Source organism: Myodes glareolus, chromosome 12 (assembly GCF_982192425.1).
Source record: "Myodes glareolus chromosome 12, mMyoGla1.1, whole genome shotgun sequence".
Taxonomy (NCBI): Eukaryota; Metazoa; Chordata; class Mammalia; order Rodentia; family Cricetidae; genus Myodes; species Myodes glareolus.
Genome location: NC_142037.1, coordinates 11,301,554 through 11,445,732, shown reverse-complemented (window position 1 = coordinate 11,445,732; position 144,179 = coordinate 11,301,554). Strand labels below are relative to the sequence as shown.

The following is a 144,179-nucleotide window of genomic DNA, read 5'->3' as shown; positions in this document are numbered from 1 at the left end:
GATGTGAGAGTTAGCCAGTAACTAACTCTCTAGAGATAATGGGCCAGGCAGTGTTTAAATGAATACAATTTGTGTGTTGCTATTTCCGGGGCTAAGCTAGCCATGCAGGAGCCGGGTGGGAAGAAAAGCAGGCCTGCCTGCAGCTCCTCACTACAGATGGCGCCCACGTGGATAACTGAATCCACAGAAAGCTTGAGAAAGCTTGGAAAAGAATAGAGTAAAGCATGTTTTCTTGGTAGCAGCAATTTCTCAGGTCTGCTCTGCTTGCTAGAGGCAAGCAAGGCTCTCATCTAAGAGAGGCTTCCTGACTCAGCTATAGCTGCAAAACCCTGCAGCTCTTTTAAGAGGTCCTGCCACGAAATACTTAAATGGTGTTGAGGAAAAGCTGAACGCATGCTTTTCCATCTTCAGCCATAACAGGAAAAAAGCCGCGCCGTTTTAAAATGCTGTCCGTCCTGCCAGGGCAAACTCTGAATCTTTCAGGCAGGCAGTCCAACTGAGTATGGTCTGTGAGCAGAATGCTGTAGCTTGCTTGCTGGCAGGGACCTTGAAATGCCATAGAGTTGTGGCAACAAAAATGGCTACAGCCAGTACCTCTGCCATGAGGCTGGAAAGCTAAGGAATGAGCCATCAAAGTCACGGCTTTAATCTTCTCCAAAAAGACTCATGTAGTCAGAAAGAGAGATATACAGTAAAAAGAGATTCAAAGACGAAGAAAACCTCTAAATGGTTTACAATGTGTTAAAAATATATGCAGGATAAAAGTTAAAGTTCTTAAAGTAAAAAGAAAGAAAGAAAGTATTTGAGTGTGGTGGTACACACCTTTAATCCCAACACTTGGGAGGCAGAAGTAGATTGACATCTGTGACTTCAAGGGGCAGAGGTAGATTGACCTCTGTGACTTCAAGGTGTAGTAGCATGCACTTTTAATCCCAATGCCTGGGAGGCAGAGACAGACAGATCTCTGTGAGTTCAAGGTGTTTTAGCACACACCTTTAATCCCAGCACTGGGGAGGCGGAGGCAAGTGGATCTCTGTGAGTTCAAGGATAGCCTGGTTTGCAGAGGGAATTCCAGGACAAAGATATACAGAGAACCTGCCTCAAAAAGTAAAAGTAAAAATAAAAGAAATAGAGGTTAAAATAAAGCTGCATAAAGATGGAAAATGCACAGAGAATCTTGATACTGTATGCTATTATGCTGTCTTTGAATTGTTTAAATGCTGAGGAAGGAGCAACAGCTGCTAAAAGATATTTGTTTATAAATGCTGCTGAACTAATCCAAGATAGATATGTTGAAAATACCTTGACTTCAAAATTTGGATCTAAGGTTATGATGCTTTGGAAAAGTTCTTCTTTTGTTTTTACAGGTAATGAGACCCTATGGATTGCTTCTATCCCAATATGGTATGATAGACCCCGTCCTCCTGAAAGGTTCTATGAACACCCTCAAGAAATTAGTTTGCTCAATTGCCGACTGAGATGAATCTAGCACACAGTTTATACCATGAAAGACCTGATTAACAGCGCCCCTATACAGCAGGAAGAAGTTTGGAGAGAAATAATTACGTCCATATTCCCAAATATTGTTTATAAATGTTCTTTTACATTTAAAGGGGGATATGATATAGATATGAATAATTTGCATTGGTATGGATTTTAAGGTCAATTTTGTTATATGCATATATATTTCTGATCTTGATTGAGGTATTGTGATTGTGTAGTTCATTTAAAAATGCAATGTATAATTGAAAATATAGGTTGTTAATGGATAATCATTGATAATAGTCAAACTTGTAGTAATGTTAGTTTGATTTTCTAAATGTGCATAGATATATTTCAGATAGGCATTCTTCATATCTTTCAAAGACTACAGAACATGGCATTTAATGTTTTAATAACTTAGGGCTTTTCATGACAATGAGACATGTCTGCTCCTGGCAGCACCAATCTACTTCAAGAGGAAGATGGGCATTGAAGAGGCTTCTTATGGAGTTTGATAGCCATGTGGGCAAGAAACTGCTCTTGCCTGGACTGCTGTATTAAATGGACACAAAGAACCCTCAGAGAGAGGACTGCTGAACTTGCCTAAAGGTGAGATGGTCTTTTGGGGTTCCTGATTCATGAAAGAGTCTGCGAGACATTCTGCAGGACACAGCAGATAGTGACTGAACTGCTTTTGAAATTTCTTGCTTCATGGAAATGTCTGCTGGATACTATGGGCCTGAAGGCTGAAGATGGATGCCCCAGCGATACAGAGGAACTTTGGGTGACTGTCCAGGCAGCGAGATGTCTCTGTCATTTCTAGAGTTTTGGAAGTTGCTTACTTCTTGTTTACTTAGGTAATATTATATCCTTCTGGAGTCTTTGATGGAGTTGAAAAATTGTTAGTTATAGTTATAGTTTTCCTTAGTTATGATAAAAGATAAAGTAGATATAAATATTGTAACTAATTCTTGCTTGATAACTGTCTTGTTTTATGTAATTTTACTGTGTTAAAGTTAAAGCCTTTCTTTCTTGTTTAAACAGAAAAAGGGGAAATGACGGAGGAGGGTCATATGTCTATCTGTTGCTCTCATTGGTTAATAAAGAAAACTGCTTGACCTGATAGGTCAGAATATAGGTAGGTGGGGAAGAAGAACAGAATGCTGGGAGGAAGAAGGCAGTGAGTCAGTCGCCATGACTCTCCTCTCCGAGGCAGACGCAGGTTAAGATCCTTCTCGGTAAGCCACCACCTTGTGGTACTACACAGATTATTAGAAATGGGTTAATCAAGATGTGAGAGTTAGCCAGTAACTAACTCTCTAGAGATAATGGGCCAGGCAGTGTTTAAATGAATACAATTTGTGTGTTGTTATTTCCGGGGCTAAGCTAGCCGTGCGGGAGCCTGGTGGGATGAAAAGCAGGCCTGCCTGCAGCTCCTCACTACACCCATGATCTGGTAACCAAGACTTTAGCATACAAGTTATGAAGGAATAGTTGTTAGGTTTCCTCAACCTCTAAGCCCCCCCAAGCACTAACTCCAACTGAGAGGTTCTTTTTAGGCACAATTGCCTTTGGGCAGTATCTTAGGGTTTCTATTGCTGTGAAGAGACATCATGACCACAGCAACTCTTATAAAGGAAAACATTTAGCTGGGACTGGCTTACAGTTTAGAGGTTTAGTCCATTATCATTATGGTGGGGAGCATGGCAGCATGCAGGCAGATGTGGTGGTGGAGAGTCAAGAATTCCACATTTTGATCCACAGGCAACAGGAAGTGAACTATCTGCTACACTGAGCACAGCTTGAACATATGGAACCTCCAAGCCTACCCCTACAGTGACACATTTCCTCCAGCAAGGTCAGGCTTCCTAATCATGTGACTCCTTATGGGCCAAACATTCAGACACATGAGTCTACGGGAGTCATACCCACAGGCAGAGTTGACATACCAGATGTGTTCTTTCTCCAAAGACAAAGCTAATCCAGACACAGGAAGAGGGTGGGAAGAGTGTATTCTGGGAGGTCTATGAGGGAGTGTGCCTCCGGAGCCTTTCCTGGGAGGCAGTGAGCCTGCTGATGGAACTGGAATACTTAGATCCACAGAAGGATCTGAGGAGCGTTCTTGAATCTGCTGTATGGATACCTGAAGTCTTGGAGACAGGAGAAGGTAGGATGTAGGAAAATACACCTGGCAACATGCATTCCTAGGGCCTTTTAGGATGAGAGGTGAGGACAGACTCCCTTGGAATGGACCAGAACAGCTCCATCTCTGTCGTCTCAGTTCTGTTCCTCTTTGTGATCAACCCTCCCTTCTACCTCTCCCACTCCATGAGCTGGCAAATGAAGCTGGCACACTTGCCATGAGGAGTTCAGACCATCTTCTGAGCCTTCGGCCACAGTGTAGAGTTCCATGACCCAACACGGGATGATTCACCGAAGTCAAATGAGGGAAGAGAAGACAAGTGACGAGTGGAGGCCGTTATTAGAGAGCGCCCACAAAGCTCAGATTGCTGATGATTGCGGTGCCTCCTGACGGGGACCTCACTGCATTCTCAGTGCTATGGTTTCCAGGGGCTAGACCTCTGAGAACCCTAGATTTATTCTTGCTGCCCGACTGCTTCCGACTTTACCAGACATCTTCCTACCTTATACCTGCATGGGATTTCTCTCTGGCCTTAAATAGCTTGAGTGACTCCCAAGCCAAAAGGAACTAAGACTTTTGAAAAGAACAGCAACAACAGTACTGTCTTACATGGCAGCTAAAGCGTGTGTTCTCTATGCTAATATGTGTGTAAACCTCAAGATACCCTGAAATGTTCAGTCACCAAACTCCTAATGTAATGAGTGTGTAACGGCCCCTCTCCTCTCATGCTCTCGCGGACTGGGGCCCCCAGCTGCCATCCAACACCTCACTGGATGAACAGAACTGTGCATTTGGGCTTCAACCCCCTGTTTTCTTACATTTGTGAACATAAAGACAAATCCTGGTTTTGGTGGGATCACACTATTGGTAGCTAATTAACAGCATATTTCATGCAGGGATTTATCCATAAAGTAAGAGAAAACTCAGACACATTTGGAATTCATTTTTTATTCTGCCACTTCTGTCTTCAGACTTTGCTGCTGTTTCCATGTCTCTGCCAGGAAAGGAAAACTTTTCCCAGGGCACTGGGGTTAACAGCCTTCTTTCTCATCTCCTGGAAGCGTTAACCAGCTGACCTTTTGTTTAACGGTGTGTCTGGATCCTTGTGCTCCGACTTGCTTGATGGATGGAGCTGTCAGCACACCCCAGTGCAGAGAGGAGAACATCCTCCTACCTATCAAGTCTATAAATCAGAGGAATAAAAATGAGTACGAAACTACGCCCAGGGAATCTTTTCTCATTTTGGTATTCTTTAGATTATAATCTTCACAATGTGCTCCCAGAAAAAGAGGAAAAGGCTTCGATGGTGCTTTGCTTTATAGAATTAGCAATGATTTACTCTGTAAATGGCTGCTCATAAGTAAGACATCTAGAAAAATCAGCAGTACATGCACGTGACTATCCTCTGTTACATGGGATGGTAATTTTGGTGTGAAGTGCGGTGAAGGAGATGGCAGGAGACTGGCTGGCACTGCAGGAGAATCAGTAAAGGAAGGAGCAGAGATGGGGTCAAGCAGAGGAAGACATCCTCTGTGTAACTAAAGCACATGGAGGTTTTCCTGGCTCCCGGGACATCTTTCAAATCTCCTGTTGGTTACTTTTCAGCTTTCTGAAGTGAGCCGTGATCCCCTTGATGCCAGTTTTGTGTACTCAGGTTCTCAGACCTACATTCATAACAGAAGCCCAGTGTATGATCTATGAATGAATGAATGAATGAATGAACGAACAAGCTCAGGCATATTAGCAAGATAATTACAGCAACTCTTCATGAAGAAAGTACTGCACAGCCTGGGGAGAATGTTGGCTAAAACTGAGCTGTGTTATGCTATGTAAAGGAGCATTGTGGGAAAATAAACTTTAGGAACAAGCATGGAATCTTGATGGGCATGGCTGTAATCTTAGCACTCAGAAGACTGAGGCAGGAAGGTAATGAATGCCAGACCAGCCTGGGTTACCTAGCAAGACCCTGACTCAATCAATCAACCAATCAGTCATCAATCAATCAATCAATCAAGTAAGGAACATCAAATCTCATTCTCAAATAAGAAAACAGAATTCCTCCACCTGGAACCGAGGAGCTGCGATGTGTTTGCAGTCCCTCGCTGGGGAGGTAAGCAGCCCAGCTTCCCACTTTTTCCCTCACAAAAGTGGTCATTTCCCCCTTATGTGGTGGCCATCGCCTTCCCATGGGACAGGAGGCCCTTTCATGTTCCACACTGAGGTGGTCCCACCACGTTCACGTTAGGCCTCGAGGTCTCAGCTTCTGAGAGCACCGAAAGGCAACACCCACACCTCGACTGCCAAGCAAAAGCAAGAGTAAGAAGCGAGATGCCGCCAGGGAAGCTGGGAAGGGGTAAAAATAGCCGAAAGGCATGGAAATGCAGTCAAATATTTTGTCATTTGCTTTGCCTTAACATTTCACTCCTGTTCACGAAATTGAAAAGACATCCTTTTGCGGAGTGGCAGCTGCTGCTGGCTGCAGGGAGCTGCTGCCTGCTACTGATAAACAAACGACAGCATCCCCTGAATGGGTCTGGATATTGCCCAAAGCAGACTTCTGATTAGTTGTGGTTTTTTTTTCCATCCACCCCCGTTGACCACTGAAAAAGATTTGGCTGGAGTGGAGATATTTCCCTCTCAACCAAATCCTTTTGGTGTTCTGAAAACCTTCCAAGTGGGAAAATAAACCCTCTTACTCAGTTTGTCAGGTGCTCACAACACAAGAGAAAGAAAGCTGCTGGGGCAGCTGTTGCCTGCTTCCTTCAGCTCCGGCATGGTTAACCCTTCCTCACACTTCCCTGGCTCCTAGAGAGGTGGTCCAAGCTTTCCATTCGATATGCCTTTGTCAGGACTCAGGCAGAGCTGAGGGATGTTAGGCACTGGGAAGTTGAAGATGCTCTGAATGTCAGGGTGCTTCTTCCAAACCACTGTGCTGAGTTCTCGCCTTGCCGAAGGGTCATTGTGGGGCCTTCACCATCTTCGTCTCTAGCAGTAGTTAATGGTCTCATTCTTTTCCCCCAGAGCAATTCAGGACATCTGATCAATCAATATGTCTATTGCAATTTTAAAATGATTTAATTGGCATTAAAAAATCTCCTGTTTTTTTGAGCAAAATGATACATGCCTGCAATCCCAGCATATAGAAAGAATGAGACAAGAGGGGCAAAAAGTTCCAGGCCAACCTGAGCTACAAAGTGAGAAAAGGCTAGTACTTCCAAGTAAACACCATTCGCGTTCATCCTCCGACCATTCAAGGCACTGGGGATGCTATTAACAGTCTTCGGTTTACCCAGGAGGAAAACGGAGCTCAAAGGCATTGCGCATAAACTGCCTAAAACCTCACAGCTTGGGAATGGCAGGGAACATTTTGACCTCAGGCCTATCTGCCCAGAGGCTGAACTAGCTTCTAATCAGTCCTGACAGGTGAGCAGTGTTGGACCAGGCATATTCTAGGATCACCCACGCCGTAGGTTTGGATCCCAGCTTTTCCCAACTGAATGCTTTAGGTTGAGTTTCCAGCAGATCATCTAAGCCCAGGCCTTGAAGGGAGGCCAGACCTTAGCAGCAGGTTGCTGTAAGTATGAGGGTCAGTTCCCTAAAAATTGAGTTCCTAGATTTCCTGGAGTGACAAGCCTCTCCAATAACCTTGAAGAAGTGACTAAGGCATTCTAAGAAGGACGCTGGCCTGGGATGACTGAGTTGGTTTTCATCTCGCTTAGAAACCCTGCTATGCATTTTGGATACTCATCCAGTCTTGGGATTCACTTGTTTAGCCTGAAGTTGGGGCTGGAGGAAACAGAAGAGGATTATTAACCAAATGACTCAGAGAGAGGGAAGGTTACAGTTCAACTAAAGAATATGAGGAATGGAGTCCTGCCACGAACACAGGTTCATCGCTATCAGTGATGACATCATTTTACTCGCATCCCTTCGGTACCTGCAGTATTTGTTTGAAGTTGTTGAAGGGGTTTGGGAGGGTTGGGGTGTCATGTGACTAAAGAGCAGGGCCGTGTCTGAGGGAGTGGGTCTAGAAAGACAGGAAACCATTTCAAGTGAGGCCATGCAGAGTTGAATGCAAGAGCTGTTTTTTCTTGAATGGCGAGGGATGGGTAGATGCGTGAAGGGGACCTTTCCTAATTGGTAAAAAAGGGGCCAAATGAACTTCAGAGAAGGTGATGGGCATGTCCTTTGGGGAGTAGCCACAGGATCTGATCAGCCCTTGGGGAGTCTCAATGTTGATTACTGAGAGGCGTGGGAATGTTACGGTCTTAGAACCTTAGAGTTGGAAAGATGGCTCCACGGTTAAGAGCATGTACTGACCATGCCAAGGACCCAAATTTGACTTCCAGCACCCACATCAGGTAACTCACAACTACCTATGACTCCCCTCCACACACTCTCACACACACTCTACACACAAATGAAACAGATTTTTAAAGAGAAGATTGGAAAGCATCTATTAATGTAGATCTCGTGAAGTCTAGCGTTATAAGATAAATCCACAGGGACAGAATATAGAAAATGCGCTGTGTCCCTTGGCCCGACCTCAGCCACTAATGCCGCTGCTCGGCGTAATGTTAAAGGCTCCGTCTTCAAACACTTTCCATCCTTAAGCTCTCTGTTTGTTAGATTCTGATTTTAGCTCTTCGAGCTGCTTCTTCAAGCTTGTACTTGTAGCTTCAATACTATAGTTCTGCTGAAATATGGTAAGAAAATGACCCCCAAAGACATTCTGCTATATTTGTAGCTGTGTTTTCTTCAGTCATTATCAGAGAAGCTTCCTCCCGCAGGGAATGGGAGCAAACACAGAGACCTACAGCTGGAAAACATTCAGAGAGTGAGAGACCTCGGAATACCCAGTCCTAAATGGTGTGTCTTCATCAAATTCCTTCCCTTAGAGCTCAGGGAAGTCTGAAGAGCATGGGAAAATATTGTAAGTTCAGTGGAGATGGAAGACATCAGAGAAGCAGTGCCTTCCAGATACAACAGAACCGGTGCACATAGGAACACACAGAGGCTGTGGCGGCACACACAGCTTGAACAGATCCAAGCCAAAAGCGGCCCCAGCACGAAGAGATAGAGTGGACACCAGCCCTTTCCCTAACCCAGAAGTTATCTCCAATTGATGACCACTCTTAAACTGCTTTTCTCCAATAGCACCTCCCTGGGTACGCGAACCGCACCCAAGGGCGGCCCCAGGTCCAACATCAGACAGTCAACACAAAACAAACGTAATGGTACTTTTTTTTTTCCAGAGAGAGAGCTGAGAGGGTGTGCTAATGGGCATTGTGTCTTCAATGGAAATGCTTTGTTCCTGTAGTTATGGGCTCCTGGTTCTGTGTGCATTTGACCTAATAGGTTCAGAATAGTCCAGAGATTACCTAAACTTCTGTTCTTAAGCCATGCATCCATTCTCTGGGCACACATTAAACTCACAGATGGTGCACATCCAATTGCAAGAGGCAAGGCAGGCCACTGTAAAAGGGACTATAAACTCTGATGTCTTCGAGGTCATAAGCAGAGAGAATATTGGTCTAATTCTGATTAAACCAATGGTCAGGTTTCCTAGGACAAGTTTGCAAGAGGTTGGCACTGACAAGGCCAAGTGGTGTCAAATGAGGGCCCCATATGGACCCCTAAGGAGTAACCTGAGTGAAGGAGTGAGAAACATATAGTTAGAACAGTACATTTCAAGTAGATGTTGAACAAAAGTGTGCCTCACAGGCCTACCCTAACTCTACCCAAGCAATAATGCAGGCTAACTGCTGAATTATCTGGAGGAAATTCTCCCAACACTAACAACTGGGAACTGACTGAGCTGTATCCCCAGACCAAAAGAATTGCCTCAGTCAGAGAACCACTCACAAGTGTTAGACGCACGCACTAGCCCCAGGCGTTTGTGGATAGGGAACCAGCGCAATCCCTGTGAGCTTCACTCAGGGTTTCAGAATCTGGTGTGTACAGTGAATTCGATTAAACAAGGTCTAGAAAGAATCTATTGTTTTTTGCTTTAAAAAGATCCTGTATAACCTAAGTTTTGGGTTTCAGCTTAATGATGCTGAAATTGACTGGAGATTTAGGAATCTGTTCACTTGTTCATGCTACTGAATTACTTTCCCCCTAAACAGAGTTAATGCCTCCATCAAGTGTGCTCTAAGGTTATATTTTTATTTTGTATTTCTGAACAATCACTCTTGTTTTGGAAACCTCTTTCACATGTGTTAAACATATCTCAGGACTAGAAATGTCAAATGCATCTCTTAACGCCCCACTAGTTTTAAAAGTATAATGTTTGAACTCTGAGATTCTAACTTATACCTGTCAGAATGGCTAAGATCAAAAACACTGATGACAATTTATGCTGGAGAGGTTTGGGGGTAAAGGGAACACTCCTAAATTGCTGGTGGAAGTGCAAGCTGGTAGCCCCTTTGGATATCAGTGTGACGATTTCTCAGAAAATTAGAAAACAACCTTCCTTAAGACCCAGCAATACCACTTTTGGGTATATATCCAAAGGATACTCAATCGTGCCACAAGGACATGTGCTCAATTATGTTCATAGCAGCTTTGTTTGTCAGAGCCAGAACCTGGAAACAACCTAAATGCCCCTCGACTGAAAAATAGATAAGGAAAATGTGGTACATTTACACAATAAATTACTACACAGCAGAAAAAAAAAATGACATCTTGAAATTTGCAGGCAAACAGATGGAGCTAGAAAACATCATATTGAGTGAGGTAACCCAGACCCAGAAAGACAATTATCACATGTACTCACTCATAAGTGGTTTTTAAACAGAAAGCAAAGAAAACCAGTCACAAATCAAAACCCCAGAGAACCTAGACAGCAATGAGGACCCTAAGAGAGACATACATGGATCTAATCTGCATGAGAAGTAGAAAAAGACAAGATTTCCTGAGTAAATTGGGAACATGGGGACCATGGGAGAGGGTTGAAAGGGAGGGGAGAGGCAGGAAGGGGAGCAGAGAACAATGTAGAGCTCCATAAAATAAAATAAAAAATATAATGCTTTAAGGACAAGACAGCTAAATCTGCCTAGACTGTTGGTTTTTACTGCCTTAGGATTTAGGCAGTTCACAAGGGCTGGGTACTCAGGACAGTGCACATCGCCAACAAGGAATGCCTTAAGGTTCTCAGGCCAGCATCTTTATTCTTACTTTTCTCACAAATCAATGAGTTTGATTATATAATTGTCAAACAAATTGGAAGCAGCAGGGTAAAGGGGTGGCTATGTGACTGCTACAGATCCAAGTCGAAGCTTGGGTACAGAAAGAAAAGCTGTAAAATGTAGAAGCAAGTATCCTAAGAGCCCTGTGGGCTGAGGTCATTTCATGGATTCAAGAGAGCTCAAATATCTCAGAGGAACCAAAGGCACTCATTCTGCCCTTGTGTTATTGTACCCACAAGATAATCCTGTGGTACCTGGGACATGGTTGGTCTTCTCTTTCTAACATGTAGACGGTAGTGAAGGACATTTGAGAAAGATCCCTCGGCATAAGCAAGAGGTCAGTGCTAACATGAGATTCCTCATGGATTCAGTTGAATTTAGATCCTGCGAATGCTCAGAATCCAATACTTCACCTAGATTTATCTGAGACAGAAAAAAATAAAATGTTGTTTGCTTATGACTATGAGGTATGTGTACATACAAACATATGTTAGTAAATGATGTCGACATATGTGTGTATAAAAGCATGTAGCACTGTGTTGTTTAAAGTTATTATATATGGGTGTGTGTAAGTACCTGTGATAAATCTGTGGCCAGAAGGGTTTTCAAGTGCAATGGTTTAGGAACAAGACATGAGAATCTGCCAAACCTTTGTTTTTGTGATTATTTTGTGGTTGAGGCTGTTTGTCATAGTTTCTTCCTAAATTTTAGGAAACTCTTTTCTTACTTAATAGCTAACATTATTTGAGAAAATAATTTGTATGGATTTTGAAGCTTGTCTTCCTGGTGACTATCCCACTTAAGGACCTGGGACTTGTAACATGGAGGACTGGTTGTGGGGTACTGGGCAGGACAGAAACACCCCACAACCGTCAAGTTCCAAATAAAATCAATCCCACAGAGATCTTCATAAGTTATAAAACTGATTGGCCCATTAGCTCTAGCCTCTTACTGGCTAACTCTCACATCTTGATTAACCCATTGTTCTGATCTATGTTAGCCATGTGGCTCAGTACCTTTTTCAGTGGGGCAGCTCACATCCTGCTGCTTCGGTGATCTGGGCAGGAGTCGGAGGAATCAACTTCCTCCTCTCCAGAATTCTCCTGCTCTCTTTGCATCATTTCCACTTCCTGTCTGGTTTTCCCGCCTATACCTCCTGCCTGGCCAATCAGCATTTATTTAAAACATGATTGACAGAATACAGACAATTCTCCCGCACCAGGGACTAAGAGGCAAAGACATGATCATACTAATAATACATTATGTTTAGCATCTGGGACAGCTACGGAGCACTTTCATCTGGAAATACCTCCTGAATAATGTAGTCTGACATTTGGTTTGTTTTTAACTAACAACAACAAACTTCTTCGCAACACTCTTCATCTGTTGGGAGGGAAAGGGTTTACTCATCTTATGGTGGGGTCTCATGATACAGTCACTTCAGAAATTCGTCCATTGCTCAGGACTTTGTAACAATTGTTGACCTCCAAAGACTTGATCAGTCTCAGATTTGGTTTTTCTTTAAGGAGACTGAAGGTCTGTGGACTTCCCAGTGAATTGGTTCAGAAGCTCACAGTGTCTGGCTTTCCATTAATGCTCTTGAGATTGATGGATCAAATCAGGTTGCCAACCAAATTCATCCATCATAAAGTTTCCCATCGACTTTTAACCTATACTTAGAGAAGCTAGTAATCACTGCCTAAAATAGACTTGTTGCACCATTTGGTGTTCCAAAATGGAAATTCTTGTGCGTTCCTTAACTGAAATCCCGTAAGAAGAACTTTACCCTTGTCAACTAACTGGAAGTCCTAAAATGCATTTGATAGAGAAGAGAGGGGGAAGCTCCAGGAGAGAGTGGGTGGGGGATAGGAGTGGGATGGGGGAGTAGGGGGTGGGGGGTAGCTCCCAGAGAGAGAGGGGGCTAGCTCCCAGAGAGAGAGGGGTAGCTCCTAGTGGGGAGGGGGACTCCTGGAGAGAAAGGAGTAGCTCCTGGAGTGGGGGTAGTTCTGAGAGAGAAAGGGTTGGTTCCCAGAGAAGACACTGCTGCCCTACAACAAAGGGCAGGCCTGGCTTCAGAGGGCTCTAGGGCCTGGGAGAACCTCGGCAAGCTGAAGCAGGATCCCCCTTGGAAGATGGAGTGAAAAGATGAGACAGAACTCTAGGGAAAGAGCAACATTTGCAGCGATTTTAGTGTAGCCCGGGAGGAGAATGAACAGCCTTGAAGACAGGTGAATGGTGTGGACTGGCCACCCTCGGTGAGATTAAAAGAGAAGGAGGAGGGGTAACCTCTGTGGAAATGAGGGAGTCTGGGGTCTCTACTCAAGCGAAAAGGAAACCGAGACAAGTGTGGCTAGACCCTTTGCAGGAAGTAAGGAATGATGAGTAACATGAGCCAAGCCCCGCAGTGTGTATTCAGAGGAATTCAGGAAGGGCCTTGGTTTGTGTGTGAAAGCATTTTGCTGCCCCCACTGGTGTCCCACTCATGTCTCAACCCGCCCCGCACAGATGACTCCACATGGCCCATTAGCAATCACACACTTTTCTAGACATTGTTCTGCACCTGGCCCTGGTTTCCAAAGGAACCAAACTCAGGCTAAATGTGGCCCAGGGTGGTTTCACAAGGGCAATGTGTTCACCACTGCTTGAAACTGGTACCCAATCTGAGCAGCCGCTGCCCTGCTTTTGCCCACAGCTGACCCTTCTCTCATCCCCATCCACAAAGTCCCCAAATGCAGAGTTGAAGAATCAGGATAACTAAAGTATGGAAGATCAAAGACTTGCCCAGGACTCTGTGCAACCCTCTAGGCCCCCCGACTCTTCTTCCCTTGGGATCCCAGGCCTCCATGTCGCCTGCTATATTTAAGACTCAACTGCTAACAATCATTGCCACTCCAACCCATTAAATGAAAACTCCTTTACTGCTGCCGTCCTTACACTGAAAAGCACTAAGAATTATTTTTAGCCTTTAAAAAAAAATAGCAGTTTGCTGGTGCTTGCCATCCAATTTGTAACAGATTTCCTGAGATTAACACTTGCTAGGCTTTTTGGCCACATTTAATCACAAAAGTAATTCTGCATTCCATCAATCTTCTCAGCTCCAGGGACAAAAATAGCGCTGCAATCTGGCCGGGCGAGGCTGGGCCGCCAGGCTTGCTTCCTAGTTGCTGTTTTAATGTTAAGAATTGCTGGCCTCTTCTAAGCCCTGTTTGCCAGGCATCACCCCAGAGCGGCTGGGTATCTGATGGGCCATTAGGCCCAGTGAGACCCTCAGCTCGTTACCAAACAAATCCTTCCAGAGAGCAAAGGAAGAGAGTGATTGTGTCTGATTATCTGGCCAGATTTTTAAGGCTGAGAAACCATATAATGCATCCTTTTTTGAAAAATGACTTTTGATAAGAAAAGCATTTAGTTCAAGGGATGAAAACACTCCCCGAGCCTCCTTGGATCTGGCTTTCATATTTTCATGTGGGGGGCCACTAGCCAGCCCCTAAAGAGGGGACCAGCTCCGGGAGGATGCTCTGCCTAACACCCCGATTTGCTGTTGCTTTCTGACAGAACCTGGCTATGCTACCTGGAAACAGGATGCTGTGCTGAGTCACACCAAACAACCAGCACTAGCTGTCCCTGAGTCTAACCGAACTTTGGCCATCGTGCGAGAGGTGTTTCTAACTCCAGAAAGCAGCGAGAATCCGAGATCCCGACATCCCTTGGTGGATGTGCAGGAAATGCTCACGCTGTCTTGCAGGGAAGACACAGGATTCATTTAGCCTCTTTCGGGGAGACTTCAGTCCTCAGGGCTGCCGTCTTGCTCATCCCCCTCTTGGTGAAGTTATTGTTATTCCACTGACAAAGAGACACATGGTAACACTTCTTAGCCTGGGATGCACAGCCCTCCTTTGCCTGTCCGCCACCACCCGTTGTGTTCACAGACAATCTTAAAAACATAAACTGTACATGCACACACACACACACACACACACACACACAAACACACGTCACACACACACACACACACACACACACGACCTGTTCTGTCTGCTCCAAAGGGGAGCGAATAATCCCAGCTCCCTGCTACAGTGGTAGACTCTCCCTCTGCCTTCCAGCCTTCTTTCCTGCTATCTTCTTTGTGATCTCTGACTTTTCTGACTTCAGAGAAAATGTGTTTTTATTTCATTTATTCAAAAATTTAAAATTGAACTTTTTTATTAAAAGAAAAAACTTGAAAACAAGACAGAAACCACACATTGACATTTACCAAACTCAAAGTCTAGTTATCTCAGTGAACTCAGCACAGGAGCTCACTGGGTTTTACACGTTCACTGGCATGTATTTTACATGTTCACTGGCATGTATTTTACATGTTCACTGGCATGTATTTTACACATCCACTGGCATGTATTTTACATGGTCACTGTCATGTATTTTACACATCCACTGGCATGTATTTTACATGTTCACTGTCATGTATTTTTATACCCTTATCTACCACCAAAGATGAAAAATCCTTGCGTTAGAACTAGAAAAACAATCCCCTTTGTCTCCTCTCTCATAGCCCATGTGACCTGAGCCAGTCTTTCCTCGTGTATCTTTTCCAAAGAGATCAGTTATATAACATCTTACATTGATGAGCATGAATTTTTTTAGAAAATCATGCATTTTAGAGTTGGAGGTGGGGCAGGGAACTTACCATACTATATGAATGTTTCAGAGATGCTGGAAGCAAAAAGCTAAATATGCTTAATCCACTATGTTCTATGCTTACATAACTCAAGACCTTTTCCAGATAATTGGTACCGAATCCCAACAATATGGTCCTGTTGACTCTTTTTCCGAAAACAAGCAAACTGAGGCTGGGAGTAACACAGACATGGCTAAGGGCAGCTGCCCAGAACTGAAACATGCTATGGTCTCCCCACTTTGTACTCATAGCTGGGTGCTGGCCTCTGTGGTCCAGTCTCACTGACAAGACACTTGAATGAGGATTTCTAGTTCCTTGAATCCCTTAAAGGAAATTAAAGATGATCCCAGTGACTAGTTCAAGGCCCCTTCCCTCAGGCCCCATTTCATATCAGCCCGTGGGTTATGAAAGTGAAATCAAACCTCAAACACCCCCCTTTCCAGCCTAGGGAGCTTCACTGCCCCCCTCTTTGAGTGTACCCTTCTTCTTTGGATGGTGTCACTGTACATTTTTCTACAAGTCTTTGAAATCTTCTCTGGGCTGTTCCTGATACAATATCCATCTTGTTGTTGTTTTGAGCAGGTACTAAAATGTCAAACTTGTTTGGCAAAAATCAGCTGTCCTTAGGGATGGGTGGAGAGCGGAGAACTGAAACTCTGTGGCAAGCTTCTGCTAAGCAAATAGAAAAGGCAGTAATGGCCATTTTCTCAGTAACCAATGTAATCTCATCACACATTTGTTTCTTGGTACAATATTCTCCACAAGAATGAAATAAAAAGTCCTTTTGTGACTGGTGGCGAAAGAGGATGGGCAGCCATGAAGGCCTCGGGCACACTCCGGGAGTACAAGATGGTGGGGCGCTGTTTGCCCACCCCAAAGTGCCACACGCCCCCACTGTACCGGATGTGCATCTTCGTGTCCAACCATGTGGTGGCTAAGTCCCACTTCTGGTACTTCGTGTCGCAGCTGAAGAAGATGAAGAAGTCATCCGGGGAGATCGTGTACTGTGGGCAGGTGTTCGAGAAGTCCCCCCTGTCCCCCCTGCGCATGAAGAACTTCGGTATCTGACTGCGCTATGACTCCCGCAGTGGAACTCACATGTACCGCAAGTACCTGACCACTGCTGGGGCTGTCACACAGTGCTACCGAGACATGGGTGCCCGGCACCGTGCCCGTGCACACTCCATCCAGATCATGAAGGTAGAAGAGATCGCAGTGGGCAAGTGTCGACGGCCAGCTGTCAAACAGTTCCACGACTCCAAGATCAAGTTCCCGTTGCCCCACCGTGTTCTGCGGTGCCAGCACTAGCCTCGCTTCACTACCAAGAGGCCTAACACCTTTTTCTAGACCCAGAGACCCACTGAATAAAACTCCAGAGTTCAAAAAAAAAAGAAGGAAATAAAAAGAATTCCGTGATTTCTTGGTTATTAACTCAAGATAATTACTTTTTTACATATTTAGTTTTAATTGTTTCAGAATTTTTAAAAGTGTTTATTTATTTTTAAGATCGAGCTATTGATTATGTGTGTATGAGTGTAGGGGTTGGGTATGTGCACACGGCTGTAGGCACCCTCAGAGGCCAGAAGAGGGTATTGGGTTTCATGGAGTTGGGGTTATAGGTAGTTGTGAACTATCTGGCATAAGTACTGACATAGAACCCAGGTCCTCTGCAGTAACAGTACTCACTGGTACCCACTGATCCATCTCTCCATCCTCTGTCTATCTATCTATGCATCTACCATCTGTCTGTCTATATCAATCTGTCTATCTATCTATGTATCTATGTATCTTTCTATCTATCTGTCAATATAGTGTGTGTTTATGTGTTCGGCATGTGTGCGTGTAGATATGAGTGTATCCAGTGCATGTGTAGAAGTCAGAGAACAACTCTTTAGAATCATTCTCTCCTTTTACCTTTATGTGAGTTCTGGGATTGAATTCTGGCTATTAGGCTTGTGTGTCAAGCATTTTACTCACTAAGCTAGCTTAACTGTCTGTTTCACAACATAAAAAAATTCTTCTAGCTGGGTAGTTGTGGCATATGCCTTTAATCCCAGCACTCTGGAAGCAGAGGCAGGTAGATCTCTGTGAGTTCGAGGCCAGCCTGGTATACAAAGTGAGTTTCTGTACAGCTAAAGCTACACAGAAAAATCCTATCTCTAAAATATAAAAAGAAAAAGAAAGGAAGGGAGGGAGAGAAGGAGGGAGGGAAGGAGGGGAGGAGGGAGGAAGGAAAGAAGGAAAGAAGGAAGGAAGAAAGAAAGGAAGGAAGGAAGGAAGGAAGGAAGGAAGGAAGGAGAAGGGAAGGGAAGGGAAGGGAAGGGAAGGGAAGGAAAGGAAAGGAAAGGAAAGGAAAGGAAAGGAAAGGAAAGGAAAGGAAAGGAAAGGAAAGGAAAGGAAAGGAAAGGAAAGGAAAGGGAATCTTCTCAGTATTCATTACAGAAAGATTGAACTGGTCAAAACACAATGAAAAACTGACCACTGGGCACCCAAACCAATTGATACACCTCCAACATAACCCTACGCTTAAGGTTCTGGAACATTGTAGAAAGGAGGGTTGAAAGATTGTAAGAACCAGGGGACTAGGAAGTCAACTGTAAGATAGTCTTCTATTTATGACAGGAAAGCTGTATCTATGAAATCTCAACAAACACCTTGCCCAAGTAACAACTGAAAAATAACAACAGCAACTGACACGCCATCATAGATGATAGAAATCTCACAAGGCCCCATCCAGAGATGAAGACCGAGGAAGGGAGGAGAATCAACCCCATTTGGGAATGAGCCTTTGAATGGTTGTCTAGTACCAAGTAGACATCCCTAAAATGTATACATATAGGAACTATAAATGGACCTGGCAAGTTGTGTTTATATGTTCATATGTATTTATACATATACAACAATCATTAAAGAAAAATAATTAAGAAATAAATCTTTCCAAAAAGGACAAACCCCTTCTATGTTTTTCCTCCTGCCCTCTTCCTCTTCCTCTTCTTCTCCTTCAACAGGCTTTTACTATGCAATCTGTCCTGACTGGCCTTCAGCTCGCTACATAGACCAGGCTAGCCCTGAACTCATATGGAGCCCAGATAACCCTTTACCTACCAGTGCTGGGACTCCCAGCAGGCTCAGCTGTGTTGCTTGTCTTCAGAAAAGTACATAGACCTAGCATGGTTTCAAAGGAGTCTCTGATGATTGTTATGTGTTTTCTAGAAACCATAGGACATTCTGTATTGGGTAGAGTTGTTTCTTCTTGACACTTTGACACAAGCTAGAATCATCTAAGAAGAGAATCTCAATAGAGAAAAACATTTGCACCGGATTGTCCTGTAGGCAAGTCTATGGGGCATTTTCCTGATCAATGCTTGATATAGAATAACCCAGCCCACTGTGGGTGGAGCCAGCCCTGGACAGGTGGTATAAGAAAGCAGGCTGAGCAAGTCTTGGGTGAGCAAGCCAGTGAGCAGCACGCTTCCATGGTCCCTGCTTCAGTACCTGCCTGCAGGTTGCTGTCTAGAGTTCCTTTCTCAGTTTCCCTTCATGATAGACTATAAACTGTAAGATGAAGTAACCCTTTCCTCTCCATATTACTTTTGGTCATGATGTTTGTCACAACATAGAAAACAAACTAAGCCAAGTTCTGAAGTAAACAATGTCATCATCCCAAACGAACATGCTGGAGACCAGAAACTGCCTGTGTGTTTCTTGTGACCGCAAATAAACAGAGCAGGGCCTACAAACATGCTAGGTGGCCCAGCGCTCTTTGTTGACCCTTTGTGTGAGTCCAGTTTGATTTTAGTCTCAACTCTCACTTAATGATTGAGAAACTAATACTAAGGTATTTCCTGTTTCTCCCAGGTGAGGGGTGTTTAACTTCTACCCTTCAGACTTCCTAAAATCTGGGACAGAAACCACATCCCAAAATACTGACTTGAGACAAATTGGGGGTTGAGAAGGGTGGAGGAGAAACAGGGCTGGAAGGTTACACTGAGATTGTCTCAAGGCACTGAGGTAGTTTTCACACAGCCACAGAGACAGCTCATGAGCTTCCTGCTCCTGAATCCAAGCCTTGCTGTCTTCTGTGTAAGTGAAGGATGTCATGAACAATAAGGAGAGAATCTGAAATTGCTCCAAATTATTTGTTTCAAGGTTATGGGTTGTCACCTAAGGCGGTCTTAGAAGCAATCTCCTCTGTGGGAGACTGAAATGTTTAATCCTGGCAGATTACAAACTGAAGACTCTTAAGTGGGTCTCCCCTGTTCTCTTCCTATTTAAAATGCATCTTACAGACACAGTAACTGAATGTAGTGCACCTTAGAAGAAATTCTGACTGGAAAAAGGACATGAGACAAACCCTCAGGAGCATGGATGAAGCAGTGCACTGGGGTGGATGGTATCGGGTCATTGACTGTGGCAAATGTGCTGTACTAACAATGCATGGTTTTAACAATGAGGGAAGCTGGGCATGGTATTTATGAGAACTCACAGCACCATCTTAATGACTTCCCTAAAGCTGAAACTATTCTAAAATCAAAACATTATCTTAGGAAACACATTGCTGCAGATTAAGATTCACAGGCAGCTGTGTGCAGCCAGTGAGAGGCCGACTTGAAAGTGTCATCAGAGCCAGGTCACAAAGGTGACAAATGTACCCCATTCCTGCTGCAGAGAGAAACACCTGCTCAAACCCTTGCCTGCAATAGGTGTGCAGAGGACAAGCAAGCGGCCTGGAGACTTCCCTGCACACATGTGGAGGGCCCAGGAAGAACTGTGGCCCTAGACATTGTCTCTGCATAATTTCCTCCCTTGCCTACCTAATTCCCAATCTCTCCTACAGGGACAGACACAGCAAGGCTCCCGCTGGCCTGTGCCTTTGAAGGAGTGGCCCTGGCTCTCAGATTCCACACCTGGCACTTCCAGCCCCTCACAGTCAACAGCACATCACAAGTGACAGTCATTTATAGTAACATATTTTTCTAATAAGGAAATGTCAGAGATGTCACTGACTGACAAATTACACAGTTAAGGGTTGACAGGATATTTAACTCAGTCCCTAAATGTGCCAGTCTCCGCTGCCATCTGCTAACAAAGTCCATTTGCCACATTTACGCTTCAGGCTACTTCAGGAAGAATCAAAGGCACCTGCTGCCTGGAGAGCCAGGCTCAGGTTTCTGCAGAATGTCTGTGCTGAGGCCTTTGCTCACGGTGTAAGACGAGAGACAGTTATTCACAGAAGAGCGCAGGTCACAGAATAACACACACATTTCAACGTTCAGAGCATGTAGGCTCTCATTCGTGGCTTGTGGGGAAGCAAAGTGGTGGAGAAACTTTGGAAGACAGTTTGATAGATTTTTACAAACTCGTTCTCTTGTTACCACGTGACCTGGCGGCTCCTTTTCTTGGCGTTTTTCCAGACGACCTGGAAGCTTGTGCTCATGCCGAGGAGCTGTATTCACTACTGTCCAAACCTGAGGAAAAGGCGAGACACCTGCGGTGGTCTGAAAGAAAATGGACCTCAAACGGAGTGGCGCTATGAGGAGGTGTGGCCTTGCTGGAGGAAATGTGTCATTGTGGGGGTGGGCTTTGAGGTCTCTTTTGCTCAAGCTTCCCTCAGTGTGACAGTCAGTTGACTTCCTGTTACCTGCAAAACATAGGGCTCTCAGCTCCAGCACAGTGTCTGCCTGCATGCCGCCATGCTCCTCGCTATGATGATGAGGGACTGAACCTCTGAACTGTAAGCTAGCCACCTCACTTATTTTTTCCTCATAAGAGTTGCCATGGTCATGGTGTCTCTTCACACTGATAAATATCCTTAAATGGGTGAGTGGGCAAATATATTTCTTGGTGCTAAAAGGCAGTGAGCTACCACACTGTGGGATGACATGGAGGGGCTTTCTATGTCTGTGAGTCAAGTGGAATTTCCAGGAGTAGAATCTGGGTGAGAGAAATAGTGGCGGTCAGAACAGGCTACTGGTGTGCAGCTATGCCCTCCGCGTGCAGCTATGCCCTCCGCGTGCAGCTATGCCCTCCGCGTGCAGCTATGCCCTGCGCGTGCAGCTATGCCCTCCGCGTGCAGCTATGCCCTCCACGTGCAGCTATGCCCTCCGCATGGAGACATTTCCTCCCGGAGGGGGACGAGAGGCTCGAAGACTCCCGAAGTTCACACAACTTACACAACGTGCTGAGTCCCTCTGCAGAGTTGAGTAAGCAGGTAAATTACCAGGAGAGAGGGGACTCTTCAGGGAGCGGCCTACAAGCTGGGTGGGAAGTTGTGTGACGGAGCTTCTGAGAGCCAGCGACTGCACTGAGGCGGATTTCTCCCTGCGTCACTATGTGCTCAGCTAATCGGCTCTAATAAACTCATTGTTTCACCAAGACAGACTTGAATGAGACAAGTTGTTTGAGCTACCATCAGAGCTCCAGCCTAGCTAAAAAGACGTGTTTGTTCATATGTCCTCAAGAGAAAGCACACAATAGCTACATATATTTAATTTTAAAAATAGGATATTGTGGTCAAAGTACAAACAAGTTTTCCAGGGATCAAGGAAAAGAAGTGAATGGGGGAACACAGAGATTTTTAGGTAATGACATGATTGTACACATTCTAAGGGTAGGTATGTGCCATTGTCTGTGAGTTTACACCACCATGAGTTAGTGCCAGCAGAAATGATGGACTTTGGGTAGTAACAATGTCCCAAAAGACCTTCATTTACTGCAGCAAGCGTACTTCTCTGCAGCCTGCTGTCAAAAGTGGGAAATACCCTGTACTTCCCCTCTGTTTTGTTGTGAACCTAAAGTCATTTAAATATCTATTTTTAAAAGTGGTCTTCCAGATGGCAAGGATCTTAAAGCAGTTGAATCCTCCCACTCTTTGTAGCTGGTACATGACAAAAGCTTAGAAGACACCCGTCCTCAAATCTTTTGGATTCATTCCTACATTTCCTTACCCCTATCTTGAACACCTCATCCCTAAGTGCTCCCCAATCTTGAGCATCTATCCTGTTTCTAGCCCCCAACTTGCTTCTTCAGGTCTAACGGTGGATTGGCCCTTCAACAAACTCCTCAAATGGGTTCACTTCTTCCCTGGCCCCTTTTGCTTCCAGTTTATCTGGTTAGCAGTGTTTCAACAAGCCCACAACCTGGCCTCTCACTTAGTGACCCGCCTACCTGAAAGCTCTTCTCAAGGCATAAGGGACACCCTCCTGGAACATGTAATCCACCTTCCAGGTGTAATCCACTCTCTTAAGCTCCAAATGACTTGTGTTTGGATCTTCACGGGGAGCACCAGAGCTGTTGGGTGGGTGATTATGACAGGGCTTTGAGAATACACACTCTCCAGCAAAAGACCTGGGTAGCATGCCGCCTGCTCAGGGCCACCAGGGAGATCTGTGTAGACATAACACACAAGCATACCCATGCAGTACATTTACTACCCAAAAATTCTTCTCTTCCCCTTCTAACATATTGATAAACTTGAACTGTCAAGCATAGAAGATAAACTTGAAAATATTGAGTGCAAGATTTAATCAGTCTCTAAACACCTCAACATTCAAAAGACAGAAGAAAAAGCAGAAGACAGGTGTGAGCTCTGCTCCCTGCAGAAGCAGCCACTCTTTGTAAGATACTCATTTCCAGTGAGTTTCACTGAAGATACTGTTGATTTGTTATTTTAATGCACTTTCCAAAGTCAGCTGTGATGTTCATTATTCTTGCATGGCTGTTTTATTCTTGTTCTTCTCATACAAATAAGGGAGCCACGGAGGCAGTGGATGCCATTTTTTTTCTACAACTCTAGCATGGTGCCAACAGGGACTCACCAGCCTGTGGGAATGGACAGAAGAGCAAAGGCCTAGCCAGGGGTTCACTCTGTCGTGTTGCAAATATCAAAACAAAGCATGTCTCTGCTGACAAACATTTCTGTACCACCTAGTCCCACAGCTTTTCTCTTTCCAGAATTCTCTTGTTCTCATTGCCCTGACTCTACTTCCTGTCTGGTCACCCCACCTATACTTTTGATTGGCCAGTAGCCAGGCAGGAAGTAGAGGTGGGGTGGCCAGGCAAGAAGTAGAGACAGAATGACAAGAACAGGAGAATGCTGGGAAGAGGAAAGACTCATTCTGTAGTTGTCACCCAGATGCAAAGGATGCAAGATGAGACTGCCTCACTGATAAAAGAAAGGTACCAAGCCACGTGGATAACACAGACTAGAAATATGGGCTAATATAAGTTATAAGAGTTAATAAGAAGCCTGAGCTAATAGGCCAACCAGTTTATGATTAATGTATACCTCTGTGTGTTTTCTTTGGGATTGAATATCTGCAGGACCAGGTGGGACAGAAATATCAGTCAAAGTGCCTCTATCTGTGATTCTCAACCTTCCTAATGATGAGATCCTTTAATACAGTTCCTCATGTTGTGGTGAGGCCCCAACCATAAAATTATTTTTGTTGCTATTTTATAACTGTAATTTTGCTACTTTTATGAGTCAGAAGGTAAATATCTGATATGCAGGATATCAGATACATGACTCCCATAGGTTGAGAGCTGATGAATTAGGTATATCTGGTGAAAATACGTTGTCTTCCACTAATGTATCTTACAGGGCTCTACACTGGGTGTTGGTTACCACAGGCAATTTTGATGTGAAGAACAGAAGCAGATTGACAAAGAATTCTTTTTCTGGTCATTTTTGTCCTTAATTTAATAATTTTTACTAAGTTACAACCCTATCTTTAGTTTGGAAGAGTTGTTCTATGGAACAGTAATGACTCTCCACCCCTGTCTTTCACAGACTTGTCAAGCTCCACACTAGTCCCTATCAGCGAATCAATCCCACACCAGTTATGTTTTAAGGGGGTATTTATTTTGGGGGGTAAAACTTACATACACCATAAACCGTCAGGAAGGGAGCCTAGTCTCTGGAGCAGGAGCCGGGAGCCGGAGCCGGGAGCAGGAGCCGGGACCAAGCACCGGAACCAAGAGCCGGAACCAAGAGGGCCTGATCCGAATCTGCTTCTCTTTTTAAAAGAGAAATATACCACACCCCAGTGGGCTGATATTTCAGCAGCTATTGGCTGACAGAACGGAAGTCGCTCCCCGCTGCACTGTGGGCTCGTATTTCAGCGACTATTGGTTGAGGCAGCGGAAGTTACTCCCACAACACCTCCCCCTTTTGTTTAAGTAAGAGAGTTCTAAGCCTACTACGAAATTATATACAGTAAGTACAAACCTACACAATTATATACAATAGATACAAATATCCTATTCTAACTAGCTTAAATCTTGTATAAGAAATAACTTGGCCACGTCATGAAAGGAAAGTAACTACGTTTATATAATCTTCAATCCCATCAAAGATCTGAGAAGGGAAATAATGTTACCTGAGAAATTAGGAAGTGCAATCAAACTTCCAGAACATGTAACAAATCACAGAGACAACTGGCTACCTGGGCAAACACCCAAAATCACGTTTGCAGCGTTGAAGCAACCAACTTTGGCTAATGCCTAACATAACTGACATACCATTTTCAAAGGCAAGGAACTTTTCAAAACTATCTTATCCTGTCTTGGCAGGATATGACAGTCCTGTTTTATCCATTTACGGATACTCTGTAACTCTGTCAGTAGTTGAGGTATGGGCATTTCTTTACCCAAAGGCCAGTTCTGCCAAGAAGAAAGGCTCCAGGTGGAGTGTCTCTAGTGCTCAACATTCTCTCAGGAATAGATCAGTGTTGCCAGGAGCAATTGTGTCTCCCTACCACAGAACTCTGAGTTAGATTAAAGGCCATTTTCTACAGCTCTTTGAAGAGGTTGAAGATTATCTATCTATACTGAATATAATCTCTATGTATCTAAAGAACCTGATTAGTCTAATAGTAAATGACAAACTTAGATGACTATTGATCTATATTATTCTCAATATCTATCTAACTTAAAGACTGAAATAGTAAACAACTGTGCAATAAATGGGGACAATATGACCTCCAAATATAAACAATGTGCAAGTATACATTGCAATATGGTAAATATATATATATATATATATCAATACATAAACAATATATAAGTATCTTAATCAGAGGTAGAAGTGTACAATGCAATATGGTAAAATATACATACATCAATACTATATATATATATGTCAATACATAAAAATGTTTTAAACAGAGGTAGAAGCATGCATGCATAAAATAGTCAACATAATTTAACTTTGTATCAATATATAAGAATCAATACCAATATATTTGTCTAAAAACAATAACTCACAAGTACAAAGCTATTATCCCATAATCCAATTATCCCTCTTTTTTTTTAAAGGATTCCTGCGCTTATAAAATTCCTCCCCCAACCCTCAACCCTATACTAATTATAACCAACCCCTAAATGATGTCCCTAAACCCAAGGACAAACTTTACTGGGAGAGGGGACGTCGTTCTCTAGAATTACTTCCAGCTGTCATGGGGGCGACGTTCTTTCTGGGGGATCCTGTGAAAGCAAAATGATGGTTAAATTTCAAGATCAATGTCTTTTAAAATTGCAAATAGTCTCTGAGTATTTTGTGGAGGACTGGCCAGAATGTTGTGCAAGATGTGCATCATTTCAGCTAACCACGTTGGAATCGTCTTGTGCAGCTGGTACCCAAAACAGGTCTTGTAGTAGCGCTATCAGTATCATGATGTCATATCAACCAGGTGGAATTGTTGTTATGGGGCCCCATCTTCTTCCTGGAAACTTCAAATGTCACTGCAGGAAAAACTTATTGTTCATTGTGGAAAACTTCAACATTAATCATATATATTAATCATATATTAATATCATATATTATATGATTATAATAATATGTAATCATATATTAATCATATAGACATATACAGACATACATATATTCAATAAAAGACATGATAGATATATTTAATGAAAGGTATGATAGATATGAAGAAAAGTAAAGATGTTTTCTAAACTCATAATTCTTTCTGTCCCATATCATGGCTCTTGACATGAGACAGAAACTCCAGAAACTCTGGGTTTTTCTTTTAACAACAGGCTTGGAATTAGAGAGGGACTGAGCCAGAGTCCAACTCTAAAACCAGCTCTATAAATTTAGAAATATGATTTAGTATATTTTACTTACAGAACCTATTCAGTTTTCTTGATAGTCCTTATTGGGCCATTATTTTCCATCTGTCAGTATTCAGATATCCAGGGTCCCTTGAACTTTTCAAAAATCAGTGTTTTCCTGTGGAGATAAGAACAGAACCCTGCCCCCATTCTATATGTTTTTCTTACCAACTGTATGAATATCATCATTGTGGATGAGCTGTCATTTCTCCTTTTCAAGAGGTTTCTCCTCTTCAAATCAAACCTTTATTAATTTTGATGGTATCCACAATTTTTCTTCTCCTGTGGAAACAAGAGCAAAACCCCTTCCCCAACGTAGCACATCTCCTGGCCTCCATTGAGAGGTCAGCACGTCTTTGAAATAAACAGGTTGGTTTAGTTCAGAAGTTTTTTCCATTATCCAATGCCTCTCTGCTGCTGTTGTTCCTTTCTCATTAGCATTAAGAAAATTCAAGGTTAATAAAGCATTATGCAATCTATTTCTGGGGGTATCTTTCATCCCTTTCTGTTTGTTTAGCATATCCTTTATAGTACGATTTGATCTTTCTATAACTGCTTGACCTGTAGGATTGTATGGTATACCTGTAACATGCTTAATATTATAATAAGCAAAAAATCGTTTCATTTTCCTAGATACATAAGCTGGACCATTATCTGTTTTTATTTGTACGGGTATACCCATAATGGCCATAATTTCTAATAAATGTGTGATTACTGAGTCAGCTTTTTCTGAGCTTAAAGCAGTTGCCCACTGAAAGCCCGAATAAGTGTCAATGGTGTGATGTACATATTTTAATTTGCCAAATTCTAGAAAGTAAAACACATCCATCTGCCAAATTTCATTCCTTTTAATACCCTTTGGATTAGTCCCTCAGGCAATGGTGTTTGGTTAGAAAAAAGAGCAAGTAGGGCATTTCTTTACAATCTCCTTAGCTTGTTGCCATGTAATAGAAAACTCTTTTTTCAAGCCTTTGCTATTGACATGATGTTTTTTATGAAATTCAGATGCCTGCAGCACACTACCAATCAATAATTGATCAATATCTGCATTACCTTGTGCTAGAGGACCTGGCAGACCTGTATGAGATCGGATATGCGTTATATACATAGGGCAGAGCCTGTTTCTGATCATGTCTTGTACCTGGATAAACAATGAGGTCAGTTCTGTATCATCAGGTATAAATTCAGCAGTTTCAATATGCAAAATAACTCTTTCTGCATATTGTGAGTCAGTAATTATATTAAGAGGTTCTTTAAAATCCCTAAGCACCGTAAGGATGGCATATAATTCTGCCTTCTGGACAGAATCATAAGGACTTTGTTCCACTTTACTCAATTCTTCTGATTTGTAACCTGCTTTCCCTGATTTATTAGCATCGGTATAAAATGTACAGGCTCAGGTTATTGGAGCATCACGAACAATTCGAGGGAGGATCCAAGAAGTTCTCTTTATAACGTTAAGTCTCTTGCTTTTTGGGTAATTGTTATTGATTTCTCCCAAAAAATTAGCACAAGCTCTTTGCCATGGTTCATTGTTTTCCCACAACTTTTTTATCTCATCAGCAGTGAAAGGCACTATAATTTCTGCTGGGTCTATTCCTGCTAATTGAAGAAGTCTCAATTTTCCTTATATAATCAATTCAGAGACTTTTTCCACATAAGTTTTTAATTTTTTACTTGGTTTGTGTGGTAAAAAGATCCATTCTAAAATAGTATCTTCCCTCTGCATTAAAATTCCTGTAGGAGAAATTCTGGAAGGCAATATAACTAGAATGCAACTAAGATTTGGATCCACCCTATCTACATGTGCCTCCTGTAATTTTTCCTCAACCATCATCAGTTCCTTTTCTGCTTCAGCTGTTAACTCTCTGGGACTATTCAAATCTTTGTCACCATCTAAGGTTTTGTTTAAATGAATTATTAGATCAGGTGTTATCCCAAAAGCTGGTCGTAGACTGGAAATGTCTCCTAATAATCTTTGAAAGTCATTAAGAGTTTGTAACCGGTCTCTCCTGATTTGTGCCTTTTGAGTCTTAATTCTTTGTAAGCCTATTTTATAACCTAAATAATTAACAGAATCTCCTCTCTGAATTTTTTCAGGAGCAATTTGCAATCCCCATTTAGGTAATACTAGTTTTACTTCTTCAAACAGCCTTTCTAAGGTATCTTTGTTTTGATCAGATAACAGGATATCATCCATATAGTGGTATATTATGGACTTAGGAAATTGTTTGCGTATAATTTTCAATGGTTGGCTTACAAAATATTGGCACAGGTGGGAGAGTTCAATATTCCCTGTGGGAGGACGATCCACTGGTACCTCCTTGCAGGCTGAGAGTTATTATAGGTAGGCACTGTGAAGGCAAACTTTTCTCTATCTTTTTCTTGTAATGGTGTAGTGAAGAAACAATCTTTCAGATCAATAACTATAAGAGGCCATCCCTTTGGTAACAGGGAGGGCAGAGGAATTCCAGATTGCAGAGGGCCCATAGGTTGAATAACCTTGTTGATAGCTCTAAGATCTGTCACCATTCTCCATTTACCAGATTTTTTCTTAACAACAAACACAGGAGAGTTCCAAGGGCTGGTAGATTCTTCTATATGTCCAGCATCTAATTGCTCTTGTACCAGCTGTCCTAAAGCCTGTAACTTTTCCTCAGCTAAAGGCCACTGTTTAGTCCATATTGGTTTCTCAGTCAACCATTGTAGAGGCATGGCTGTTGGTACCTCTGAAGGGCCATCAATTATGTTGTGTTCTTGTATAGCTCTAATGGCTGGTTTCTGCAATCTGTAATATCTTGTAATATTGTCCTCAGAAATATAGGCTCTGGAAGCAGCAGGAATGTTAATTTGGGTATTCCATTGCTGCAATAGGTCACAACCCCATAAATTCACTGCAATATTTGCTACATATGGCCTTAGTTTTCCTATTTGTCCATCTGGACCTATACAATTGACCCATCTCATGCTTTGTCTTACTCGAGCTAGGGTTCCAATTCCTAAGAACTGAATATCTACCTCCTGAAGAGGCCAATGCGGATGCCAAGACTCTGGAGTAATGATACTTACATCCGCACCTGTGTCCAGTAAGCCAGTAATAAATTTGCCATTTACACACACTCTTAGCTGTGGTCTTTGTTCATTTATAGAAGTCTGCCAGAATATTCGTTTACTTTGTCCTCTTAGATTTCTTGATTCATTCACCACATTTAACTCATCCTTCAGGCCGTTATTGCTTTTAACAGCAGGCATGGGGCATTCTAATTTCCCTGAAGAGGCATGTTCTCTGCAGTGATTGGAAATGACTGGACCACATTTGCCATGGGGGCCTTCGAGAGACCCCCTATTGAATTTCCCGATGGCAACGGGTTGCCCTGTTTATCTCTTGTTGACCTACACTCATTCGTCCAATGCCTGCCCTTTCCACATCTCCTACATAAACCTGAAGGCTGAGTCCTCCTATTCCTGTTATTCCTAGAAGAGGCATTATTCCTGGAATTTCATTGTCTGCAGTCCCTTTTCATGTGTCCCATTTTGCCACAATGAAAGCATTTTGTAATCTGATGTCTCCTTTTACCTTTGGAAATTGCTTCTTGTACCCATGTTTCATTGCCATAATCAAATGTATCAACATTCATTGTATGTAAAACCCATTCATCCAAAGGCCATCTGAGCTTTAAAGGCCCCAGGATCCTTTTGCATTCTACCTTGGCATTCTCATATGCCAAAGACTCAATTACTATATTTCTTGCTTCTGGTTCAGGTATCCCTATTTGTACAGCCTTAGTTAGTCGTTGCAAAAAGTCACTAAAGGGTTCTCTCTGACCCTGCTTGACCCTGACATACGATTCTACTCTCTGACCTGAGTCTTGAACCCTGTCCCAGGCCCTTAGAGCTGCTGTAGCACATATGGATAAAATGTTTTCATCATAAAGAGCTTGTTCCTGAGGATCAGAGTAAGGTCCTTCCCCTAGAATTTGATCTAGAGAAACCTCAATTCCTTTCGCTGACTCTTGTTGTTGTAAAAGTCTGGCCTCTTGTTTGAATAGGCATTTGAAATGCCATAAAGGTCCGTTTTCGAGGACAGCTGATGTGAGCTGGTTCCAGTCTTGAGGAGTGGCCCTGTTGCTCAGAGCCCAGGATTTTAACATCTCCCTAACAAAGGATGAATGTAGTCCATAATTCACAATTGCTTGTTTAAATTCTTTCAGATCATTCATACGTATAGGCTCCCATGTATGTTCTTTAATGACCTTAGGGTTTTTGGAGCCGGTTATCTTTTCTGATGTTATTACTGGAAAGGCAGGTATAACTCTATGTAGACTGAGAGTTTTTTGAGGTGAAGGTTGCCTTTCTACCTTTTGCTCCTGTTCATCAGAGTCTATGATTTCCTCAATCTTATTAAATCTGCTCACCATTGCCTTCTGTAAGTCCTGAATCTCCTGTCCAGTATTATGCTCCAAAGCCTTCATTAACGATTCTAAGACATGGAGCTTTTCTGTCAGAGACACTATTTCCTCCTTGGACACAATCGCCTTCATTGATAATTCCAAGGCGTGGAGCTTGTCCGTTAGAGATACGATATCCTCCTTGGACATAATCCTCATGGCATGTACTGTACCTTCTTGTATGGAAATCCTGTCAATTAATCTATCATACCCTTTTGATAAAGTCCGATTTTCACATTCAATGGTTATAATCCTCTCAGCTAATGTTTCAGCACTTATAGTCATGGACTGGAGGTTATGAGTCATTTTGGTTGTCCCCTCCTCCAGAGCAGTGACGCTCCCTTCTAAAGAAGCAATATCAGACTGTACCTTCTTGATATTTTGGTCAGTCGACCGAGTCATATCAAACAAATATCTAGTCTCCTCCTTGAGAACTCCAAACTCTGATCTAGTCTCCTGCTTGAAAACTCCAAACTCTGATCTAGTCTCCTCCTTGAAATCTCCAAACTCTGATCTAGTTTCTTCCTTGAAATCTCCAAACTCTTTTTTGAGGAGGTTGCTATCAGTCTGAATTGTTCTTAAGGTTTTAATCTCTGTCCTCAGCATTGTAGATTCAGTCTGTAAGGACTGTATCTTTCTTATAAAATAGCCAAACACCAGAAAAGCAACAGATCCCTGGAATAACAAAGTAAGAGGAATATCTGAGACATCCTTCAGAATATCCTCCATAGCGCAATTAAAAAAACCATTGAACTTTTAGATAGTAATATTTTCTGACATTTTCAATCAAAGGAAATTGTACTTTTATGTATGTATGTATGTATTTATTTTCAACCGAAAAGAAAAATCTTACCTGTAATGACCGTTGCCTGCCAGTAGGAGGTGGGGTGCACCTGAATCCACGTGGCAGTGGTGTTGATTCAGGAAGTAAACTCTAGAATATATACACTCAAATCCAGAGGTTAAATTCACAGATCACAAAAGGTCAGAGAGCTTCTAGTGGCCAATAAACAAGGCAATAAATAAGGCCCTGCTGCTCTGTTCAACCCGATGCAGAGGGTCGTGACACAGCCACTGCGCTGTTGCTAAAGAGGCCTAGTGCTTTGGGCCCCGTGTCCCTGTGCTGGGATTAAGGGTCAAGCTGCTTGCAGCACTCCTAATCAGTAATGGCGGATGGCAGGGGTTTCAAACAACTTGCTGGAACTTCAAAGGGAGCTTGCGCTGTGAGCTCTTTGACTCACGTTGCAAGGAAAAATTTAAAAATCCGTGCTGAACAGGGCAAAGTAAGCCGGCAGAGACTGTCTGGACCTGTGTATCCTAGGAGGCCGAGCTGGGGGTGGGGGGGGTGGGGCGGTTCTTAAACCAAACGTTGGGTGCCAATTATCAGTGAATCAATCCCACACCAGTTATGTTTTAAGGGGTTATTTATTTTGGGGGGGTAAAACTTACATACACCATAAACCATCAGGAAGGGAGCCTAGTCGCTGGATCAGGAGCCGGGAGCAGGAGCCGGGACCAAGCACCGGAACCAAGAGCCAGAACCAAGAGGACCTGATCCGGATCTGCTTCTCTTTTTAAAAGAGAAATATACCACACCTCAGTGGGCTGGTATTTCAGCAGCTATTGGCTGACGGAACGGAAGTCGCTCCCCGCTGCACTGTGGGCTCGTATTTCAGCGGCTATTGGTTGAGGCAGTGGAAGTTACTCCCACAAGTCCCTGGGATCTTCAGTGTCCCAAGTCCTGCTTGGGCCAGCCCTGGTAGGAGAACTCTATGATTAACCAATGGATTTAGGAGCTAACATCTGGAGACTCATTTACAGCCTGAAAGGTGCTACTGGTGAATAGGTATGAGCCGTCCTTGAAGGGAAGGCTGATGTTCCGGAACAAGGAACTCAGCTAGCCATTCTGGCTATACAGGATCTGTGAGTATTCAGGAGTGTGAGTGGTCATTTTTTCTACAACCCTAGCTTGGTGCCAGCAGGGAGGGACTCACCAGCCTGAGGGAATGGACACAAGGCACAGTGCAAAGACTTGATGAATAAGTCACTCAGTTCCTTGCTCTCCTTCTTCGCCTGCTTTCCGATCTGCCTGTCTCCTCACCTGGCCTCCAATTTCTCATTTCCTTATTCAGTTCCACTTCACTAAGTGTTTGTGTGTGTGTGTGTGTGTGTGTGTGTGTGTGTGTGTGTGTGTGTGCGCGCATGTGTGTGTATTTCTTAAGCAAGGTTTATTAATGCAACCTAGAGCGAATAGACCAAGAGAAAGTGCAAGAGGGTCACTACCAAACTTGAGCCTCGGGTCCACACAGTAAAGGAGACCTTCATGCAACCATTTATTCCACCATCTGCCAGCTGAGAGACTTGGAGATTCACTGAACATCTCTGAGTTTGGTTCATTCGCTCACAAAGTATAAGAACAATCACTCCAGAGCTGTAAGGGAGAGAGATAGTGCATACATGCCTTGTATATGTGGAGACGATTGTTGCTACTAGTATTTTACATTGAATTATGCTGTGTATTTATAATTTTACAACACAGTTTTCTCATTTAACACTATAGTATTACCATTTTTCCCATTCTTAAAACTTTTTGGGCTGGAAGGTGGTGGCACATGCCTTTAACCCCAGCACTCAGGAGTCAGAAGCAAGTGAATCTCTGTGAGTTCAAGGCCAACGTGGTCTACACAGTGAGTTCCAGGACAGTCTTGGCAACACAGAGAAACCCTGTCTCAAAAAAAACCCATAGAAACAAAAGCAAATGAACAAACAAAATTCTTTGAAAATACAATTTTTAAATGTTAAATGGCATCCCTATTAAAAGGATATACTGGAATTATGCAATTCTTTCTATATTATTGCACCTGAAGTTTCCTCCATCCCTCCCTCCCTCCCCTTCTTCCTTCTTCCCTCTACAAAGATGAGCCTCCTCGAGGACACAGATTCATCTACTTTTAGGTATACTTAATTTCATTCTTAGACATGGAATTGCTTTACCAAAGGCTTTGGACACTTTTAAGTATCTTGATACATAGTTCAAAATCCTTTGAGTGGGGCCCTGCGAGGGGAAGCTAGGACTCTCCCCGACCCCATAGACTCCCAGGTCAGCCTGCTCTGCTGGCTCCACCCTGCTAGCTTCCCCGCCAGCCATCCCAGCTTCCATCCAGAGGGCCTTCGGAGTGGTCCCACGACAGGGGCCTGGCGAGGGGGAGCTAGGACTCTCCCCGACCCCATAGACTCCCAGGTCAGCCTGCAGTGCTGTTTCCACCCTGCTAGGCTCTCCCACCTGCCATCCCAGCTTCCATCCAGGTACAAATTTCTATATTTCTCCCCTCCCACTGAGCCCATATAATTTCCCCAGCTCAGCTGCCTTGCACACTGGGCCTGCTCTATAGGGGCATCCCGGAAAGAGGCAGTGCCTGTGGTTCAATACCCTGCTTGGGGAAAGGTAGGCATTCTATCAGTGAACTCCCTGCCCAACAAGGGAACCTGACCCGATACCAGAAGTTCCAATAGAGAGCATTTGATCGAAGAGATGGGCAGACGCCAAGGCAAGACCTCCTCCAACAATCTGAAAAACAACATGAAAATATCAGATCCCAATGACCCTACAACAGAAGGATTTGAACACTCTAACCCAGATGAAGTGGAAAAAAGTGCCATTATGAAAGCAATAGAGTCCCTTAAACAGGATATGAATAACTCCCTTAAGGAGCTGGTCGAGAAGTATAACAAAAAGTTTGAAGAAATGAGTATAGAAATGGATGAGAAATATAACAAAAAGTTTGAAGAAATAAGTAAATCCGTGAGTGATACCCTGAGAATCCAAGAAAAAACAATCAAACAAGTAAAGGAAACAGTCCAAGAATTGAAAACTGAAATGGAGGCAATGAAGAAAACACAAAATGAGAACCGGCTGGATATGGAAAACCTAGGTAAACGAGCGGAGACTACAGAATCAAGCATAACCAATAGAATACAAGAGATAGAAGAACGAATCTCAGATTCTGAAGATACCATAGAGAAAATAAATGCTCTGGTCAGAGAAAACGGCAAATCCAACAAATTCTCTTCACAAAACATTCAGGAAATCTGGGACACAATAAAAAAACCAAATCTAAGAATAATAGGGATTGAAGAAGGAGAAGAACTGCAGATCAAAGGCCCAGAAAATATATTCAACAAAATTATAGAAGAAAACTTTCCCAACCTAAAGAACGATATTCCTATGAAGGTTCAAGAAGCATACAGAACACCGAATAGATTGGATCAGAAAAAAACATCCCCGCGCCATATAATAATCAAAACACAAAACATAAATATTAAAGAAAAAATTTTAAGAGCTACAAAGGAAAAAGGTCAAGTAACTTATAAAGGTAAACCTATCAGGCTTACACCGGATTTCTCTATGGAAACCATGAAAGCCAGAAGATCCTGGATAGAGGTACTGCAGAAACTAAGAGACCATGGATGCAAACCCAGACTACTATACCCAGCCAAGCTATTGTTCACTATCAACGGAGAAAACAAAATATTCCAGGATAAAAACAAATTTAAACAATACGTAGCTACTAATCCAGCCTTACAGAGAATATTAGAAGGAAAAGCACTACCGAAGGAATCCAACATTCCCAACACGATCTACAATAACTCGAACATCTAGCGACCATTCACAAGCACAAATCAAAGAAGAAAAACACATACACTCTACTACTTAAAAAAAAAAATGACCGGAGTCAACAACCACTGGTCATTAATATCACTTAATATCAATGGACTCAATTCACCTATAAAGAGGCACAGACTTAGAGATTGGATACGAAAACAGGATCCAACATTCTGCTGTTTACAAGAAACACACCTCAACCACAAAGACAGACACTTACTCAGAGTAAAGGGTTGGGATAAGGTTTTCCAAGCAAATGGACCTAAGAAACAAGTGGGCGTGGCCATTCTAATATCTAACAAAATCGACTTCAAACTAAAATCAATCAGAAGAAATGGAGATGGACATTTCATACTCATAACTGGAACAATTCATCAGGAGGAAGTCTCAATCCTGAATATCTATGCTCCTAATATAAAGGCACCCACATATGTAAAAGAAACTCTTCTAGAACTCAAGGCGGTCATCAAACCACACACACTAATAGTAGGAGACTTCAACACTCCTCTCTCACCAATGGACAGGTCAATCAGACAGAAACCAAACAGAGAATTGAGAGACCTATTGGAGGTATTGAATCAAATGGACTTAACAGACATCTATAGAACACTCCACCCAAATAGGAAAGAATATACCTTTTTCTCTGCAGCTCATGGAACCTTCTCGAAAATTGACCACATACTCGGTAACAAAGCAAACTTCCACAGATACAGAAAAATATTAGTAACTACCTGTGTCTTGTCAGATCACCATGGACTAAAATTAGAATTCAACAACAATGCTCCCCCCAGGAAGCCAACAAACTCATGGAAACTGAACAGTCAACTACTAAATCACCCCTGGGTCAAGGAAGAAATAAAGAAAGAAATTAAAGTCTTCCTTGAATTTAATGAAAACAAAGACACAACATACTCAAACCTATGGGACACTATGAAAGCAGTGCTAAGAGGAAAGTTCATAGCACTAAGTGCCCAATTAAAGAAAACGGAGAAAGCACACATTGGAGACTTAACAGCACACTTGAAAGATCTAGAAAAAAAAGAAGCTGATTCACCCAGGAGGTCTAGAAGACTGGAAATAATCAAACTGAGGGCTGAAATCAACAAAATAGAAACAGAGAAAACAATCCAAAGAATCAATGACTCAAAAAGCTGGTTCTTGGAGAAAATCAACAAGATTGACAAACCCCTATCCAAGTTAATCAAACGGCAGAGAGAGAACATGCAAATTAATAAGATCAGAAATGAAAAGGGGGACATAACCACAGACACAGAGGAAATTCAGAGAATCATTAGATCTTACTATGAAAGTTTATATGCCACAAAGTTGGAAAATGTAAAAGAAATGGACATTTTTTTTAGATAAATACCATATACCAAAGTTGAACCAAGAACAGGTGAACAATCTAAATAGACCTGTTAGTCGCTAAGAGTGAGAAGCTGTTATCAAAAATCTCCCTACCAAAAAAAGCCCAGGACCAGATGGTTTCAATGCAGAATTCTACCAGAACTTCCAGGAAGAGCTAATACCTATACTCCTTAACGTATTCCACAATATAAAAACAGAAGAGTCACTGCCTAACTCCTTTTATGAAGCTACAGTTACCCTAATACCAAAACCACACAAAGACACAACCAAGAAAGAGAATTACAGGCCAATCTCACTCATGAACATCGACGCGAAAATTCTCAATAAAATACTGGCAAACCGAATCCAAGAGCACATTAGAAAAATTATCCATTATGATCAAGTCGGCTTCATTCCAGAGATGCAGGGCTGGTTCAACATACGCAAATCTATCAATGTAATCCATCATATAAATAAACTGAAAGAAAAAAACCATATGATCATCTCACTAGATGCTGAAAAAGCATTTGACAAAATTCAACACCCATTTATGATAAAGGTGTTGGAGAGACTGGGGATACAAGGATCATACCTAAATATAATAAAAGCAATATACACCAAGCCGACAGCTAACATCAAACTGAATGGAGAGAAACTCAAAGCCTTTCCACTAAAATCAGGAACGCGACAAGGCTGTCCACTCTCTCCATACCTCTTCAATATAGTGCTTGAAGTTCTAGCAATAGCAATAAGACAACATAAGGGGATCACGGGGATTCGAATTGGAAAGGATGAAGTTAAACTTTCGTTATTTGCTGACGATATGATAGTGTACATAAGCGACCCCAAAAACTCTACCAAAGAACTCCTACAGCTGATAAACACCTTTAGTAATGTGGCAGGATACAAGATCAACTTCAAAAAATCAGTGGCCCTCCTATACACAAAGGATAAAGAAGCAGAGAGGGAAATCAGAGAAGCATCACCTTTCATGATAGCCACAAATAGCATAAAATATCTTGGGGTTACTCTAACCAAGGAAGTGAAAGACCTATTTGACAAAAACTTTAAGTCTTTGAAGAAAGAAATTGAGGAGGATACCAGAAAATGGAAAGACCTCCCCTGCTCTTGGATTGGGAGAATCAACATAGTAAAAATGGCAATTCTACCAAAAGCAATTTATAGATTCAATGCAATCCCCATCAAAATCCCATCAAACTTCTTCACAGACCTTGAGAGAACAATAATCAAGTTTATATGGCAAAACAAAAAACCCAGGATAGCCAAAACAATCTTATACAATAAAAGAACTTCTGGAGGCATTACCATCCCTGACTTCAAACTCTATTATAGAGCTACAGTATTGAAAACAGCTTGGTATTGGCATAAGAACAGAGAAGTCGACCTATGGAACCGAATAGAAGACCCAGATATTAACCCACAAACTTATGAACACCTAATTTTCGACAAGGGAGCTAAAGGTATACAATGGAAGAAGGAAAGCATCTTTAACAAATGGTGCTGGCATAACTGGATGTCAACCTGTAAAAAAATGAAAGTAGATCCATATCTATCACCATGCACAAAAATCAAGTCCAAATGGATTAAAGACATCAACATTAATCCGTCCACTTTGAACCTGATAGAAGAGAAAGTGGGAAGTAGTCTACAAGATTTAGGCACAGGAGGCCTCTTCCTAAGTAGGACCCCAGCAGCACAGACAATAAGAGAAACAATGAATAAATGGGATCTACTGAAACTGGGAAGCTTCTGTAAAGCAAAGGACACTGTCAGTAGGACAAAAAGGCTGCCTTCTGACTGGGAGAAGATCTTCACCAACCCCTCATCAGACAAAGGTCTGATCTCCAAAATATACAAAGAACTCAAGAAACTAGGCACTAAAACTCTAATTAACCCAATTAAAAAATGGGGTACTGAACTTAACAGAGAATTCACAACAGATGAACTTCGAATGGCCAGAAGACACTTAAGGTCATGCTCAACCTCCTTAGCGATCAGGGAAATGCAAATCAAAACCACTTTGAGATACCATCTTACACCTGTCAGAATAGCTAAAGTCAAAAACACCAACGATAGCCTATGCTGGAGAGGATGTGGGGTGAGGGGAACACTCATCCATTGTTGGTGGGAATGCAAACTCGTGCAGCCACTGTGGAAATCAGTGTGGCGGTTTCTCAGGAAACTGGGAGTCAACCTCCCTCAGGACCCAGCAATACCACTCTTGGGAATATACCCTAAAGATTCCCTAACATACTACAAAAGCATTTGTTCAACTATGTTCATAGCTGCACTATTTGTAATAGCCAGAACATGGAAACAACCTAGGTGCCCCTCAATAGAAGAATGGTTAAAAAAGGTGTGGAACATATATACATTAGAGTTTTACTCGGCGGTTAAAAACAATGACATCTTGAATTTTGCATGCAAATGGATGGAAATAGAAAACGCTTTACTGAGTGAGGTAAGCCAGACCCAAAAAGAGGAACACGGTATGTATTCACTCATAAGTGGATTCTAACCATAATTAAAGGTCTTTGAGCCTATTATTCGTGATCCTAGAGAAGCTAAATAAGAAGATGAACCTGATGAAGATTATTTAGCTATCCACCAGGAGGTAGGAAATAGACAAGAGTCCCAGGTAACCTCGGGTGCATGGGGGAGTGGGAGGGTCGATGGAGGGGGAGAGGGCTAGAGAGAAGGGAGTAGGGGAAGAACGGGGAAAGCTTGGTGGCCGGGGATGGGGGGGGAGGGAGGTAGGATGAATATGGGATCAGGGAACAATATATTTCAACTAAGGGAGCCATTTTAGGGTTTACAGGAGACTTGATTATATATGGGATCCCAGGTCCAAGGAGAAATCCCCCAGATTGCTCTCTGGACAGAGGAGAGGGTGCCTGAATCGGCCGTGGCCCATGACCATACTGATGTATATTTTGCTTATCACCATAGATCCTTCGTCTGGCGAAGGACGGCTATGCAGTCGGAGGCCCACATTGGAGCAACGGATTGAGCCCCCCGAGGTCCGGAGGGGGAGCGGAAGGAGGAGGAACATGAAAGACGAAATCAGTACTGCGAGGGATGCTATCACCCACTGATACAAGGGAACGGATCTGATGAGAATTTACCAGGGCCAGTCGGACTGGGACTGAACGAGGACGTGATCTAGCCAGATTCTCGGAATTTGGCCGGATTCTCTGACTGTGGCTGGCCCGGGGTCTTTCTGAAAAGCCATTGACTATGACACTGGGACCTGTTTCCTCTGCATATGCTGGTTTTTGGGGATCCAGTCTGTTTGGATGCTCGCCTTCCTGGACCTGGAGGGAGGGGGAGGGAGCTGGAGCTTCCCACAGGGCAGGAAACCCTGACTGCCCTGGGGGACGGAGGGGAAGGAGGGGGGGGAGTGGGGGGAGTGGGAGGGTGATGGGAGGGGGGGCGGAAATGGAAACTTTTATAATTTAATAAAATTTACTAAAAAAAAAAAAAAACAAAATCCTTTGAGTCCATCCACTTGGCAGTAGTTGAGCCCACAGTTTACTTACCCAAGAGCCTTGTACTTTCTTTGTTCTGTTGACCCAGACTTGTCTTGGTTGGGTATCCATGGTTCCTTTGGGAATAAATCATGAGTGAGGTGAGCATGTCACAAAGCCCTGGCTGGTGAGAAGAATTGTAAAGTTCGTGGCAAGAAAAGGGTCTTCATCCTTTCATGGGTGTTGGTCGAGGCTGCTAGTTCGTTTCCTGGCCACCCAGATTCAAAATGATCACACAGAAACTATGTTAATTGCAATACTGTTTGGCCAATAGCTTAAGTTTATTTTTTGGCTAACTCTTATATCTTAAATTAACCTATTTTTATTAATCTGTGTACCACCACGTGGCTGTGACTTACCAGAAAGGTCCTGGTGCATCTGACTCTTGCAGGTGGCTACATGACTTCTCTCTAACTCTGCCTACTCTCTTTCTCCATCTCTGTTTGGATTTCCTGCCTGGCTTTACTCTGTTAAGCCACTGACCAAAAGCAGCTTTATTCATTAATCAATAAAAGCAACACATAGACAGAAGGCTATCCCACACCATTTCCTCTTTTCTATTCAATAAAAAGGAATGTTTTAACTTTAACAAAGTAAAATTTACATATAGCAAAACAAGTATCAAGCAAGAATTATAGTTACAATAATTATATCGACTTTATCTTTTATCATAACTAAGGAAAACTTTAATTATAACTATCTATTCTTCAGCTCCATCAAAGACTCCAGAAGGATATAATATTACCTAAGCAAACAATAAGTTCATTGTAAGCAACTTCCAAAACTCTAGAAATGACAGAGTCATCCTATTGTCTGGACAGTCACCCAAAGTTCTTCTGTAATGTTGTGGGCACCCATCTTCTGCCTACTGGACCAAAGTATCCGGCAGACTTTTCCATGAAGCAGGAAATTTCAAAGACTGTTCTGTCTACATTGGCAGTTTGTCAGTCACTTTCTTTCGTACTTTGCAGAATGTCTGGCAGACTCTTTCATGAAGCAGGAAATCTGAAGGACCATCGCACCTTTAGGTAAGTTCAGCAGTCATTTCTCTGTGGGTCCTGCAAGTCCAGTCCAGCAGTCCAGGCAAGAGCAGTTTCCTGCCCAAATAGCTAACAAACTCCATTAGGAGACTCTTCGATGCCCATCTTCCTCTCGAAGTAGATTGGTGCTGTCAGGAGCAGATGTGTCTCATTTTGAGAAAAGTCCTAAGTTCTTAAAATATTTTAAATGCCATATTCTGTTAGTCTTTGCAAGATTTGAAAAATACCTGTCTATCTGAAATATATCTCTGTACATCTAGAAAACCTAACTAACATGACTACAAGTTTGACTATTATAGATGGCTATCTATTAGTCTGTATTTCTTAATTATTTATTACATTTTTCAATCAGCTGCACAAACACAATACCTTGATCAAGAGCAGAAATATACATATAACAAAACTGACCATTAATTTGTATCAATAGACCAAATGCAATCAATCAAATCAATGCAAATCTCTATAACATATCTTGCTTTAAATGTAAACAAACATTTAAAAACAATATTTGGGAATTTGGGCATAGTTTTTTACAAACTGCTTCCTGCTTTTTGTTGGGTGAAGTAATTTTGGGGTTTGTGAGACCTTTTGGGGGCTTTTGGTCCATCAAATCACATTAGTCTGGAAGGATTCCATAGGTTCTTATCCTTTGTGGAAACAAGAGGAACCTCTTTTTAAAGCACCAAATCTTTAGACCCGAACTTTGAAGTCATGATACTTTTAAAATATTTATGTTGTTTCCTCTTAGCAGTACATACAATGAAATGCCTCTCTGTACTTAGCTTCTTCACAGTCAAAAACTTTAAAGAAAACAAATAATATACATAATTCAGACTCTCTTTGTATATTTTATCTTTATGTGGCTTATTCTTTTACTCTACTACCTTTTTACATGTTTACTCTGTCTCTTTAAGACTTTGTTTTATCTTTTTAAATTACTTACTTTGTTTAATACCTTCCATACTCTTTTTTTTCCTCTCTCTCCCAAGCCTGCACATATTTTTAAAACACACTGTGACCCATTTAGAGGTTATTTTTGTCTGAATCTGTCTTTATTGCATATCTGTAATTATTTTCTGATGAGGAGCACTTTTTTTTTCTCTTTTAAATGCTAAGCAGACATGGCTAGGACCAACCCCGCAGTCCTGCCTGCTTGCTCCACCAAGTCCAATATGGCTGAGGCATGTTCGCTACCTCTGACAGTCATATACATTGTCCTACATTGGGTGCCAGATGATGCAGAATGCGAGAAATGGATGGAATGTGAGTCAAATAATCCCGAGATAACTCTGAATAGAATATTCTAAGGTTTTTCTTTATTAGAAGGGAACTCACTGAGCACAACAAGGAAATAGGACTGGGATCCGACATCCAAGTGTGGTTCACAGGAAGAAGAGAACAAGCAGGCAAGCAGAGTGGGGCAACAGCTTTTTAGTACCCAAAAGTCATGTCTCAACCTGGTTCAGTCTCCATTGCCTGGAGGAGGTTCCCTATCACCTCCCCCTTTTGTCTCAATAAGAAAGTTCCAAACCCAATACAAAACTATATACAATAAAATAGATATCAAGTATAAAAATTAGAATTACAATCAGCATAAACAATATTAAGCAAGATACATGAGTAACCTTGAACTATGTCAACTTGAAGGCAAAACTAGTGAAGGAAGTGAGTTTAGTGATGTTGAACCTTTACGTTAATAATCAACCTGAAAGCTGCCCTTCTCCTTTTTATACTAAATAATAATATTCTACTCGTTGCTTAAGAAATTTGGCTTTGGCAGTGTTGTTACTGCATCTTAAAGCATTGTAATTGGAACAATAGCCTTACAAATATTAAAAAACCTTTCCAAATTAATTCATACACACACAAAAACCCATCTTAATTTGGTTTCAATTTGATGTTCTTTAACTACTGATGAAAGTTCATATTTATTATTCATATGCTTCTTAATAATTTGTATTCTCTTTTCCAAAAGTGTCTGGGGAGATCTTTAAAGATCAATGCTCCTTAGGAGAGAATTATGTGGCAGAATGGGCTGAGCCAACTGGCGTAGAACTGAAGGCATGGTTAAGGCCACATTGAGAAAGAGTCTAAAAGGAACAAGGACCTTACTGCTTCTTTGCAGGCAGAGCTGACTTGGACTCAACGAAATGGGGCTCTGTTACATATGAATGTGCGACCTCGCCACAAGCTCCTGTGTTGAACATCTGGTCCACAGTTGGCGGTACTATCTGGGGAGGTGGAGGAAACTCTAGGATGTGAGGCCTTACTTTTGAAGGTCCCTTCCTCTTGCTCTACTTCATGTCCATCAGGAGACGACACAGCCCTGCCTTACATACTCCCCCTGTCAGGATGTCCCACTCATGCCCAAAGGGCCAAGCCACTATACACCTCTAAGGCCATGAAGAAAATAACCTGTTTTTTTTTTTTAAAGGTCTTCTCGTGGTTATTTTAGTCACAGAAATGCAAAATAACTAAAAGGAGCTGGTACTGCAAATATGGTTCTGACTACTTACAGAGACCAAGACGTCGGGGTGGGGGTGGGGCTCTTATCAAGAGCACTGGTCAGTAGAAGAATTTTAACTTAGGAAAGCAAAGGAAATATGGGGTTTAAGCCAACAGAAAGCCATTAGCCAGCTGGTGACTTTGCTAGGTGTTTGGGGACCCGAGTGTAGTCCCAAACCTTTCTCAGGGTGAGCTTTTAAGCACAAAATCATGTCCTGGGTTGACATTCTTCAGGTAACAGAAACAACCAGGAGAGGAACTAGACAAGCCGAAAAGTGAAGTTAGTACATGTGGCGACTTTCCCAGAACTGTGGACCTTGATGGATTAGGTCTTTGTTTTAATTTTGGCTGGTGGTGCTGTCTAGGTGCTGAACTTTAGCCTGAATGGTACTTCTGTCATGGAGTCAATTGTGCTAAGATCTGGGGGTCAACTAAGGTCTGGGAGCCCTGTCACAGGAAAATTAGAGAGAAGCACTCGTGCTCACTACTAGGAAGGACTCAGAGTGCCACTCTCTGCCCATCCTGGTTTTCCCAGTTTAAGTCACTGAACGCCTCACCCGCCATCCCCTGCCCCATCAGGCACACCTAACGGCTTCTCCTCCAGCATAAGATCATTTCATTAGCTCTTCCAGATAGACAGATGTTTCCAATTACTCCAGTTTCAAAACAAATATTGGAGTATTTGAAGCAAGCATTGGAGCCAGGTCTCTGATTCATCTTCCAAAAAAAGGAACCCTTGAAGGTGATTAACCACCTTCCCATTAGCACCTAAGGAAGCCACAGCACACTGAGTCATATTAAGGTAATGTGTAATGATCACATAATTAGAAATCTAAATGGCCTGTCTTTTAATGGGAGGCATTCAGCATTACAAAGAGTCGGTGAAGTCAAGCCAACTGAGAAACTCTGGGGGCACAGTCTTGCCAGCGTGTACGTGTGTTAGACCCAGCAAACCTCTTTTCTGGAAGACTTATTTATTGACTTTTTAATCAAAACTCTAGCAGCTTCCTTCAAAGTCTTATTCCAAATCATTGTAAATCGACAGGTAAATAGTAGTATACCTAGCTAAGTTTCAAGCCAAATAGCTCATATCCCCAGACAATTGGATTTTACTCATTGATGATTTGGAGGTTCTCATGTAGACAAGTGATGTTTGTTTAGCTGATTTGTATATCTAAGGACTTCTGCCTTCTAAGCGCCTTCTTTAAGTCGTGAACACCATCAGCAGAGTGGCTCATTAATCACAGCTCGCTTCTCTCTGGTTTGTGCTGGGACTTTGTGTTGCTCAGATTCCTTCATTAGTGATGTATCTTCATAAGATTAAATCTGGCAAGGTAATGACACCCTTAAGATCCCAAACAAATAAAAACGTAAAGCTCATAACATAGTTGGGAGCAAGAAAACACTCAAATTTGTGTGATAGGAAAGAGACAGAGAGAGGGAGAAAGGGAGGGGGGAGGAGAGAGAGAGAGAGAGAGAGAGAGAGAGAGAGAGAGAGAGAGAGAGAGAATACTTTTCAAATAAATTGAATGCTGTTGGCGAGCCTATGCTGCTGTGTGGACATGTACATGTCCTGTAACCTTATGTGTAGGTGAGCGGCATCTATGCAGCCGCACATATGCATAGATGCATAGATGCAGTGGCACCTTGAGTGGTGCCCACCATTTGGTGGTTTTTAAAGCAACTGTGCTTTAACATGAATGTGAGCTGGGTTGGCATGAACAGAAGAGAAGAAATAAACCATTTGTGTTTCCGACTGCCTAAAATCTTTATATGCAAAATTTTTAAAATAAACAAGACCCCAACAGGGTCTCTGTCGGCCTTGAATTCTAAAAGCGCTCCTCGAAGGGAACTAAATAACGATTTGGGCTTCTATAGGAAGGACATAGGAGAAGGAGGTAACGCTGATGTCAGTGGAGGGCTCCAGCCAGCTAAGTTTGTTGATATTTGCTGTCTGTTTAGCTCTAAAGCCAGGAGACTAAGACCACTGGCCATCGCTGTGATTGAAGCAACCATATCTGCCCTGTAAGTCAGTGCTACTGAAGCTTCAGCATCTGAGGTCTGAGGTTCCAGCATCTCTGCCTCCAGTCCCTGGCTGTACCATCCAGTCCTCATTCCTAAACTGTCCTCAGCTCAGAGTGTCAGCAGACAGGGCCCAGGAACGTACATTTCTTACTTGGCTCCAGGGGTTCTTAAGATTTATTTATTTTTTGTGTATAAGTGTTTTTACCTGAATGTATATAAAGTGTCCCATGTGCCTGTTGGGCTTGGTGCCCACAGAGGCCTGGACAGGAACCCAGATTCCCTTGGAACTGGAGTAACAGGCAGCTGTGAGCTGCCATGTGGGTGCTGGAAACTGAACCCAAGTCCTTCAGGAGCGCACTCCGCACTCTTAACTGCTGATTGTCTCTTCAGTCTTGGTTCCAGTGACTCTTATGCCTGTTCACTTTTTTTTTTTTGGTTCTGTACCTGTGCAGATACGCAAGAGGGTGTGTGTGCAGGTGTGTGGAAGCTAGGGACTGACACTGGATGCTTTCCTCTAACACTCCCCACCTTAGTTCTGGAGAGAGAGTCTCTCACTAACCCCAGAGCTCACTAATTGGTTAGAGTTGCTGACCAGCGAGCTCTAAGGGTCTGCTTGTCTCTGTCCCCCTTTCCCCCTTACTTAGCCCCAACACTAGAGATAAACACACACACATGCCACGGCTTCCACCTGGTCTCTTTCATGTGGGTTCTGGGGATCTGAACTCAGGTCCTCTTGCTGTGTGGCAGACATTTTACACACTGAGCCAACTTTCCAGCTCTGCTGCCATATTCTTCACTCTCTTTCTCCCTCTCTAATATTGTTTTTCCTCGGGGAAAAGAGCAGTGTGCTTACCAGGTCCTAAATCATTCGTTGCTCTAGTGCCATATGGGCTGTGGAGGCCATAACCTAACTGTGATGCAGTTTGAGTCTTGATTAATTCAGGTTGCGGACACTGAGAGGAGCAAACTTACCTCTGTGGCCGTGGACTATATGTACCAAGCTACCTCTATTCTGCTCTGAGAAAGACATTTCACTGGGCCAGGGGAGGAAATGATGTCAGAAGACAAAAAGATTTCTCATGAGCTAATCTAACATCATGTTTTAATATAATTACAATAATTCCCTTAGTGGTTTTAATATTGTTAGCAATTTCTTTTAAATATGTATATTCAGATATATATATATATATATATATATATATATATATATTCCTTAAGAATAATGAGCTTAATATATTACAAATTCTTTTTCTCTTTTACAGGATGGGGATTTCACCCAGAACATCACATGTGGTAAACAAGTCTCCTATCACTAAGCTATGCCTCTAATTCAATACATAGCAAATAATTAATTTTCACTTTTCAGACCTTTTTATTTTGTGTGTATAGATGTTTTACTGGAACGTGTGCCACACATATGCTTGGTGCATGGGATGCCAGAAGAGGTCTAAGATTCCTTACTTGAGTTATTGATGGTTGGGAGCCACCGTGTTTGGGCTGAGAATCAAACCTACTCTGGAAGAGCAGCCAGTGCCCTTAACCACTGAGCCTTCTCTCCAGCCTTTGTTCTATATTTTTGAGACAAGATCTAACGGAGCTGAGTCTAGAACTCCTGCTTCTACCTCTCTACTACTGGGAAAACGAGTGAAAAAAATCACCATATCAAATGTTCAGAACCTATTACGTTGCCATCTCTCAAACAGTTTAGACATAATCAGAAAACTATTTCTGCTACACAACTATAGATCTCAGATGTTCCTATAATTTTGATTTGAACCTATGACTTTAATTTTAGATCCTGCCAGACAGTGGTGGCGCACACCTTTAATCCCAGCACTCGGGAGGCAGAGGCAGGGGGATCTCTGTGAGTTCAAGATCAGCCTGGTCGACAAGAGCTAGTTCCAGGACTGGCACCAAAGCTACAAAGAAACCCTGTCTTGAACAATCCAAAAAAGAAATTAGATCTATTAATTATCATCATTTTCACACATGTCAAATGAAATATCCAGCTTTTTATACATATTCTGGTTTCAGTTGTCCCCACCTCTCTTTTTTTATTGCTTTATAAATAATACCATTCAAAATTTCCACCTTATTCCCTCCTCCCATTTCCCTCCCACTCCCCCCACTCCCTCTCCTCCTCCCTCTCCAGCCCTAAGAGCAGTCAGGGTTTCCTGCCCTGTGGGAAGTCCAAGGCCCTGCCCCCTACATCCAGGCCTAGGAAGGTGTGCATCCAAATAGACTAGGGTCCCAAAAAGCCAGTACATGCAGTAGAATCAAATCTCAGTGCCATTATCATTGGCTTCTCAGTCAGCCCCCATTGGCAGCCACATTCAGAGTGTCTGGTCTGATCACATGCTCGTTCAGTCCCACTCCAGCTGGCCTTGGTGAGCTCCCATTAGATCAGTCCCACTCTCTCCATGGGTGGACGAACCCCTTGTGGCCCTGAGTTCCTTTCTCACGTTCTCCCTCCTTCTGCTCTTCATTTGGACCTTGGGAGCTAAGTCCAGTGCTCCAGTGTGGGTCTCTGTCTCTATCTCCATCCATCGCCAGATGAAGGTTCTATGTTGATATGCAAGATATTCATCAGTGTGGCTAATGTGTCCCCACCTCTCTTACGAAGATTAATGTGTGCTGTCTGGAGAGTGGTGGCCACTTCAGGGATTATTTACATTGTAGAAGAGGTGCCTTCACAGAGAGTGTTTTCTTGAAGCTTGCCCAGTACTGAAGAGCGAGCCTTTTAAGAGAATAGTGATGTCTGACTCAATGCCTCCCACCGGCTCAGCTGGGAAAGTAGGGATCCCTTGGCCAACACCTCTCTCCGTCCCATTGTTGCCCCTTCAGCTTCATTCCTAGATGACCTGACATTTGGGAAGATTTCCAGCTGAAAGACACCCCAACTCCCTTCTTCTTCCACATAGCCCCGCTCTCCTCTGCTCCCAGCTAAACCACAAGCCTCAGAGAAGGACTTCATTGGTAAAACCTCCTCTATGGTTCCTCATACTCTCTCATGACTGGGACTTAATATCAGCTACACTTCTCTTGTATTATCTCAGTCTGTTTATCCTGTCTGAAGACCTTAATTTTGAGGTTTTGTACTAAAGAGTACACATTTGTTAATTTTTTTAAAGATTTATTTTTGTTTTATGCATACGTGCATGCAACGCCCACAGAGGTCAGAAGAGGGCATCAGAACCTCTGGAATGAAATTACAGTTAGTTGTGAGCCACCATGTGGGGCTAGGAACCAAAGCTCTTTGCGTGTATGTGTGTGCACGCGTGTGCATGTGCGTGTGCATGTATGTGTGTAAAAATAATATCCTTTCTCTTTTTAAATTCTTTTCTCATATATTACATCCCGAGTGCAGTTTCCCTCCCTCCACACCTCTCAGTTCCCCCCCCCCACCTCCCCACTCCTCCCGATCGACTTCTCATCAATTTCCCTTTAGAAAAGAGCAGGCCTTCTGGGAATATTACCAAACGTGGCATAAGAAGTTACAATAAAACTAGGCACAAACTGTTATATCAACGCTGAATGAGGCAACCTGGTAAGAGGAAAATGATCCCAAGGTCAGGCAAAAGAATAAGAGATACCCCTACTCCTACTCTTACGAGTCCCACAAAAACACCAAGCCAGCAACCATTAAAATATTTGGAGAGGGCCTAGTGAAGGCCCATGCAGGCTCTGTGTTTGCCCCTTTGGTCTCCCTGAGCAGCTGTGAACCCTGCTTAGTTGATTCTGTGGGCCATGTTCTCCTGGTGTCCTCGACCCCTCTGTCTCCTACACTTCTTCCTCCCCGTCTCCTGTGGGGTTCCCCAGTTCCAAGAGAAGGAACTTGATAGAGACCTCCAAATTGGGCTCTCTCTGTCTACTGTCTGACTGTGGGTCTCTGCATCTGCTCCTGTCAACTGCAGGAGGAAGCCTCCGTTTCCTCGCCATCCAGTCACAGTCAGGAAGGGGCTTTCTTTCATGGCACTCAAATTAGGCCAGTCATTGGCTGGCCCCTCCCACCTGTGCCTCCATTGTCCCTGCACCTCTTCCAGGCAGCATAGATTGGAGGTTGAGGTTTTGGGGGCTGGGAAGTTGCCTGGTTACAGAAGGTGGCTGGGTCAGGCTCGTATCCTCCCTTGCTAGAAATCCTTGTTAGAATCCTGGGAGTTTGTATGATCCTAGGTCTCTCCATCACCCCCCAAGTGCTCTCCAGTTCCGGTTGTCTCTCCCTGTACTCTCCCCTCTCTCCTCTCCACCCCTGCTTCCCTCCACCCCTGTTCCCATTCCACCCAGACAAATCCACACATTCTCCTAAGAGCCTTCTTGGTCTGTGATGCAGCATGATCATCACTTACTTATTAGTAATATTCACTTATAAAAGAGTACGTGCTGTGTTTGTTTTTCTGGGATGAGTTTTGTTTGTCGCCTGGGATGATTTTTTTTTTCTAGTTTCATCCATCCATTTGCCTAAAAATTTCATAATATCATTTTTTTGGTAATAGCTGAGTAATCCTCCATTGTGTAAATGTACCACTTTTTAAAATCCATTCATTGGTTGAGGGGCATCTAGGTCACTTCCAATTCTGGCTGTTATGAATAAAGCCTCTCTGTAAGAACACAGTTGAGCAAGTGTCTCCTGAAAGGACTGCAGAGCCATGACCTTTGACTTCCTCTGAAACAGGAAATAGAAGAATAAGAAAAGTCAGGAGGCAGGTGGACGGGAAAGAGGCAAAGTGGCAGGAGACAAGAGAAAAGGAACACTTGTCTAACCACAACCTAATCCAAACAACAAAGACTGCTGACACTTAACGAGGGCTCCTCCAAGCAAAGAATAAGAGCACAGAAGAAACTCAAGCTTCTAAGGTCGGACAGGGAGCTGACCCCACAGTCCAGCTGCCAATCCCTGTCCATGTGGTCTGGCTCCTTTCTTACATGCCATGGTTGTAGCTAGTCTTGGGGCTAGGCTGGGTAGGAGAGCAGGCAAAGAAACACACTTGTAGATATGATTATATGATTTCTGCTCCTTCTCTAACTTATGATCCTTCTTCCACTTAATTCGCACTATTACCTCAGGGAAGAGGGGAACCCAGAAGCGAATAACACAAGGTCAAACATTAGCTCTTTCAGAACGTAAAGTTCAGGCAGCAAGATAACAGATGGATGTTGTAGAATATTATTTTTAGATGTGTTACAATTGTTTATGCTGTGGAATATTTGTTTAATGATGCAAAGATGTGTTGCATCTTTTTATGTTGCATTTGTTTGACTCTGTGAAGCTGTGTTTCTTTGCTTGTCTAAAACACCTGATTAGTCTAATAAAGAGCTGAACGGCCAATAGCAAGGCAGGAGTAAGGATAGGTGGGGCTGGCAGGCAGAGAGAATAAATAGGAGAAAAAGAGAAAAGGATTAAGGGGAGAAGAAGAGAAGGAGAGGAGAATGGCAGGGGCCAGCCACGCAACCACATAGCAAGTCAGGGAGTAAAAGTGAAAGTAAGGTATACAGCCATTTCAAGAGACCTCCACAGGAGCAGGTACAAAGGAATGACCACCAAGGGAGTGGATCCAAGCCAGGGACCTCTATGGGAACAGGGCCAAGCCAGGGACATCTGCAGTAACAGGCCCAAGCCAGCAACCTCCATAGGAACAGGTACAAGGGAGTGACCACTGAGGGAGCAAGCCCAAGCCAGAAGCCTCTGGAGGAGCAGGCTTGAGTCAGCCATCTCCACCAGAGCAGGCCCAAGCCAGCAACCTCAGTGGGAGCAACCCCAAGCAAGCTGGAGCAGGCCTGAATGACCTTCGGGAACACTGAGTGACTTCCGGAGTGACTGGGACTGTGGCCTTGACTGTACAACGAACAACAACTATCTGAGCTTTGGATCCACTGGCACCTGGAAGATTGGTCAGCAGAAACACAACCCCAACTACACCAATTAGAGGAAAAGATGGGTATACAAGGTAAGAACACATGCAACACCACAAAGAGCAACACGACACCAACAAAAACTAGTGGCCCTACAACAGCAAGACTTGAACAACCCAATATAGATGATGCAGGAAAAAATGACCTAAAAATAACTTTAGGAGAATGTTTGAGGCCCTTAAAGAGAAAATGAAAATTCTCTCAAAGAAATGGAGGAAAAGATAAACAAAAAAATTGGAAGAAATCAACAAATCCCTTAAATAAAACCAAAAAAAAACCAATTAAACAGATTTTAAAAAGTGGTTCAAAACTTGAAAACTGAAATAGAGACAAGAGACAATAAAGAAAACACAAACTGAGGGAATTCTGGAAACAGAAAATATGAGAAAATAATCAGGAACCACAAATGCAAGCATAAACAGCAGAATACAAAAGATGGAAGAGAGAATCTCAAGTGCTGAAGATACATTACAGGAAATAGACTCATTGGTCAAAGAAAACATTGAATATAACAAAAACTTAACACAAAATATCTAGGAAATATGGGACACCATTAAAAGATCAAACATAAGAATAATAGGGGATAGAAAAAGTCCAACTCAAAAGCACAAAAGACATATTCAACAAAATCATAGAAGAAAACTTTCTCAATCTAAAGAAAGATATGCATATGAAGATACAAGAAGCTCACAAAACACCAAATAGACTGGATAAAAAAATAAAATAAAGTCCCCTTACCACATAATAATCAAAACACTAAACATACAGAATAAAGAAAGAATATTAAGAGCTGCAGAGGAAAAAGGCCACGTAACATATAAAGGCAGACCTATCAGAATTGCACCTGATTTCTCAATGGAAACAATGAAAGCCAGAAGGTCCTATTCAAGCATTATGCCCACACTAAGAGACCATGGATACCAGCCCAGACTACTATACCCAGAAAAACTTTCAATCACCATAGACGGACAAAACAAGATATTCCATGACAGAACAAGATTTCACCAATACCTAGTCACAAACCTAGGCCTACACAAAGTACTAGGAGGAAAACTCCAACCCAAGGAAGTTAGCTTCCACAAAAACACAGACAATAGATGATCCCACAGCAGCAAATTCCAAAGAAGGGAAAAACACATGCACGATAACATCACCAACAATGAAAACTAAAATAACAGTAAGTAGCAATCACTGGTCATTAATATCCCTTAATATAAATGGACTCAATTTACCTATAAAAAGACACAGGCTAACAGATTGGATACAAAAACAGAATCCATCCTTCTGCTGCATACAAGAAACACACCTCAACCTCAAAGACAGACATCACTTTAGAGTAAAGGGTTGGGAAACAATTTTCCAATCAAATAGACCTAAGAAACAAACTGGTGTAGGTATCCTAGTGTCTAACAAAAATAGACTTCAGACTAAAATCAATTAAAAGAGACAAAAAAGGAAATTTCATATTAGTCACCGGAAAAATCCATCAAGAGGAAATCTCAATACTGAACATCTATGCCCCAATACAAGGGCAGCCTCATATGTAAAAGAAACACTTCTAAAGCTTAAATTAACCCCACGTACTAAGGAGACTTCAACACCCAACTCACACCACTGGACAGATTTGTCACATAGAAAATTAACAGAGAAATTAGGGAACTAATAGATGTTATGACTCAAATGGACTTAACAGACATCTGTAGAACATTCCATCCAAGAATAAAAGAATACACCTTCTTAGCACCCATGGAACCATCTCAAAAACTGACCACATATTAGATAACAAAGCAAACCTCAACAGACACAAAACAATTGGAATAACTCATGTATCTTATCAGATCACCATAGCTTAAAATTAGAGTTCAACAGCAACACTAATCTCAGAAAGCCCACAAACACATGGAAATTAAACAATGCTCACCTGAATCATCAATGGGTCAAGGAAGAAATTAAAGACTTCCTAAAATTCAATGAAAATGACCACACAACATACCCAAATTTATGGGACATAATGAAAGCAGTGTTAAGAGAAAAGTTCATAGCACTAAATGCCTACATAGCTGGAAAAATGCCACACTAGTGAGTTAACAGAACATTTGAAAACTTCAGAACAAAAAGAAGCAAACTCACCCAAGAGGACTAGATGGAAGGAAATAATCAAAATGAGAATTGAAATCAACAAAAGAGAAATAAAACAACACAAAGAATCAATGAGACAAAGAGTTGGTTCTTTGAGAAAATCAACAAAATATACAAACCTTTATCCAAACTCACCAAAAGGCAGAGAGAGAACATCCAAATTAACAAAATAAGGAATGAAAAAGTGGACATAACAACAGATATGGAGGAAATCTAGAGAATCATAACGTTTGAAAACCTGTACTTCACAAATTTGGAAAACTGAAAGGAAATGGACAATTTTCTGGATAAATATCACTTACCAAAATTAAATTAAGACCAGATGAGCAAATTAAATAGACTTATAACTGCTGAAGAAATAGAAACAATAATCAAAAGCTCCCCCCCCCCCAAAAAAATAAGCCCAGGGCCAGACGGTTTCAGCTCAGAATTCTACAAGATTTTCAAAGAAGAACTAATACCAATTCTCCTCAAATTGCTCTATACAATAGAAACAGAAGGAACATTGCCAAACTCCTTTTATGAGGCTACAATTACCCTAATACCCAAACCACACAAAGACGTTACTAAGAAAGAGAATTACAGACCAATCTCACTTATGAACATTGCTGTAATAATACTCAATAAAATATTGGCAAACCGAATCCAAGAACACATCAGAAAAATCATCCACCATATTCAAGTCAGTTTTATCCTAGAGATTCAGTGGTGGTTCAACATATGAAAATATGTCCATGTAATCCACCATATAAACCAACTATAAAAACCCATATGGTCATCTCATTAGATGCTGAAAAAATCTTCAACAAAATACAACATCCCTTCATGATAAAGGTCTTGGAGAGGGCAAGAATACAAGGAATACACCTAAACACAATAAAGGCAATATACAGCAAGTCAACAGCCAACATCAAACTAAATAAAGAGAAACTGAGAAACTCAAAGCAATCCCACTGAAATCAGGAACAAGACAAGGTTGCCCACTCTCTCCATATCTATTCAGTACAGTACTTGAGGTTCAAGCTAGAGAAAGAAAACAATAAAAAGAGATCAAGGGGATACAAATCATAAAAGAAGACGTCAAACTCTACTATTTGCTGATGATAGTTTACGTAAGCAACCCCAAAAATCCTACCAAGAAACTTCTACAACTCATAAACATTTTCAGTAATATAGCAGGATACAAGATTAACTCAAAAAAGAATCAGTTGCCCTCCTGTAAACAGATGATAAAGTTTGAGAAAGAAATCAGAAAAACATCACCCTTCACAACAGACACAAATAGCATAAAATATCTCAGAGTAACTCTAACCAAACAAATGGAAGACTTATATGGCAAGAACTTTAAATCTTTGAAAAAAAATTAAAGAAGACACCAAAAAGTGGAAAGATCTCCCATGCTCTTGGGTAGGGAGAATTAACATAGTAAAAATGGCAATCTTACCAAGAGCAGTCTATAGAGTCAATACAATGCCCAACAAAATCCCAGCAAGTTCTTCAAAGACCTTCAAAGAACAATACTCAATTTCATATGAAAAAGCAAAAAAAAAAAAAAACCAGAATAGCCAAAATAATCCTGTACAATAAAGAAACTTCTAGAGGCATCACAATCCCTGACTTCAAACTCTACTACAGAGCTACAGTACTGAAAACAGTCTGGTTCTGGCATAAGAACAGACAGGAGGACCAACGGAACCGAATGGAAGACCTGGATTTAATCCACACACTTTCGAACACCTGATATTTGACAAAGAAGCAAAAAATATCAAATGGAAAAAAGAAAGCATATCTAACAAATGGTGCTGGCATAACTGGATAGCAACATATAGAATAATGAAAATAGACCCATATCTATCGCCATGCACAAAACTCAAGTCCAAATGGATCAAACACCTCAACATAAAACCAGCCACACTGAATCTTATAGAAGAGAAAGTGGGAAGTACACTTGAACACATTGGCACAGGGAACCACTTCCTAAATATAACCCCAGAAGCATAGACACTAGAAAAATAATTAATAAATGAGACATCCTAAAACTTAAAAGCTTCTGTAAAGCAAAGGACATGGTCAACAAGACAAAATGACAGCCTACAAAATAGGAAAAGATCTTCACTAACTCCACCTCGGACAGAGGACTGATCTCTAAAATATTCAAAGAAATTAAGAAATCAATCCTCAAAAGAACAAATAATTTAATAAAAGGTGAGGTACAGACCTAAGCAGAGAACTCTCAACAGAGGAATCTAAAATGGCTGAAAGATACTTAAGGAAATGCTCAACATCCTTAGCCATGAGAGAAATGCAAATCAAAACAACTCTGAGATTCCATCTTACACCTGTCAAGATCAAAAACACTGATGACAACTTATGCTGGAGAGGTTGTGGGGAAAAGGGAACGCTCCTGCATTGTTGGAGGGAGTGCAAACTGGTACAGCCCCTTTGCATGTTAGTGTGGCTATTTCTTAGAAAATCAGGAAACAACCTACCTCAAGACTCAGCAATACCACTTTTTGGTATATAGCCAAAGGATGCTCAATCGTGCCACAAGGACACGTGCTCAGCCATGTTCATACCAGCATTGTTTGTCATATCCAGAATCTGGAAACAACCTAAATGCCCCTCTACTGAAGAATGGATAAGGAGAATTGTGGTACATTTACACAATGGAGTACTACACAGCAGGAAAAAATAATGACATCTTGAAATTTGCAGGCAAATTGTTGGATCTAAAAAACATCACATTGAGTGAGATAACCCAGACCCAGAAAGACAAATATCATATGTACTCACTCATAAGTGACTTTTAGACATAAATCAAAGAAAACTAGCCTACAATTCACAATCCCAGAGAACCTAGACAACAAAGAGGACCCTAAGAGAGACATACATGGATCTAATCTGCATGGTGAGTAGAAGAAGACAAGATCTCCTGAGTAAATTCAGAGCATGGGGATTACGAGAGAAGGTAGAAGGGAAGGATAGAGAAAGGGAGGGGAGCAGAGAAAAATATATAGCTCAACATAAACAATTAAAAAACCACAAATCACAAAAGAAGGAAGTAGGTAAGATATATGGAAGTAAGAAAAGGAAAAATCTCAGAGGCAAAAGATAGACAGGGTAATTTAAGAAAAGCTGGCTAACTCTTATTTGGGAGCGGGGTGATGGGCTCCCCCAAAAAGTAAAGAGTGAAAAACAGCCCACAACTGATGGGACTGGAGTGTTTACAAGACACCAGAGAAGGCCTGCTCTGCTTCTCTCAACTGAAGTGTCCACCCCACTTTCCCAGAGCATCCGCAGAGAGATGGAGGAGCTGGGAAACTAGATAACAAGGAACCCTGGTGAAAAGGCCAGCACTCATGTCTTCCTGGATGGCAGCAAGGGAAAGTTCAACAATAAAAACCTCAGATAGATTTGGGAGTTACAGAATAGAGGAAACCTGGCTTTGCTTTCCTGACTTGGATCCAGGAAAGAGGTACGATTCCTCTCTGGAGGGATGTCATCTGGTCTTTTCGGGCATGGCATGGAAGACTGAACTCCACTAAACCTTGTAGATCTGGGAGTGGTGGGGCTGGGGGTGCAGGAGCAATCAGAGGATTCGAGAGAACCAAGTAAGTAACAAATAGTTGTGGGTGGATCTACGAGTTTTCTGTACTGCCAGAATCTTACAAAGTGACAAGATTATCCTATGTGCCCAAAGGAGTCCTGAAAATTGGGCTGATTCTGAGTTAGAGCAGTGTGGCCTGGTGTCGTGTCCTGGGAGCTAGGGAGACCAAAACTGTTATGCTAATGAAGATGATGCAGCTCAGTAGACATGCCCCCATGTCCCACCTCCAGTCCCTGCACTATGTAATCCTAGACTGACGCAGGGATGGAAAGAGGGCAGTGCAGTACCTACTCTCCTCCTCAGTGTAAGGAAACACCTCTCCAAAAGAACTCAAGAAGCAAAGTGTTTATTTAGGTCACAATTTGGGCTTCCATTCCATCATGGCAGGGCTAGCAGGACAGCAGGGTGTAGGCAGCCAGTCACATTGTATCTACAGCTGGGAAACAGAGCTACTCAGCTTCAGGTGTCCTTTTCATTCAGTCTGAGACCCTAACCCATCCCATGGTATCACCCACATACACAACGGCTCATCCCTCCTCAGCTACACCCTTCCAGAAATACCCTTCTAGACACACCCACAGATATGACTGAGTCTAAGTCCAATCAAATTGACCATGGAGATTCACCAGCTGTCACAAATTAAGTTTCTCCTGCCCAGAAGAGGCTTAGAATAAGAATTAATTTCACATTAGAAAAATAAGTTTGGTGTGTGTGTGTGTGTGTGTGTGTGTGTGTGTGTGTGTGTGTGATATGTCTTTCATCCTTGGAGTCCAGATAGCATATTGGATAGGACAGCGGGTCCTCATGTCATCCTGAGCTTTATAGATATTATACCGGTTTCTGTGTTGATTTTATAGTCATGATTGCCATGGAGAATTGCTCCCTTGTCTTTCATTGTTAGGTGTTTTATGCCTCATTTCCCTCCTGAAAACAACCATCTGTTCTGAAATAGTATAATCATATCACCTCCGTGTTCTTTTCATCTGAAGCTTGACCTTAGATGGTATGGACTTTTAATATCTACACGAGGCCAAAAGAAATTTTTGTTATCTAATGAGGCATGACCCAACACAATTGGAGCAAATTATTTTCAGTAAGAGACCTGGGATGGAGGTGGAGGGTCTTGATTAGAAGAGCTAGAATGTGTAAAGCATCAAAATAATAAAGAAGGCTTTGTTGTCCTGTGGGAAAACTCTACTGCCTTTGTGCTCTTGAAGTCTGAACTTGGGCATGCAATTACCCTCCTTCAGTGTAGGTGTGATATTTGGGTATTATTAATTCAGCTTCATAAGTATATAGATGATAAGGTTTGTAAAACCAAAGTTATCACTTGGTGTGGTCTCACATGTTTGTAAAACTTACCAGGCAGAGGCAGGAAGACCAAGAATTCAAAGCTAGTGGCCACCACGGTGGTTCAGAGGGAAAGACACTTGCTGAACAGTCTCGGCAACCTGAGTTCAAGCCCTGGGACCCAAGTAAAAGTGCCAGGAGAGAACCAGTTCCACACAGTCTTCCTCTGACCACCACACGTGCCCTGTAGCATATAAGTGCCCACATACATAAACTAACAATACATTTAATTTTTTAAATTCAAAGCCAGCCTCAACTACATAATGCCATTCTGTTTCAAACAAACCTAAAACAAGCCAAACAAATAAATAAAAATATTTCTCAACCCAAATTATCCACTGTATCAAAATATAACTTTATTTTTCTGTGTCTTTATAATGTATTTAAGTCCTTCATTTCCTTTCTTCATGAACATCCGAAATTGTGAAGCAAGGTGGGGCTTCTAGCATTGAGAAGGTAGTGCTGGTATTCATTAGGATGTTGCTGTACTGTCTGGTCTTTTGATATGGTGCCGTGTGACCTTTGGTCCTAACCCCATGTCTTCAGTCTCTCTTTGGATCGTCACGTTCTGTGTACCCTTTGTTCCAAATCAGTGTCTCTCCAGGTCTTCCGACTCCTTCCTGTATGACACTCTCAAGAACCAAGCAATACATATTGCACATGTTCAGGAAGTCTGAGTCCTGTGGAAGTCCTTTGTTCTGACACTGGCCCTGTTTTGTTGTTAACCATGCTCCCTATGGCAGCCTTATGAGGACCACATAGGTAAACATTGTATTCATAAAAATCAATGATCTCCAAGTTGGATGTGGTGGTACACACTTATATTCTCAGCACTCAAGAGGCGAGAGGATTAAGGCCAGCCTGGGCTATATGAAAAGACCCTGTTTCATAAAAACAGCAAACAGCAAACGGACTTCGTTTTTTACTATAAAGCAATGCTAATCAAGACAGTATAACATCGGTGGAAAAAAACCATAGAAAAATCGTTTACTAGGACAGAAGAGAACCCAGAAATGGATCAGCATGTAATTAGATCCTATACATTTAATCCTTGATAAAGAAGCTAAAGTGATACAACAGAGAAAATGCAGAGGTTTCAAGAAACAGTGTTGTAACAAGTAGATATCTATATATGAAAAAAATCTAAACCCAGAGCTCACCCACTTCAGAAGAACAGGTCAGAAACCTTAATGCATAACACAAAACTATCAAACACATGCTAACAGGAAAGGGAGCCTACCTGACCTGACAGGGAGGTGGCTCTGTATTAAAGTCACACTCTCCAAAAGGAATCACTGACCAACTAGACTTTCTGCAAAGTCAGAACGTCTGCTCTGTGGCAAAAAATAATGATAATTGGTGGTCAAAATACAGCAAAGTGGATTACCTGGGAAGCTTTGAGTCTCTCCTCCAGTATGTGTTAATTATTCAAGACAGATCTAGTCAGTCTGAAGTGAGGAGACAAGGAAAACCCGAGACTGAAGAAACTCAGTGTCAAAGGTAATGTGGAACCTCAAGAGGATGTTAGCCAGAATCGCTGAAGCCGGAACAAGCACTTCAGTTCATGACACCCCAGGGCTGCGTAGCTGTCTTCATGGGTGTATGCTGTGGCTACCAGGGAAAGGTGGGTGACAAGGGCAAGGACAAGTCTCCACACTGTGCTGCTTCAGCATTTTGTGCCCTGACTTGTGCATCTGCCCGGAAGCATCAAAATGAAAATGTTTTAAACTTGAGATTCAAATGGCATGTAAAACCAAAGAGCATTCTTCTGCAGAGAAACCAGCACGTGGGTCAACCACTTGTTCAAAATGGCAACAAGGCTGAGAGGAGCGTGCAGGCTCCTTTTAAGATCAGCTAAGGGAACTCTGGAAACAAGTCACCTCAAACATGATTGGTCAGCAAGCAAAGTTACATTTGTATACTTTTGATTGGCTGAGGTTTCCGGTTTTTCTCATCTTTGGATATGCCTGGGCAAGTTCAAGCATGTCTGAATAAGTTTGGAGGGGGTTACAGGAACTGTCCTTGTTTGGTCATTGCTGAGCCGCTGTGGGACTTACCCAGGCCTTGTTCTCCCTTCTCTTGTTGTCAGAGGAGTAGTTGGCTGGTGGCCCTTTGTCGGGAAGGAAACATGCTTTATTCTTGAAGAGCCCAGACCCTCAACCGTCACCCCCATCCTGCTTTGGCTCACGACAGAAAAGACCTAGCAAGATGTAGGCCCCTGACTCAGCAGGATGTGCTGAGCCCCAAACTTGCCCGGCCTTGCCCTAATTACTGGAAAGAAACTCCAATCAGAAGCTACCTGGCACATCTGGAGGGGCTCTACTGATAATGGTGGAAAGCAGTAACTAACCCCCGACCCCCATGGCCTCCAGGTATGGAAACCTTTGCACAGGAGCAGCTGACCGATCAGCTCAGGACAGGTTCCCCCAGCCCGGAGATGGCGTCAATCCTGAGATGGCTACTATGCAACTAGCAGACCCAGAGATGTGCCCCTTACTCTACCCCCACTAAATACCCTGCCCCACTGCAGCACGGGTCCCGCCTACTTCACCCGCTGCGTTGGATGGATGGAGGACCCAAGTTACCTCCTGATTAAAGAGACTCTGCCTTTGCATCACATGTTAGGGTCCAGACTCTGGACACAACATTTGTAAGAACTTGAAACCCAAATTTAGTTATACAAAGTGAGGGAAGTTAAGACCCTTCATTCATACACACTGAACTTAAATGTCGTCTGGAGAAAAAAAAAAACTAAATGATCCACGTGTGATCATTCCTCGGGGAGTGGCACCCATCACTTTCTATTTAAATGGAGCGCTTGTTTTTCTGGTGCGTCTTAGCCCCTCCCCTTCCTATTGTACTACATTACCATGTGTCATTGGTATTGTGCAATAAATTCAGTTTTAGAAACATTTGAGTTTGTAATCCCTGCTTCTATCAAAGCCCCGAGCTCCGGCCCAGTAACTGAGCTGCTGGTCTCTAGAGAGGCATTTTTATCAAACTCATTCTTTACCATTGCTCAAGCTATTACCACTGTATGACCTGATTTTTCGCCTGTGTCTGCCATTCTCCTCATTCCAGTCTTCCTGCCCTTTAGGAACTACTTTTAGACCCCTCCTCCTCTTTCATAGCTGTGTCCATCTGCTGAAGTCATCTCTCCTTGTGTGGGGCAAAAGAGCACTGTGGAAGTTTGAATGTATTTGGTCCCCATAAAGTTATAGGGCCTGGCACTATTAGGAGGTGTGGCCTTGTTGGAGGAAGTGTGTCACTGTTGGGGCGGGCTTTGAGGTTTCCTATGCTCAGGATACCACTAAGTGTCTTGGTCGACTTCCTGCTGCCTTCTGTTCAATATGTAACCAGCTTCACATCTGCTTACATGCCACCATGCTCCCCGCCATGATGACAATGGACTAAATATCTAAAACTGTGAGTGCTTCATTAAATGTTGTCATTCATAAGAGTTGCCATGGTCACGGTGTCTCTTCACAGCAATAAGATCCTAACTAAGACGAGCCCCCGTTTCTCACCAGTCATGTAAAATCATTTTCCTAAGTTCTGTGGACACTCCAACAACAACTATGTCGTCTTCGCTCATCTTTCAGGCCTTCAGGAAAGCAAACAGGAAAATCAGCAGTTAGAATTAAAGTGATGTTCAGAGGAAGGATTCTTGAGGAGCACACACGTAAGTCTTGAAGGGAAGGTGAGGGAAGCATTGGGGTCCTTGGAAGTAGGAAGAGCCTTCACATGGGGGGAAACTTAGCGGCGTGGACAACAGAGAGAGGAGCTGTGGTCAGCTTTTGCTGCAGGAGTCGGCCAGGTGGAGTTGATCAGAGAGAAAGCAGCGCACGGCCTTGTGCACTGTCCAGGCTTCTGTGTGTCTTATTGAACTCGCATGGTGACTCCTAGAAGGACAGACATCTAAGGAGCTCCATGGTAACGAGCCTGAACTGTTTTCTGTAGAGGAGTCATTGTGGTTAAGGAGTATGTCTCCTATGGACTTCATGACCTTGGAGACATCAGTCAATATGTCTTGTCTCAGTTCCTTCATCAGTAGAACACTGAACTACACAATACAAGGACATCAGCCAATAAGAATGGCTGCCGAGCCAATGACAGCAAACACTGAATGCCAATCACTATCCTGGCTAAACGCCATTATGTAATTATGTAATCATTACATATGTGCCTTATGTAATTCTTGCACTCATTCTGTGAGATAAGCATTGTTATTTCTACATTTAACAAGTGAAGAAAATGGAGTTGAGAGTGCTTAGGCAACTTATCAGAAGGGTCCATGTTACAGTCAGAAGTCCCCAAATAAATACGAAGTCTTTGTTTAAAACCAAATATGTCTCTCAAGAGAAAGGTAGCAGACTGCGAAACCAAGTGTGTGACCCTGCTCAGCGTGGGGGTCCTTCTCAACCCACCACGAGACTGTACAGCTGGTAAGGCCAGCTCTGATGGCTTTACCAGGATATCAGAGTGTGCTGGAGAGAGCCAACATGAAGGGAGGCCTGAGCAAAGGGGAGCTATCAGAGAGCATGTGCCCCTCTGGTGCTATCAGAAAGCATGTGCCTGCTCTATAGACACCAGAGGAGTGGAGTCCTAGCGTTCACTGAGTAAAATCGGTGAGAAGTAGAGAGAAGCGCCCACCTAGGCATGACTTGCTGCTGTAGGGAATGTACGCCACAGTGTGGCTTATTGAACGGGTCTGAGTTCTGCCGTATTCCAGAGAGTCTAATTCTGGTCTGGGCTAAAGAACACCGAAGACCTCGATATATCACACTTACATTAGTCTCAAGTCAGCTGCTTCTAGAAATTGTGTTTTAACAGGAACAAATGCAGCCCAATTACTGACCACATTAGCTATTATTTTGGAAGGAACTTGCTCAGCAGGATGCTTCATTTCAGCTTTGCTCAAGTAGGAAAAGAGAGAGTGGGCAGGGACGGGGTGTGTGTTGAGCTGTGCACTGTCCTTGCCTCCAGTGCTGTGCTCTGAGCACCTGCTCTGAGCTTGCTAACGTTCCCTGGGCTGCAGAGAAGCCTACCCGGGGAACTAAGAGCTCTCACACTGAGTGTGCGCTCCCACTTCTGGTGTGTATCTGAAATTATTCTCACACACTTCGAACAGTCTCTTTGGAAGGGCAGGCAGAGGTTCCCAAAGGATGCCTCCTAAACCACTGCACTGCTTTTATAAATGGAATTTTCATCAGTTCTATGGGAGGTGAGTTTGCAAATCCCTAAGCGCTCACTTGGCAGTTACTACATTCCCTTAGCAGGAGTTAGCATGGGTGACAGTGGAATCCATCACGAGAAGAAAGTCTTCCAGGGCCTCTCAGAATGAGGTCTCTCAGGCCCCAGGCTTGACGCAATGGGAAGCACCCTTGACATATTTACCATTCTGGAAACTACCTATCTACCAAGGGACAGTAAAGAATACTAAAGGAGTTACTCTAAGACCAGAGGAGGCTTGGCGTATGAGATGACAGAAATGGGCACCTTGATCCATGACTCACAAGACATGTGGTTTAAGCCCTCAGACACTCAAGAGTCAAATTTTCTGTCAAAGCATTCTCTCTAAAAATGTTTCTTGTTTAAACCAGGATGGTGGGTACGGGCTAAAGGACCTCTCTCACTAGATTAGGTCATGACCTTTCCATTTTGAGTAAAAAGAAATTTTATCTCAGGAATATAGATAATCACCTGGAAATAGGTCAGCTATGAGAATAGTTCCCTAGGCCTGTGAATATATTTGATGGGAATCCTGACCTCATGGGTGTGTAGGATCCCAGCATGTTGACAATGGGTTATGTGCATGGTGTGGGAGGTCCTTCTGCATATGTGTTGCTTTTATTGGTTAATGAAGAAAGAAGCTGTCTTGGCCTGTGATAGGGTAGAGAAGAGATAGGCAGGGTAAATTAAATTGAATGCTGGGAGAAAGAAGGCAGAAGCCTGAGATGCCATGTAGCCACCAGAGGGGAAAGATGCAAGCTGCCAGCGGAACCTTGCCAGTAGGCCACAAGCCTCATGGTAAAATATACAATAATAGAAATGGGTTAATTCTAGATATAAGAGCTAGCTAGCAGTATGCTTAAGCTATTAACCAAACACTATTGCAAATAGTATAGTTTTTGAGTTTAAGCAGCTGGGAACAAATGAGCAGATACTGGTTCTGCCTTCTTCCTTTCAGCAACAGAACTAGAAATATGGCTGGCTAGGAATTCACTGCCCACCCTCACTTTTCTTTACTCTCATCCTACAGTTAGGAGACTCTGTTTTAAATAAAAGCTTTTTATATAATCAATATATGAAGAAAATCATCCTTAAAAATGTGCACTCCCGAGCAACTTGTGATTCATTTGCAATTGTATAGCCAATAGTGCAATCACTTAGAAGGCTGCTATCACCTCGTGTCTACATGGTTGCTCTCTAGTTCCTTTCAAACCTACCTACATCCTAGGCAACTAAAAGTTACTTTCTTTCATTATGGATCCCGCTTTTCTGGTCATTTCGTGGTAGCGGAATGAGTGTGGTCCTTTGTACCTGGCTTCACTGTCTTAGCATCACGTCCTCACGGCCTGTTTCCGTCACGGCATCAGCCATTTAGTGTTTGTTTTTATAGCTGAAAACATCATATTGTGAGGATATACATTTTTAATTTATACATTAATAACTTCCTAGCCTAGACACTTAAACTGTTTCAAATATTTGCCTCTTATGAATAATGAATGCTGCTATGAGCATGTATTTTTATTTCTCTTGAGTATTTATGTTCATATTTACATATATTAATATATAAATGTAACTAAGGGAAGAGTTGTGAGGACACATGGAAACTCTAGCTTTAATGCTGAGGAATTAGCAAACTGTTTCCAAAGTGCTTGGCAGTCTTTTAAATCCCCCACCCCTCCACATCCTTACGGATGCCTGTTATCAGCTATCTGGGTGATAACCGTCTTAGGGGGTGTTTTTGCAGATTTGATTGTGTTTTGGTTGGGGTTTCTGTTGCTGTGATTAAACACCATTACCAGAGCAAGTTGGGAATGAAAGAGTTTGTTTTGCTTACACTTCCAAGTCCATCATTTAAGGAATTCAAACAAAGCAGGAACTTGGGAGGGGGGAGCTGATGCAGAGGCCATGGAGGGGTGCTGCTTACTGGCTTGCTCTCCATGGCTTTCTCAGCCGGTTTTCTTATAGAACTCAGGATCACCAGCCCAGGAGTGGCCCCATCCATATGGGCTGGGCCTTCCAGCTTCAGTCACTAATTAAGAAAATAGCCTATAGGCTGGCCTACAGTTGAATCTTATGGATGATGCATTTTCTCACTTGAAGTTCCCTTCTCTCAGATGACTCTAGTGTGTGTTGAGTTGACCTAAAACCAGCCAGCACAGATTGATGTCCCTTATGACTAAAAATGTTAGTGTATTTCCATTTGCATATGGCCACTTATGTGTCTTCTCTGGTGAAATGTCTTAGTTACTGGGCATTTGTGCAGGGTTCAAGTTTAAAGTATTTGATGACTTCCACATTTTGCTTTCTTTACCAAGTTTATTTGTCTTATGCTGGATCTCTTACAATTCACATGCATTTTATAATCTGACTTTTAAATTCTATGTGTATTCAGCGAGGATTGTGATGCTGTTAAAACATGGATTATACTAGGCAATGCTGTCATCTAAACAATTTTACCATCAGGTCTATGAACAAGGGACATTTTCTTGTTTAAATTTACTTTATACTCAGTATAGTTTATAACACAAATTCTGTACTCGTTAAATGTTTTCCTAAATATTTTATTTTTTAATGTTATCATTCCTTTCACTTTCAGATTGTTCACTGCAAGTCTACAGAAATACTGATTTTTACAGATTATCAATCCATCTTTCAACCCAGTAGAGCTCATTTCTTAGTTCTGGTGGTTTTTTAGAAGATTCCTTAAGATTTCTTACATCTAAGATCTGTAAAAGCTTCCCTCTCTAACCTTCTTCTTTCTTTTTTTCATCTCATGATTGCCTCCGCTGAAACTGCCACAGTGCTGGAAAGAAGTGGCAAATGTCCCTGGTGCCGGGGACAGTGGACAGCCTTTTACCATTAGTTATATAATTAGCTGGACTTTTTTTTTTCCTAGATGCGTCCTGTTGAGGAAGCTGCCTTTTACAGCAAGTTTGTTAAGTATTCTGTCACGAAAGACTATTGTCCCAGCATACTCTATTAGTTTGTTGTCAGTTCTTAAACCATCCCTGCATTCCTTAAGGAAGCCCCACTTAACCATGGCATTGTATAGTTTATATGACTAATTTTTTGTTAGTGTTTTGATAAGGATTTCTGCATCTATATATGCATCAGAGGTAGTCTGTCTCTGTTATATCCTTGTCTAATTGTGGTATGAGGTAGAACTAGCCCTACAGAATGGCTTGTGGTGTATTCCTTTACCTTCTATTGTTTCAAATGGTCTGTAAACGATTGGTGTCAATTACTCTTTAAACATTTGATGAAATTTATCAATGAATCCATCTCAGATTTTTGTAGGAAACTTGAAAAATTGATATAGTATTTGATGTCTTCTTTATTTGGTTTTGGTAGTTAGTCCTCTATAAGCCTATCTTTTCTAAGTCCTATAACTTTTTGGTACATAATTCTTCAGTTATAAATTTGATTTTTGATGTCATTTTTATTCTTGATTTTAATCACTTGAATTTTATGTCTTTGATCAATCTAGCTTAAATTTTGCCAATTTTGTTTATTTTTTCCCCAAATATATTTTCTATTTTTCTCATTTTCTATTTCATTTATTTCTACTCCAATCCTCCCTTTAGTTTACCATAAGCCTAGCTTGCTATTCTTTTTCTGTTTTAGTTTTCAAAGTGAATGACAAGGTTCATGGTTTGAGGCTTTCTTTTATACTATGCATATTTGCAGCAGTAACTTTTGTCTAGAACTATCTGAGTGGTGTTGTAATCTTAACATTTGGGTTTTCCCCAGATTGATATGTTGACATCTTAACTCTCTATGCGATCGTGTTAGTATGTAAGTCCTTTGTGAGGTGAGTATTTCATGAAAGCACAACCCTCAGGATTGGGATTAGTACCTTATGGTTTTCACACAAGCACGAGAACCTGACTTCAAATTCACAGAGCCCTTAGAAAGCCAGACACCGTGGTATTCATCCATAATCTCAGTGCTCCTCCGGCAAGACGGAAAGTAAGGACAGGTGGCTCCTTAGAGACTGGCAGATAGCTGGGCAGTGGTGGCGCACTCAAGAGGCAGAAGCAAGAGGATCTTTGTGAGTTCAGAGCCAGCCTGATCTACCCAGTGAGTTCTAGGACAGACTCCAAAGCTACACAGAGAAACTATGTCCCAAAAAAACCAAGAAAGAAAGAAAAGAAGAAAGGAAAAAAAGGAAGGAAGGAAGGAAGGAAGGAAGGAAGGAAGGAAGGAAGGAAGGAAGGAAGGAAGGACAAAAGGAAGGAAGGAAGGAAGGAAGGAAGGAAGGAAGGAAGGAAGGACAAAAGGAAGGAAGGAAGGAAGGAAGGAAGGAAGGTTGGTTAGTTGCAGATTCATTATCCTGGTGGACATAGCAAAGCAGCTAAACAGATGCTGCCTCAAATGAGATGGAAGGTGAGGAATGACCCCAGAGGTTGTTCTCTGGCCTTCACACATTCTGTGGCGTATGTATGTGCATGCACACATGCAGCTATCAGAGAGCTAGTTCACCACCCCACACACATGTACAGACAGACAAGAAGTTGTATTGTCTTTGAGACTGAATCTGCCAGTGCCGTATCTTCAGTTTCAAGCATTCAGAATGATGAGAAATAAGTTTCTATTGTTAAAAAGTTGCTCAGTTTATGGCATTTTTATAACCACCAGAATGGATGAAGCCAAGCAGCATCCCGTAAATTTGGCATGCTGTGAATGAAAATGAAATTAAGTCCTGGCAAAGCTGAAGCATGCATGGGCAGCCCATATATGGCAGTTCTATTGAACTTGTCCATATTGGGTTTCATAGTCTAAGTTGATGAGAATGACTGACCAGGTCTCTTCCTCAAGGGGCACCAGATCTCATTACAGATGGTTGTGAGCCACTATGTGGTTGCTGGGAATTGAACTCAGAACCTTTGGAGGAGCAGGCGATGCTCTTAACCACTGAGCCATGTTCAGGTGGTGTGGCATTGGTGGAATAGTGGTGAGCATAGCTGCCTTGGCATGCTGTAGTCACCTTTAAATCATCACAGTGTATTACGTCATTTACCTTCTGTTTTCTTTTTTTTTTAATACATTGCCTCTTTAAGAGTTTGCCATTAATTTCCACATTGTGAATTCCCAAAATATCTTTCTATTATTGGTATATGATTTATTTCGCTGTGCATACAAAGGCATGGCATGGTATTAATCCTTCTGATTTTATTTAAACTTCTTTTCTAAGGTAGCATGCATTTTATGTGCAGTTAAAAGCAACATGTGGGGGTTTTTTGTCCTTTAGTGGAATATTCTATAGATGTATTATGGTTTAGTTTTCTGTAGTGTTAGACTCTTTAATTTCCAGGTTGGATTTTTGTTTCTCAATTATTGGGTGTAGGGTATTACAATTTCAAACTATAGTTGAAAAAGAAACTTTTCCTTAGTCCTATCAAATTTCCTCTCATGTATGTTGAGCTCTGTTGAGAGGGTCGTTCACGTATGTTTAGAATTGCTGTCATCCTCACAGACTGCCATCTTAGCAGAAGGACGCGTCCTTTATCTGCAGCACCTTTCTGGGAGTCAGCCTTCTAAACACTTCAGTGAGTTTAGGCTGCTCTTTGAATAGTCTAGTCTCCCTCATTGAGACACATGACTTGAAGCGTGTCTTTAGACTTTGCTCAAGCCCATGCTACCCTCTCCACTGGCTGCTTGTTTTCACAACTACCATTGTTGTGTGTTCATTTTCAAGACGACTGTAGACTCCGGAGAAAGGAAGGGGAAGAAGGCAAGACAAAACGGCCCAGTTTGCTCAAGGGATCAAATTCTCTTGAGTTTCTCGAATTGGTGTTTTGCTGGTAAGTTTCACATATTTGATTAATTACCAGAGTTCTGAAATAGTTATTTTAACGATTTTGTCAGTGCTTTGTGGAAGGTAGTTTATCTGATGATGGAAGATAGTGTATCTGATGGTCCTTACTACATCATGGGGATTATTTACCCAGAATCTAAACATTAACAAGACCCCAGGGTATTTCTAGGTTACAGGTAAAGTTGGGAAATCCTGGGTGTCATTTTTCTCTACATTTTCAGATCTCTTCACTTGTGGTTACCAAGTGGCTAGGGAGTTTCATATCTAATTGTAATTGCATAGCGCTTATTATGTAAAGCTCGCATTTTAAACATTCTGTCGTGTTCAGAACCACAGAGCTCTATCTTCATGCCCTGTTCTGAGAAGGTTTCCATGAGCCTTGCTACTTTTACACGTCACTCTCTAACCAGGTTTGTGTAATTGGATGCTGGGCCCCCAGATGATGGTCCTCTTTGGGGAAGTTATGGGATCTGTAGAATGTGGGACCTTCCTAGAAGTATATCACTGGAAACGATCTACTCACGGCTTTGAGACCGGATGGCTTGGCCACACATGCTGTCCTTTCTGAGTCTGGATTGCTGATGCAGTGTGACAAGCTGGCCTCATACTCCTGTCACCATTCCTTCCCCATCAAGGGGGAGTCTATTCCTCTAGACCTCTAAGCCACCTTCCTGCCCCACCCCTTCAAAAAATCTTTCTTCTCGAAGTTGCTTCTGTCTGGTTTTTCTTTTATCTTAGCAACAGAAACAAGCAAGTCCATATGGCCACTCCTCAGTATCAGAGGGTGCTGGTTCCAAGACCCCCGACAGGTGCCAAACTGTGAGAATGCCCAAGCCCCTCACATAAAGCGTGTAGCATTGTGTGTAACTGGTACACATCCTCCCTGTACTTTAAGTCACCCAGAGGCGACTTACCCTGCCTAATGCAACGCAGGAGCTGTGCGTTGTTTACTCAAGGAGCTCACTAAAGCCTCCGTGGAGACGCTTTTCCCACTCGCTTTCTGTCTGTGGAGGGTGAAGCCATGTGTGTGGAGACGTGGATACAGAGGCCTGGTTGTACTGCCTCTGCTGGCCTGAGGGCAGTCTGTTTGCTGTGATAAACTGTTCAGAGCTGCCTCTCCCTGGAGTCTTCTTAATCTCCTCCAAAAGCTGTTGTGTTTCAGAGGAAGGCACACAAAGGGAAGAACACCCCACAGTGGGCAGATGACTCCGAGTGGTGACTTGGTTGTAATGTGTGGTGAGAAAAGCACTCAGTACCCCAGCTCCTCCGGGGTGGTCTGACTTCTCCTCCCCTTCCTTCATGTCTTTGTCTTACAGAGTAAGAATTTAATGGTTGGCAGGGCCTGGGACTTTGTACTTTTCAGAGGAATCAGGACTCAAATGTGCATTCTTCTGCCGGTCCATGTCCTTTCTGATCCTGCCGTGAAACTTCCATCCCCGCCTTCCCTTCTATTCTGAACATTTTGGAATTAACTATTCACATCTACCCTTCATGTCCTGAAACCTGGCTGCCTTGCCATTAGAGAAAAGCAATTTTCCCCACAGTGGAAAAACTATGCTTTTGAAAAGAAAAAAGAAATGCTTCTCTGTGTCAACTGTTAATTTTGCTGAAGGCTTCAAAAATAGCAAAATAAAATGTAAATCAATATGTGCACAAGAAGGAAAAGCCAGAAGTAGCTATTCTGGGCAGAGACGGCCGGGCGCGGCTTTGGCTGGGAAGCATCAGCTTGGGCTTAAATGTATCATCGATTGAGCGCAACTTAGTGCCTTCAGCTGGGAAGAATCAAAGCATAAGGCTAAACACTAAATTAGCTGGTTGCCTGAACCTCACAGCAAAGCAAAAGGGAGGCAGTTCTTTATTCTCCCCTTATCCCATAGCGTCTCCACGCCTGCCAGGAAAAAAAAAAAATTCAAAGCAAGGGAAAAATATGCTTCCTGGTGTTTGAGGGAGGTACAAGATACAGTTAAAATTTGATTTATGCTTTAATTGTTCTTGAAGCGTCATCCTTCCAAGCATTGGTATGAAGGACGGTCTGATCCCGCAGACTTGTTAATGCACCGACGGCAGCGACAGATGTGGTGCTTTTCACCCACGCCCGGAGCCTCTCGCTGATTCATCTGCTTCCGTTTTCATTTCCCTGTCGTTGATTTATTAATGATGTCTTACTTATCTGTGGCTCTCTTATGGGGTGGGCTTCCTATGGCACTGTCTCAAGAAAGATGATCCGCCCCTTCCTCCAGCATCAAAAACCCAGCCTCCACCTTCTCTGGTGTTCTTTATCATGGTTCCAGAGATTAGAGACTTTAATCATTTAGTAACTGAAATAACCTCCATGGCTTGTGGAGTTTATGGCCAATTTGTCTTCGGCACGTGGTTTTCAGCTGCTTTTTCTTGCTAAAGAATGGGCCATGCCTCTTGGTGTTGCTCCTTTGCTCTGTGAGCAGTGAGTGAGTTGGCTGCACGCCTGATGCGAATTCTAGGTGGCTGCAGGCGAACAGCTCAGGACCAGGAAAGCATGGGTCAGCATGGCTCAGCACGGCCTAGAGAACACACGGATGTATAGCATGTGGCTATTAACATTGGACTTGCTCAGAGAGTCAGTGGGTGGTTTTAGCATCAAATAGCAAAGAAGGGGAGATGGAGACAGGAGAGTTGAAGTACAGGTATAATTTACAGAGCCATCTTGGAGATTGTCTATATCAAAGGGCCCTGCTTAGCAGTTCCTTGTCATTAGTTTCCCGAAGCTCCTGCATGTTAGCAGTGGCTGGAATGGTAGATAGCATGATCCTTTCTCTGGCTGCTCTTGGAGGGCTCAAGTTCTCACTTCCCATCTTCCCAAAGCCAACAGCTTTAAGTCCTTGACTGGAATTAGCTCTGGGTTAAAGAGGGAGAGTTACCTTGCCAAGTTCGCACACTTTCTTCCAAGGACAGCCCTTACTAGGTGGCCATTGGAGGCCTGTGATCACCCACCCTCAGGTCCATGCCATCCCCAGAGCTACCTGTGGGGTTAGAGAAGTATTTGCCATAGTCCAACCAAAGTTCACTGTCCCCTCTGCCTGATTGTTTCTTCCTTACCTCTGAGATCGATGCCAAGAGTACCCTCACCTCCCAATAAGTGCCCTGTGCATAAATCTTTATCTTTAACCATAGCAAGTGATAAATCACAAACAAAACACTTCACTGCAGAGATGCAGATCCCAGTCATAGGCAGAAACACTGAACAACAGGCCAGGGGCAGAATTCTAGAGCAGAGAGAACTCAGAGAAGGTTGGTTCTTCAACTTGACATTTCTTCCTGGGCTAGGAATGGAACCTTGCTACCTGGATTGGGGCTATCTGAGTGGATGGACGTAATTCCCAGAGTCTTCCAGACAGATGCCCCTGGGCCCAGTTATGGCTCTTCCTTTCCTGGTAACAGCTAGTTTTTTAATTTCAGCTGAAAGTGTTGTAGAGGCCTGTGCCTTATGAGATAGCTCATGCTTTCTCCCCCAGATCCACACACAACTCCCCTCCTGATCGTTGGCTGGAGGAGTGTTGGGTCTACTTAGAGAAGAAAGGACTCTTCCCGGAGAGAACTGCAGGACTTAGCGAGCCTAGATTAGCAGAGCCAGGATGCCGTATCAGGACTATACCCATGGGTATGGAAAGTAAGACCTGAACAAGGAAGAGTTCATTATCTCATGGTACAGAACATAGCACATTGATAAGGACCTCAGGACAGCACTCTGAAGCACTGCTAGAATCGCTTAAAGCTTGGAGAAATCGATGGCGCATGCCATGTTAAGTGGCAATGCCAGTAGGTGGGACCAAAGCAGCAAGGATGCTAAAGTAGATGTCCCTTGTGAGGCCACAAGGACTGGAATACACTGCTTCTGGAACTCTGGCACTCATAAGCTGGGAAGAGGGAAATACTAAACATTGTAGGAACTGTGTATGGAGGCTGAGATGATGCTAACACCCAGGGTGCAGGGGTATTGTCTAAGCTCCCTGTTAAGAGTACACAGAGCCCAGGAAATAAGTGAGATCTAATCAGGTACAACTCTCAGTGTGTCCTCTGAATACATAGACCCACCATGTGGTCTATTTTCAGACATAGAGTGTATCATTGTAACAGACCTAAGTACGAACTAGCAAGACAGTCATGCCCATTCCTTAGCTGTGAGGTCATCTTTGCATAGAAGGTTGTATGGAAAATGTCCTCCCTCTCCACTGGCCAAGATAGAAACAAAGTAAATCCCTCTACAACTATAATTCAGGGTTCTCCAGAGAGACAGACCCATCTTAGGTACCTGTAGACACAGGAGAGGGATTGGTTCGGGGCGAGGTTTATGTGATAGTTGAGGCTGGGAAGTCCTGTGATAAGCAAGCTGGAGAATCAGGGAAACCAGTAGCATGGATCAGTTCAAGTTTAAAGAACTAAGGTCCAAGGATGTGGGTAAAATCCTTAGAGTGTTATTGATACACATCCCAGAATACAAAGGCGGAAGATCTAGACTTCTGGTAGTGAAGGGACGCTGGCCCACAGCACGTGTGGCTCCAGCAGGCCTTGCCCTTCTGCATCCCTCTGCCTTGTTAAAATATGTCACATTCCTAAAGCTTGCCACCAAAGTCTGTTTCCTCAGTTGGCCACTTCCTCCTCCTGAGGCTGACCACTAAGTTTCAACTATCAAGTATTGAAGTCCAGCATTCAAAAGCCCCCCTTGACTCACCTAATTAACATGCCCAAATAAAATCAAGCACCTCATCCTAACATTGCCCTCTTTATTTTTGTAAGCTGCCATTTGCCTCTGTGTGTGTGTGTGTGTGTGTGTGTGTGTGTGTGTGTGTGTGTGTGATGTATATATACACTTGTCTCCTCTCCCTCCAGAAGCAGTACTTTATCCCTCCAGGACAAATATCCCTGACACCTTTCCCGTATTCCCTCCCCTTCTCCCTCATCCTCTATCCCCTGTATTTGTCTCTTATTCCCTATCTTCTGTTCCTCTTGGCAATAGATCTCCTTGGTGCTGAGAACTAGGTCTTAGGGGTCCCGGGCACAAACTTTTCTTTTCAGGTAGAAAATTCACATGTGCTCTTCTGTATCTGGACCCCCGCCCCCTCATTATATCCAGGCCGATGAGTCAAATACCAATCATCAAAGTTGTAGAGGGAAGGGATAGATAGCATAATCAGGATATATCATGTGATTGTTAAAAAATAGGCATTTTCAATAAAAGGAGAAAACCTGAATAGCCACCATGTTTGGCCAGCTTCCTGCTGTAGTGATAGACGCTTGAGATAATCAGCATACAAGGACGAAAGGGTCATCGTTGTTCAGAGTTTGAGCCCTGTCACCCTGCACTCCGTGAAGAGGTCTTGGTTCTCAGAGGGGATTGTACCTACCACAAGACAAACATCCCACTAAACCTGAGCTGTGGCTTCAGCTGAGACCCCAGGCTTCCCATGCCATGCAGTCAGTCAGCATGTAAGGGAGGGTGTAAAGACCCTAGTCAGTAAAGACCCTAGTCCGCAAAAGGAAGGAGGGCTGCTGTCACGACCAAGGGCAAGCATGTGTGTGGTACCCAGGGATCTGCTTAGATGCTGCCTGACCCTACTGAAGCAGTACCTGTGGCTCGGGTGGGGGTGGGGGGAGTGATGGGTAGCTATTCAGGAATGAAGGTATGAGTTCCATCAGCAACCAAGCCAGTCAAGCTGCTAGTTAGAAAACAGGGCTCTAGAAAGGGAGAAAAGCAGGATGAATACCAGACGTACCCCAAGACTAGCCTCAGTGACGACGGTTGCAGTTTATACCACCAACCTTTGTGTTAGAAGCTGACAGTGGAGTCTCATGCCTGCAGTTCTAGTATTCAAGATACAGAATGCAGGAGAATTGACTCCACTCTCAGGCCAGCCTCATCTACATTATGAGTTCTAGCCCAGTCTCCCAGGAAAAGAGGACCTTCAGTGTTTAGAGAAGCTACTCCCAGAATATGCTCTAAGAGACAGAGGATCAGCAGAGTACGTAATGGGTGGGTTTTGCCAGCTGGACACAAACCTAGATATATCTGGAAAGAGGGAATCTCAATTGAGTAGATGCTTCAATAAGATCAGCCTATGAAAAAGCATGTGGGGCATTTTCTTGATTATTGATGTGGGGGCCCAGAGCACTATAGGTGGTGCCACCCATAGGCAGGTGGTCCTGAGTTATATAAGGAATCAAACTGAGCAAGGCATGGGGAAGAAGTCAGTAAGAGGTATTGTGGAATATTATTTGAAGATGTGTTACATTTGTTTATGCTGTGGAACATTTGTTTAATGATGCAAAGATATGTTGTATTCTTTTATGTTGCATTTTGTTTAACTCTGTGAAGCTGTGTTGCTTTGCCTGTCTAAAACACATGATTGGTCTAATATAAAACTGAATGACCAATAGCAAGGCATAAGAGAGAAATATGTGGAGCTGGCAAAGAGAGAGGATAAATAAGGGGAGAGAAGAGGAAAATGAGAAAGGAGAAGGAGAGGAAGACACCAGGGGTCAGCCACTCAGTCACACAACTAGCCATGGAATAAGAAGAAAAGAAACCCTCAGGACAATCGTCCATTCTCGTGGGCCCGAGTTCGGGAAGGCGCACGCCTGGGTCGGGTGTGGATATCCACTGGAAGGCGGACTCTAACAGGAATAGAGAATAGAAAAAGGTAAAGGCCCAGAGGCAAAAGGTAGATGGGATAATTTAAGTTGAGAGAAGCTGGCTAGAAACAAGTCAAGCTAAGGCCAGGCATTCATAAGTAAAAGTAAGTCTCCATGTGTTTATTTGGGAGCTAAGTGGCATGCCCCTGAAGAGCAAAGATTAAGAGTACAAAAATAACCAGCTACGAAGTACTCCTCTATGGCCTATGCATCCATTCCTACTTCCAGGTACTCCGATGACGTCCCTCGGTGTTAGAGTGTGACCTGAGGGTTTTAAGGTGAAACAAACACTTCCCTCCCCAAGTTGTTCTTGATCAGTATGTTGTCACTGCAGTGGAAACCCTAAGATGAGTAACAAGAAGGGTCCACAGAAAGCACAGTAGTGCTCCACCCAGATGGCCTCCCGTAAGCCTAATGTCCTCGGTTTCCCTCCCTGGAGCCCCCCTGGTCCCATCTCTGACTCTCCAGAGTCATGTTCCCACTCCTTGGCAGCTCCTACTCAATGTTTGACTATGCAGGGGTTGTTAAACCTCAGCTCGCTCACCCACCCACCCACCTCAGCTCAAGGCCGTTCTCCACTGCCAGTGAACTGTCCAAGATTGTCTCTGGGCTGAGCTATGACTTTCCTTCTGACTGTGTTCCTTCCACCAGGCACCCCAGGTCATCGGCCTGGGATAATCTCCAGCTCAGAGGTTCCTGGAGAGGGCAGTCACAGCAGTCACGCTCCTGCTTGCCCCTGGAAGGTTCATTTGCAAAGCTTCCTGTACTTTTAGCTTGCTAGGCAGGCTGATGAAAGCTGAGCCAGTGGGGAAACTGAGAAAAGGAAGAGAGTCAATGTTTGGCTTCTTCCTTAATAATTCTGTGATCAAGTCCTGCACAGACCATATCCCTGCCTATCCCTGAACTCCAAGGTTAGTGTTGATCCTTGAGACACTTACACCCTGACATTAGGATCGTCTAGTTCTGTGACTCCAGTCCTCTTTCTCCTGGTCATCCCTATCTCCTGGCGTGTCAGAGATCTCTGCTTAGGGGGTAGGAGGGTGGAGCAGAAAGGATAACCCAGGAAAGAGGAACAGTAATACAGAGGTTGCTACTCAGCCACAGGATTGTAAAGTGCAAATGTCCTTCTGCCGCCCTCCTCTGAGCCCATTTAGTACAAACCTCAAAGAAATTCCCTTGAAGTCTTTCTCTCACTCCATAAATTAAATGTACCATTAGCCCTCTGGGTTTAGGGCTGCATCAAGTCTTGGTGCGGGAGAATTGTCTGTATTCTGTCAATCATGTTTTAAATAAACGCTGATTGGCCAGGCAGGAGGTGTAGGCGGGAAAACCAGACAGGAAGTGGAAATGATGCAAGGAGAGCAGGAGAATTCTGGGGAGGAGGAAGTTGATTCCTCCCACTCCTGCCCAGATCACCGAAGCAGCAGGATGTGAGCTGCCCTACTGCAAAAGGTACTGAGCCACATGGCTAAAATAGATCAGAAAAATGGGTTAATATGAGAGTTAGCCAGTAAGAAGCCTGACCTAATGGGCCAATCAGCATTATAACTTAAAGAGATTTCAGTGTGATTTTTCTCTAGGACTAAACAGATGGGGGAACTGGGCAGGACAAAAACCCCAACAAGCAGGCCCGGCCCATTTCATTTTACAAAGTCTGAGCCTCAAAGGCCTCTCACGTGAACCAAAAAGCCTTCTCCGCCCACTTACCCCAGAGACACCCCTCTGTCCTCAGTTCACAGCATGCATCCTGCTGTGAACCCAGACACCGTGACCGGCTCCCCGTGGTGCTACGTACTGTTACTGTACCACTGCTGGCTTGCTATTGCTTTTGATAAAGACTATGACCAAAACCAGCTTGGGGAACTCAGGTCCCAATGGACCACAAAGGAGAGCCACCAAGAACCTGGAGGCAGGAACTGCAGCAGAACCCACAGACTCTAGGGCATAGAGGAGCACTGCTTACTGCCTTGCTCCTCATGGCTTGCTCAGTTTGCTTATACAACCTAGGACCACCTATGTGGGGGGACCACCCACAGTAGGCTGGGCTCCCCCCCCCATAATCATTAATCAAGAAAATGCCTCACAGGCTTGCCTGTAGGTCAACCTGGTGTTTTCTCCTTTAAGGCCCTCTTCCCTAATGACTCTAAAGTCAAAAGAACTAACCAGTATGGCCACATTCCCCTCTCCTCTAGCTTGAAGGTCTTCGACGTCCATCTACGTCAGTTGCTTTCCTTCTGGGTGGCTTTCCGACTGCTCTTGTGCTAGGGAAACCCCTCCAGTAAGAGACACCATGGATGGTCAGTAAATGCTGTCTCGGGCTACACACAAGCTTCTCACTTTCCCACCTCAGTGCTTGTGGAAGCCCAGTAGTGTGGCTGGACCATGGCTTTAGTCCCAGCATCTACCATTTCCATCTTATTTGTGTCTTCTTCACTCCAATGGTGCAGCACTGGAAGCTTGGAATTGCTAGCTGCCGATCCATACTGACTGACAAGGAAATTCTGTGAGTGGGGAGCTTGAGAGCATGTGCCCAGGCCTTAGCGTGGCTGCAGATACCCAACTGGGTTACTACATTATGATGTGAGGTTAACAATTCTTGTATATATTTGTATGCACTTTAGGACTTTTTAAAAAGCGCATCTTTACTGAGCGATGATGGCACACACCTTTAATCCCTACACTCAGGGAGCAGAGGAAAGTGGATCTCTGAGTTCGAAACCAGTCTGGTCTACAGAGCCAGTTCCAGGAGAGCCAGGGCTGCACAGCGAAACCCTGTCTCAAAACACAACAACATCAGATCATTTCACATGAAAGGCACACTTGACTCCAAGAAAGGTGAAGTCAACTTGAAATGCATGCTGGGAAATAGTAGTTTAAGCCTGGGCAATTCAGTTAATAGCTATCTTCAGATCTTCTCCTTGTGTGGAAGCTGTGTAAATGGGCTTTCATGCTGCTGTACTCCGAGAGCGAAATTCTGAACTTTGGGTTTGACGTTGACATGACTAATGTACTAACTGTCCTGAAAGCTATGTCTCTGAGGTCTCTCAGACTCAGGGGAGTCCCGCGCAGTTTGGGTGAGTTCATATGTACACGCATACTCACTGTTGCCAGAAGGCTAGTCTAAGTGGGATCGTTTAGAATCTGAATCCAAAGACAGAGTTTGTAAACTACAGGTCTGCCCTCATTTGACTGTAGTTGAATTCGTTTTATTTCTGCTGTCTTGACCCTCCCAGGAGCTGACTCGCAGGAATAGTAGACACTCAGTACAGTTCTGGTGGTTAGGACCCAGTATAGGACTCGCTGGGTCAAGTCAGGGCATTGACAAAGCCACATCTCTTCTTGGAGGCCCCGGGAGGGAATCTTTGTGCTTTTGCAACATGTGGAGGTCTCCCATATTCCTTGCCTGTTTCCATCTGCAGTCACCAATGGCTGGTTTTATTTTTCTCACGTCACCCCTCTGGCAGTGACTGGCTTGATCTCTCAGTGGTAACCTCCCTGATGCTGATAGCGGGATCTCCTCTGCCAAGATCTTCAGCCACAGGACTGGAGACGTAGCTGGGCTGCTGCTAAGCAAAGGGACTGCAGTGGGCACAGGATACACCAAGGCCAAGTTCTCAACACAAAAGGGAGTTATGTGCCCCAGAGGGACACAGGACGAGCAACAAGAGACTAAATAGGAGATAGACAAGGAGAGAGAACGGAAAAGGAACTCGTAAAGACTCCTATTTCTATCGGTTTGATAAATCACAAATTAATGCTCATAGAAGTTTAAAGATTGGTTGAGGTTTCTTAGGGGAGCCTTGCAGACCCCCCACTTTGGACATTGCTTCATCATGATCTATCTAATTTCTTGAGGGAAAAATAAGGTGCTTTAGACACAAGACATAGGGGACTACAGACATGCCCAGTGTGTTCTGCCTTTCGTTCAATTCTTCCAACACCTGGCACCTTGCCCTTGGAAACTGGCCCCTCCATCCAACACTGCCTATTTGGGACTAGAAGGCAGATGTTGCGAGGTGATGACAAGAGGCTATGCCATTGGCCGAAGGCAAACACTGACGTCATGAGCAAATGGTGAGGGAAGGGGATTCTTCCCCAGATGTTGTTACCTTCTAGGGGCCTTGAGTAGAATCAAAGGACAGGAACAGCCTCAGATTCCTTGCAGAGCAAAGAGGGGGTGAAAATCCACCCCCTCCCCTGAAGGCCTGGGTTTTAAGTATTTTTGAAGGTTTGGGAAGGGTCGGCTAATTTGGGGTTGATCAGCTTAGGTGAAGAAAGGAAAGCTGTTGGGCTCACAATTTCAGGTAAATATATTAAGGCCTTGGACAAATCTGGCCAGCCTGGACTGATCAGCCAGAGGGAGGAGACTTGTTGGAGGGAGAAAAGACCCTCCAAGCCTTTGCCTCAGATCAGGAGGGTGAGGAAGAAGCTGGACATTCGCCATTTTCACTATCTCTCTGTGCCCCCCCATCTGTCTGCCTCTCAGGGAATCTGCCGAGCACTCAGCTCCCCACAACCACGTGGGGACTAGACCTTGTTGAGAAGAAGGCATTCTCCCACTTTGCTGTGGTCTGGCAATGCTCTTCATGAGGGTTACCCTTGCTGTGTTCTACTGTGAGGCACAGCACAGCGCTCCAACTAGCTAATGGGCTGCTCCCAGAAGCTGCCCCCCAACCCCCATGTGATAGAAACATCCCTAGTTTCCTCAGGGAGAATTAGGACTTCATTTAGGAGCTGGCTCCTCATTCTCCTTCTCTGCCAACACAGCTGCAGCTGGTTTCTCCGGCTACAAAAATCTGGCAGGCATCCCAGCTGGAAGCTACCTGCCAACACCATTGTGAAGACCAGTTAGAGGAGAGAGGAGCACCAGGGCAAGGGTTGAGGGGGTGGAGATGGGGGGAGGGAGAGGGAAGAGAGGGAAAGAAAGAGGGAGGGAGGAAGGGAGGGAGAGAGGGAGGAAAGGAGAGAGGGAGGGAGGAAGGGAGGGAGGGAGAGAGGGAGGGAGAAAGGGAGGGAGGGAGAGAGGGAGGGAGGGAGGGATGTACCTCTTACTACTTGGCCTCCATCTGGTCCTGGTCTCTATGAATCCCAGGATGACGACATCCTTGTATTCAGCAGCCAATACAATATTGCTTGGAAAAAGCCAATTATGTGTGAGCATGCTTTTCCCAGGATGTTTTAGACTCTAGAATTCTCCTCCTCCTGTTTACTTTGCCGTTTTGCAGAACTAGAGAAATCCTCGTCAGCTAGAATGATTGGTAAGTTGGTATTCTTATGTCTTTCTATCCCCGTGTTTGTCATTAAATATACACCTCCTTCTGCCTCTACAGCGAGTTTCAGTGCTGTTAACTCTTCTAGGATGAGGACCTCTTGTTAATGTCAAATTTTCAGCCCTCTCACAAGACAGTAATTATAATTTTACAAAAATACATGATAAAAAAAATGTTCTTCAGGCCTTAGGTAAATTCGTAGTTTGCTAGCCACAGTAGCATCTAAATCATTTAGAAAACCAGGGAAGATGGGGTGTGCACAGCCCAATGAGTGAAGACCGCAAGGCCTTCTGGGTTTAGATTCATAGGCCTCTGTGCAGTAACTTGACTCCTTACAGGGTTGATGGTGCAGCGAATAGGGCAATATAGGAAAGAAACAGGGACCAAAACTGCCTGGGGTTTCTGTGCCTGGCTAGGCCTTTCCAAGTGTGTTAGTCTTCAGGGGGGAAACATTGGTGCTGAGAGCAGACCACCCACAGAAGACCTCATTGCTGAGACCTCATTTTCATGGGTCAGAAAACAAAATAAGCAACTCTACAAGCTGGGACTCCAGTTCCACGCTTGGGGTTCCTATCACAAGCCATACAAGGCTAAGTGACCCCAGGGCAGCTGGAGCTAAAAGGAAGACCTAAGTAGACAGTCACTGACTTAGACAGGCAACCCACTAAAGGGTCTCTCTGAAGAGAGTGATTTCGGCTGCTTCTCTGCTATTCCACAAGTAAGTCAGGGACTAAAAAGAAGGCGTATGGGGAGCACTGGTCCCTAACAAGAAAAAGGGAGACCTGTAAGTAACAGCCAGCTAGCTGGACAAAAAAAAAAAAAGCATGAGGAACATGCCTCATGCCTTCCCTTCAACCCAAAGAAGAGACATTAACTTTTTGGTTGGAAAAATAAAGAGAAGGCAAGGGGCCCCAGGGTGGCTGGGGTTGCCGGGACTTGGTGAGGAGGTACCTGCTTCGGTACTTCACTAGAAGGGCTGAGCCTGGCATGCTGGGTGGGAGGTCTAGTCGAGACCGTTAAAGGAGGGTGGATATGAAGGCCTACAGTCCCAGCTATTGGAGAGGCAGACACGAGAGCACTGCTTGAGCCTAGGACTGGGCGGCCAGCTTGGGCAACATAGTGAGAGCAGTCAAAAACAAAACCCAAGAAGGTCCCGGTGGCTTATGAGGGCTTTGGAATCCTGGGGAAGAAGTGCCAGGGAAAAAACACTGGAGGTAACTGTCCCTTTGGGTTTTCTCAACACTGAAGTCACTACTAAGACCCAGATACTCTTCTGAGAGTGAGGCCTGCAGGTGAGGCCTTTCCTCCCACTCTGGAAGGGAGACTGCTCCACACTGCGAATCTACGGTGTGTTGGCTTGAAGTCTTCCTTCCCCTTAGGGTGATGGAGCATAATGCATCGTCCTTCTAGTGAGCAGTGAGCAGCTGACAAAAGAATGAAGAAGATGGACCACCTTCAGCCGGTAGGGGGCACACTGGAGCATTCCGACAGTGTGCCCCCTCCTGGAACAAAGAAAGCATGGGAATGTTACTCAGAGAGGCTATGTGTGTATGTGGGGAAGAGTGCTTTAAGGGATTAGTGTTGTAATCTGTGGGCCTGGTATGTCACCTGGGTATCCTGTCCCTTTAAGAGACAAACTCCGCCCCCTCAACTCCCCCACTTCCGCCTCCTTTCCAGTCCCCCCCTTCTCTATTTCTCTCCATCTGCCCATCTTCTGAAGAGGCTACCTCTCTCTCTCTCTCTCTCTCTCTCTCTCTCTCTCTCTCTCTCTCTCTCCTCTCCCCCCTTCTTCTCTTCCCTTTCCCCTCCATAACCCACCCAATAAACTCTATACCCAAACTCTCTCTGCATGGCTTATCTGTCTGTCTCCTGCCAAGGCCTCAGGCCACCGGCCAGGGGACCTGCCAAGGTCTTTGCCCCTCATGGGACCGCCCTGCCCATCTTTATAAATGGTAACAATTAGGACTTTAAGAAGTGCATACTGGGCATGCACTTCAAGTGCCTGGTCTTTTACTTTTTAATTTGGCTTGATCTGGCTTACTGCATCAGTGGAGAAACCTATTGTGGGGCACAGAAAACCTATCAGCAGCCACATTTTTGTGCTCCAGGACACAGAACATGTATGTGTGAAAGGTTCCACTGTGGACAGGAATGTGTCTGGTCATCACAGACGTGTAGGACAGGATTGCCTTTGAGCATGCTCACTTTTCTCCAAAAAGTTTTAGCTGACAAAACAAAAAGTGTTCTGAAGATGTAGTTCTATTAACTTTCCCTCTTAAGCCATTTTAGAAGCTAACAGCACACACAGTACTGTGTGGGTGGTACTGTTCAAGATTTACAGATAAGGAGCCTCCAGCAGAGGGTGGAGCCAAATGGATCAGCTGATGTCTCCCAGCACATAACACTACCGGTTGGTTTTTGTCTTGTTTTGGTTTGGTTTGGTTTTTCACAGACAGGCGTTGATAATGTGTTCTTCATCAAATAGGCCCCATTATCTTTGATTCCTTCCCCATCAGTCTTCCTAGTAACAATATTTTCACTTTTATTAACTCAACTAGTAACGTGTCAATCAACGTAATCAAACTGAAGGTATTCCTTTTCCTGGGACAGAGGAAGAAGCCGTGGGTAAAATATCTGATACTGTATATGACAGCCCTTTGGGCTATTTTTTTTTAACTTAGTTTCCCTTCTCAAATGTGAGAGGTCACTCAGTTACACACACACACACACACACACACACACACACACACACACAAAGAAAACATATCCCAAAAGATAAGGATTACAGGAATTTTGCAAGGTTTCCTTGGCTTTTTAATCTAAAGCATTTTCCGTGGCAATCAATTCCATGAAGTTGTTAATGTGAGCAAGTGCCTCCTGATAGAGATTATGTCCGTTCCTGAGCGATTTCCAGCCCATCCCCCATCACCCCTCAGCCTTTTCATCTTCTCCCATGTGTTGATAATGTACCATTATTGATGCTCATCAGACACAGATCAATACTGATAAATGTCCACTTGCAACTCATTTTATCTTGCATCAACTACAAACTAGATTGTGAAAAGCGGGTCAGTGAGAAGAGCCTTTCTGGGGAAAAGCAAAACACCATTGTTTCTGGTTGTTCTCTTCCTCCCCACCCCATCTCCCCCTCTCCTTCTCCTCCCCCTCCTCCCTTCTTCTTTTCCTCCTTCCTCCTTCTCCCCTCCCTTCTTCTCCTCCTCCTCCCTCTTCCTTCCCTCTCCCCTCTCCTCCTCTTTCTCCTCCCTCTTCCTTCCCTTTCCCCCTCCTTCTCCTCCCCTCCTCCCTTCTTCTTCTCCTCCTCTCTCCTCCCCTCCTCCCTCTTCCTACCCTCCTCCTCTCCCCTTCTCACTCCTTCCCTTCCTCCTTCTCCTTCCTCCTCCCTCCTTCTTCTCCCTCCTCCCCTACTCCTCCCTTTCCCTCTTTCCTCCTCCCTCCTCTTCCCATCCCCCTCCCTCCTCCTCTTTGGATGGGCTTAGCCTCCCCGCTGCACCTGTCCAGATTCCGCGAGCTAGAGAGAAGATTGCAGCTCCTCTGGAGCTGCCTACAGGAAATCCACGAAGGACGATTCTCAGAGAACCGCTCAGACTCCAGACCAGAAGAAAGGCAGTTCTCTGCCGCTTTAGAATTTCACTCCAGAGCTACCCGATTTGCTTTCTCTTACCCACATGGAGATTTAAACTCTGTGAGCCTGCTGGGGAGTAGTTTCTCTGAACTTCTGAGTCTTCCCTTAGACTCATCAAGGACATTAAGTTTTAAAAGATACCCTACTGACCTGTTTTCCCATGCAAGGAAGAAAAAGATACTGAAAAACAAACCGAGGTACTTGACTCAGAGATAAGACTCTGGGGAAACACTTTAACCTGCTCCTATTCAGTGGCTACTTGGTAGAGCTTGTAGCTTCCCACAGACACTTCCTGACCCTGGGACCCAGGCTCTTGGCTTTGCCAATCTTTTCCAGGCCCTGGAAATAGCCCTGGGGCTCTGACCTTGCTGTTTCCATAGCACAGACCACACCAGTTTCAAGTCTGTGGATGAGCCATAAAAAATCTTGAATTTAGCTGTACGTTTGCCCGCACCCCCATTATTTTTCATGTCTACATCAGGTAGTTTCTTGTGGCTGCACTTTCCAGAAAGTTCGAACACAGGTCCCATGACTCACGAGAGTCCTTCATGATGGTCTGAGAGGCTAAAGTGAGCCCACTAACTCTCTAAACTTGAGTTATGGAGGCATTGTACCACAGCTCTGGAATCTCAGCCCTCCACTGACCCTTTTGCTGACGAGATGGCCCCTGTTTGAATGGGCACAAGATTGAGCCATGCCTTCTGTCTGTGAGCCTCACATTTTCCAGCCATGACTCTGTCCTGGCTTGGGAGCTGGGGACCAGAGCATTCGTCACTTTCATCTGGGTTCTAAGATGGCTTTGTGGGTCATTTTTTTTTGGTAAAGAACGGGCTCTGAGGATCACATTTTTCTTTGGATGTAGGTGTTGGTTGAAAATAACATTTAAGGCCCAAAGGTTTTAAAGATAAGAAAAAACCAAAAAAGCAAAGCTCAGAGGGTCCCTTCCCCTGTGGTTTCCATATATTATAGCCAAGCAAATGCCACCCACCTTTATTAATGTCGCAGGCCAGTCATTTCTCCTTACACGGGAACCTTATTAAAACGATAAATCAGTGCTAACCTGGGTCTTAAATTGGTCCAATTTGTTTGGAGAACTTGCTGGTTTAATTTTCCTATTTTTCATTTTTCAATTAACTAATTCAGCTTACCACAAACCTGAACACAGCACATATAACCAGGAAGTCCCAGCACACAGCTCGCCAAGAAAGTGAAGCCTGGCCCTGTCATGAGCCATCAGAACAGCACAGATACAGAAGCCACCTGCCCTCATCACCGCGAGCGGACGTACCTGAACTTTGCGAAGCTGTCCCACCAGCAGCTCGCACCGTGTGCTGCGTGCTTGCCACACTTCCTGTGACTGCCATTCTGCGTAGCATCTCTGTTAAGGGCCAACAATTTGTACGCCACCTCCTGCCAGGTTCCATATTGAAACCCTACCCCTCCGTGCAATGGCATCTGGAGACAGGGCCCTAGTGAGTTAGGTTCAATGATATCACAAGGGTAGGAGTCTGATCCAATAGAATGAATGACCTAAGAGATACCTGAGCACACTCTCTGAGACCACGTGGGCACAGAGGAAGGTGGCGCGCAAGCCATAAGAGGCCTTGAGTGAGTCCTATCATGATCTTAGACTGATCATTCCCTGCCTTCAGATCTGGGTACAAGTGCACTTGTGTTATTTAAGGCAGCCTGTCCAGGGTGCTCTGCTGTGTACAAACAGATCAAAACAGTGGCCCAGCAATGTATTCTCGGGAATGTACTGACATTTTCTAGAGACCTTGTGGCCTCATAGAACAAGGCAGGCCTTACCTGATACCTCAGGGACCTGCACCATCTTGAATGGTTTGCAGCATACACCGAGACCCCAAGGTGTGATGGGGACGTTATTTTCCCCACCAACCTGAGGACACTGTATGGAAGTGTGGTTGTCTTCTGAGGAGGAGAGCTCTGGCAGTGGGCCACAGTCTACCAAAATGTCTGTAACCCAGTGGTCTCCTTGTGATTTGTTCTTTTCTCAGAGCTTAAATCAGCCCTTAGAATGGGCCATAGGAAGGAACCAGCTCAGTGTGCGGTCTGTTCTTGGTAGTGCCGAGAGTATTGGCTTTGGAGTCGTACAAAGCTGGATTTAGTTTCTAGTGTTCTCTTGCACTTATCAGAGTATCCTAAGCAGCGACTGCATGCTGTGTCTGAGCACCCCAGGTGCTTGTTTGTCTCTATCCAGGTGCATAAAAGATGTCACAGGGATCATCTCTCTTCTGGACTTCTGAGGATATGGCTTTTCTCTATCTAGCCACAGGCACACAGTTCCGAGGATAAGGCTTTTCCGTAGCCGCAGATGCGCAGCTCCGAGGATATAGCTTTCCTGTAGTCACACAGTTCTGAGGATCCGACTTTCCCATAGCCACGAATGCACAGTTCCGAGGATATGGCTTTCCCATAGCCACGAATGCGCAGCTCCGAGGATATGGCTTTCCTGTAGCCACACAGTTCTGAGGATCCGACTATCCCGTAGCCACGAATGCACAGTTTCGAGGATACGTCTTTCCCATAGCCACGGATGCACAGTTCTGAGGATACGTCTTTCCCGTAGCCACGAATGCACAGTTCCGGGGATACGTCTTTCCCGTAGCCACGGATGCACAGTTCCGAGGATACGTCTTTCCCGTAGCCACGGATGCACAGTTCCGAGGATACGTCTTTCCCGTAGCCACGGATGCATAGTTCCGGGGACCCGGCTTTCCTGTAGCTGCAGGTGCACAGTCCTCATGAGGGATGGAGGCGAGGCTGCGCTGGAAAAGGAGGAGGAATCAGTCCCACCTAAACTCAGGAGGGAGAGAGAGCTGTTGCCAGAGAAGAATACCAGGCAGGAATAGTCAACACATAAGTACACAACAGAGACACAACGGTTGTGTGATTCTGGGCAAGTCATTTAACCTAGGATCCTCAAGTTCTAAATTCACTCTCCCTCCCTTCCTTCTTTCCTTTCTTTCTTCTCTTTTGTTTTGCTTTGTTTGTTTGTTGAGACAGGTTTTCTCTATATAGCCTTGGCTGTCCTGGTACTTGCTGTGTAGACCAGGCTGACCTTGAACCCGGAGATCCAAGCACCTCTGTCTCCCAAATTCTGGGATTAACGGTGTGTACTACCACTGTCCAGCTCTCAAATTCTTTCTTAATGAAATGGCTATACCATTATCTAAGTGGAAAACTTAGGAAAATTAACTATGTTCCTAGCATTGTCAAAGACATAGAATGTTTGTGTATGGGTGTATGTGTGCAAGTGTGCGTTATATACCTGTTTATTCATTCGCTTCTTCGTTACTCTGCTCCTGGACCTCCTTAAGGACTGGAAAGAGCCTACAACATTTATATTCCAGCCCAGGTCCTGGTGAGTTGAAACTGACTAACATCTCTACCTTCACACCACTTTGTGACTCATTTGTCTACAAGTTGAAAAAATGTGAGTACCTGTGCCCTCCACGTCTGGATTTTCAATAGACCAGATCAGAGCAGTGACTCTGAAGAGGCTGACCTCACTCGCGCCACCTAGAGGTCTAGTGCCGCAACAGCCACTTCTGCTTATTTTCTTTCCTGTACAGAGTCACATACGTGTGCGTGTGTGTGTGTGTGTGTGTGTGTGTGTGTGTTCCTGTGGGAATTCAGGTGTGTATTTTGTGCATGTGAATTCATATGAAAGCCTTGGACATCATTCCTTGGGTTTTGAGACAGGGTTTCTTATTGACCTAGTACTGGCAAAACGCAAGGATTTAGCTCTGGGATTACATGCACATGCTACCATGCCTTACTTTTTAACATGGATTGTGGGGTTTGAACTTGAGTTCTCACACTTATGTAGCAAGCACTTCACCAATTGAACTGTGTCTCCAGCTTTGCCCTTCATTCTTTTTTAAGCTTTTTATTGATTTAGTGTGTGTGTGTGTGTGTGTGTGTGTGTGTGTGTGTGTGTCTGTGTCTCTGTATGTGTCTGTGTCTGTGTCTGTGTCTGTGTGAGAGTGTACTGGTACCCACAGAGGCCAGAAGAGAACACTGATCCCCTAGAGTTTCAGGCAGTTGGGAGCCACTGGTGTGGATTCTGGGAACTGCACCTGGGTCCTCTGCAAGAGCAGCAAGCATTTTTAGCCATTGAGCATTCTCTTCGTTCCGTGCCCCCTCGTTCTCAAGCATTGTCCTGGGAAATCCAAACGTTTCTCAACAAAGAGTATAATTTGTTTTCTCCTCTCTGGACAAGCAGTGGCTCAGTTAGAGTAGAAACTTAGGGGCAAGGAAAGGTGATTCTGAAGCCCGGCATGGTGTCCTCATCTGAATCCCAGCGCTCAGGGAGGCTGAGGCCACAGGGTTGTCACAGCCTGGGCTAGAATGTGACAGCCTACTTCAAAACTCAGAAATCTGCCCCCACCCCTGAAAAGGGAAGACGGTTCTGCTAATAACCTGGGACCTGGGTTTCTGGATGGGAGAATGTGCTGGAAGTGGTTTCATATGAGACCTAAGTGGCCCTGGGGATATCCCTTCACCAGGGACAGTGTTGGATGGATAGATTCACCAAAGTAGGGTGGTTCCCAGGGGGCTTGGAGTCAGTGGAGAGGCCAGAGAAGGAAGAGTCACATCAGGGCCTGACTTGACCCCTCTGAGGGACTCCGACTCCGGCAGTTTCCAATTTGTGTAATTTGGGTCTTTCATTTAAAAATCCATTTTCTCAGGGCAATTTCATTATGTGGTACTTGCTTGCAGAACTGCTAATTTTCAGAGAATCTCTCTTGACAGGCTGAAGAAAAGCCGTTCATGTGCACTGCATGGGTGGGAGTGAAAATCGACAGTTTATCCAAAAAGCAGCCGTAACAGTGTCTAGCGGAGTGAAAAATCCCAAATCCTACAGTTTTATTTTAAAAGTAGGCCCTACTCACATAGTGGTATATGTGTGTCTAGGGACTGTATATAGCCAAGCAGCAGAATAAACCCAAATCCTGCTTAGTAAAGAAGCGGCAAGATTCCCTCTAGAATTCTGTGGCTACATGAAAATCTAGAATAATCTATACTAATCTATACTTGATTGTTTTTGGTTTGTTTTGTTATTGTGTTTGAGACAGGGTCTCACTAGGTAGCTCTGGCTGGCATAGACACACTATGTAGACCAGGCTACCCTGGAACTCGAAGTGTTTCTCCTACCCCTACTCCATAGAGTGCTGGTATTCAAGGACAGCACCACTTCACCTGGGTACAATCTATACCTGTATCAATGGAAAAGAGCAAGGCAGAAAATGGTGTATACAATATGCTTCCTTTTGTGGAAAAGTGGCAAGTGAATGCATGAGAATTGTTGGAAGAGCACTAAATGTTATCAGGGGTGGCAATGCACTACCAGGGGTCTGTACCAAGAGAGACCTTTCTGTTTCCCTAGGATTAAATATACTGTGTCCATTTTTTAAAGACACTGAAGAACAGGAAAAAATAGACCTCCACGGAAAGGGGCCTCCCCATCCATGACAATACTGCCGCCATGCAGGATGGGCTGTGCAGAGGGACGCTGGCCTGCTTTGGCAGTTGCATCTTAAAGATGACGTGATTGGAGTTCTGATGAAGTGGAGGGACACGAAGTGGTTCCTCTTGTCTGTCATGTTGCTGAGCCGCTCTCTCTCAGGGTTGTTCTAGTTTCATTCCCGATGTGTGGGCTCAAGGGATTGAGAGCAGGTTCCAGAACGCCTTCTCATCTGGTGTCGACCAAAGATTCCAAAGAGTGTACACATTTTTATAAAGCAGTGGTTCTCAACCTTCCTAACGCTGCAAGCCTTTAATATAGTTCCTCATGTTGTGGTGACCCCTAACCACACTGCATAACTGTGATTTTGCTGCTCTTATGAATTGTAATATAAATAGCTGATATGCGGGGTATCTGGTATGTGACCCCTGTGAAAGGGTCATTTGAACCCGAAAGGAATCAAGACCACTGGTTGAGAACCACTGTTATAGAGTGATAAAGTGATGGAAATACGTGTCCTCATTCTCACAGGGGGACAAGGTGATGAGGGGAAGGGAGGGGAAGAGAGGAGAGCTGAGGAACTCGGGGAGATGGGGGAAGCTAGGAAAAGAGAAAAAAGGGGCTAAAAGTCAGCAATATCACAAGACCCAGAAGATACTATCGATTTTGGTACCCTCTAGACCTAGGGAACTGAGAAGGGTCCACTCTGAGTCTGATAGGAACATGCCCTGCAGTATTGTCTGATGACTTGTTAGTGTCTAAAGCTGGGGGAAGCTTTAAAAAGTACTCGGTTGACTCTCACTGCTGCTTACCAATTTTAAAATTTGTTAATTAGCTCTGGCTGGTGAGATGGCACCACAGACAAGGGTACTGGCTGCCAAGCCTAACTCGAATTTGATGCCTAGAATCTGCATGGGAGAAAACAGGTTCCCTGCAAGTTGCCCTCTGACCTCCATACACATGCCATGGTGCCTGTACCCTGCAACACATACACATACAATCACAATAATAATAAATAGATGTAAAATATGCTCATTAGTGATATATTGTTAACTACCTTTCATAGAACATTTTATATCTTACATAATAATAAATCCAGGTGTAAGATGCTTAAACAAAACATCTTTATCAGCTTAGTAATGCTTTAAAAGTTAGTACTTATAAGCATAAGTAAAAGTCTGAGAGGAAAAAAAGAGAGGCTGATGTGTATAATCACATTGAGGACAGAGTAAGTGGCACTTTTACTGCGAATGTCACAGTTAAGATACGCACAAACCCTGACCCAGCAGTCCTCTTTGTAGAAATTTATCTTGCAGGAACACCCACAGAGATGAAAGGGGACTGTTGCAGAAGCGTCTTCTTTATTTAGCTCCTTAAGGTCATCAGAAACAGTCCCAAATGCATAGCAGAAGCAGGTTGAATGGTCGGTCACAGCGCTTCCACAGTGGAGCACTGTGCTGGTAGGACCCCAAATGCATGATAGCAGCAGGTTAAATGGTCGCAGCACTTCTGCACTGGGGTGCTGTTCTGGACCCCAACTACATAGCAGCAGCAAGTTAAATAGTTGCAGCTCTTCCGTAGTGAGGCGCTGTGCTGGCGAGACCCCCAAATCCATAGTAGAAGAAGGTTAGTTGGTCACAACTAGTTAAACGCTTCAGCAGTGGAGAGCTGTGGTAGTGAAAGAAGAGGCAAACAACCCACGTAGGTAAGTGTCCAGTGTTAGGATCTGACTTATGATCCAGGCTTGGTGGCTCTTCAGCACTCAAAGGCCAAGGCATGGGGATTGCCACAAGTTCAAAGCCAACTTGGGTTACATAACGAGTTCCAGGACAGACTAAGACAAAATGTGAGAGACTGTGGCAGTGGGGAAGGGGCGGGAGGGACTGGCTGTGCAAACATGAAGTCATTAAGTTCAAATCCCCAGCACCCGCTTAAGGCCCAGCATGGCCACACATGCCTATAACCTCCTCTGGCTTCCATATGGGCATTCACAGATGTGTATACTTGCATACACACACACTCTCTCTCTCTCTCTCTCTCTCTCTCTCTCTCTCTCTCTCTCACACACACACACACACACACACACACACACAAACACAAAGCTTTAGAAATCGGAAAGAGAGCATTCACAAGCAAGCTGTGGCGACATATGACTGCTGTCACCACACTTGGGAGGTGAATATGTGAGATCAAGCATTCTAGATCAATCCTAGTGACTGAGACCAGCCTGGACTGCATGAGAGTGACCTTGGCTGCTCCCCAAAAGGGAGGAAGAACTAAGATCCAAATTACAGGGAGAGAACCTGCGGGGACAGCCACACTGTGTCCAAGCACTGTAAACGCCTGGGATCGCAGCCTCTGGAGAATGCTCTGGTGCTGGTCTCTGGGGCTGGAAGACATTCCCTGTTCTGCAGCACGCGTGTTGTAACCTGCAGCACAGCCACATGCTAGTTTTATTGTGAGAGATAACAACAGCAATGTAGTAAGCAAAACTGTTGTAGGCAGAGCAAAGCTCCGCTCACCCATTCATAAAAACAGCTCACTCAGAGAACTCACAGATGCAATCCCTCCTCTCCGCCCTTCTTTTTTGTCATTTGAGACAGAGTTTCTCTGTGTAGCCCTGGCTGTCCTAGAGCTCACTCTGCAGACCAAGCTGGCCTCGAACTCACAGAGATCCGCCTGTCTCGCCTCCCGAGTGCTGGGGTTAAAGGCCTGCAGCACCACCACCAGGCACATAAACACAATTCTTAAAAGTCAGTGTCACCTTGTGAACAGATCTGTGCACCAGTGACTAAAATCTGGGAAGATAAATTTCCATTCTGTGTCCAGCTGGTCACACTCTCCCATTGTGGACTGTTAAACACACTCACTGTCTGGGTCAGCAGGATAGCTCCTGTAGTCAAAGCACTTGCTCCCAGTTCGATTCCCAGGATCCCCGGTGTGAATGAAGACACTGACTCCTGCAGGTTGCCTTCTGCCCTCCGCTATGGCCTATGTGTACGCACATGAGGACACACACAAACACAAGAACGTGAACATCAAATGAAGTGCACGTTCCCATTGACCAGGGATGCAGAGAGCCAAGGCCTCATTTCCTAGGCTTCGGCCAGAATGCTCACAAGTTGTTTTGAAGATACTTAAGCAAACACGGCTTGGGAAGTGACGGGCCTCTTTACATACATTCATTTTTATTTCAGACCAATGAGAAGACAGAGATGGGAAGGAAGGCAAAGGGCATTTGGAAACATCTAGGAGTCTTCATGAATGTTTACTTCCATTTCTGACCGTGAAAACGGCATGCAAGCCTTCTGCTGGAAGGTGCTTGCTCAGCATTCCTCTTGGGAGAGCCCTTCACCCTTCCTTCCTTTTGCTTTTTAACTTTTCATGCCTCACGGTTTTGGTAAATTGAGGTTTAACTTCTAACCCTGCTGGTTGACAGTAGACAAATTCTGCTTTTATTGGGTGGTTTATGGTGCCCTCTCTTGGACGGCCTTTGAAGTTCCCAGGCTGGTATGTGACCTTGAACTCTCTCAAAAGAGCCAGCAAAGGCAGCTGGGTCTGCGCCCCTTGCTCAGCTACTAGCTTCCCGCCACTGGGCTGCCTTTTATTGTAGGGGAGGGACTCCCATTCATACTGTCGCCTGCCTAGTCAAAGATGCCCAAAGGGACCGGGGCTGGTGACCAGTTTGAGCCTGGTCTTCAGTGAGGAACTGCAAAAGCGAATGAATTGCTGGCTGGCTGCAGCCGAGTACAGGCAGTGGTGTTTCGCCCTCCCAAATGCTAGCCCAGGGCTCCCTTCCACAGCTGCTTTGCCCTTGCCAGGGTTTGCAATGAAAGCTGCTCAAATGAAGATTTATGTCTTCACGCTGGTGGACTGTCTCAGGCGTTTGGCTCTAACGACCCAAGAACGCTGTTGCCTTTTAGCTCACGCAGTCTGCAAGCTTCTGCCAGCATATTCTGTTTAGGCCTGGCTGTGGGAGACTGTGGCATGAATAATAAAAACCCAGAGTCAGATATTGGGGTTCAAGCTGAAGAACAGAAAAGCAAAACAGCCAAGCGACTAGAGAAAAGTCTTACCTCTACCAAGACTGATTGACTGTACACTGGGTCCTAAGTTTCTGTCCCCTCCCATCTTATAGCCCTCCCTAGTGCTGGGATTAAAGGCATGTGACTCCCTAGTACTGGGATTACAGGGGTGAGCCACCACCATCTGGATCTGTTTCTGCATTGATCTTGTGTAGCCCAGGGTGGCCTTGAACTCACCGAGATCCCTTTGCCACTGTCTTCCAAACGCTGGGATTAAAGGTGTATTCCACCACTGCCTGGCCTCCAGTGGTTTAGTTTTGCCCTCTGACTTTCAGGCAGGCTTTATTTATTAAAACATAGATAAAATATCACTCTAGGAGACCTGGCCTCTACCTTAGTAAAAGCAGGCTTCACCGCACCTCTACATTCTAGCATCTTTGGTACAGAAAGGTACTCTGCAATACTACCAAAGAGAAACACAGAGCCAGCCACAAACCCTTTGATCTACAAAGGTGTCCTGCCTGCATGACATGCTGGAGCAATGGTGGCACAAAGCAGTGACCAACTAATAACGATTTGACTTATGGTGTATTCTATGATATGGAATCCATACCCAACACTGCTTGGGTGAGCAAGGACCAGAGACTAGATAGCCCAGAGACCTAGTGGAAAAACAAATAACACTGATCTTTAAAAAGAAAAAAAAAATGATAAAATTACTCCGAATGATATTCTTCTATACTTATAGATCAGTGATCAGCCATATCAGAGAAGCTTCCTCCTGCAGCGGAGGGGAACACGTACAGAGACCCCAGCCAAACAGTGTGCAGAGAGTGAGGGACCTTGGAACACTCTGCCCTAAATGGGATGTCCCCATCAAATCCCTCACTTCAGAGCTCAGGGAATACCGCAGAAGAGGAAGCAAAAAGAATGTAAGGCCAGAGGGGATGGAGGACACCAAGAGAACAAGGTCCTCTAAGTCAATGTGAGCAAAGCTCACATAGCCCTTCAGAGACCAGGGCAGCACGCACAGGGCGCTCTGCACCTCTCCTCTGTGTGCATACCGTGGATTCTAGCTCAGTGGTTTTCTAAGTTCAGTGTGAGAGCAAGTGGGTCTCTGAGTGCCTCCTCTTGGACACTTTTTCTTCTGTTGGTTTGCCCTGTCCAACTTCAATGTGATAGTTTTTGTTTTATCTTATTGTACTTTATTTTGTGATATGTTAATATTATCTTTTAGGAAGCCTGTTCTTTTCTAATGAGACAGAAGGGGAGGGGATCTAGATGAGAGGGGAAGTTGGGAGGTACGAGGAGGCATGAGGGGACTGTAATCAGGATATTGTATACGAGGAAAGATTCTATATTCAACAACAACAACAAAAAGTCAGGGTTTCAGGTCCAGGAGCTACCTGTCTCTGCTGTCCTGACAACCCTGGTGTCATCCAGGACCATCATGCTGCTGCCTCCAACCTGGGAGACGAGACCTAAAGTATTCTGGAGGGAGGGTACCAGCTTCTCTGAGGATGGCAACTATGGATGAGCCGCAACACTGGGGCCTCCAGATGAGGCCAGGAACAGTCAGCTCATTACAGGTTGTGTGTGGGGCTCTGTGCTCTGAGAGGCAGCAGGCTCCAGCACTCCCTACTCTGGATCCCTCTTCAAACTCCAGTGTGAATGCCATCAGTTTAAGGAGTGTACAAGGCAGCCAGGACCGGACACAACTGGCAACGGCTGGAATCATCAGTTCATCACAACATTCTATGATCTGAAGATGTGTGTCCTCGAGGTTTCTCCAGGCCGAAGATGCGCCTGCAGTTCACACACCATTTCCAACAATGGACTGTGAACGAGAAAGAAACTGTTATAGCATTAATATTAAAACTGCGTTTCTGGATATAGGGAATTCAGCCTGTGAAGACAATCGGGGTGAAGACATACAGGGGAGAGTTAAGCCAGCCTCTCTTAGGCCATTATTCTGGTTGTTTGAAAGTTTATGGAGGTTGTCATAATTTTTAAAAAATTTGTCATGATTTATTTTCTTCCATTGGAGTAGGAAGGTCTTTTTATGTGTTGCTTTCATTGGTCAAATAAAGAAACTGCCTGGCCTTTTGATAGGACAACAGCTTAGATAGGCAGAGTAGACGGAACAGAATGCTGGGAAGAAGGGAAGTGAGGCAGATGCCATGAAACTCCGGCCCAAGATGGGCATAGGTTAGAATCTTCCTGGTAAGCCACAACCCTGTGGTGATACACAGATTACTATTTATGAGTTAAAGCAAGATATAAGAGTTAGCCAAGAAGAGGCTAGATATAATGGGCCAGGCAGTATTTAAAGGAATACAGTTTCCATGAAATTATTTTGGGTAAAGCTAGCCGGGCACTTCTATTTACAACATCCCATGTGTCCTAGCTAGTGGTAATCATCAACTTTACACTGCTTAGAGTTATCTGAGATGGAAACCTTGATAGAGGGATTGCCTCAATCAGATTGGCCTGTGGGCATGTCTGTGGGATGTTATCTTGATTATTAATTGATGCAGAGTCCAGACCACTATAGGCGACACCATTCCCTAAGCAGGTTGCCCTGAACTGTACCAGCCTAAGAGCTAGCCGGCAAGAAAAGCATTCTCTCATGGCTTTTGCTTGAATTCCTGCCCCGATGCCCTTAATGATGGACTGTGACCTGGAAAACATAACGCAAACAATTACTTTCCTAAGTTGCTCTTGGTCTAAGTGCTTCAGGGCATCAGCAGAAAGGAACTAGAACACCCTCGAAACAAATATTCTTTCGGTACCTAATTTTGAACTCTTATAGAGGAACTGAAGGTTGTATAATGCTGTGTTCCCATAAGCTCAGATGATCTTTCATACTCACCTCTTGTTCTGATTCCCAGATGCACATGTGTGTCCAGGCAGTGTCCAGTCAGTCCAGCCCAGGCATTTTCCTGCAGCTATCTCTGGTGTCATCATCGCCCTCTCCGAGTGTCCATTGCTGCTGACTTTCCAAACCAGTCTCACGTCTATCATCTCAGATCTCGTTAGACAAGGGGTCCTTTATAGCGTGCAGTTATTTGAACACCCCAGAAACTTCGTCTTTTCATCTGTACAGTGGGATGGTCCTTGGGTCTATCTTATGGAGTTGCTGTGGAGATTAAATGAGTTAATACATGCCAGGTGTTTGGAACGAGACCAAGCACAAAGTGAGTATCATGTAGGCGCTGGCTGCCATTTTTTTTTTATTCATTGCCTGCTGCTTATATGGACTCCATGGAACACAATAGAGCAAACCCTCTCCTGCCCTTTACTACGGTTATATACAGAACTGGGAGAGGGCAGGGAAGTTATTTTAGGACCTGGGAAAGAGGCAGCAAGATCTTCATTATATAGGATGTCAACAGACAGTATAAAGAGGCATAAATACAAGATAAAATATTTTGGAAACAGAATACAGAGTGGTAAATTCCAGAAGAAATAGCTGTGAGATTTGAAAATTGTGACTTGGGAGGTGTTGGAAACTGCTGTTTTCCATGGAAAATCTGTCTTTTCAGGATGAGCATGCAGGGCTTTGATTTGCTTTTCAAAACGTAGCCATTTGAAAATGTTCCAAACACAATATTTGACTAGAAATCCCCTTTACGAGATTTTGTAAGATGGGGTTTACCCTTCTGGTGTGATGACAGTGTTCATGGTTACTTCTTGTAGCCACTTCAATAAAAAAAAAATTAATAAGCAGGAAATTGCAAGGAAAGGGGGAGGGGCTATTTAGGTAAACTGTAAGTTAGGTTCCCTTGTGGGAATCTTTGCTTAGTTGGGTTGCAGCTGGTGGTAATCCGTCCCCTTCACTGTATCTCATCTCAGTCTTACAAGTGGAGCTGCCTGTGCTTGGGTTTTAACAGACATCACGTCATCGGAGGCTTTTTTGCTGGCGTGAGCTGGGATATAACTGGAGGGGCTCCTGAGACTCTTGTCCTAAAACGGCAGTTACTTTTCCCTGCAGGTCTTTCTTCCTGTACATCCCAGAGGTACTGAACTGCAGCCTGGAGGAGCTGGACTGGGTCCCTGTGTCGTTCCTCCCTCATCTTAGTATCACATAGCATTGTCACCCCCATTCATTCATGTATACCCCATCCAGAATTTAGGCGTTATGTGTGGTCCTCCCTGATCTATCATGTACTATCATACACTATCACCACCCCCATTCATTCAAACCCACTCCATTCAGACTCTAAGGCCACACTAAGGAGGATAGAGAGTGGGCTAAAAGCCGCTCAGATTAGCAAAGCAGTGCACATCCTGGTCCACTGAGTGCAAACCTTCCTCCAGGAAAAGCAGTTTCCTGGGTACTACGTGGACAGACAGCTTGACAAATGGAAAAATATCATCCGAGCAGATTTCTTGTGTGCCTAGGAGTGTTTCTGCTGGATCTGCTGGACGTTTTGCCTGTCATTACCGTCTAACAAGTGGCCTCAGTCACGGGCCCATTTCTCCATGGCTCATGAGACGCAGGAAATGAACAGAACATTTTGCTGATTCTCTTTCCAGTCTAGGCAGAGGTGCCTCTTGGTGCATTACTGAACTACAACGCATGTCGCAATCAGATCACATGAAGTACTTGGTGAGTATTTATATGGTTCTTTTCGCCCTGTTGATATTTTATTGAGATGGTACCTAACAAAAAGAAATTAAGAGAAAATAAAGGAAAAAAAAGAGAAAAGTAATTACAGCCCAATTGTCAGCTGCTTTGCATGTTTCTTTTAATTTTTTGTGAGCCTGGGGATTAAACCCACAGCTGTTGTAGGAAGGCTGTTTGTTCGTTCCCAGCTGCCTGGCAGTTCAGACCTGAAATAATCACACAGAAGCTATATTACTTAAAACACTGCTTGACCAATGACTCTAGCGTATGTCTAACAAGCTTTCACATATTAAATTAACCCATTTCTATTATTTTATATTTTACCATGAGGCTTGTGGCCTACTGGCAAGGTTTCAACTGGCAGCTTGTGTCTTTCTCCTCTGGCAGTTCCATGGCATCTCCTTGACTCCGCCTTCTTTCCCCCAGCATTCAGTTTAGTTTTCCTTGCCTAGCTCTATTCTACCCTATCACAGGCCAAGGCAGATTTCTCAATTCATCAACCAATAAAAGTAGCACATACATAGAAGGACCCCCCCACATCATTTCCCCTTTTCTGTTTAAATAAAAAGGAAGGCTTTAACTTTAACAAGTAAAAATTATATATATATATATATATATATATATATATATATATATATATAAACAAAACAGGTATCAATCAATAATTACATTTACAACAATTATATCTACCTTATCTTTTATCATAACTAAGGAAAACTATAATTATATCTTTTCTTCAACTCCATCAAAGACTCCAGAAGGATATAATATAACCTAAGTAAACAGGAAGTGCATATTAAGCCACTTCCAAAACTCTAGAATTGACAGAGACATCTCGCTACCTGGACGGTCACTCAAAGTTCTTCTGTACTGTTGGGGTATCCATTTCAGCCTTCAGGCCCATAGTATCAAGCAGACTTTTCCACAAAGCAGGAAATTTCAAAGACAGTTCCACATATATTGGCAGTTTGTCAGTCACTTTATTTCATATTCTGCAGAATACCTAGCAGACTCTTTCATGAAGCAGGAACCCTGAAGGACTGCCTCACCTTTAGGCACCTTTAGCAGTCGTTTTTCTGTGGGTTCTGTATGTCCAGTTCATACAGCATAACATCAAGAAGTCCAGGCAAGATCAGTTTCTTGCACAAATGGCTAATAAACTCCATACGGAGCCTCTCCGATGCCCATCTTCATCTTGAAGTAATTGGTGCTACCAGGAGCAGATGTGTCTCATTGTCATAAGTCCTAAATTCTTAAAACATTTTAAATGCCATATTCTATTAGTCTTTGAAAGATTTGAAGAATGCCTACCTAACTGAAATATATCTCTATATATCTAGAAAACCTAACTAATATGACTACAAGCTTGACTATTATAGATGATTATCTGTTAGCCTATATTTTTAATTATACATTACATTTTTAAATGAGCTACACAAGCCCAATACCTTAATCAATATACATATGATTTGTATTTTTAAATAATTAAATTTGTATCAATAAACCAAGATCCATACCAATGTAAAGTATTCATCTCTATATCATATCCTGCTTTAAATGTAAAGCAAACATTTATAAACAATAATTTAGGGAATTTGGGTGTAGGTCTCTCTAAATGCTTCCTGATTTTTATTGGGTAAAGAAATTTTTGAGGGGTCTTGGTCCATCAAACCACATTAGTCTGGAAAAAAATTCACAGGTTCTCATCTTCTGTGGAAACAAAAGCAGAACCTTTTTCCTAAAGCAACATATCTTTAGACTCAAATTCTGAAGTCAAGATACCTTTATGTTTGTTTAACTTAGCAGTCCATACAATGAAATGTCGCTCTATACTTAGCTCCTTCACAGTCAAAAAATTCAAAGAAAACACAATAATGTACATAATCCAGACTGTGTATCTTTACGTGTCTTATTTTTTTTATTCCTTTAATCTATGATTGTCTGTACTCTGTCTCTTTAAATACTTTGTTTTTTTAAAACTATTTACTTCTTTTCCAACTCTCTATACTCTTTTTCTTCTCTCTCCCAAGCCTACGTACATTTATCCAACACTGTCACCCATTTAAAGGTCTTTTTTCATATGAATCTATCTTCATTGTGCATCTGTAATCCTTCTCTGACCAGGACCACTTCTTAAATTGTTAAATGGCTTGGCTAGTACTAAGGCTGCTTTGCCTTTTGGCTCTGCCCAGCCCAACATGACAGAAGTCTGTTACTGCCTCTGAGCCATGTACAGCACCCCAGTTCCAAGTATGCAGCAGGTCTATGTCAGAGCCATTAAGCAGTTTATAACAGGCTGCTTATAAACCACATTTAAATGCTAAGTAGCCATTTAAAAGAGTCAGAGTCATTTGTGCTGGTGAACCAGGATGCTGCCGTTTTTTTGAAACTGAGTGGGTTTTTTTCTTGCAGCTGAATCAGGAAGGCCTCTCTTAAAGGAGCTACAGCATGCTGCCAGCAAGCAGAGTCCATCCAAATAAAAAAAAATATAACTAAACTTTGCTTTTTAGTGTCTAGAACTCCTTTCCAAGCCCTATCAGGTTTTATGTGGATTTAGCTAGCACACGTTGGAATGCCAATTTGTTGTTGTATTAATCATTTAGGGTTGGGGGTTGGGGTAGAAATTATGTAGGCCCAGAGATCTCAAAAAAAGAGGGAAAATTCAATGGGATAATAGCCAGATTAGAGTGAACTTGCTCACACTAATAATAATAATAGTGAGTAATAGAGTGAATAATTTATATTGGTACAATATACATTGGTATATTGATACAAATTCAAATTATATTTGTTATATTGACTATGCTCCTATTTTTGTTTACAATATTTGTACACCTATGCAAAGTTATTTTGTCAGATTGTATGCATGCGTGTTTCTACCTCTGTTTAAGACATTTTGTATATTGATACAATTTTAGGATATGTTTATCATATTGCATTATATATTTCTACCTCTGATGATATTTATACATTGTTTACATTTTGAGGCCTTTGTCTTTCTTTACTGCACAGTTGTTTAAAGATTGTTTAATATTCTGATATGAAATCTTAATCTTTAAGTTGTGTAGGTATTAAGTATTATAGGCCAATAGTCATTCATGTTTATTATACTTTTATTACTACTAATTAGATTCTTTAGATACATAGAGATTGTATTCTGCATAGATAGGTAACTTTCAGCCACTTCAAAGATCTGTACAACATTGTATTTAAATAACATTGGATTCTGTTGATGACATTTAGGGACCCAAATGGATTGCTTTGCATCCTGTGGAAATACACAAACCGCTCCTCTACCCCAAATTAATACATGAACTGGACCATGTTACATATTGGGAGTAACAAATACTCAGAACAAAACTTAGCTCAGCCAGTATTGACGTTGGCTGGTCTTGAACTTAGAGACCTGTAGGTCTCTGCTCCAAAGAGCAAACATTATTGGCCTGTGTCACTGCAACCGGCCTAAATATTGGGCTGCATAGCAAACCCCAAAACATCCTTTAGAATTAGTTTTGCCTGGAACTTTTCCAGGGGCAGAAAATAATTATCTGATCCAGTATGTGAGCACTTATACAACTGGATAGAATTATTAAAATTGTTATCTTTACGGGGGCACATTGCCTCCCGCCAACATTTGAGAAATAATTAATAGGATCGACATATCTGTCTACAGATGTGGAAATCTTTGTCAGTCATCAATCCATATAAAAAACACAAGGGCTTTAGAAATAGTCCTCCAAAGAGCAATTAATAAAATTAAAATATATGCAACAAGTCTAAACTGAAAACTCTCAATGGACAAACTTAAAAATGACTAAAAGATATTTCAAAAATCCTTAATATGACATCTTTAATCATAGGAGAAATGTGAATCAAAATAACTTTTGAGACTATCTTATTTTAAATGACATGACCAAGATCAAGCATTGTTCACAGTTTATACTTAAGAGAAACCTTTCCACGATTGGTGGAAATGTAAATTGGCACAGTCTGGAATTTTAGAAAATTAGGCAACATACCATCTCAAAATTTAGCTATACCTCTTTAGGGCCTATATATAAGAGATGTTTAATCATGTCATAAGGACATGTGTTTAACCATGTATATAGCAGAATTACTTTATTAATATAGAATCTGAAAACAACCCAAATGTATCTCTCTAACACGCCTGATAAATGAGATAGCCATAAATGTTATAAAACATATTTGAATAACTCTAATTATATAAATTAAAAAACCTGTACAACAAGAACTTTAAACCTTATAAGAAATTTAAGCCATTAGACAATGGAGAGATCTCCATTCATCTGTGAAAACAGTATCAAATAAGCCAAATGGACAATATTATTGAAAGTTAATCCATGAACTTAATGTAAATGTCCATTAAATTTATGATGAAAATTTAGACTTTGAATAAAATAATTATTACCCTTACGAGAAAATGTAAACTTAAAATCCTGTATAATTAAGGAACCTTTGAATCTATAATAATCCTTAACTTAAAACTGTCTAGACTTAAGTCCTAAGTAAATTGTTTTAAACCAACACAGTTGAGCTATTGCTCCAAAAATATAATTTTGAGAAACCCGTTCTTCCGCTCCTAGCCTGGAGCCCTCTAAAAATGTGTAAGCAACCTTTCTTTAAAAAGGAAAACATTAGATTTTTTAAAATCAGACAGCTGTTCCTTTTAACAGCCTCTTTAACTCTGATTTACCCGGGGTATTTTTCATTCTTTAATTATCTCTTATCTCTTAATTATCTTAAGTATCTCTTATTTAATTATATCTTAATCCTCAATGCATCCTGGCCAGACTACAGGATGACCCGGTCCACAATCCTCACCTTTCCGATCTCACCCATGAGTCTCGGCGGAGGGTGTCCAGGTTGAATGGAATCCATAGAGCATGAAGTTGAGGAGAATCAGCAGCTTGCTTATTGCTCTGCTGGGGCTAGCTTTTTACCATGTCACCAAATGGGGAGCCACGGAGGGACTCTCACCTGACCCCAGCAGGGATCAAGGAATAATCACCTGCACTCAAACTTCCTCATCCAACTCCAGGAGCAGAGGGAAGTTATGATTCTTTGTAGATAAGCTCCTCAAACATCTTGTCCTGGAATAACTCTGTAAACCAGGCTGTCCATGAACTCACAGAGTCCCACAGTCTCTGCTTCCCCAATGCTGGGATTAAAGGCGTGTGCTACAACACCTTGAACTCAGAGATCTGTCTCTGCCTCCCAGGCATTGGGATTAAAGGTGTGTACTACCACACCCAACTACTCTCTTCCTTAAAGAACTTTAACTTTTAGCCTGCATATATTTTTAACATATTATAAACCAGTTAGAGGGTTTTTTCTTAGAATCTCTCTTTATTGTATATCTCTCCTTTTCTGACTACATAAGCCTTTAATTTACTAAGCAATATGGAGACCCGTGGCTTTGACGACTAGATTCAACCCATTTCTTAGCTTTCTATTGAGATGGAAAATCCTTGACCTAGCAGCCTTAACGTTGTCTGCCATTGCCCCAGGCTATAGGTCCGCCTTTGTTATCTAGGATACAGGCAACCTGCTGAAGCGGCAACCTGCTGAAGCAGCTCTCCAGCTATGGCGCTTTTTGAGCTAGCCCAAAGGTAGCAACTGCCTGCCAGAAAACTGTAGGCTCGTGGCCTCTGTCAGCTTAAGGGCATTTGTGTCTGGCCTGGCCTTAGTCTAGGGCGTGCGCAGCCTTTGCTCTGTTGGCTCCGCTCTGAGCCTCACATAACATTACATACAGCCTCCAATGTAAACCTGCCCTTAGCCCGCCCACTTGTGGCAGGCACCTTTTGCCACCGCGGCGTTCCACGCCTTGGCCGCCGGTTTTCTGGGACTCCTAGAGTTGCCAGCTGCAGTTGCGCAGCCTGCCAGAGTCCCGTGTACGGACCCTGTACGGTCTGTTGGCCTCCGTGCAGGTGGATCACATTCCGCCTAGCATGTAGCTCATTAGCTGCGGGTAATACCCAGCTCCATCTACGGCTTGGGGCTCAAGGCTGCTGCGCTCTCTTATTTTGTCAAAACTCTCTCTCTTTTGCTCTTTTGCCTTTAGTTACTCAAAAACTCTTAATAGAACTGTTAGACACACCTTTGAATATTTTCTCAGCCCGAGGCCCGCAGTTACATGGCCATCGGCTATTGCTAGCTTGCTTGCTTAAGCTGGGTCCTGGGTCCTGTAACCTTGGGAACGGATTTCAGCCGGGAGCTAGCTGCGCCCAGCCTGTTCTCTTTGGCAAAAATTAAAGTTCCCTGCATGTGAGATTCAGGGACTGAGTTTTAAAATAATCTAAACAGTCTCTTGAGCTGTGTCATTTTAATCCTGGTACCTAGTCTCTTTACGAAATTTAGCAGCTGATTTGCCCACTGGCCTTCAGCTCTGGATCAGACCTTTCGGCACCCATACTTCTAAAAATCAAGCTCATTCACCCCCTTATCACACGTGCACAATTGCACATTACAAAACTGGCCAGATTCCGGATCGTGGGGGGACCCCTACCTCTTTGGGGCTCTCGTGGTAGATCCACAGACGGCAGAACGCGGTTCTTCAGTCCTTATTCAAAGCCGACCGAGGGACGCCATCTGTAAGCTTCCGCACTTTTCTGTGGACACCTGAACCTCGAAACAGGCGCGCGCTTTTCCTGACTCGAGCCCACGAGAACGGACGATTGTCCTAAGGGTTTGAACACATGACACGCACACAAAGAGACCAGGCTCATCTGCCAAGGAGCAAGTGGCAAATGGCAGCTTTATTAAGCATAAGTCGGGTATATATACTGTGGGGCAGAAAGACACCAGCCCCCCATCAGGAACAAGGAAAGAGAAAAGTCAGGGGGCCGCACCCAAGGTCGGAGAGCAGCTGAACAGAGAAAAGAGGAAGCCAGGTGGGCGTGTTCAGGCTCAGAGAAAAGCTGACCCGGGAACCTTGCCTGCGGGCGAGAACCTTGCTTGCAGGTGGAATTACCATGACAGTAGAGGGAGAGTTCTCTCTAAGCTACACCCTTGGGCCGTAGGAGAAATTAACATAACAAGAGAGGGCAGTTCTATGCTACACCCTCAAGCTGATGCAGTGGAACCAGGAAGCAGAACAGCCCTGCATAGCGCCTAGGAAAAATGGGGAACCTGTATACCTACACTTAGATACTAAAGAAAGAAAAGAAAATGAGTATAGACAGTCACTGAAAAAATAGTTTAACAATATAAAGTCTTTAAAGAATGAGTAAAATCATGTAAAAAGAATAAGCCATGTAAAGATGGGAAATACACAGGGAGTCTGGACCCTGTATGATGCTTTATTGACTTTGAATTTTCTAGATGCTAATGTATCAAAGAATAGCTACTAAGAGACACTGGATTATGGAAACTGCTAAATTAAGCCAACTTATCTATCTTAAGAATGTCTTAACTTCAAAATGGAAGTCAGAAAATATATTATATTGGGGGAGAAATTATGCCTTTTTATCCACAGGAAACAAAAAGTTATGGTTCTCTTCAAAATTAATAAAGATCAGATTTGGTCAGGGGAGACCTCCTGAAAATCTTGGCTGCAGATGTGAGAAAAAAAGCAAAGAAAGACTATAGGACAGGTGGTGTGTAAGCTGACCTCTTGGTATTGGAACAGCTCTGAGAGGAGATGAGATGAGACATGCTAAATCTTGTTGACTACAGAATCCTTATGACTTATTATTATATGCCATCCTTTCATATGGCATGGATGGAGATTTATACTGCAGTCTCGTTAAACAGTCAAAACAGACTTATAAAGTTGACAGATGCCTTTTACTTGCTCAAACACAGAATAAAAACTCATTTTCCACTGACTTGTGCACACCACACCTTCCATACTTGGGTTAATACAGATATACATGTTAAAAAAATTGTGTTTTCAGGAAAAAAAGATCAGACACCAATAAAGACAAGTGGCCCAGGTGATCCAGTCTCTCAGAATGCCTCTGTTGCAGTTTTCTCCAAATTCTACAATGAGAACAACTTGAAAGCTGCAAAGTGAGATGGTCCAGGCTCACAGACTACTCCAACCATGACTTCAGATAAGCTCTGCACAAACACAGAGACTGGACAACAAATGATACAGCTAGATCTCTCAGGACTTGGCCAATATCCCAACTTTCTCAGGGTCCATTAAATTTGCCATCATTCTCAGTCTAGAGTGTGTGTCACCCACATTCCAAAGAGGTGGGGTGGGTAATTTGGGGTCATTCAGTGGTTTATGGATGATAGTCACTGTAGGGTTTGGTTACAAATTGTTATTGCTAATGGTCAAGAAAAAAAAAGCTGAACAAAGGATATTGATATGGATTTTTGTATATTAATACAATTTAAGGTTATTTTTGTTATACTGTATATGTATTTCTATTATTGTTTAAAGTATTGTATCAGTGCAACTCATTTAAAAATATTGTGTAAAGTTCTAGTCCTTGAAAGCTATTTAGGATAATTAAGAAACATAGGTTAGTAGTTAGTCATCTATAACAATCAAACTTGTAGTCATGTTAGATATGTTTTTGAGATTAAAGAGAGATGCATTTTAAATAGATAGATGGTCTTTAAACACTTCAAAGACCTAAAGAATATGGCATTTAAAATGTTTTAATAGCATAAAGCTTTTCATGACAGTGAGACACATCTGCCCCCGGCAGCACCAATCTACTTCAGAGAATATGATGGGCATCGAAGAACCTCTATGTGGAGCTTGCTTTCTTGTGGCAAAAGTTAGCCACTGAGCAAGATACCACCCTTACCTCAACTGCTGACAACATGCTGTCCAAGTTGGACAAGCAGGATACAAAAGAAGACAATTGCCAAACTTTGCCAAGACAGGGTAGGATAGTCCTTCAAAATGTCTGCTTCACAGAAAAGTCTGTCAGATATTCTAGGCTTGTGGACTGAAGATGGATGTCCAACATTGCAGAGGAACCTTGGGTGGCAGTCCAGGCCACCTGCTGCTTCTGTCATTTCTATAGTTTTGGAAGTTGCTTGCTCTACATTTTCTGTTTACTCAAGTAATATTATATTCTTCTCAGGACTCATGGAGTTGAAGATAGTTATAATGACAGTTTTCCTTGTTCCTGACTTCAGAAAAACAACTCACAAAAGAGGTATAAAGTATATAAAGTTGAAAGACATAAAAGTGTGTACGTTCTTTATCTAAGAAAGTATTTTAAGGTCTAAAAAGTTAATTTTAGGTTGGCAATACAAGCTCTGATAGAAAATAAATTAGGTATAAAACTTTTGACTCACCCAGACAGATAATGGAATATTTTCTCTGAAATACAGACAGACTGGACATTGTAAATATAATTCCTACCTGATAATTTTTATTATATAGTTTTACTATGTTATTGTTAAAACCTTTTCTTTTTATTTAGACAAAAGGGGGAAATGTGGGCAATTTGTATGTTATGTGAGGATAAATCACTATGATTGGTTTAATCAAGAGCTGAATGGCCAATAATTAGGCAGGAGGTATAGGTGGGGCTTCTGGGCAGAGAAAAAGAAAGAAGATGAATTTAGGTATATGTCAAACACAATGAGACATGGAAGGAGTTAGACATACAGAATTAAAAAAAGGTTTAAAAAACCACAAGGCAAAATGTAGACGAATATAAATGGGCTAATTCAAGATATAAAAGGTAGTAAGACAAGCCTAAGCTAAGGCTGAGCTTTCATGATTAATGAGGAGCCTCTGTGTTGTTATTTGGGAGCTGGCAGCTGACAACAAAATGTGCTACAGAAGGTAAAAGCCAGAAAAGGGATACACTTTCCTCCCTTTCACAGCCTTGCAATCATGCCTGTGACACAGCTGAAGCAACTACGTTACAGTTCTTCTTACAGTGTTGTAACAGTAACGTACCAAGGTTCGTGGATGGGAGTACACTGTGTCTCTGATGAAAGTACAACTGTGAAGACCTTAGCAAGTGATCAGCTCTGCCGGGTGGCATGTTGCAGAAAATATGACCAGCAGCATTCAGTTCTCTGTGTGCATGTTGAATTCTTGTTCTAGGAGGACAAGTTGCTATAGTTGACTAGAATACATTATTCTAAATAAAAGAATATTCATGGGGTGTTGAGAAAGGCTTGAAACTTATAAATGTGTTAGCTCTATTGTTCTCTAAGTAATAAGCTATGTCATAGAAACCATTCATTGTTCAGTGTAAAGAAACTTCAATGACTAATATACCAAATGGATTTGAGAGAAAACTGTTATTGTTTTCTGATGTTGAAATATGATGCAGTTGGAACACCAATCCAACCACATAACTGAAAGACCTCCGGATCTGGGAGACTCTCACTCAAGTCTCAGGATAACATGACCCCCCGGGAACTCATGAGAGACCGTCCTTGCTGCAATCATACAAGGTTTATTGACAGGACAGGAACCAGAGCATTGGGGCTGAAACTCATTTCCCATGCAGGGGTAGAGAGTTTGATCCCGAGTAGCTGGGAGAAGGAGTATTTAAGGGAAGAAACCATCCAAAGGGGGTAGGGAGGGTGTCATTCAAAGATTCCAAAAATACCAGTGATCATTGAAAAATTCCGAAAATACCAGTGATAATCACAAGGGGGTAACTCCCTGTTTCTCAAGATTATAATCTAACTTTATCTTCAGCTAGGTCCTGAAACAGAGTCACTGAACCAGCTAATCTAGATTTTTAATTCTTCTCTCCCTGCTTAGATTTTTAGCTCTATTTTTTTTCTGCTCGAGGGGTCTGGATTTATCCAGGTCTTTCATAACCTTTAATCTATAGTTTGTCCTGCCTATGGGATGTACTGGGGTAAGAGTATTGCAGAGATTGTGGGCATGGTCAACCAATGACTGGTCCATCATGATACCCATACCACAAGAATGAGCCCTCCCCTGATACTGCCTGGAGTTCCAGGACCTAGAAGCTGGATGGCCCATGACCTAGGATAGAACCAAACACAACAGGAAAAAAAAAGAAAAAGAAAAGGAGATCAGTGTAATGATGCCTAACTAACCTGGGCTCATAGGAGCTCACAGAGACTGAACCAAAATCCAGGGAGCCTGCATGTAACTGACCTAGGCCTTCTGCTTATATGTGACAATTTTATAGCTTGATATTCTTGTGGGACTCCTAACAATGGGATCAGGGGCTCCCTCTGAATCTTCTTCTGGATTTTGGGACCCTATTTCTCATACTGGTTTGCCTTGTCCAGCCTTAATACATGGGGAGATGCCTCGTCTTACTGCAACTTGCCTTGCCATGTTTTGCTGATATCCATGGGAAGCCTGCCCTTTTCAGAATAGAAATGGAGGAGTGAATTGGGAGGGGCAGAAGGAAAGGGGAGGGATTTGGAAGAGAGGAGGGAGAAGAAACTGTGGTCAGGATGTAAAAATAATTATTAATTTAAAAAAGAAAAGATTTAAGATGTAAAAGAAATGAGGAAATGTGCACAAATCCAAGCTTAGAACTAGAGGGCAAAGGTTACATATCTTCCTATATCACCCTGGAATAATGTCAACTTAAGGAGACCTAATTCTCTGAGGATCCAATACACACTTTTGTTTGACTTAGTACTTACTATGATTTTGTAAATTAAGGACTTTTAGTAAATTTAGAACAATGCAAATTATTGGTGCCCTATAGCATCACAGATGACCTTTGCCCTGATAGCAGTACAGATGACCTTTGCCCTGATAACAGTACAGATGATGCCATGACAAAATACCATGACTAAGGTAACTTCTAAAAGAAAGGGTTTGAATGGGCTCACAGTTCCAGAGGTTTAGTCTAAGGTGGCAAAGTGGAAGCAGGGTGGTAGGAGCAGCTTAGAGCTCCAACTGTTAATAGGAGGTGGCAAGCATCCTGGGAACGATACAAAGCCCACTCCCTCCAACGCAAAGTGCCACCTTTCCAGCAAGGCCATGCCTCCCAATCCTTCCAAAATAGTTCCACCAGCTGGGGAACAAGTATTCAAATGTATGAGCCTATGGGGGCCATTTTCATTCAAACCACCACACACTAAGAGATAAGAATCCCTGTTTGATAAAAGAGAGTATAACCCCAACGTTTAAATTGTATTTTCCTGTGTGTTATCAGCCATTTAATCACTTTTGTTACATCTATTTATGTATTTGGAGTGGGAATGTGTATGCAGACCAGAGTACAACTTTGTCATGGGCCAGCCTTGACAAAAATATCCTCTTCCAGAGTGGAGGCATGGGAATTTAGAAATATAGTAAAGAATATGAAGACATGACCAAAAATAATAAAACGCAGAAACATATAGGATAGTATTGGGAAGGAATGTTTCAGTGAGTACTGAAAGCTTACCCATGTTTTATTTTCTAACAGCTTAAAATACCCCTGACCTCAAAAGATAGGAGTGAAACAGGAAGACTGCATTAACATACAAATTGAAAGTCGCGGGGTACATTCAGTGCTCCTGCCCTTAAGTCACACACACTTAAGACAAACCACAAAAGTGGTTTCTGTAGGCAAACCACTCCCTGGGTAAAATCCCAAGGTATTTCCAAAAAAGGAACTGGAACTTAGTTGGATCCTTAGACTTTTGTTTTAGGTAGGAACCAACTACTTCCTTATTTCAGGAGCACAAGGTCTGGCCACACCTGTTGACAACAGCCTTGAGAGAGCAGAACTGATTGACAACTAGGTGGGACCTCTGTTTGTGTTAGAAGCACAATAATCTTGAATGAACTAGAACCAAGTCCCAAACTTTCTGACCTTTGGCCTCTTTGGGAGGCCACACAACAATAGAGTCAGTTCTATGTTTCCACCATGTGAGCTCCTGGGGTTAGACTCTGTTAGTCAATATCTACAGCAAACACCTTTATCTACTTAGCCCTCTTGCTGGCCTGCATTAACCAATTTTGTGTGTAACTTGATTTTAGTGCCAGTGTTGTTTATTTCAGTGAGCACAAATGTACCTGTTTCTGCTGTGTTATTCCACAGCTTGATCACCCTAGACTTCCATTAATAAGACCTGTGTGCTTTATTTGGTTTCATATGACCCTCATATTGTGTGTGTGTGTGTGTGTGTGTATGTGTATTACATTTTTGAGTGCAGGTATGCATACATAAGTGTGAGCATGCCAGAGGTTGACCTTGGGTGTCTTCCTTAGCTGCTTCTCTGCCTTATGTTTTTGAGACCATCTTTCACTGAACCTGAAACTCACCAGATTCAACCTTTACCTCCACCTCCTCAGGACTGGGATTATGGTCCCTTACCAGCACACTCTGCTTCTTAAATGGGAACTGGGGATCTGAACTCAGGTCTCTATGCTTACAGAGCAAGCTTCTTCCTAGCCTCAACACTCACATTTTTAACTTCATGAAAATTATACTTCAACACTAATGTGCTTCTCAGAGTCTATGAAGGCCAGTTACCAGTTGTCAATTGATGGTGCCAATTTTCTAAGTGTTGGAGACCCCCAAGTAAGTTTCCATGAGACATCACAGCCTACGATTTTTCCACCATACCCATAATCTCAGTGGTTTTTAAATTATCTAGGTTTGAAATGAAACAAAGTTTACTTTTGTGGACAAGGATGCTTGGAGGAGGGAGGGAGTGACTAAATGAAAAGTCGTTGTGATGTAGTTTTTGTTATTCTCCTGGGGAACTACATTTCCCAGGAGGCCCCTGTGCGCAGGTGCAGAGTACAGTGTCGTCCGCCTGACTTGGAAGACTTCATTTCCCAGAAACACATGCACCCACAATTCAACGCGCTGGGGTGGCCTTTAAAAGGCAAAGTGCGGTTCTTTTGCTCTCTCTTTCCTTCCTGTTCCCCGCCGTCAAGGTCCCGCACACCCCTCCCTAAAATAAAGTTATACATGGGTTCGTTTGTACCTCATGGGTTTCTTTCGTTTCCGCAGAAAAGAACATCAGTTTTCATTGTCAACTTGATGTAATCTAGGATCACTTGGGTAGAGAATTTTAATGGGGAATTGTTTCGATCTGGTTGGTCTATGGACATCTTTATGGGGATTATCTTGATTTTAAAGCGGTGAGAAGACTCAGCCCACTGTGGGTGGCACCATTCCCTATGCAGAAGCCATGAGTTCTGCAAGAGCAGAGAGGGTGAGCTGAGCACAAGCCCACATGTATTAATTTGTCCTTCTTTGCTTCTCCACTATGGGTGTAACTGTTTCAAGCTCATACCGCTGTGACTTCCCCCGCGATGACAGACTGTAACCTGAGACTGTAAACTACAACACGCCCTTTCTCCCCTAAACTGCTTTGTCAAGATATTTTAATCACAGCAGCAGAAACAAAACTAAGTCACACACTGTCCTGTCTAGGCGACTTTCCGCCAGTTTGTCAACAGGTAATGAAAGCAGACCAGGAAAGGAATGAGCTGTGCAGCCTCAAATACTGGAGTGCTGTTAATAAACTCACCAGGAATATAATGGGAAGGAGCACTTTAAATCTGGAAAGGGGAGAAGAAGATGTGTGCTAGTCAGCCCCTAAGGAGCTGTAATGCAATTCTGGGCCTTGTGGTAGAAATCTGTGACCTTAAGTCTTGTGTAGTTAGGAATTAGGCTCTCTCTCTCTCTCTCTCTCTCTCTCTCTCTCTCTCCCCGTGTATGTATGTGTGTGTGTGTGTGTGTGTGTGTGTGTGTGTGTGTGTGTGAGAGAGAGAGAGAGAGAGAGAGAGAGGAAAGGAGAAGCATGGAGAGGAGAGAATGGTAACCAACTACGACGTCTGAGATGGCTGGGCTCAGGCTCTGCCCCACAGCTAGGAGGAGGATTTGCTCTGAGAGATGAAGATACTCACTACCCTCCTCTACTAGTTCTAAGAAAGTTTGAAATACAGGAAACATGCACGTGGAAGGAGAACCCAATACATTTTTCTTTCTTTCTTCTTTATTATCGATTTATTTTTCTGAGACAGGATCTCACTATGTAGCCTTGGTTTGCCTGGAGCTCACTGTGTACAACCAGGCTGGCCTTGAACTCCCAGAGATCTGTGTGCCTCAAGGATGCTGGGATAAAAGGCGTGAGCCACTGCACCAGTCCCATAGTTCTCATTTTTTTAAAAAAAATCAAGTTGCATAAATATACTTTTAAGTTCTGAAGTACTCAGTCAGAGCATTCTGTGTGTACTGAAATAACAAACTGGATCTCATGATTATGTATAATTAATATACACAAATAAAAGAATCTGAGATGACATGGGCCATGGAAAATGGTTTGAATCCACCATACTCCAGTTACTGTCATGTTGGTTCATAAATCTTTCATGGACTTGGGATTCAGGGGAGCTGGCTCTAAGCAAGAGTTCCAAGTCACCGGTGTAGCAGAACTCTCCTGGAAGCTTTATTCCATGACACATGAGCCCCAGCACCAGGCACTCTGAAAGCGGGACTGGAGGAAATGAGACGCTAGCCTCGGCTGGGATTTTATTCATGCAAAGCTGTAGTCAGTGCTGTCCAGTCACTGTGAGGCCCTGGTGGACTTGTCCCTGCTTGAGCACGGTGACCGTTTTGGCTGTTGTGAGGCTGCCTGAGGGATAAAATCTGATACAGGGAAGAGTTTTGCCATCTGGGGCCTGGGTCATGGCAAGCAACAAAAAGCCAGGCTCTGTGTGGTCCGGCGGAATACTGCACCACAGAGCTGCCTCAAGGGGCAGGGTTTCCCTGTGCCTGGCTGGAAGACCCTTTGCTTTCTCCTCAGCCTGTAAAGCCAGCGTGAGGCTTTAGTGGTAATCTTTTCATTTCCGCTGTTTGGTCTGGAATCCATTAGCCTGGGTGGTCCTGAGTCTATTTTGTTAAAATTTCCTATTCCTTGTATCACTAATAGATTCTGGATTTTTGTTTTGTTTCTTTTCTTATTTTAGACTAGAAAAGAATAGCATTCACAGCAAGACAGATCGAAGGCATTCACGCAACTTTTTTCAGAATAAATGCCTGCTTCTAGGTATCATCTAGATTTATAAATTGTTTGATTCTATTTTTATGAAACTAATTTCAAAATTCCTTATGCCATGTGGGTATCTGCCACTGTTGCTTTCCCAAGGCCTCTGTAGCTCCTTGATCTTATAAGAATTTGGTAAGACTAATTGTATCTGTAAAGGTCCCCACACCTGCCACCCTTCCTTCCCCAATACTAGGTGAGAAAATGTCAACCCAGCAAAGTCCAAGAAATGCCACCCCTGCCCCCCACTGTCAGGCCAGGTCAGGTAGGAGCTCAGAGTGGACTCAATGCTTTCCTTTTCCATCTGTGAGTAAAATTCCCATTGATTTATTCTACAGTTTAACCAGAACTGTTGTGTCCTGGCGGGTCCTGGTGGCTGCAAGGATACTCCCTTCTACTGAGAGCCAAAGACATCTGTGTTTAAGTGGGAAACAAGTGGGCGGCTGGTGGGAAGGACTGACATGGGAAACAGACATGCTGGCTGACTCCCAGAACACAGGGATGGTGATTTGACTCACGTGTTTGAATATTTGATCCCCAGCTGGGTGAGGTTTGAGAAGGCTGTGGGATCTTTAGAAGGTAGAATCATGCTGGAGGAATTACGTCATTGGTGAACTTGGAGGTTGTTTTAGACCCCCCTCCCTCCGCCCCGCTTGTTGTTCACTGTCTCCTTCCTGAGGTTGGAGACAGTGTTAGGAGCCAGTCTCCTGCTCCTGCTGCTGTGCCTTCTCTGCCTCTGGCTAGATCTTTCTCACCATGATGGATTTCATCCCCCTGGAACTGTAAGCAAATATAAACCCTTTTTCCGTTAAGTTGTTTTAGACAGGTATTTTATCATACACAGGAAAAAGAAATTAATACGATGCAGAATGTTCTTCCTTCTTCTGGTTCTGTTCACACTTTGCCCCCAGTTCTCGTCCTTTCCTCTCTGGCCTCTTCTCCCGTCTTGTCCTTCATTTGTAGTAAGTGCGAGAGTTCTTTGGCGCTCGGCTTTGGCTCCCCTCCTACAGCTTTCTGTAAACAGCCTTCTTCGAATGCCGTCAACTCCCAAATCATGATCTCCAGGCCTTCTTCAGTCCGATGCCTCAGCCTAACTGTGTATGTCCACAAGACCGAGAAGACAGAGCTGATGGACCTTCCCCTCCCCCAAACTCATCTTTCTCCAGGACTTCCTATCTACCAAGCTTCATCCAAAGTCAGGAACCTGCCAGTCACCCCAGAGCACCCCTCTCCCTCACCCTCTACAGCCTACACATTTGCACATCTGGTGACCTTGTCAGCTTCCTACCCCTCGCCATGACAGCCCCAGTCCACACTACCTTCACTCCGCATCTCTCTCTTTACCCCAGTGCCTCTCATCGCTCTCATCTGACCAAGGTGAGAATCACTGCTCACCACTACTCCCCAGGCTGTAGCTGCTTTGTGTGTTCTTGGTTCCCTGCCACAAACTGTGTTCCCCGGCCTCTGCATCCCCAACCCATCCCAGGGCCTTCTATTCTGTTTTCCTGCCCAGTACACAAGAGATCCTGCACATCAGCCCCTTATCCTGCATAGCTTGTCTCAAATACCCTCCCCTCACACCCATGGCCTGCCCCTGGGCTAAGCAGGCACAGAGGATCACATTCTGGATAGATGCAGCTCGGGTTTGGGATTATAGGCAATCTTTCCTTTCCACAGGACTACCATCCACAGAATGAATCACCCACAGATCAAAATATTCGGGATTTCTTTTTAGGCTGTATTGAACATATATGAACTTTTATCTTTTTCACTGTGTGATAATATGGTTCAAGTATTTATTCAAATTGTCATTACATATGGTCAGTCACCAGGAGGTGACGAAAGTGCACAGTGTAGTCTGTGCCAGGTGTAAGCACATGTGCTTCCTTTTCATATAAGGGACTTGACAGTCTATAGATCATGGCATCTTTAGGAAGCAATGGAACCTTAATCCCCTATGGATACCAGGAAGCAGGTATATACATCTTCCTTTAAGTAATGACCCTTTGCTAAGGACCTGCTCTATGCCAGGTATTGTTCTGGACACTTGAGTGTTAATAGGAGTGTATTTTTACTTAATTATTTAGATTTACTTATTTTTACTTTGTAGGTATGAGTATTTTGCCTGTATATATGTGTATGTACCACATGTGTACCTAATACCCACAGAAGTCAGAAGAGGGTGTTAGATGCCCTGGAACATGGTGGTTGTGAGCCGCCATGTGATGTTGGATCCTCTAGAATAGCAGACAGTGTTCTTAACCACTGAATTGTTTCTCCAGCTCAAACTTGGACATATTCTAAGTATTCAAGAAACAAAAAATTTTAAATTACTTAATTATATCCTGTTAATTATTGCAAGTTAATTTCCATGTTTTCCATTCCAATTCCATCCCTGCCCTGGGCTCTGTGTTTAGTGGGGGCTAAGACTGTATCTGTTTTGCTGAGAAGCACCTTTGGTGCTAGGATATATCAGGGGCTTAACACCTGGGAAATTAACAAACACTCTAATCTGTAAACCAGCAAAAGGATGAAGGAGTAATTTTAATACTTGAATCTGGCTTACACTGAACTATGATAGCTTTTTAATACTTGCAATATTGTGATAAATTATCAGGATGGAAAGTGCATGCATGATCCACAGGGATGCCTTTCCCTTCTCCTTTAATCAACCTTTAGGCTTCTGCAAGCTGCCCCGAACACTGCTGCCATCTTTTGACCAAAGTCAGTGCCGCAGATATTAAAAACCACAGCAAGAATGTCAAATTCTCGTCGTTGCCTCTGATTAGCAATGAAAATCTTGCCAGAGGTCGATTTTTGCCTAAAAATTTAAGAACATGTTGCCAGCTTGGAGAATAAACAACGTCCGTGGTTGGTGTCTGGCTCTTTTATGTTTAATTGTCGATCTGCAGGGCTACGAGCATCCCCTCTGCTTCTGCATCTCAGCGCTGCGCTATAAAGCCTTGAGTGTGGGAACGACTGATTTGGTGTTTTTCTAGTTCCTTAGCCTCCTTTCTTATTCTCAGTTCCATTCTCTTCTCTCTTTCCTCCATCTCTCCCCTTCCCTGGAAACTCTATCCAAACTACTTCGGGGGAGGGGAGCTGCCTGAATCCTGTTCAATCAAAATAGAAAGCTCTGGTTGCAAAGGAATCAAGATTTAAATTTAAGGTCTCCCACCATACTCAATAAGTGCATGCCGGGTGTAGTGAAGGCCCTCCTAACACAACCGCTTTATAAAGGAGAAATACCTTATACATAGTCTGCGTGACGACGTCAGGAAAAGTATGATAGGTTCTCAGAGGGCTAGGAAACTTCTTAAAAGTGCTGACTGGGGATGAGATGGCTCAGCGGGTACAAAAACTTGCTGCCAAGCCTGATGACCGGGATTAGATCCTTGGAAGCCACATGATGGAATAAAAGAACTGATTTCTGCAAACTGTCCTTCACTTCTACACACATGGCACACGTTTTCACACGCATGTATGCACACACAGACACAAAGACACACACATGTAGTAAATGTTAAAAATATTTACTTTTAAATAGATACTTGAAAATTATGTTCCTTTAGTAAATTTACCCATTTGAAAATCTGGCTGTGGTACCAGGGAGCCTTTGTGTATTTCGGGCTAAAAGAGAGTAACATCCCAGCATCCCAACAAACTTAGCATCTTCCAGCAAAGTCAGAGAGACAAAGACACATTGGGATGGCCACACGAGGACAGCCCAGGTCTGGAAGATCACATGGGCAACTGGGTGATGCACAGACCCGTTAAAAGCATAGCTAATCCTTGGCTTCTCCAAGAGACCTTTCTACCAGAGTCTGGTTTCAGAGAAGTGAAATTATTGGCTGATCTAAGAAAACAAAACCTGCAGAGCTAAGAGGTTTGCCACTCTTTGGGGATTAATTCTCTGGTCAGGACAGGAAATCCAGTTGTAGCCAGGGTGACCATCTTGTCCACTGTATGTGCCTCATGTGTATCGGGCTGCTGGCTAGTATCTTCCCACTCAGAGGGGAATTTTGGTTAGCCAGGCTCTCCTTCCTTCTCTTCAGTTCTCACTATAGGTCCTGACACAGACTGAATGATTCTAATTGTCCACATTTAAAGTTTACTTCTAAACCTCTGATTCTGAATAGCCATGACCAAGAAAAAAAATCATGTTTTAAGTAACAAACGTCCATCGTGATGGAGAAAACTAAACAAAGCAGCGATTTGTCTGATTTTATATACAGAAGCCACACCAATGTGCTTCTTTCTAATTTACTGAAAACATTGCCCCTTCTGAATCCACACAGCAGCATTCAGAGAACTTGGTCGGTACCTTAGCACCTCCGTGTGGGTGGCCCAGTCTACCAAAGATGGGGCAGCTATGTGTAAAGTTTTTTCCAATCCCAGCCGAACGGTGTTCAAAGCACTGAGCAGTACAGCATCTTTATTTCTCTGCCCTTCATGAAATAAGATACCTGCCAGCAATTTCCTGTGCTGACAGATTGGGTCAAAGCCCCTGAGCACAGGAGAAATAGAAACCTGGCTGGCTTAGGCCGGTCATTTGGGAAACACTAACACTGGACAGGAAGCACCCACCTGAGATCACCTGGCTATTGCAAAATCTTTCTACAGTTCAGTACTGTCATGGGATTTTGTACAGAAGACAAAGAACCACTTATTCTTTCCTCTCAAGTCTCGCTTTCCAGAAGTGCACTCAAAACAGGAGGCCCTCTCTCTGGGGAGCGTCAACCTCATGGTTTCTTGGGTGAATTCAGTGGTGAAGGCAAATATGTTTCAGATGGAGGGTAACGAATGGCTCTTGGGCAGGAATGCCTGGTAAACATCTGGTGTTCCTTTATGCCCAATGAATGCCTGTCACCTAAGTTACACCTGCTGACCCAATCAAACTCCCTGCAGCCCGCTGAAGGAGAAACTACTGAAGTCGAAGTCCCACCCCAGAGATGCTGAGGTCATTTCTTGGGTCTGCCTTGTGAGTCAGGGTCATTAAATCTTCCTGGGTGATGTTAATATATAGCCAAGATTAAAAAAAAAACACTATGTCAGTGCAAGGAGACATTATGGATTGGGGACTGTGATTTATGAATGTGAAATATTAAAACAAGCTGAACAGTTATCGATTGATTGCCTATTGAATTTTTATCAGATGCTTGAACCATTTCAGAATAACTTTATTTACATTTTAAAATCATTTTGAATTTTCTATCAGATTACTGTGCTCTTGTCTATATTAGAAACCCACACAGAGATGGATGGTTAAACATCATGTTAATTATAGATAATTATTAATAAATAGGAAAAATAGCAAATATGCATATATATCAGGTATCTACGCAAGCAATCCCTCCTCATGGGGCAGTCTTGTAACAGGATGCCTTTTTAATCTACAGTGGCTTGGAGAGATGGCTCAGTGGGTTAAGAGTACTGACTGCTCTTCTAGTGGACCTGGATTTGATTGTCAGCACCCACATGGTAGCTCACAATTGTCTGTAACTGCAATTCAAGGGGAGCTGACACCCTCTTCTGAATTCTGTGGACACCAAGAGTGCATGTGATACACAGACATACATGCAGGCAAAACACTCATATGCATCAAATAAAAACAAATAAATCTCAAAATGTTAATTTGAAAGAAAACCTGGGTGAATTTTGGGTGCTTTATTACCTTTCTGATTTTGTGGCAAGCTCACATTGTTGAACATCCTCATACCTGTCATTGAGCACACCTGACTGGGTAGACAGGCGTGGCAGAGTGAATGAAAATGGCCACCATTGACTCGTGTGTTTGAATACTTGGTCTTCATCTGGTGGGGCTGTCTGGAAGGATTAGGAGGTGTGGCCTTTTGGAGGAGGTGTGCCACTTGGGGTGTGCTTCGAGGTTTCTAAAAGCCCACGCAATTCCTAGTTAGCTCTCTCTGCATCCTGCTCTTGGGTAAGTATGTAAGCTCTTAGTCACTGTTCCAGCTAAATGCCTGCCTACCTGTCTGCTGCCACGTTCTCCAACATCATAGTTAAAGACTCTAACCCTTTAGAACTGTTTCTCCCACAAATTTTTCTCTAAGTTGCCTTGGACATGATGACTCTTCAAAGAAATAGAGAAGTAACCTGGATACTGGCAAAGAATCTTAGCATGGGAGGAAACAAGCTCACTTACAAATGCAGAAATATGGGTCTGAAGAGATTATCGATGACGTCCATTTGCGCTACTGTAATAAATGCCTTAAGCTGGGTGGTTTCTAAAGAATAGAAGTTCATTGCTTGCAGTATGGGACCAAGAGATTCAAGACCACGGTTTCAGAAAGCCCAGCCTTTTCTGGACTCGAGCTTTCTTTTCAACACGGTGCCTGACTCTGTCCTCACACGTGGAAGGAATTGGAGGAAAACATTCGCCTTCATGCTCTCCAACCTTTCTATAAGGGCGCTGGTCCTACTCGTGAGGGCATGGCCCACGTGATTAAGTCATCACACAAAGCCATCACCATTTTAGAAAAATGTAGTTTTTAAATTCTTTATGATTTTCATACAACCTAATCTGATCATGTTTACCCCCACCTCCCCTCTTTTCTCTTTACCCACTCCCTCCCTCTTACGTAGCCCCACTTTGAGTCTTGGGGGTGGGGAGAGACACTATAAGAGCAGGTATTCGGGTCTAGTATCTCTTCTCATTTCTCTGCTCGCTCTTCTGAGATGCTTCCTGGGTCTTAGGTATAGGTATATTGTGCTGCAGATGTAGCCATGGGACTTGGTCCTCACAGTCAGTTGTTCTCCGTATTTTAACCCCCTGTGGCTTTCAGGAATGGTCTCTGTCCATTGCAAGAGAAGCTTCTCTGATGAGGACTGAGGGGGGCACTTACCCATGGGTCTAGGGATAAGAATTTAGGACGCGGTTAGGAATTATACTCGTTCGGGAAATGGCTGTAGAAAGTTCTCTTCTAGGTTCTATGGTCTCACCAGCCATAGGTAGTTGACTGGGTTTACAGCACCAGGCTTGAATTCCCTCATACTGAGCTGCAGGTCTAATTAGGTAGCTGTTGGTTACCTCCAGGATATAAGTGCCAGTACTGTGTCTTTCAAAATAACTCGTCACTCTGGTCATTGTTGTAGTGCGTAGGTGTTAGAGATGAATAAGACTGTAGATTGCTGGAGTTGTCAAGATTTAAAATCATCCCAACATTCATAACTGGCCAGCTATCACGATCATATTTCTTTTTAATTACTGTTATAAGTTTGAATAGTTCGAAGGTAGTACAGTGAAGGTGTATTGCATTCCGGTGACCCTCTATGTTAAGGATAGCAAAGAAACTATTGTTAAGGTAGTATCAAGTTCAATGACCATTGTCTATTTTCCTCCTGTTGGCTGAACCTTCTTCACCATGATTACGGAACCCAGCCCAAGGTGCGTTAATAGGTGACAACTAACATTTTCACGGCTACACTGAGCTAATGTCACAAAGGGGTACCTGTTGCTATCTGCATATCTCTGGCTCTTTGAGAGTGTTCCACTCTATTGCCTCCTGCGAGCCTGCTGTTGTAAACTTATCATGCCTTTTCAGCAGCAGTAAATCTGATGATTGTATGAATCCAAAAATTCCACTTAGCTCAGCCCAGTGAAAAGAGGAAAGGGTGGGCTTTAGCCCTCATCACCTGGATGATGGTTGTGGCAAACAGGTTTTCCTTCATTCGTGACATCTGTAATAAAATATTTAGACCCGAAGGTAATTACCACAAAACAACAGATGTTTGTTTTGTTTTGAGATGGAGTCTCATTAAGATGTCCAGGATGACTCTGAATTTGCTCTCCAGCCCAAGCTGACCTCAAACTTGGCAATCCTCCTGCCTCAGCCTTCAGGGTGACCAGGATTGTATGTGCCACCAGATCTGTCAAAACCCTTGTTGCCAATGCTTCTTTCCCAAGCATCCCCAAAGTCCCTGTAACAGTCTTACTTTAAGACCTTCTGCAGCACTTAGGTGTTTCTCTGCAGGCTGTGCCCAGGGTTCCTATTTGTGCTGCTTTACTGCCCTCTATTGGCTCAATTATTTTTACCAACACAATAGCAGAAAGGGCAGAGCCAGGGAAGTCCTTAAAAAACACTGTTTCAAATGAGTTGGTGTGACCCAGAACGATCATCACAGCCATCCCTTCCTTGTGCATGGATGATTCTTCTTATCACAAACCACAGATATTCATCTGGTCACTCCATGCAATGATGTCATTCCGCTCCTTTCATCTATGAGGCTGTGGAGTAATAACTGCACTTCTGCCTCCTGCCTGCAGGATCCTATATTGTCAATGTCACTAGCCGATTCGGCCTGATGCAAAGATACCGCCCAAGCACCATCTAGACCGTGTTGCTGTTAGGATGAGTGATAGGACTCTCTAGGGCAGGAAGAAATCAAATTCTTCAGCTCCCATCTCTTCACAGAGGAGAATGTTTAGTTGGACTAAAATATCCTCATATCTGGTCATCACAGGATGGTGGGAACCTCCTCCCCTGCAAGGCTTGAAGGTTTGGCAGAGTCTCTCGTCTGGATAGGCACCTGTGACACACGCTTGTTTGGGTTTGATGTGCCCCTAACAGGCTCTGGCTTAGGCAATGAACAGGAAGACTGCAGAGTGCACGCAGCACAGCATGGCATACCCAGACACGAGCTCAGTGCTTGGTCTCACGAGGCTCACACCACGTAATTTCACTCCCACATCACAGAGCTACAGCCGGTCAGCCTGGGGCCCTCTGTGTCACTGTCCATGGGACTTGCTTCACAGTCTTGCAACTTATGCTTTCTATAGATTTCTCTTCAGAAAATGCCTAAAGTGCATTTGCTTTCTGTGCCCATTTCTGGAAGCTGAAAATGGTTGCATTTGTCTCTCCAGAGTTACCCGAGAGCCCTCTCTAAGGCTGTGAGGGTACTTGCTAGACCCTCTGCTGGCCCCCATTTCCTGTCCTTTTTCTCCTCCCCTCTCTTAGTGCCATAGCACGTTAGATAAGGTTTTGCGTATATATGTTGTCACCTGTGTGTTGTATTTAACAGCGACCCATTTGCTCCAGCTGACATCCCAGTCTCTGTGTCCCCAGCACTGCAGAGGAAGAGGTAACAAGTGTGGGCTATTGCACCAAAGCCAAGAGAGTGAAGCCAAAGAGAGAAGACAGAAAAACCCGTGTCCACATCTCTGTTTTCTGGCTAAATGACCTTGGGTAAATCACTTGCCCTGTTAGTGTCTCCGTTCTGTAAAATGGGGCCAAAAGCATAATGCAGGTTGGCTGTAAGCACGGAGAGGGATTGAAATACTGGGCCACAGGAAGCCCTTTACAGTGCTTCCTACATGACTCCGCACCATCATCACTCACCCCAAATCTCCTTCTGTTCTGCCAGAATGTGCTCATCTATTCTCATAGATGAGGTCTGCTCTGCACCCTCATGTCTGGATAGGAAGAAGGAATACCTATCTTTAAGAGGAGTTACCCGAATCAGCTTCATCGCCCGCTTGAAATCTTCAGCACTGTCTGCATGGATTCCAGAGCCCTGGAACCCAAGCCTTCCATTCTGGCTCTGCCTGCGGCCAATTGTAGGATCTATGGTCATTTACAATCTCGGGCTTTGGGGGGTCAGCAGACTGGAAAGTGGGAGTTTACGAGTACTTCACTAAAGGGTTCAAAGAAATGGTGTAAGGCATGCAGTGCTCGCTGGGTTTTCTGCCACACTCGCTGGCGTAGCCCTGCTCCCTTGACTCGCGGAGATTCCCTGATTTTACCTTGAAAGAAAAGGGTTGGTTCAACATTTCCCCCAGGGACTTTAACCCCAGTGTCCTACGACTCTTCGCAGTGCATGATGCAGCCCCTACAACGCAGAACCAGAAGAGGAACAATTCAAAGATGGCTCCAAAGCCTTCGCTTCTCAAGCACTAACGTTTTCCTTGCTTACTTTCTCACGTTGCAGTCTGGGGACTATTCTTCCCGATTTTCTGTATTGAGTTCTATGCCTTCCCTCTATCTTGGAACAAGAATATTTCTTTTTATTAGTCCATTGTCAGTGTGTAATTTTGTGTCTTAGCCATGTAGGCATGACCCAACCTGCTTACTAAATCCACTTCCTGGTCAGTCTCCCCATCTCAGGCAGCCTCTCCCATTTCCTTCCATTCAATCACTCATTGTCAAAACTGACCATTAAAAACCAGAGAGATGGCTCCCATTTCCTGTGGTTCCCAATATGCACATGGTGGCTCAGGACCACCTCTGACTCTCGCTCCAGAGGATCTGGTGCCATCTTCTGGCCTCCTTGTGTACCAGGCACACACATGTCGTGTGCACACATACATGGATACACTCACACACTTAAAATAAAAATAAATAAGTCTTTTAAAATTCTGAGCATTGTTCTTGAATCCTCATTTCCCCTTATCAGTCCCATCCAGGTATTCAACAGATCTTTCATTCTGCTCCCAAATGCATTCATGTGTGTCAGCTCTGTCATCTCTCTCCGTTTTCACATGCTGCGCTGGATCAAGCTGCCACCATTTCCCACCAAGACTTACTGTAGTAAATCCATCTCCTCATCCCTTCCCACACAGTTTATTTTCCACTCAGTAACCAGACTAAGCTTTTAAAGACTGTCCGTCAATCTGTATGTTTCCCTGTCTGACTTTGTCCAAACCACTTTCCTTTGATTTTCTGAGAAGCCATAAAAAACACACTATCCCCTGGCCTTTCCACCCACAGGGTAGAGCCCAGCCACTCTGAACATCTTACTAATCAAATACCTCCAATGCATGCCTGCTTTCAGATTCTTGCTCAGATTCCTTCCCTTGCCTGGAATGTTAGCTTTCAGCTCTTGGGGTGAGTGTCACCTGATCACACAATGCAGCACAGCCCTGTTCTACCCCAGTGCTCTATTTTGATACTTGCTACCTGAGATTTTCTCATTTGGTTTTCATCCTACCCTACTGAATCCAGGATTGCCTCGTATCTTCTTTGCTGGTGCCATTGCAGAACCTCAAATAGACACAGCATAGAATATGATCGCGTGAAGACAGGGCAGACCGCCTTGGCATTAGAGCACATTATTCTTTCACACCGCTAGAGGGCAACCAATCACTTAATTAGAAAGAAGAAATGGGGTCTTCAAACCTCCCAATTTTATCTTAATCCTTAACAGGACATATATTTAAGAAAAACAATTTCTCTCAAAAGAAAATAAAGGCCCTAGTTTTTCAAAACAGGTACCAGGAGTAATTCTAGGAGACAAAGTTTATTCCAGAATGATAAACAGTGACATTTTAAGTAGGTTTCCTGTTTAATAATGTTACTCAAGTTTTAAAAAAATTCATTATATAGAGTGACATGTTTACTTTGTTGATGTAAAATTGTCTAGGAATTCAGAAGAAAAATAGAATCAATATCCCACTTTTACCTATCTCTTGCGCGAGCGTGTGTGTGTGTGTGTGTGTGTGTGTGTGTGTGTGTGTGTGTGTGTGGCATGTGTGTGTGGTGTGTGTGTGTGCATGGAGGTACCATCAGAGGTTTTGACCCTGGTTAGTCTCATGAAGGTGGAAATTCTGAGAGGAATGAGAGAAATTTCTTTTCCTTTTTTTTTTTAAATCTCCACTTATTTACAGTCTTTTGTTTGTGGTTTTCTTCGGGGAAAAAAAAAAAATCCATACGATACACCTAGTATGTCACCAAACAGAAGACACTGTGCTCTGTTGACCAGCCAACCCTGTGGGGAGGCTAGGAGGAGGGGCAATGCTGCCTCTTGGGCCTGCTGTGGTGCCTGTCACCTGAGAGAACACGGATCAGTGACTACCAGAGGCAGGCCATGTTCCCAGTGAACTTGGGGTGGCAGTGCAGAAATGCTTGAAACAAACTTCTCCGTGGATGTCAAACCATCCAGAGAAGGGCTCCCAGGATGACTGGTCCTTCATAAAGGCAATTCCTAGCTCTACTTTAGGCTATTGCCGTGGCACCAGAAGGTTGTTCTGGAATCTTCTAGTTGTCCTGTCTTCATACTTGAGAAGCTACTCACAAAGGAAGAGTTTGAGCCTTTTATTCTTTCCTCCTGCTCTACTTTTCCTCCTCTCCCTCCCTCCCTCCTTTTCTCCCTCCCTCCTTCCCTCCCTTTTTCCCTCCTTCCCTCCTCATTACTTCCCTCTCTCCTTCCTTTCCCCTCTTTCTCTCTTATATAATGACCACATCCCAGAGTGAGTGCTGGTGGCTGTGGAGACTAAATTAATCAGATGAGCTTGAAGCCTATAGCTCACCAGGGATCCCCTGCAGCAGCGGAGTGTCCTAAGCCATTCTGGTCAATGAAATAAGAGTGGTACAGGACACACTGTCTCTTGTTTTAACGCCTCACAATGCAGACTAAGCTCCGACATGAGTTTTGGAGCGCACCAACAGCAGTAACCTCCTAACCAGAGGGCATGGAGCTTCCAAGAGGGGCAAAGAGGCCCTCGAGAAGAAGACAGAAGGGAGATCAGCCAAAGGAGCCAGAACGAGAGGCAGGAACATTACAATAGGAACACACATACAAAGCTTATTTCTGCCCTTGGTGTTTTCTGAAGATCTCACACTGGGTGACAGGCCTGGTTATGCACACCCATAATCCTCAAACTCAGGACACTGAGGCAGGAGGATAGTGAATTTGAACCAAGCATGAACTACAGGGTAAGACCTTATCTCAAAAGCAAGAACACAATCTAAGTCTCGATTATCCACATAGGAAAGGGTGTGTTTACAGGCTCCGTCATCTCCAGAGCTTTCGCTGATCAACAAAGTCTTCAAAGCAGTGATAAGCCCCTGGTTATTTTTCTTACAGATTTTTCTTTCACTAAGCGTGAAGGAAAAGCCTAGTAAATTTACCCTTGTGTTAAATCATTTCTGTCTTTGACTTGAGATATACTTGATGCACATGGCTAAAGATAGCCAGTGGCCCCCTGTTACCGAAATAATCCTAAGTGTTAACTCTAGAAAGTGGCCATGGAGACCCTGTTAGGACTGTGAGACTATCAGACCTTGGCATCACATGTGCCAACTTCCGGTGGCTCATAAGTGTTTGCTTCAGCGATTGAGATGGCAGTGTTGATGACAAAGACAAACAGGGTCTTCTGCCACGAGGAAGCGCTGAAACCTTTCTGATAATTGGAACCCGGCATGTGCATGGCCCTGGGATCATGGGTGACCCTGGCAACTGCATACAACATGGCGGCTGCCACACCTGCTGCAATAGAATGCATGGACCAGGGCAGAATGGACATTAGGAAGGACATCCACAGAGCTGGCCAGACATGGATGGATGCCTGTACACCAGACTGAGAAAAGCTGTGGCTCAGTGAATTTTGAAGACAGGATGGGAAGCTGCTGCTCTGGGTTTGGCTGCGAGTGTTTTATGTCATAAAGCAATGCTTGCAGTTGCTACCTTCTGAGCGTCCTGAGTGTCAATGAGCCTTGATTTGTTGCATGAAGAGAAGTTCCACAGGGGTATATTCTGTGTTTATGACTAATGTTCCACGAGCCTCGGAGGACACAGGCCACTGCTACCTTTTCTGTCCCTCTTCTTACTATATTGGCTTTTAGGGCTTCAGTTTGGGTTTTGTGCTGCCTCTTCAGGCCTCGTGTTCACGGTCAAGAGGCAGGAGGGGAGGGGGAGCTCGTGTTGGCCTCTCCTGTCTCTTCTGGAGTAGAGGAGAAACTTCCCTGCTAAAGATCGTGGCCAAGAATTGGATCATTTGGACACTGCAAGCTTTCAGGGAAACAAGAGAATCACCGTGATGGGTGGAACGGCCCTGATTCGTTGCCAAGGGCAGGCAGGCTATTTGTCACCATAAACAGGACTGGGTTCTGGGTTCCATTGGTGTCAAAGGCAGGGTGCTCTGAGACAGTCAACAGTATTTATTTCAACCCTCTGCTGTCACTCGGGTGCTCTTGAACATGTGATCTTCAGCTGTCTTGAAATACAAGGGACATTGGCTCCAATGCTCTGCAGAAGTGACCACGGCCTCAGGTGCTTGTTCCTAACTTCCTTATTCTTCTGAGACAACTTCTCCTACAGCAGAGGAGAAAGAGAGAAAGAGAGAGAGGGAGGGATGGAGAGAGGGAAGAAGAGAGAGAGAGAGGGGGGTGGTTTCTAGTACACTCTTGCTTGTCTGTAAGCCTTGACAAAAATGCTCCTCGCTATGCTTTCCTTGGTACTGGCCAGTCTTCGGCATGTCAGCCAACCCCTGCCCTCACAGACAAGTCCACCCTGGCACACCTCACACTGATCTGTAGCGCTTTGGGTTTTGTCTTTGTTCACCACAAGAGTGAGCACGGAGTCTGGTAAATGATGTGCATTTGGAAGCTGTGAACTGCATATGAGAAGCTGATCTGCATGCTGTAGGTGGCGCTGGACAAAACACACAGAGAGACTTGCATTATTGTCACGGAGGAGTACAGCTTTCAGAGAAGAAGGGCTTGTTTTGAAACCAGCTTTTATGTAACGTGGACCATCAACCTTTGTTAGACAGATAACTTGAAACTATGCTGCACTCCCGTTCTCTGGGGGAAGCTTTTCTTGCGTGAACTGCGATGATCTATTCTCTCTTCTGTGGCTTGTACTTTCAGCATCTGAGATAAAGAACCACTGCTTCATTCAAAGCTACTCTGTGCTTTAAGACTGTACAGTTCTCGATGTCTTTGATCCATCGTGAGTTCATTTCTGTATACTGGTATGAAGTAGTGGTACAGCTCCATTCTTTGACATATTTATGTCACGTTGAAAACATTCTTTCTGCATCTACTTGTCCTCACGCCCTTGTCAGAAAGCAGCTGGAGGTCGTAAATGTAAGAATATGAAGGTTTGCTCTTGGGTTTTATTCTCGGTCCTATTTTGTTAGTTGTGTCTTAGTTAGAGAAACAGACGCAAGAGAAAAATCACACACACACACACACACACACACACAGAGAGAGAGAGAGAGAGAGAGAGAGAGAGAGAGAGAGAGAATACAAGCAATCAGTTTGCACAATCGCAGCAAGTCCAACATTATCAGGAAGAATAAACCACAACCCTCAGTCACTGTGAAACTTCAGTTGACAGGGGAAACTTCTTCCTCTTCAAGGGGGCTCTGGTTCCCCCTTCAGATGATTGACTCAGGCCCTAGATGGCCTAGGATGCTCCTCTCTGCTTCAACTAAATTGGTGATACACTTTAATGACATCTACAAAATGAACCCACATCAACACTTAGATTAACAGAAGACTATAGTCATACCAGGTGAAGTCATCAAACTGAGCATCATAATCTCTGAGTCTTTGCCCATACCAGCACCACAGTCTTCATTGCGGTAACCTGTAATCGGAGTTTTCTTTGGGCCGCCAGCTCACAAATAATGACATGAGGACTTACTATTAATTATGAAATCTTAGCCTTAGCTTAGCTTTGTCCCACAAGCTCTTATAACATCAATTAGCCTGCTTTTACAAATCTACATCCTACCATGTGGTTTTTTTTAAAATCTTTTTTTCATTTTGTATGTCTGACTCCCTCCTTGCCTCATTGACATCTCTTCTGAGCCTCGATTATCTCCTCCTACTTCCTCTCTCAGCCTGAAAGTCCCGCCTAGACCTCCGGCCCAACTGTTGGCCCTCCAACTCTTTATGAAACCAATCACAGCGATGCACCTTCGTACAGTTTACAAATATCCACAGCAGCAGCTCCGTGATCAAGCTGCATAGAAAAGTGTACATTCTCTCACTGTTTTCTTGCTTTTTACATTTATTTGGGAATGTGTGTGTGTGTTGGGAGGTGGCTGTAGAGGCCAGAAGAGAATCTGGATCCCCTGAATCTGGAATTACAGGCAGCTGTGAGCTGCCCAATGTGAATACTGGGAACTTAATTTAGCTCCTCTCTAAGAACAACAGAGTTCTTAACACCTGAGCCATCTCTCTAGCCCATGCTCTTCTTTTTCAAGATGACCTGGGCTATTCTGGTTTGTTTGTGGTCCCATATGAACTTTAGAATCAACTTGCTACTCTCTATGTGCGAATTCATTATTATATTGAGACAAACTGGCAACTTTGAAATCTAATGTGCATGACTTCAGAGAGTGGATGAGACGGTCCGATGGTCTTGGCAGGAGAGAAAAGGCAAATGTTTTTTCTTCATCCATGACAAGGCTTACAGCCAAGATGCCTGAGAGACAGATTAGTTTAAAAAATGACACAATTATCCAACGTAAGTTTTATGTGATGTGGTGTCTTCAGAAATGAAAACACAAAGAGACAAGGAAATGGTGTTTGTAAAAGCAGCCAAGCATCAGTGTGTCGGGAGGACCGAACAACACGATGTAAAGCTTGTGTGCTAGGAAGAACTTAGCACAGCCTGCATGCCAGGATGCTGTGTCTCTCTGTCTCTGCCCCCGGACTCTAGGGCCAGGCCAAGCCCTTCAAGAATGAGGGTTGGGACTCTTCTGTGACCTGTTTTAGATGACAAAGGCGGTGTCCGCAGTGCCTGCGACCCGCCTTGTGGGCAGCATGCTGTATCCTCCAGTGCCTGAAACCTGCCTTGAGAGCAGCATGCTGGGCCCTCCAGGGCCTGAGACCCACACTGGGGGCAGCATGCTGTGCCCGCCTGAGACCCACACTGGGGGCAGCATGTCTCGAATCCTGTCATCCCTCAAGACCCCTTACTGCATCCTACCTCCTGCAAGCAGCACTGTCTTCTACCTGCCAATGTGAGAGGCTGAGATGAGATGGCATCATGAGAATAAATGAATTAATGCCCTGTCCAATAAGCACTTTCAAGTGTCAAACACTGTAATTACCTTTTCTCTATGATCATGGAAAAAGTGGCATGTGACACACATGTGATTTGCTGTGGCTCTCATGACTCGATGATAGTGCCACCTTCTTTGAAGAGAAATGGCAGTCAGTTTACTCAGCAGGAGTCTGTTCACTGGGCTGCCCAGAAGCTAGTTGAGGATTTATAAGTTCGCCTGCCCTGAGAAGCGCCTTGTGTCTGGAGAGATGAATGAACACGGTTCCTTTCTGTGCAAAGTTTGGTCAATGTGAAAACAAACACAGCCCACTGGAATGAAGAGAGAAAGAAACAACTTGCCTTATAGTTTGGTGGATGACATGTTAAATTTTTAATTTGTATATGTGTGCATATGTGAGTATGGCTACATACATGTACATGTGTGCACATGAATGGATGTCAGCCTCTCATTTTCTGCTTTCTTTTTCCTTTCTTTCTTTCTTTCTTCCTTCCTTCCTTCCTTCCTTCCTTCCTTTCTTTCTTTCTTTTCTTTTTTTTTTTTTGAGTCATGGTCTCCCAGTGAATTTGGAGCTTGCTGGTTGGTTATACTGAGTGGTTGATGATCTTCAGGGACCTGTCTCCACCCTCTGTGCTGGTATGGCAGATGCACACCACCATACCCTGCTACCACCGTGGGTTCTGGGACTGTGAATTTGGGTGCTGCTGCTTGTTTAGAGAGCGCTTTACAAACTGGTGATGGCTTTTAAGCAATTCAAATATCATATATACGGTGCCTCCATGGCCCTCGCCACACTCTGCCGTGTGGTTGGCTTTTTTCAAAACCAACCCAGATGAACAAAGAGGAGCCTTGAAGTCTCTGCTCCATCAGGACAAGGGGACGATTAATCATTGGGATGTGTTTCTGCCTCTTCCTTCTTGCTTGGCCATTCTGTTTTCTGGGAAGGTTCCTCAGCAACCCATCTACCTGAAAAGATTTGAGATCAGCAAGCAGCTCCCAGCCTGGAAAAACACCGAATGAGCAGGGAGAGCTGGGGCTCTCGCTCTGTGGAAGAAGTCAGCATGCATACCCCTCGGGTTCGGTAACTAGTGAATGGCCGGGCCTCTCCAACTGCTCTGGGCATTCTTCTAAACAATGGGGCCAAATGTTCTTTCCCAGATTGTAGAAACAGGGTTACATTTTATGAACAGATTTTCTTTGGTTTTCTTGTTTAGGAAAATGGATGCCTGTGGAGGGAGAAACGAATTGATATTCAAGAACGAGAAGCTAAGTGTCCCCTCCTTCTGGAAAAATGCACACTTACACCTTTAGAGGATGTGGAGCCTGGGAATGAAAGTGGTTCGTACATGTGCCTATGTGGTCTGTGTGCGTGTGCCTGTGTGTGTGTACATGGGTGTGTGTGGTGTATGTGTTTACATGCTCATGTATCCAGATCTGTGTATGCTTGAGTGTGTGCAGTGTACACGTGTCAAGCATGTGCCTGCACTTGTAGAGGTTAGAGATTGACTCTGCGAGTCTTCCTTCATTGATCTCTCGCTAAACCTGGAGCTATTTCACCATTTCAGCTAGACTGTCTGACCAGCGAGCCATGGGGTATCTGGCTGCCTCCATCTCCCCAGCACTAGATCTCAAGTGGGCACCACCACACTAGACTCTGCATGGGTAATGGTAGGAACCCAAGCTAAGGGCTTTGCCCTTAGAACTCTTCAGCCTGGCCCTTAATTGTTAATTGAAGACCCTAGGAGTTATGGGTGAGCATCAGCCTCTCGCCCCACTGTGAGTGTGTGAATAAGAGTCAGGTGTGAAAAGTCATTCCAAATACAACTCCAATGACATTCACCAAAACCTAGGTGAATTTGCTCCACAGGGAGGCAAAGTGGACAGTTTGCTTCCCAGAGTAAAGGTGACCAATGGAGATGTAGATTATTCCTGAGATTTGCTACCCCGTATGCAGAACCTGACCTGCTCCCCGCCCCCGGACCGGTTTAAAGTCAGCATGAACATTGTGTAATCTAACCAACAGGATTGATCCAGGTCGGGTATTAAGGGCTAAAATGGATTAAACAAAAGACATTCTCTTGTAAGAAGAAAGAAATACTTCAAAGGTGGGATTTGCTCTTGTTATGACAAAGGAAGTGGTTACAGGCTGCCCCGAGGCACACCCTCAGTGACTTTCAGTTTGCTGCCTCAGTATGAAGAGAGCTTTTTATTTTTTTTCCTCTTTCTTCCCTCCCGCAACCCAGGCTCTGCTCCCAGAGTCTCCCTCGGGTTAGAACTGCAGGTTATGAGGGTCTGGTTTCTTGTTTTCTAAAGACCAGTCACAGGCGTCACTCCGATCAAATTAGAAAACAACACTCCTGGGTTCCTATCAAGTCGAAGAGAAGCAGGGGACAGCAAGCATCTGAAACAATGGCACTCTGCAGACCGAGGGCATTGACTCTGACTCCAGGGCAGACCAAACATGCTACCCTGGTGTCTGCATTCTGCAGGGAACTCCTGAAGAGAGAAATGCAAAGAGGAGCCAGGAGATTCAAATAGATATAAAAAACCAATCCATTAATATTCCCCACTGCATAGATTACGGGGTCAGGATTGGACACTGGGAGTTGTTTTCAATTCCTTGATGTGATGTTATAACCTCTTGTTGTACTGATATAACCCAACAAAATGGGGGAACATTGGGTAAGCGCAAAGCCCAAACAATACACTAAGACATACAATGGTCGAGAAAGATACCTGTGGCAGCTAAGGAGGGCTCTCAGAAGTTTCCTCAAAAAAAAGGGGGGGGGGATTGGGGATTGGGGAGAGCCTATATATATTCATATGGAGTGCACTTAGGTAATAATTTAGGAAGGGAAAGACTGATCCTACAACACAATGGAGAGTGCTTGCTTTGCATGTATGAAGCCCTAGGCTCCATCCCAGTACTGGACGTGGGGGAGAAGTTCCACAGTCTTAGGACCTTGGCAGTAGCACAGACAGCCAAACCACCAGTGGTAAGATCCTTTGGTCACATCACACACACCCACTCCACCTGCTCTGACACCTTCCCAAGCAGACAGACAGACAGACACACACACACATGCACACACACACACACACACACACACACATTCACACATGCACACGTACACCCTGCTTCATTGCCTGCCACAGTACTTTATCCAAGCAAAGTGTTGTTGGTGGTAAGACCCTTGGCAATGTCTTGCCATGTCCATACTATGCCATTTGGTGCTTCCTGTTCTTGAATTTTGGCAGTCACACACATGACAGTCAGCGGTAAGACCTACCTACCTGATCTGCTATGCCACTTGCCCATCAGAAAAACAGCTGATTTCTGAATGTCTTTAAAAGTCAAAACAGCTTGAAAAACAATGTACTTCAAGCCCTAAAATCCACAGGTGCTAACACTGACTAGTCTACCTGGTAAAACTGTCTTCCATAATTGAAGGAGAAAGAAAACTTTTCCATGATGTAACAAACTAAAGGAATCAATATACTAAGCCAGCTGCAAAGAGAACACTGCAGGAGTCTTCGGTACTGAAGAGAAGGATGAGTGTATCCAGAATGCTACAAGAAGAAAATAAAATAATGTCACGACGAGATGCAAAGTAGGACTGAAATATCGAGCACCATAAATGCAACAAAATGACGGCAAAAAACACACTCTTTTTAGTAAATCTAAACATTAGTCATCTTTACTCCCAGATCAAAATCCATAGGCTAGCTGGTTAGAGTAGGAAACAATACCCATCTTTTTCTGCCTTCATGAAGTACATCTCGCCTGACCTTCAGACACTGAGTAAAAAGACAAAGAAAAGTATTCCAAGCAAATGGGGCGAGTAAGCAAGCAGGAATCACTAGCTTAACATCTGACAAAACAGACTTCACAGCAAAACTAATCAGAAGAGATGAAAGTCATTTCATTCTGATCAAGAGAACTACCCTCCAAGAAGACACTACCCTCCTAAACACATTCATGAAACAAATACTCTTAGGCATTTAGCCAGTAATTTAGCCAGTAGTGGGAGGTGATTTCAACATCCCACATTTGCTGATTGACAGGGCGCCCAGACAGAAACAGACACGTTGGAGTTAGGAGACATTATGGATCAAGTGGTCCTAACAGATATCTACAGGATATTTCACCCAAACACTATAGAATACACATTTTTAAAAAAAAAAAAAAAAAGCCCAGGGGCATTTCTTTAAAATATACCACATATCGGAACACAAACCAATAGTAAAAGAACTTCAGAAAATATATGAATTCATGGAGATTAAATAACAAAAACCAAGGATTGTGAAAACCCGCAAGAAACTCCCTACTTTGTAAGTCAAGTTTAAAAAAAAAGGGAAATAAAAGTAAAAAAAAAGATTATTTACCATGATCAAGTTGGGTTTATCCCAGAGATTCAGGAATGGTTTAGCATACAAAAGTCAGTAAATATGATAGATTATACAAATATATTTAAAGACAAAATCATTTCAATAGCTATAGAAAAGGCCTTTGACAAAATTCAAAATATGTAGAGGGAATATGACATACCTCAACATAGTAAAGGTACTATATGACAAACCCATAGCCAACATCATCCTAAATGAGAAAAACTTAGAGCAATACCATTAAAATCAGGAATGAGGCAGGGCTGTCTGCTGTCTCCACTCTTATTCAATATAGTGCTCAAAATTCTAGCACTAACTAATAACTAACTAGACTAATAAGCCAATAAGAAAACAATGAGAAAGAAAGCAAGGGAACAACCCCATTCACAGCACCTTCAGGGATTGTGATGATGAATATCTGAGAGCAAACCTAATTAAAGAAGGTAAAGACCTCTACAGTGAAAACTTCAACTCCAAAGAAAGAAACCGAAGAAGATGCTAAGAGATAGAAAGGCCTTCCAGGCTGGTGGATTGTTGTAATTAATACCATCCTACCAAAAGCAAGTTAGAAATTCAGTGTAATCCTAATCAAAATCCCCATGAAGTCTTCATGAAAATTAAAAAAACCAAACAAACTTAATGTTCATATGGAAACACTAAAGATCTCACTTAGCCAAAGCAATCCTGAGCAAAGATTAGGCATTGCCATTTCTAATCTCAGGTCATACTATCTACACTGGTACAAAAAAACAGACATGCAGAATAGAAAACTCAGAATTAAGTCCTCACAATCATAGCTATCTTAATTTTCAACAAAGATGCTAAAAATAAACACTAGAGCTAAAACAGCATCTTCAGCAAATGGTGTTGGTGCAAGTGAATGTCGCCATGTAGAAGGGTGAAACTAGACCCCTATGTCTCACTCCACACAGAAACCATCTCCAAGTGGGCCAAAGACTTGAATACAAACCCTGAAACTCTAAATCTTCTAGAAAAAAGGATGGGACTAGGTGGACCATAAGACTCTATTTTCTCAGGAGTTAAGGCCAAATAATTGACAAATGAAACCTCAGGAAACTTAAAAGGCTTCCATACAGCAAAAGAAACAAGCAAAAGAAAATCTAATGAAAAAGAAGTCCACAGAATTGGAGAAAATCGTCACCAGCTATACATCTAGTAGAAGAATATCATGTAAAATATTTAAAAGACTCAAAAAGCAAAGCACCAAAAAAAAAAAACCAAGCAACTCAACAACAACAACAAAATTGTACTATAGAGCAGTTTTAGGGTTTCTATCACTGTGAAGAGACACCATGACCACAGCAACTCTTATAAAAGAAAATATTTAATTGAGGTGTTGGCTTACAGTTCAGAAACTCGGTCCATTATCATCATGGCAGGGAGCATGGCGGAATGCAAGCAGACATGATGCTTGGCAAGGAACTGCTATATGTTGGTATGCAGGCAACAGGAAGTAGACTATCTCAATGGGCATGGCTTGTGCATATATGAGAACTCAAGTCCACTTCCACAATGATATACTTTCTCTAACAAGACCATACCTACTTCAACAAGGCCACACCTCTTAATATTGTTGCTAATTTTGGTGGCCATTTTCTTTCAAACTGCCACATTCCACTCCCTGGCCCCCTGATGGGAAACCTCCTTCAGTCAATGACCTTTGAGAGAGTGGACCAGGTTGGGCATAACCTTGAGTACCAAAAAGGTGTGCACTCCCTCCTCTCTGGATTCAGTTCCTGTTCCCCTTCATGCAGAGGACTGTGATCTGTACATCCCCCTTAAATAAAGAACCCCTAATTATACTTAATTCAGAGTAAGTGTTGGATTAATTTATTTGTGTTCTCCTTCATCTGCCGCCCAATGTGGGTACAAGCCCACACCTACGGGACTGGTTCATCACTTTCCACCTGGTCCCTCCCACCTGCAGCACACTGCTACAACCTCTCCAGCCGCCCAAGTTCTTTTCTCACCACAATGTCTGCAAAGCATCATGCCGGCCAACTAAGCACAGTCCCCCATTCAAGGCTAGTGACTGCCTGCAAACTTTGGGTTCCTTTCTTATTCTGGTCGCCAAAACACTCTCTCTATGTACAGAACTTGTGAGCTATTATTTATAGACAATTTATATTGGTATAGATTCTTGTACATTGATATAAATTCAATATCAATATTGATCTGCTCCTATTTGTGTTTCCAATATTTATATACCTATACAAAGTTATTTTGTCATATGCATGTATGTATATGCATGCATACCTCTACTTAAGACATTTTGTATAATGATGCAATTAGAATATATTTATCATATTGCACTATATAGTTCTACCTCTGCTGAAGATACTTATACATTGTTTACACTTTGAGGCGATTGTTCTCATTTCCTGCACAGTTGTTTAAAGATTAATATTCTAATATAAAGTCTTAGCCTTTAAGTTATATAGGTATTAAAAATTATAGGTCAATAGTTATCCATGTTTGTCATGCTTGTAGTTAGACTAGACAGGTTCTTTAGATACACAGAGATTGTATTCTGCATAGATCTTCAACCACTTCAAAGAACTGTAAAATATGGCATTTATATAACTCAAAGTTCTGTTGACATGAGAAACGATTGCTCCTGAAAACACCAATCTATTCCCGAGAGACTGTTGAACACTGAAGACACTCCACTTGGAGCTTGTTTTCTTCTTGGTAAAACTGTCCTTTGGGCAAGGAACTGCTCATGCCTTGACCACAGACAAAACACATGGTATCTGAACTGGACAAGCAGAATACAAAAAAAAAAAAAAAAAAAAGACTGCCAAACCTTGCCACGGCAAGGTAAGATGGTTTTGACAATTTTTCTGCCTCTGAAAATGGTCTGTCATTCACTGTAGGCCTTAGCCAAAGTTGGTTGCTCCAACGTTGCAAATGAGACTTTGGGTTATTGCCCAGGTAGCCAGTTGTCTCTGTCATCTACTGCACATTTTGGAGGCTGCTTGCTTGTACTTCCTGCCTACTCAAGTAATATTGTCTCCCTTCTCAGGTCTTTGATGGGGTTAAAGACTAGATAGTCATAGTTACTTTACTCTTATGACTTAGTCAAACTGTTTCTAATACAAGACTTAGACTCCTTAGGATAGATAATTATTAAAACATTTAGCATATGTTTATTGCTTAATATTGTTTATATAGGTTGTAATTCTAATTTTTATACTTGATAGCTATTCTGATTTTATTAGTTTTGTATTGGGTTTGGAGCTCCATTATTTAGACAAAAGGGGGAGGTGATGGGAAACCTTCTTCAGTCAATGACTTTTGAGAGGCTGGACCAGGTTGGGTGTGGCCTTGGGTACAAAAAAGGTGCGCGCTTGCATGACACCCCCTCCCCTCACCCCTCTTGCCAGGATGCTGGATTTAGTTCTTGTTCCCTGTTTGTGCAGAGGACTGTGATCTGTGAGTCCCCCTTAAATAAAGAACCCCTTATTATACTTAATTCTGAGTAAGTGTGGGATTAATTTATTTGCATTTTTCTTCAGCCCCCAAAGGCTTGTAGCCATATCGTAATGCAAAAATGCAATCACTCCAACTTCAAAAGTTCCCATAGTCTGTAACAGTCTCAAACTTATTTACAAGTCTAAAGTTCAAAGTCTCTTCTGAGAATCATGCAATCTCTTAACTGTAATCTCCTATAAAATCAAAATCAAAAAGCAGATAACATACTTCCAACATATATAGGATACACATCACCATTCCAAAGCATAGGGAAGGGAGCACAGCAAGGAAATCCTGAATCAGAGCAAGACTGAAAACCAACTGGGAAAACCCAAACTCTGCATCTCCATGTCTGATGTCAAAAATGTTCTTCAGATCTCCAACTCCTTTCAGTTTTGTTGACTGCAACACACTTCTTTATTTTGGGCTGGTTCCAATCCCTAAAGGGACAGTCCTCCAAAGAAGAAATACAAGTGGTTGATACATACTTGAAAAGGTGTTCGACATCATCACGCAGCAAGGAAATGCAAGTTCAAACTACCTTAAGATTCTTTCTCATTCTGGTTAGAAATCAAAAGCAGCGAAAGCTGGCGGGGTGGTGGATGTGGGGAAAGAGGAGCCATAACTCATTGCTGGTGGGAGTGTGAACTGACGTGGCCACTGCGGGGAAAGAGGAGCCATAACTCATGGTTGGTGGGAGTGTGAACTGATGTGGCTACCATGGGGAAGGAGGAGCCATGACTCATGGTTGGTGTGAACTGGTGGGGATATGGGAACAGAGAAACCCTAACTCATTACTGGTTGGAGCGTGAACTGATGCGATCACTTTGGGGAAAGAGAAACCCTTACTCATTGTTGGTGGGAGTGTGAACTGATGTGGCCACCATGGGGAAGGAGGAGCTGTAACTCATGGTTGGTGGGAGTGTGAACGATGTGGTCACTGTGGAAACCAGTGTGGTGGTTCCTCAGGAAGCTGTAAATAAAGCTCCATGCAGCCCAGTTGTGCTAGGATTGAGCATAGCCAAAGGACTCTACTTCCTACTAGAGAAACATCTGCTCATCCATGTTCACTGCTGCTGTAGTGAGATTAGCCAGGAAATAGGATCAGCTAGATGTCACCAGCTGATAAGAGGATAATAGAAATGTGGTGCACATATACAGTGGAATTTTATTCAGCTGTAAAGAAATATAATTTCCAGGTAAGTGGATAGAACTAGAAAAACTTACGCCGAGCGAGGAAACACAGACCCAGAAAAACAAATGCCAAATGTACTCTCTCATTTCTAGTTCTGGACCTTTAGCTGTAACCTCTAGTTCTGGGATAACCCCAGAAACCAGGCCCAGGAGAGCAGAAAGGGGCTGTGAGATGGGGGAAGAGATCTAGTGAAGGGGAGCGCAGGATGCGGCTGCTATGAAAGGGAAAACAGAAACAAACACAGAGAAAGGGAGGTCAGCAACTGGGGAAGTGGAAACAGGGGTGATACAGGGGAGGGAGTGAATAAATAACACAGGGGTTTGGGAAGGTCACAAGGAATCAAATTATTTTATGCTTACCCAAAATTACATTTTATATATATGTGTGTGTGTGTGTTTAAATGAATATTATATATGTATATAGTTTATGAATGTATAGTTTGTAAATGAACTGACACCATGTGGAGCGATAATGCTCCCCCAAAAGCTAGATATCTATTTAACAAAACCCCTAGTACCAGGCATGAGAAAACGCCTTTCATGTTGTTGATCAGAAAAATACATGTAAGTATAACACATCTAGGAATTCAAAGCCATTTGTGGGTTTTGTTTCATATATATTCATATACTTGAATATGCACATATAGGGAACCCATGTGTTTATCAACAGCTACATTTGAATTACCCTTAAAATATTTAATTTCTCTGGAATTACAAAGTGAAAGCAGCGCTGGCATACAAAGGTACTATAATAGCCTCTTCTGCATGTAGCTGTGCGAATGCTTCGACAGTATCTCCCGCTGTTCCCCAGATGTTGACTTCAATTATGCTTATAATAATATTACTTAAACATGTATGAGCATAAAACTGGTTATGAACTCCTTACATTGTAGTTCTTATTCGATTACAAAACCTGAGTGAATGCACTAATTACAAACAAATTGCAAAACCAATAAAATTCAAATTAACAACATTAAATTAATGTGGCACAGAATGTTTTATTGAAATTGAATTCCCATTTGCAGCATGACTATGGTGCCGCAGGCCCCTCCCACATTCTTTTGAGTCGGGCCTGCTAATTTTTCTAGACAGCCTTTTTTCCTAACTAAACACCATCAATTATTTGACGCTGGTTATTATTTTCTTTGAAGAGTGATCATAATAATTTTTCATGGGAAAGATGCACTGTTTCATTTCGGCAGTGGAGTTGTAAAGAGTCTGCCTGTTGTTCTGCATGCTTTGCTTAAAACAGAAAACAGGTACTATAAACCATTCACTCTGACTGCTCAATCCAGGGTGCTTGGTAAGGTTTGGATTTTTGACATTGGGCATCTCTGTCGTTAAAAAAAAAAAAACCACACAGTTAAAGCAGGTATCAAGACTGTCTTATATGTTGTCCTCCAGAGGATGCAGAATACAGTAGGTTACTATTGAAAGAGTGTCACCCATATAAAGACAGAAAGGTGACAGCTATTTATAGAGAGCCAGGAGGTTCCTGAGACATGTACTTAGGTTTTGATTTAAGAATTAGTAATACTTCAGATGCTAAGCAGTGTCTGTCTGTCCCCAGGTCCATTCTTTTGCTACAAGACTGAGCACCTATACTAGTGAAAAAGAACAAGCTGGACATGTTGGAACAAGTCTGCAATCCTAGCAACTCAGGAGAGTGGGGCAGCAGACTGATTGCAAGTTCAAGATCAGTCTGGAAAATTCAGCAAGACCCTGTCTCCAAAGCAATAAGGAAACGTGTGTGTGTGTGTGTGTGTGTGTGTGTGTGTGTGTGTGTGTGTGTATACATATGTATACATATATATGTATATTATTATATATAATCCTTAGCTATTAGTGTGGTGGTTGTAATAAGAAGTGCCCCCCAGAGGCTCTCATATTTGAACAGTTGGTCCCACATTGGAGGCGCTGTTTGCAGATGGGCACAATCTTGCTAGAGAAGGTAGGCGGGCACGGAGAGTTCACCCCATTAACAGTTTGCTCTCTCTGCTTCACAGTCGGATTGAAGATGTGATCTCTCAGGTTCCTATGCTGCTTGCAGCCAACTTCCCCCTCCCTCCAAGCCCATGATTGGCTCTTCCTCTGAAACTGTCATCCTAAATCACTCTTTCTTCTGTAAGTTGCTTCTGGTTATGGTGTTTTACCTGGGCACCAGAAAAGTAACTGATACAATGAGACCAGAGTTTAGGTCCCAATCACATAACTGGTTTTCTTTATGTAGCCAGTTCCCACTCCCTGACTATAGGCAAACCAGTCAATAAGCCAGCAAGCGGGTCAGGACCACTCTTTAAGGAGCTTACTACTTAAAGAGATAATGCACACACAAAAATTAATATTTGAGAATGTTCAAAGCTTGTGAAAATGTCATCACTCTCTTACTCAGAGCACAAGGTTAAAGGTTAGAGAGACTCGGTGGCAGTATTTGTCATTTA

At 43.3% G+C, this 144,179-nt stretch overlaps 1 pseudogene; it reads left to right on the top strand.

Moving 5' to 3' along the window:
- The first annotated feature begins 16,309 nt into the window (after positions 1-16,309).
- Positions 16,310-16,844, top strand: LOC125397605 (large ribosomal subunit protein eL20 pseudogene; annotated as a pseudogene).
- Positions 16,845-144,179: the final 127,335 nt, after the last annotated feature.